At 43.1% G+C, this 144,179-nt stretch overlaps 4 protein-coding genes across 6 annotated transcripts; 2 read left to right on the forward strand and 2 right to left on the reverse strand.

The window, feature by feature from the left end:
- The first annotated feature begins 25,344 nt into the window (after positions 1-25,344).
- Positions 25,345-86,068, forward strand: znf385d (zinc finger protein 385D). Of its 2 annotated transcripts, XM_079274859.1 has the most exons (8): positions 25,429-25,561; positions 33,331-33,473; positions 55,016-55,123; positions 64,053-64,221; positions 75,913-76,236; positions 77,805-77,989; positions 79,300-79,401; positions 81,579-86,068. In XM_079274859.1, the coding sequence occupies exons 1-8, from the start codon at positions 25,552-25,554 to the stop codon at positions 81,819-81,821; spliced, it is 1,284 nt and encodes a 427-aa protein (XP_079130985.1). In that variant the 5' UTR covers positions 25,429-25,551; the 3' UTR covers positions 81,822-86,068. The 2 variants fall into 2 exon arrangements, with proteins under 2 accessions (XP_079130986.1, XP_079130985.1); XM_079274860.1 differs by lacking the exon at positions 33,331-33,473 and having other exon boundaries at positions 25,345-25,561.
- An 11,467-nt stretch (positions 86,069-97,535) lies between these two features.
- Positions 97,536-103,880, reverse strand: rab5ab (RAB5A, member RAS oncogene family, b). 2 transcript variants are annotated; one of them, XM_079275718.1, is made up of 6 exons: positions 103,744-103,880; positions 101,556-101,782; positions 100,900-101,051; positions 100,388-100,510; positions 100,098-100,191; positions 97,536-99,221 (listed from the first exon to the last, which is right to left on the reverse strand). In XM_079275718.1, the coding sequence occupies exons 2-6, from the start codon at positions 101,719-101,721 to the stop codon at positions 99,103-99,105; spliced, it is 654 nt and encodes a 217-aa protein (XP_079131844.1). In that variant the 5' UTR covers positions 101,722-101,782; positions 103,744-103,880; the 3' UTR covers positions 97,536-99,102. The 2 variants fall into 2 exon arrangements, with proteins under 2 accessions (XP_079131844.1, XP_079131845.1); XM_079275719.1 differs by having other exon boundaries at positions 103,740-103,880.
- Positions 103,881-105,294: 1,414 nt separating this feature from the next.
- Positions 105,295-108,961, forward strand: efhb (EF-hand domain family, member B; the record flags this gene model as incomplete). The annotated part of the gene is made up of 12 exons (XM_079276111.1): positions 105,295-105,327; positions 105,467-105,610; positions 105,761-105,938; positions 106,130-106,240; positions 106,383-106,512; positions 106,583-106,663; positions 106,760-106,824; positions 106,915-107,069; positions 107,466-107,673; positions 107,982-108,197; positions 108,410-108,591; positions 108,815-108,961. 12 exons carry the CDS (start codon positions 105,295-105,297, stop codon positions 108,959-108,961), a joined length of 1,650 nt encoding a protein of 549 aa, XP_079132237.1.
- Positions 108,962-109,553: 592 nt separating this feature from the next.
- LOC306782668 (uncharacterized protein) lies at positions 109,554-113,977 on the reverse strand. Its single transcript, XM_079276112.1, is given in 5 exon segments — positions 109,554-109,773; positions 112,299-112,425; positions 112,765-112,836; positions 113,673-113,828; positions 113,830-113,977. Coding segments are annotated over 5 exon segments (489 nt in total). The 5' UTR covers positions 113,956-113,977; the 3' UTR covers positions 109,554-109,765.
- Between the last annotated feature and the right edge of the window lie 30,202 nt (positions 113,978-144,179).

Below are 144,179 nucleotides of genomic sequence, written 5' to 3' on the forward strand. Positions count from 1 at the left end.
TCATTTACTGAATGAACATCATGCTGTATTGAAGAAGACTTGAAACTAGAGATTGAGACCATAAACTCAGGTTTACAATGTTTACTGAGGTAATAAATCAAGAGAGAAGTAGAGTCATTTTCTCATAGACTTCTATGCAATCTGACTTCTTTTGTACCCGGAAGAGTCGCTCCCTGCTGGTCACTAGAGAGAATGCAAGTGCTAAGACACTTCCACATTAGCTTCACTCAGCAGGACTGGCTGGAGGTTGCCGCCTGCTAAATATATAACAATATAGGAAGTCAAGAAGAGGTGGGAACCTATCTAGTGATCAGATTTTTGGACCATGAAAAGATGGACCCATGTGCTCAGCGTGTTCGCAAAAATGTTGTCAGGCTCAGTGCTGACACACTTAGATCTGTGCAGATAAAATTACCGCAGCTAAATATACATGCCATTATTGCAGTTTGAGAAACACTTGGATAAGCCAGAGTGAATGTTTGCCACATCACATTTGTCTTATTGTTGTATCTAATTCCCCCCCCCCCTCCGTACTGCTAATCATCCCGGCTGAAGAATCCACTGTTTCCCCTCCTTCATTTATGCATCTTCTACAATGATGTTCAAGAACCCTAAGAGGGCTTTTCTCCATGCTTTCACTCGTTATTTGATTTGAAAAGTCTGCGGCTCTGTGAGTGCGTAGCTGCTGACATTTGTTTTTGTGCTGCGGTGCGTTCAGAGCTGTGGGAACCTCCAACCTCGTGACACTGACGATCAGCAGCCTTTTTATTGGAACCGAATTCATGCATGTCTTTCATGTTGTTTGGTTATTATTTGACTTCTGGGCTTGATTTGATATCAACGCTTGTAAACTGATACTCGACCCCAAATCCGTCTTTTGACTATAAAACATGACCTGTAGGCTTGAGAGAAAAAAGGGTTTTCTTTGTTGTGGTGAACAGTCTGTGTGAGGCTTAACAGTGGATTAAAAAAACAGAATGAGGGTGCTATATGTCAATACAATGTCATGTTTGTAGAATAAATAGTCAAGTGCTTGTCATAACCCTTTTCATTTGTGAACAAATATTGTTAATAAAACATTATTTAAAAGTTTTCTGAACCTGTTCTTTTGACTGACAGAATATGATTTTACAGGGAAAACATTTCCAGAAAAATCGAATGTTCGGACTTAAATTCTTTGGGGTTTTATCTAGCTTGTAGTAATAATAATAGTAATATCAATGGTCCAAAATGATGTGAAATTGCATCGTTTTAAAGATAAAAACCTTCAAATGTTCTTGGGGGAGAATCTCCAAAAACCGATATCTTAGTTCTTTTATTCACAACAGAGGGACGAGCAGGTAGGATGAACAGGTTTACAACAGGATGGCAATCGGAACAATCAAAGACACTTAAGAGGACACAACTGGGTCAGAAACAGCCAACTGGTCAACGTACTGGAAGTGACAGAGACCAAGGACGACATAACAACATCGACAATCTAACCCAGGAGCCGGTGACGATGGGCTGGTATAAATACTGTGGAGGTAATTGGAGAACGGGGAACAGGTGAGCAGGTGGATGAAGGAGTCAGGTGACTGGGATTGGTGGGAAAGTCTGAGGGCATCTGGTGGATGGATCGGAAAGGCCAACGCACGGGAAGTGAGAAGTGGCTGGAGACAGGGGACACTAAGCAAAAAGAAAAACAAGGAATCCATTACACATCATTTTACGACACTTTTTTTTTTTACAAACTAGTCAGTTTTAAGCATCATATGTGTTGTCTCAGTACCGATGTGGATAATGAATACATACGGTGTTGTAGTTCGTAGTGTCATATTGGACAATTGGACTATTTCTGCAAATTTGCAGGTGAATTTGTGCCTCAAGAAAAAGGGAAATAGAAAAATGTCACATCTGTATTCCTTGATGTTCATGACAGTGATGAAACTGCAAATGTCATACATCAAGATCTGCCGAACTGCCTGCCAAAGCATGACCTGGACGTCAGACACATCGCAGCAGATAATGCGGCAAATTTTGGAAAACACCACTCTGTTTATTGAGCAGTGCCAACTATCGTATTTCTGGAAGCTAATTGCTCGGCTCAAACGGCTCACAGCACCTGCAGGCTCGCCACCAGCTGTCGGTGGATATTGAGTCACTTAAAGATCATGTCATGTGAGGACTTCTCTCTGGCTCTGCCAAAGGACAAAGGGCTGCTTGAATGAGTCAAGAGCAGCAACAAATATCCATGGAAAAGTAGACCTGGTGAGTCATGACACCTCTTTTTAGTTTGTATTTGAAAGGGGTTTCTTTCAGAAAAGCTCTGAGTTGTGATTTATCATCAATTTTGAGGCGTAGCAAAAAAAGCTTTCATAATTATCCACATGTGTTCCCTTCTAATTGAATAAGAACACAACATCAGACCTCACCAATGTGGCACGCTACCTTTTGTGTCTTATTTGATGGTGAGGAAGTTGATAACCCTAATCATTGCTCGATTAATGGCTTTCCTGAAGTACAGTTACTGACAAGTCCCTTTAACGGTCACCTCCTCACAAACAACACCAGACTAAAAGCCTTTATTGTGGGATTAATTCCCATGTCAATATATTATTTCAAACTTGTGTTTTTGTCTCCAGATGTTATACGACACAAAGGTTTCCTAGTCTGAACCAGGCGGCAACCTCTCGTTCTGAAAAGTGAAGTCAATGCAGAAGTGCCTTAAACCTGCATTCTCTCTAATGTCCACCGGGGGGCGACTCCTCTGGTTGTATAGAAGTCTATGAGAAAATGACTCTACTTCTCTCTTGATTTATTACCTCAGTAAACATTGTAAACATGAGTTTATGGTCTCAATATCTAGTTTCAAGTCTTCTTCAATACAGCATGATGTTTATTTGGTAAATTATGATCCATTTAGAGTAAAATAGACCATAAAGCAGAGTATGCTGTAGTGAATTGACAGGTCGCAATTAGAGCCGTATACAACGCATTTACGTAACTCCTTTGCGGTTCCAAATATGGTAACTTCCGTTCACTGGTTGCAAAAATCCAAGATGCCGAAATGCCGAACTCAAGTCTTCAAAACGTCTCTTTTCAACCTTGACAGAGGAAGAGCAGACCGGATCCTTCTGTTCTTACCTTCCACAATAAAAGCCCAAACTGCTTCACTGTTTCCCAGAGGGAACTGAAATTCACTCAGAGCATTTTGCTATAAGGTAAGTCAGAAAAATAATATGTTGCAGCTGTTTCTTGCAGCGAAGTATTCACAGGTGAGTATTTATAGTACGTGGTGGTTATTAAAACCCGATAAAATATGTTCCAATTATCTTCATTAAATGTGTGAGCTCAAACACTAAGGGGTACTGGGACATACAGTAACCTCCAGATTCAAATCCAAATTATGATCATCTTCACACATTACAGGTCACCTGGAAATTGGTTCATAAATCATTTACTGTGACCTTGTCTTTATCAACTGAACTTAAGTGATTAACTTAAGTATGCTACAGTTTAATATGTCTGCTTTTCCTTTTTCCTTTCTTCTTTTCACGTGAAGCAGAAGCTGAAAAGGGGCTCGGACACAACTGGATCAACTAAGCACAGCGTGCTGTGCGGAGAACTGAAGTCCTAGTTTACGCGCTCTGGCACGCTTCCCAGGCAAAAACACAGCATTTTTTTGCTGCTAATGTTTTCTTGCTCCCGGTGGTCTTTGAGCTCTATTTCTTTCCTGATTAAAAACCTTGTTTATGATTAATAAGCAGAGGAGATGAGTGAACAACAACAGAGAGTTCATCCCTGAAGAAAGCAATATTCTCTTGCCTTTTCCAACAAGAAACCACTTGATCCCAAATAATAATTAGTTTCATATTTTTGGATGAAGCGAATATCAAAGCCCTCCTGTTTCCTATCAAGACCAATTATTTTAATAGGAAATGACGTCATCCGAGGTCCAAGACGGGCCAGTAAAGCAACATAAAATTCCTCCCCTGCCCACTGGCACGCATATGCAACAGCCACTCTACCCCCCCCCCCCCCCCCCCCTCTCCCACTGAAATTAAGTATATTTCCTAGCTAGTCTGCACCAGCAACGTCCAAAAAACGATTATTGTGGGACTCGCACATACGCAGCTGGATGGCTCTGAGGGAGGAAAAAAAAAGGAAACAATGAGAAGAATTTGCCTGAAAGAAGCCTGCTATTAATTACCAAGGGGGTGATGGCGGCGGCTCAAATCGCCTGAGCCTCGGAAAGCAGTGGGATCAAAGAAGAAATGAGGGATGACAAATAACCTGCAGCCCCGAGTCGGCTGGAATACAAGTGGTGGGATGATACGACCGGTGAGAGAGGAGAAGACAAACACACAGGAGAAAGACAAATGGACGGGAGGATTCATAGAGAGGCGTTTTAGACACATTTGTATTGGTTTTATTCATCATCTGCACCTGACATTCAGAAACTAACTTTTCATTTAAAATATGACGACAAATTAATATAACTGTTGAACTGCACCGATTTAGATCAGGTTTGCATTTATCTTACAGTTACAGCAGCCAGCGAAGTAATTGCTCACAAGTCTCTCAGCCAGATATTTCCCTCTGAATTTTAATGGCATCGCTGACAAAGGACAACTGGAGCGGCTTATTTTTCAGTTTTGAGTCTCTGTTATTATTCGCCCCGGTTCAATGTGTCACCAGCGTGATGTCAATGGAGCTGTCACTTTGACATGTTCGGGGGGATTTTTTGTGAACACAGTGCTGGCTAGAAACACAGGAAATGGTGTGTGTGTGTGTGTGTGTGTGTGTGTGTGTGTGTGTGTGTGTGTGTGTCCCCTCTCCACTGGCTTTGAGAAGCTTCCCAGCTCCAGACAGCATGATGTCCAGACTACCATTTACACTCTTTTAACCAAAAACACAGTTGGTAATGTCATTTATTACTTGTCTTTTCAGAGTTTTATTTAAATAAAAAGAAGATATAACCTCTAGAAGTGTCATAATTTTCAAAACAATATTAAAATTCATATCCTTTGAAGAGGCCTGAAATGGGTTTTTATGTCACCCTCATATGTCAAATCAGGGACAAACCTCTCGATGTGCAGACTGGAGTTAAACTGGAGTCACGCTGCTTTCACGAGGTTGACAGGAAATTGCATTCATCTGTCACGTTTTTTCCCTCGAAGATGTCACAAAGTTCGTATAGGGCAAATACAGAAGTGACTGGAGACACTGTTGTTCGTCTAAAAACCGTTAGCATGTTTCAGGCTTTGTTGTATACAAATTTGCAATACATTCTGATCAAATGAATGTGGAGTTAATATAAACTATCAACACAGATGTGATAATACAAACCTTGCATTCCTCCGTGAACTCGACAGGATGTGATAATTACATGACTTGGACCTGCGGTTTTCTTAAGTTTATTAGCGAACAGCTAATTTTAGGCGACTGAAAAAGATGGAAGTAGCTTCTTCTTTTGTCAAACTTTTGATGATGATAATGAGTTCAATTCCTCCCTGTGCTAGAATCAACAGTCTGCAGCTTTTTACGTCTTCAAGCTTCCAGCTCACTGATTTCGTGCTTTTCCAGCATGATATGGGAGCGGTGGAAACCGAACCACAGCTACGTCAACACCAGTGGCCATTGTGCTAACGTTAAAGAGTGCTGCAGGAATGAGTCCTAATACCAGGAAATTAGTTAGCATCTTTGCAATTATACGTCATCCCTCGTCAGCTCTCTACGTCAGCTCTCTATTGGAGCCTCATATTGCTCTGTGTGTGCTTGTTGTCTAAGCATGACATTTTATGGCCACAAAAACTCAATACATTTGTTTTAAAAAGTAACTTTCTGTCGTCTTGGGGTCGAAAATCCATGGAACCAAATATGAAGCCAGAAAAACAATCAAAACTGCAGACATTTTTATAGGAATGGGAAACCGCCACTCGACTTTTGGTCTGCCACATAATTCTCTGGTGGGAAAACCTTCTTGTGTGGCGTGTATATTTTTAGGCATCGCGTTCATTTGTTTTGCGCCGAATCTGTAGATATCTGCTGCTGCTTCTTGTTGTTTGAGCATTAAACATTCCAGGACAATTCGGGGGCACCTGCGGTTATGTTACCAAAAACCACTAAGAGAAACCAGACAAAGCAGTAACCAATTAAAAGCTGTAAAAAGGATGAGTGAGGTTTGCTGAGTGAATTAATGTGTGGATGTGTGCTTGGTCTTAAAAGTCCTGTAACGAGCTCAATGAGCCATTCAATTCATTTCATTTGGACAAATTAAGCTGTTAATATGTAAATAAAACCAAAAGTAAAAAAAGAAGAAATGGAGATTGTCTTCGTATAAAAGCTCAAAGATTGTCAGTTTGCCAGTCGTCCACTTAAGTCCATAATATCTCAACAACCGCTGGATAGATTTCCACGGAATTTGCTGCAGATATTCATGATCTCCAGAGGACGAATCCTACTGAGTTTGGTGAGCATCTTAATTTATATCTCGCACCAACAGCAGGTCACTTCTATAGTGAAATCTACACCTATAGGTGATGAATTGGCACTAAATGCTGACATTCATGGTTCCCAGATGATGTATCTTCCTGGATATGGTGACCACATGACTTTTCTTCAAACCCCACCCTGATGTTGACGTTTGCGTTTCTTTAGTCAAATGTCTCAACAACTATTGGATGAATTGCCTGACATTTGGTCTCCGGAAGGATGAACAGTAACAACTTTGTTGATTCTTAAATTTTTCATGAAGCTCCATCATCGCGAACAGCAACATTTCAACATCTACTTGTCTGGATTGCACAGACATTCATGGTCCCCAGACAATGCATCCTAATAACTTTGGCGACCCCCTGACCTTTTCTACATGCCAACATGAAGTTGATATTTTGGCTTTTTAATGAAATACCTCAACAACTATTGGATGCATTGCTGTGACATTTGGTGCAGGATTTATTGTCCCCAGAGGAGGAACTGTAATAACTTTGAAACTGACCTGTTGTCAAGTGTTAGCATCAGGTCAAAGCGCTAAGATCACAGGTTAGATCCCAGGCCTGGGCGGGGCCTTTCTACCAGGTGCTACGATTTCCTCCCACAACAAAAACATGTAACCAATCAATGATTGACATTTCCATGTGCCTCAACTCTACTTTATTGTTGACAATATGCAAACATGCAAAACTAAGATGGTTCAACTTAAAGCCTTTCTCAACCTGCCAAAATTAGTTTATGCAGCACAAAAAAGTAGTTTTTCAGTCTGACAAAATGTCACAGTTGAGATTTAAGATAAAAAGAAAATGAATATGAGATATGAGCTTACAGATAATTACAATCCCTCCTTGGCATTGTGGAGATTGCTTTATGGCTTTTTGCAGGTTACACCTACAGTCCATGGGCATATCTTTGGGTTACACTTGGTGTCTTTTTGATTCTTCACGTTACATTTTGTTCGTGCACCCTCCGGCGTTTCAGAGAATATTGCAACAATGGCGCATTTATGCATAAACGCCTCCATGCGTGCTCGGAGCTTGCACGCCATCTGCGGAGGCTCTCGCTCCGCTGCCAAGCACGAGTATAAAATAAGCTGAAGAAATGAGGATTGAGGTTTGGGTTAGAATATCAGAATATCAGAGGCAGAATATGGCAGATCAGAGTGCCTTCGCCATAGTCCGAAAACATTTGTTTTCTCAAGACTTCTTTATACCGATATCATCAAAACAAGACAGCTGCTGTGATGATCCCGAATTGCTCTCTGTGACTCTGAAGCACTGAGCACAATACCCCAAATCCCACAGCGCCAGAAAAACATGTCCACAAGTCTATGGAAGACACAGCTTTTCATTTCACAAACCATCATTTTTATTCCACTCCTGTCCCTTGGTAACAGTCGCTAGGGCACAGTTCAATAATGAAAAAAAAAAAACAACTCGTATTATTCATTTTCTTATAATTTGAAACCCACTCTTCAGGCATTCTCTAGGGGAGTCATCTGTATCCAAATTCATTTTTTCCCCTCTCTCTTCAGATTTGAACTGAAACGCTGAACAAAAGCCGCGTAGCTCTCGCTTTAGTTCCTCAGCAAGCTGACACAAAAATTGCAGCACTATGTCAGGTAAAGAAAAAAGCTTGAAGTTAAAGCTTAAAGCGCACTCATCATCTGTGGTGGAGGTTTGGCCAGATGTTTCAAGTCTGTTCTTGTCACCATCTCTGCTGCCAGCAAGTACACAGTCTCAGAGAATTAGCCATCCTGGGCCAAATTGTTTCCATCTCCAGGAACACAGTGGATTGGGTTTTACGGGGCTCCACTGTTTCTGAGGAAAATGTAATTCCAGAGGCCTTGTAATGGATTGGGCTGTCCACTTCTTGGTATTGTCTTTTCAATATCCACCTCAGCGCGTCCACGCAGCGAGCCGGTCTCTGAAGCAATGAGCCTGTTGTTGACCTCTTTGATCCTCCCTAAAATCTGGGCCAGGAAGGGAGCATGCTCTGAAGCTGCACGAAGAAAACTCAAAACCTTACCTCCTCGGTGCCAACGATGTCAAACAACGTCCTCCATTACCACAGCATCGTTCAGAATTAAAGCATCATCATCAAATATTAATAACCAAAAACGAATCAATTCAATGTTTAAATTTCTAAGCGCTAAATATATTAACTCAGCAAATAGAGTTTAGTGTATCAAACTGTTGTTACACTGTTGTGTAACCTGCAACAAAGGAACAGTGAATACGGAGAGCGACGTTTCACAAACGCACGGCGAACGCAAAATATTCATGAGCTATTTTTTTTGCGATTCAATTCAATTCCATTCATTTTGTGTTGCCCAAAATCACAAATTTTCCTCACATCGGTAGAGGAAAAGCTCCCCCAAAAACCTTTAACGGGGAGAAAAAACAGGAAGAGACCTGACAGAGAGCAACAGAGGAGACTAACAACACATTAAATGCATATGACCGAAATGATTCATATAATGAGAGTAGTATCTCATTCAGTGCACATATGAGAGCAAACAACCGGCCACAGAGGTCAGAGATCAGGTTTGTGATCGGAGAGTCACCGGACTGACTGGGATTATTTGGTTCGGGGGGGAAAGGAGTCATGCTTCCCGCTCCCTCCACAGGCGGCGTCCTCATAAGAAGCTCCATCAGATTGTGGCCGTGCTGGGGAAACAGTGGAAGTGGGTTTTGAGCGAGGGAAGAGGGGGCCACGCTGTGCACATGATGACATTCCCCGGATAAATGAACGCTGGAAAAACAAACTCGGAGAGAATTGTTTTCTCAGATTACGTTGCACCTATATCAGGAAAATGTGACACGGCTTCCCAGAGTGGAACGTGTCTCTGGAGATGCATTTTTATACTGAAAATAGTGCTGATGTGAAACAGACCAGAGCCGCTCTCCTCTCAGTTCACCTGTTGTCAGATTGTCTTTTAAAGACATGAAGCATTTTAAATCAGTTAACAGCTGAAAGTTCTACATCTGCTTGCTGTGATGTTAAATCAATAAAACTTGTTGACAGCACCACTAAGTTTTGATTTAGATTATCGCAGATGTGCCTCTTTGGTGAGTGACTTTCCCATAAGGCTTTGCAATCTGTATGCAAAAGGCCTTTTTTTTTTTCTCATTTTCCCTCAGTTGATAAATGAACAAGCCTCTCTGTTGTCAGCTCCTATTTGTCAGGTGAGGGGTTACCCGGCCTCCTGCATGTAGAAATGGAGCACATTTGTGGCGTTGCGTGATCCATACGAGAGTTGAACTCATCTATTTGGTTTCTAATGACACATTCATCTGATGGAGCAGGAGGGATTCAGCAGAAGAAGCAGCGGCAGTGTTTGAACACATTAAGCTCCCGTTCGTGTGATAACGGCCCGAGACGCCGTCACGTTTCTCTGCTTACGCGTAGCGCAGGTATGGAAGTGGAGCGGCGCGCCGCTGCAGATAAGGCCTCGGGGAAACGCTGTGTTCATCACTTTGAGTGAAGTGAGATGGTGTTTCGCTGTCGCCCTATACCGGCAAGTGCGAATCTCAGGGGCAGTCTGTAAATAGGATCGTAGTGGTGTTGGTGCTGTGCCAGTGTCACTTCTCTTCTTTTTTTGTCTCACCTCGTTCAGGCTCTCTGTAAACTCAACTTGTTTTGTCCCTGTTAGTTTTTTTTACCGCTCACGTTCTTTCTTTCTTTCCGTCTGATGATGAGCGTGAAGCAGCAGGGCTCCTTGGTTTTTTTTTCGCCCAGTGTTTTGTACTAATGAAGCTCCACAGACTGTGTGGCCTCGTTGATAAGTCAGACGCGGCTGCAGCTTCCTCGAGATTCACAACATGAGGCCTTCGTCTTCACCACTTCCTTTAGTGTCCTTGTTTTACAGGCTTCATAGACTCTGCATCATATTACGTCCTATTTTATTTGATTGTATTCTTTATCTTGTTGAAACGTTTGGTTGGATTGTGAAAGCGCTGTTTTGTTTTTTAGCACAGACATCTTTTCACCTGCAAGTCAGCATAACAGTGTTGGCAGGGAACCACATGAACGCATGCATGATGGAAGGATTCATGGAAGAGTCTTCTTTTAAGTATCCTGAAGCCACTGCGGGAAACAGCTGCTGCACGAGATGGGCCTCTTATTTCTGGGTCGATTCAGTTGTCTGAGAGAGTATTTGTTTTGTCCTCCTGTGGATTCATTTTGCAAAAGGAAAGACGAGGACGGTATTTCCACCGCAGCTGCAGTATTCTCACCCATTGCTGGTGTGATTCTGTGGAAAGATGACCAAAATCCCCCAAAAACATTTGCTTTCAATTTGCTCTGTCCTAAAAATGGTTGAAATGAAATTGTAAATGAAACATGACAAATGTTTTGACATGTTACTGATTTTTTAAATCTAAACGTTTTGTACGTTTAACAGTTTTTAAGCGATCGTGGCGGGTGAAGCTTCGAACTTCCCCCCCCAATGAACGAAAGACCAAAACATTCTCACCCCGAAATCATACTCCTTTATATGATCTGATCCATCCCTGCACTTCAACTTTATATTTTGCATTTATTTTTGCACCATTTGCACTAGAGCTGTCATAATATCGGAATAGAAATACACCATTAGCGTAAAATAATTTAAAAAGTGCTTGCTAATTGGGGATTTTTGTGGTAAAGCATGTATAAAACAACAAAACACAAACACACATTCACTTCGGGACGATTAAAACTCCACTGCGTTTTGTTGGCCGGACCAGCGCTTAACCACAAACTTCAGGGTTTATGGAACAACTGAACACTTTAATGAACTCGCTGCTAATGTGTTCTCGCCTTCCTTTGGTTGTTGTTTCATTGGTAACTTGCCTGTTAAGTCTGGTGTGGTTTTTCTGTATTGTGCTGAGTCGGCTTTGGCATGTTGCGCTGTTAACGGAGCCAGCGGCGAAATACTTTCCCTCGCTGGAGCTGACTGCGGTGAGAGCTTTGTAATGTTCCTCTTTAGTTAACAATAATGAAATATCTAATCATCATTACGTTATTATTGTAATCTCTCTTCAGCCTCCCATCATACTCATCATTCGGAGCTTAACATCTCTTTTGAATGCACAAGGTTGGTTTTGTTGGCTTAACACGATCCATATGGCACCAATTTTTCCTAATATCTTACTTAAGCTTCTCCTTTTGCTATAATGTTCAGCCCTACATGACACATCAGACGCAACAATGACACCTTTGTCATGTTTCTCGTGTGTCTCTCTGACTTTGTTTTCATGTTTTTAATAAAACTCTTGAAACAAAATAGCCGGAAACATATTCCACCATGTATGAGACAGCCACCCTCACGAACATGTAGCAACAAATATGTAAACATGTTTTGACGTGTTAGAGGGATGAAAGCAGCAAAGCAACAAGAGCAGCTGCATTCCTGTGGTTGTAGCGCTACAGACTACAAGGAAAGAAGATGAAAAACACACCTGCCAGTCCAGTTTCAGGATCAAATGGCAAGACGTGCACAGTCATTTGTAGAAGTCTGAGCCAGCAATGATTTTTCTCTTAGATGTTACACGGGCGAGCGGCAAAATAATACAAGCACACGTACACCTCAAATGATTAGCTTGTAATAGACTGTATATGAGAAGTGGACGTCGTCAGCCAGACGTCAGAGGAGTCGCCCCCTGCTGGCCATTAGGAAGAATGCAAGTTTAAGGCACGTTTGCATCGGCTTCATTTGACAGAACCCGACCCGAAATATATATAAACATATACAAAGCCTTCTTTTTACATGTGCTCTTTTGATGCACCACTTTGTGTTTTTGTTCAGTCAGGATCAGGCGGCAACCTCCGTTCTGCCAAGTGAAGCCAATGTGTCTTTAAACTTGCATTCTCTCCAATCACCATCAGGGGAAAAGAAGTCAGGTTGTATAGAAGTCTATGAGAAAATGACTCGACTTCTCTCTTGATTTATTCCCTCAGTAAACATTGTAAACATGAGTTTATGTCTCAATCTCTAGTTTCTTTTTTGTCAAAAGCTACTGGCGACAAATCTAGCGACTTTTTCTGTTTTTTTGGAGACTTTGACGTGAAAGCACGAATCGTTCTGCAGTTACTGGCCTCAACGAGCGGCGGGTGCTGCCGTGAGGTCAGTCTCACGGTACCCAGCTGCAGAAAGAGCAGACCCACACTCTCTGCGTCCAGACTGCAAATGAATCGCGCGCAAAGCTGCCGCTGTTCCCGCCTCTCTCCTACAGCGGCCATTACAATTATGCAAATTAGGCGGTGACGTCATTTAGCGACTTCTAGCTACTTTTAGGACAGCCAATAGCTACTTTCTTTTCTGAGGAGTTGGCAACACTGGTCCTGGCTCACAATTAGGTGGATTACATGTAAATTGACTACATTGGATACATACAAAAGTAGAGTGCATTACTCTTTGCATAGCTGTAGCTACATGAACAGTGTATGAGAACAGTCATGTGTGAAGACATATAAAGGACAGCTCTCAAAATAGTTGACAAATGTCTATCATCTCATGTTGGCCAGACTTTGTGTTTACAATTCATATTTAGGTTTAAATTCTAATCAATGTTCCCTTTTTCCATCAGTTGACGATTTAGCTTTTTTGTGCTCGGAACAAAAAGCGGTTTGTTGACTCTGCCTGTTGAGGTTTAACCAACCAACATGATTATTTCTGCTCCCGTATGCAGCTGTGTTTGTGTAACGAAAAACTGCAATCTGTGTTTGAGATATTGTGCTTGACGAGGGAATGAAAAACAAATGAGTGAAAGAAAGACGCCCAGGGAAGTTTGGTCGCATCGCGGCTTGATCATGGGTTTGACTGCAGAGCGAGGTGGGAGAAAAATATTGCCGTTGTTTTCAACCCCTTGGCGTGATATTAATTAAACTGGAACGTGAATAAATAAACGCTTTTCCTTTTGTCTGTGGTTCCTGCAGGCCAGCAGAGTCGTTTCGCTCAGCCGTCACTCAGACATCACGCGTTGACCCCCTCCCCCCCCCCCCACACCCTTCTTCCACGATGGCGTAATATAAAGAGTGCTGATCACACAAAGTGCATCGCTCTGGATAACCTTGACAGTGACTGCTGGTGGAAGGTGGGGGTGCAGGTAGTTCGGGTGGAGGAGGTTTCCATTTGTCTTGTCTTGTGGTGCAGTGGCAGCGGCGGGATTTATTGGGCTGTGGGTGTCATCCCGTGACAAGGTGCACATTCTTTCCGTGCATTATGGGCCCCGATGATAGCGGTGCGAAGCTCCATGTAAATAACCTCGAGGTTATGTCGTTTATTGAGTTATACATTGTGTTGAATTTATGATTGAAGCCCTATGGAGGAAAATATAAAAAGAAATATATGAGCAGAATTTCCAGCGGAGCGTGAACTGAGGTGGAGGAGATGCATTCGGGCAGCTTAACAGGGGGGGGGGGAATGTGAACACAATGATGCCGGAGCAAATGTTAGGCACCAACAACTGCAAAACAAACAAAAGAACAGAGATGTAACCCAAATACGTTATTTTTCTCATATCGTCACTCTGAATATACCTGTAACTGTGAAACGCTCCGTTTTAACGCCTGTTTATTTAAGCCCCTGTTCCGTAAAAGTCCAGTCTGCTCTGATTTGTCGGTGTTTTCGGGTCTTTCTCATGTGTGCTGTCGCTGTCTTCACATTTTTGCATCACTTCTACTGGCGACTGTATAGTTGTGACATCACAGCGTTACGAAAGTCCTGACAGCTTGTTAAAGGCTACGTTTCTGAATGAAGGCGCATTTCTCCCTGGATTGAGCATTTTGTTACTTTCATAATAGTTATACAGCACCTAGACTTGCTTCAGAATCAAAAAGACGTCGACATTCATTTTCTACAATACGTGACCTTTACTGTTCTTTATTTGAGAATGAACCAGAACGGAAACACATCTGTTGTTCTCAGTGGCGGCTGGTGGAAGATGTTCTAGGTCGGGCCATCTTATCAATTTCAGCAAACATCCCAGTATGATTTAATGCAAAAAAAGTAAAGTATCAAACACGCATTACTACTTTGCAGTTAAATATTTAACATTCATTCCAACACGAAAAAAAGCAGTAAATAACACTTATATAATGTAATATAATATAACATGTTTATTTATTGAGATGCCCCTATGGACCTTGTTATAGGAGGTAAAGATCAGGAGAAGTAAACATGAAGTGTAATTATGAATACTGATGTTAAATTAAGCTATGATGAGTTTTCACTGTTAATTTAACATCTCTATTACATGTTGATGCCTCCATGACCAAGTTAAGCAGATGAGACTGAGGACAACTATGTAGAAGAAAAGATGTTCACTTTGTCTAACATGTAGCTTGACAGAGTTCTATGTGTGTCCTGGTGTTCTCATGTTTCTCAGACGTGTCGTGCACAGAGGCGGAGAGGACGAGCAGGAAAAGCATATATTTTGCGCAGATATCACATTTTACACATATTATTGGGTACATTCCACAGTTCAAAAACACAAATAGACAATTTGTATAATTTATTATTATTATAATTTTTTATTTTTTTTTGTGTGGCTCAAGGTGGGGCCATGTCCCATTGCCCTCTATTGACCAGCCGCCACTGGTTGTTCTGTAAAAACAACAATTAACGTATGTAAAATATTCCCAAAACGGAGAGTGTATCCACTTAACGCTGGCTAGATTCTAAATTTGATCAATTCAAATATTAATTAATTTGTAGATAAAGGGATTAATCATTTGCCCACAATAGTTGCTAATTTCTGTGCTTAAATAATAATAAAAAAACAAGTCCTGGAAGAATAGAAGTCACACAATAAGCAAGCGCTAATGCAGATTCCGGCTGGTTGCATATAAAGTAAACACACTCGACAATGAGATCTGAGTACAATGCACTGATGAGATGCGCTACACGGGTCCTTTGGTTGTGAAATAATCGATTCATTAAGCAGAGGTCTCGTTCATACGTCGGCTTTAGTGCCAACCTCCTGCATTCAGTTCCTGCAGCTCCTCTTCTCTCCTCTCAGCTCGCTAATCCGGCGACGCTGGAAAATACAGCAAACATTTTCTGAGATGGTTTACAAAGGCAGCCCTTGTTGATCAGCCAAGGAAAGTTTGGATCGGGTCACAAATGCATTTTAAGCACGGCGAGTGGATGTATGACATGCTTGTATAGGCAGTGGTACTCATGCTGGTGCATTCCTGATGTCAGGGAAATTCTCGGTTCTTGAAAAACAAAACAAAAATGACAGATTTGATAGGAAAATGTATCTTTTAAGGCCCGGGAGCTGCGCTGCATGTGAGGAAAATATCCACTGGGTTTTGTTCTGCATTGACGATTTCTACAGTTTGAGAAATGGGACACTTAAAGCCTTTACACACTAAGGCGGGTTCTTGTGTGATTCATTGTTTTTGGCACAAATACTTTCACGTAGAGCGTGAATATTACGTGGCGAAAAGGTTTTACTTTAGATTTTTCTCAGCTCTCACACCGCAGGGAAAGGCCTCAACCAATCACGTGGTGCAGAACGGACATATTCAAAATGTACACGATATTGTACAACAACCCGGAGGCTTTGTAGTCCAAGGCGGCAAACCTTATGACTCCTTTCAACCAGGCTGTACGTAAGAAGAGGACGTGGTCGTCGTGGCTTCGCCTATTGGTTTGTTGACGGTGGTTTTGAAGCCGAGAGTTCATCATTTTGAACGGAAGTCGCCATTTTTTGACTGCGGAGGAGTGACGTAGAGATGTTGTACACGGCTCTGGTAGCGACCTTTCAATCACTGTGTAGCCCCGCCCTAAATCATACCGTGCTTCATGATCTATTTGACTCTAAATGGACCATAATTTACGAATTGAACATCATGCTGTATTGAAGAAGACTTGAAACTGTAGATTGAGAGCATACACATGTTTACAATGTTTACTGAGGGAATAAATCCATACAATCCATACAATCTGACTTCTTTCTTCAACCTGATGGCCAATAGAAAGAATGCAAGTCAAAGGCGGTGCAGACCAGATCAACTCCTTCTGTTCTTACCTTTCACAATAAAAGTCGTAGATATACTTATACGATGCAACAGTTTACCTCAGACAGACTGCCAGACGCTGCTCTGGGTCTGAGGGATCCCAGTAGTTGGTCCTCAGCCTGCGCAAATCTGTTGGAACCTTTTATTTAAAAAGTATTGCAACTGTTGCAAATTCACAGTTCAGTATGAAAGGTTTTGATGTGAGAATTCACAGGCGAGTAATTCGCATTTTAGTGTCATTTATTTGTCATGTGTGAAGGCCCAATACTCGATGAATATAATTCAGATTAACACTAGTTCATAGGCAATCTATTTAAATTTATTATTAATAGGGTAGTGGATGGTTGTGTTTCTAATGCTTCTGATAATTAGTTTCTAACACCTTTGCTGCTAATAATGAGCAGCTATGTCTCTTCGGTAAGAGAAAGTGATTATTTCTATATTCAAACAACTGGAACATTGGGGGCTTTCAACTCAGTTTTCTAAGACGGTGATGCAAATCAGATCCGCATTGACCAGAACACCCTGAACGCGCGGCCTGCAATCGATACGTCCGCACCAGATCGGCTTTAGGGCTGCGGGTCCTGTGTGATACTCAGAGAGCCCTCCGATTTACTCCCGGAGAGAAACGGCTCATTCCTGGCAGGTTCAATTAAGCTCTGAGACGGCCAACAACAACAGGGGAAAGAGTGCCAGCCAGAGATCGAGCAGGATAAAGTGCAGCCTCGTGGACAACACTTTGAAGTTTTTAGTCATCAGGCTCGACTTGACAATGTCACAGCAATGTAGAACAGTTGGTCTGGAGCGCTCGTAAAGCCGTCTCCGGTGTGCGGCTAATGACATTCCACAGCAAATACTTTCAAGATAACAAGAGTCAGATGATTGGCCAGTAATATTTCATCATGTTCAGCCACTGCAGAGACCTCATCTGATTCATTAAGTCTTTACGCCTGCACTTCGTCTTAATTAAAGTAACGCGATGTGTCCTTGTTTGTAATCGTTTGCTGTTTGCATTTCCAGGGGTTACAGTCAGCAGCAGGCCGCGCTGCAACGACAACAGTTTACTCTTCCTGTTCCTTGTAAAAAAAAAACAGCTGTTTAGTCGCTTTGGGGAGTTTTTGGGGAGTGACAGCCGCTGGCGGTCGAAGTGCAGACGAACAAAATTAATTTGGGACGCCTGTTGTCCTCAATCACATCATCCCGGCGTCCACCAGACATCCCCGTGTTTTTACAGAAATTTCAGAACTCTTGTTTTGACTTTTCCCTTTTTTTTTTCGTGACACAGAGTGACTTCATAGCCGAAGGCCTCCACTTGAGCCGGCTCTTTATTACAGCCTTGCATGTCCGTATTATGTCTACACACTTTGGGAAGGAGTAAAATGGTCCAAGATTATATGAAAGAAAAACAGCAGAGCTGACATTTAGATCTGAGCTCCGACGAGCTCAGAAAGCTTCTCCTTTTTCATCATCTTTAAACTTTGATGCCACTTTTGTCAAAAGCACTTTGATTAGTCTCGTCTTTTTTCTCCCTCAGATCTCTTTGAGCGGCGGTAAACATTTATCTGAGGCAGACTTGTCTTTCAGTCGAGTGATGAGCTTTTGACACCAATTTGTGTTCGTTAGACTGCAGCGATTCTTTTTGCACTATTTTAATCCAATGAAATAAATGTACGAGACTAGTTTCTGGAGCCGAATTGGCTTCTTTTTTTTTTTAAAGTTCACCACTTTCCTACTAAAACACTAGAACTTTTCAGTGTTTTGGGTCAAAAAGACGGAGACTCGACAACTTCTTTGAAAGTCTGACTAATCGAATTTCTTCAAAGATTAGCAGCTTGTCGATGCAGGGCGACGCACATATTGTATGGTAAAGAGTCACTGAAAGAAATTAGGCCTTTAAATTAAGGACTCACTTACAACACATTCAGTATAATTGAAGTCTCCCACAGTCTGATAAAGGCATTCAGTTGAAACGGAGGGAAGAGTGTCTCAGTTCCTCCTACGTTTAAGTATTCAGAGCATCTTCTCAACTCTTTCACTGCAGTGAAGATTTCTTTCATTGCTGCGGACATTCTTCCCGACATAATGGAACGATTAAATGAACAGATGAAACGTGTGCAGAAAATGAGATTTCGTTCCAGAGTTACAAGGTGGAAACTCCATCATGTCAAAGGTTGATGACACGACATTGATTGATTTTAGCCGTGTTTCCGTTCACATTCTTTTTTAATGTATTACATCTAAAGTATCGCATTAGAAAATCAGAAAACTTTTTCACCCGCAAAAGAACTTTCTGTATATTGCTGAAATTGTGCTGCGATATAAATACTTCGATTCACTTAGAACCTGAGACTGTGTATCAGGAGTGGAGGTAGAGACGCCGTATACGTCTCTGTTAGCGACCTGTCAATCACAGTAAGCCCCGCCCTCAAGCATCCCCCGCTTTATGGTCCATTTGACTCTAAATCTCTCGGTCCATTTGACTCTAAATTCACTCGGCAGAACCGGAGTTTACCGCCTTCCTAAACCCAACCACATAACAAACTCTGGTCTCAGGTGTTCAAGCCTTGGACTTTGGGTTGCCATGTTTGGGGAGTTTTAATGTTCGTTTTTGTTTTTGTGGTTTTAGAACTGTTGACGAAAGGATGCAAAAAAAAAAAGAAAAAAGGAAAAGGAGGAGGGAAACAAGGCGGGATAAAGAGCAGGAAAGGAGGGTTGGATATCTAATACCATTGAGATTAAACAAGGCTTTTTTCCAGTGTTAACGGTTTTGGAGATACTTTGAATCAGACAACAACAACATTGATCTCATATTGAAGTTAAAATGCTCATCTAAAAACTAGGTTACCGCTGTCTGATGAAATGGAGCGAAGAACATTTTCCCTCTTAAATATGACAGAAGAAAAGTAGAAAATCCCCAAATGCTAACAAGTTAAAGTACCAGTTGTTTCATACTGAGAGAAACATACTTATTACTTTTCTCTTCCAGGATGTTCAGGCTGTTAAAATCAAGTATCTCAGACACACTATTCAGCAGTGGAACTCTTTTAAACTGCTTTGCAATCATTGTTCTTTTTTGGTTCCTTGTTCCAGCTCTGAAACCTCCCCGCTAACGATCACAGTACCATCCAGGGTGCCGCACACTATCTGTTTCCAATTACCCCATCGGGTAAAAGCGAGGGGGCTGCGGTGGCGGCGGATGTTGAACAGTGATGTGAGAACACTTTGATCCTCTCTGCTGAGAAACTCAGAGGCAAAAGTATAAAAGAAGAAGATGAGAGACGGATCAACAGTTTGGTGAGCGGCCTAGCGTCGCCGAGTATGCAGCCGCAGCATTTTCAGGCTGATTACCTGAAAACCCCATTTCTATTCCATTTTAAATCTTAACAGCAAGGAAGTGCAACTTCAGTGGTGTTACGTGTCATATTATATCTTAAATGCTGCAGGCTGCCATCCAACCTGACTGAAAGATTCAGTCAATATCCCGTAAAGAATTGAATGATTCTCAACAGCGACGCACTGCTGTAACTGGAAACAGTTATGAGCATTCCTCGCATGCCAGCTTTGTTTTGAGACACTGCCACTTGTTTCAGTGGCTGCGTGTCGAATTTCAGAACAAAAGTACTCTGTTTAGCCCGTGTTCTGCCCTACAGGTATGAGCGGTCATCGTCCGTCTGTTCTCCACTCACCCGCTGATGTGAAACACATGGAGAGGAAACGGTGGGAAACCAGATTCAATCCCAGAAGGCTTAGTGGGAGGGAGGCAAGCCGCAGCACCGTCCGCACACATGTAGGTCGGTTACACACACAAGCCGCATTTGTTTAATGTAGCCGTGCAGTTTATAAAACCCTCCATCACGTAATAGGTGACAATAAGCATGAAGTGGTAATCCTTAAGATTTTCGGTCCTGCTTGATTTGGTTACCGTGGTAACAGCAAGCGCAAAGCACTCGTTGCTTCTTTTTTTTTCAGAAACAGAGGAGAAGCAGCGAGGCTGAAGTCAACGAGAGAGAATGACAAACAGCGCCGCCGCATTGCAAGCGCGTGTTGATTCAGTTGAGTCGTGTGAATCGGCCGTTTGAAATCCAGGCCAGGAGCGGCGGACCCTGCCACGAACATTAAAAACTACCACACGGAAAGGTAATCACAGAATGTAAATATGCTGAAGAGTGCCAACGATGGCGAGGTTTGGTATCATGAATATCTGAAATCTAACTTTAACTCTGCAGACTTTCAATGAAAGTGGATTTTAACATTTCAATCCAATGATAGATTGTGTTTGCTTGTTTTTAAAAAAGGAAGAGAGATTTAGATCAAATGTTCCACCCAAAATGAATTATAGCAGAGAACAAACACGTGTATTAAATTAGCGTATCACATGGTGTTTCTCGTAAAGGGTCAGCCGGCCACTCAGCGGCGCCACGTGGGTCCACCTCCCACAAGCAGAAGTGCTCCTTTGATTCTCTTGGAGTCTCATTTCTCTGTCTCTCCACAGACCTCCAGCTCCTCTTCTCTCCCTCTCTCCTCTCTTTGAAAAGTCTGGAGTCTGCCTGTTGATCAGATAGCCCTATAACTAATGAAAAGTGTCACGGAAGTGACAGCAAGATTAATGAAGTGTCCCGGGCTGCACTGGCATGCGGCGCACTGGGGCTTTTTTTTCCTGCAGGGCTGCCGCCGCTCCTTAACCGCTATTTATGGTGACAAATAATGCCCCATTCTGCCACTGACACCTGCAAGTCAAGGTCAGAAAACATATTCGCCACCGCCGGAGCATGGCGGAGGACGGCTGGATGGGGGGGGGAGGATAAAGGAGCGGGAGATGGAAGAAAGGGGGAGGGAGGACAACGAGGAAGGAGTAGAGAAAAGGGAGAGCTGCTGTCTCAGATACAGAATAAACTTATTTACTGGAGCTGGACGCGGCGGGGGAGTCGGGGGAGGCGGGGGAGAGGGGCGGACAGGGAGAATGGGAATTCAGGATTAATTGAAAACATCTGTGCTGTGCAAAATGGCTCCAGCCGAGGAGCCGGAAGGGGACGACAGCAGAGCGGAATCACAACCAGCTCTTCAGAGCAGTTATTATATTTCATTCTGCAGGTTATTTACTTATTTATTTCGCTCTTCAGGAGACAGCTGATGATGTCACCAATTGTCTGGCTGGTGTGTGTGTGTGTGTGTGTCTGTGCACAGGCAGACATCGTTTTGATCAAAGAAAGCGTCTCGATCGCAGTCGATACCGGCGGCCGGAGCTCTGGAGCAGTCAATTCTGTCTGACCTTCAGCGGCAGCCTTACAGTGGGCCAATCAGACAGAGTGTGTGCGTGTGTGTGTGTGTGAGAGTGTGTGTGTGTATGTGTGTGTGCGCCAAAACCCAGGTGGAGGTTAAACACATGCAGGAATAGCATCCAAAACACACACACACACACACACACACACAGATACACACAGGGACAATCCTACCGAGACCCTCGGATCCTTTGAACTTCTGCTATCAATGCTGTACAAACACATCTGTGCGGAGACTCAGTGCACAGATGTGCTTCTTGGAGACATTGTTCATGTTTCAACACGTGTACGAAAATACACAAACATGCAGTCATTGAGTGCCTCTGTCAGCATGTTTTTCACACAAAAAAAACACTCAAAAATGTTTGTCAGATCAATTAGGGCAAGATGCAATAAAGAGCTGTTGAGGACGTGCTTCTGCTCTTTCTCATTTTAAACATATGAACTCAATCACAGGACGTGTGACAAGATGTTATTCATGGGAATTTTACCGAAGTAACAAGCTGCCATCTACCGCGACTTATGACTCAAAAGTCATACTTGTATTTTAAGTTTCTACAAGAACATGTTTACATTAGTTCATGTTCAAAAAACATTCTTTTTTTTTACTGTCATACTGTCTCTGTTCACCCTCTGCCTGAAACGCTCTGTTTTAGCGCCTGTCTCTTTAAGACCCCTTCTCGAAAAGCCCAGTCTGCTCTCATTGGCTTGCTAGGAACATATGGCGCACCTTTGCAAAGGTAGTTGTCAAAAGCCAGCAAGTCGTACTGCACAAAAAGTGATTTAAAAATGAATGAAGTTAAAAAAAAAAAAACCAACAACACATGGCTTGTCGTTTGACAAGACATTTCTCCTCATCTAAAAGACTCCTCGATGTGCTGCCGACAGGAAAAAACACATCACACTGCGACTTTTCTCTGTCAACCAAACAAACCAAAGATTGCATCAAAGATTGCATCTGGACATGTAACTGGAAAATCAATTTCCTAGTTCATCATCCATTTATAAATGATGTGAAATCTTCCAAAACATTCTAGTTTTACGTCATTCATATCTTCCTTTGTGTAGCAAGTCTGAATGTCACCATGAGTGTGTTCAGCAGCGGTTAATGTTTAGCAAAGTCTGTGTACTGTACGGAACCTTGTTTCTATGTTGTTGTTGGTGGGTGCACATTCATCTATCTGTGTGTGTGCGTGTGTGTGTGTGTGTGTGCTTTATGCAGCCTATACATGCTGCATATCTCTTGCTGAGGTTGTCTTCATGTGTGCATCTGTAACTGTGATTGTGTGTAGTAGATGCACATTTGGGACATGTTTTGTTCTGTTCGGTTTCTAAAAATCCTGCATGTTTGTGTGCGTGCGTGTGCGTGTGTGTGTGCGTGCGTGTGCGTGTGTGTGTGCGTGCGTGTGTGTGAAGAGCAGAGATAGCTCGGTCTCATGGCTGCAGGAGCAGAGCCTGATATCAGCTCCTGTTGAGTCTGATTACAACCAGCCAGAGAGGGGGGGGGGAAACGAATCAGGCAAAGAGAGAGAGAGAGAGAGAGAGAGAGCGAGAGAGAGAGAGAGAGAAAGAGGGACTAAGTGAGAACAAGACAGAAGGAAGCGGAATGCAACAAAAAGACAGTCTGGGAATGAGTGTGTGTGTGAGTGTCAGAGAGAAAACAAAAGAGCGAGTGTCATCAACAAAGAGTGAAATGGAGGTGTAAAAGAGGAGGAAGGGAAGGACAAAAAACAGAATCAATCAGTGCACTCACATGCACTTAAGTAACTGTGTTACTGTCAGCTTCCTGCAGTAATCTGATTATTTAAATGTCATGGAAACAACCATAATTTAGCGATTAGAGAAACCTAATCACCTCGCTAAATTTCCCCTGAAGAAAAAGACTTTGGACCGGAAAAGCAGAGCAGCGGCATGAAGGGAAAAGCTGCAAAAGTGTTTTTAAATGTATTTCATCAAAGTCTGAGAAGAATTTAAACTTACCGTAGCCTCCGTAAGTATAAACAAATCAGGTTCAACAAAAAAGATCTGCGTGCTCTCTCGCTGCAGAGCCTGATTTCTCACTGCGCCATGAGTCCAAATGTTCAAACACACACGCAAAAGGAATTAAAAGAATGAATTAAACATCACGGAGCGACATCTTGTTTCACCCAAACTCTTCTAAAATAAGTTTGTGGATGGGAGAGAAAAGTAACAGCCAATAAAAATACTGCAGTAACTCGAAAGAAAAAAAACTCTGCTTTTAACGTCAATACAAATCATGTCAACTCAAAGAGTTTTTTCTCAATTTCTAATGGGAGTGCCTCGAAGCAGCAGTAGATATAAGAGATGTTGCAGCGAGTGATGAAAACAATGCCGAGCTGCACCACATTCATTTCACAAGGTTTGTGTTGATGTTAATGGAAGATTCTTCTGTCCGTCATGAATGAACAATACTTCTTCAGCCTTGACGTAATACATTTTGTTGTCCGCTTGGATACAGAGCGACATTAGCATTCACTTGATGTTGTTTCTGTTTTGGTCTGCACCAGCTCCCGGATGAAATATCTCACAATTCATGACTTTAGTCCTGATTTTCCACTCACTCAAGAGTTTTTGGAGATCCCCGACAAAAGCCCGGACGCAAATTTGCGTTTGCGATCACCGGTCAGTCATGTTGTGTAAACACCACGACTTCAAGACCCCCGTTTAAGAGATCAAGTTGTGTAATATGAACAGCAGAGCGATCTGACAACTTTGTAAAAAGTATAAGAGTAAGACCGAGTAGTGCTGGGCAGCAGTCAGGTTTGAGAGCGCTATGAGGCTGAGAGCAGTGAGAGAAAAACAAATCAGTAAAGATGTGGGCCGCTCAAAAACCAAAACAACGAGCTGCAAGAAGATAAAACGCTCCGAGGAGCCGAGGGAAGCTGCGGAGTGGGGAGGAAACTCTCTTCAGGATCCACCAGAACCTGATTTCTACCAGCAACCTGCATTGTTTTTGTGTGTAAACGTGCTGAGTGAAAGGGAGAAAACAATAAGAGACAGAAAGAGTGAGCGAGGAGAGGCAGCGCTGCGAACCGGGGTTTAGCCGACCGAGGTGGAAACACACACCGAGTGAAAGGGAGAGAGAGAGAGAGAGAGAGAGAGAGAGATAAGGATGAGAAAGAACCAGGAGAGAGCGAGAGAACAGTCAGAATAAAGAAAAAAGAAAAAGGAGCATGCTGGAGATGGAAGCAGGGAATAAGATCAAATAAATGAGAGACAGCGGGGGGAAAGCAAGGGAGTGAGAGTGAGGGAAGCAGAGTTGACACATAAAACAAAGATGAGACACAGAGAGAGAGACACACACGTTTGTGGAGAGGAGGCTGTTGCTGAGAAAAAAAAGAGAAAAATGTAGATAGACACCTCGGAAAAAGAGAGAAGATAGAAGCGAAGGGGATCCGGTGTGTGGAGGGGCCGGAGAGGAGGAGGACGACAGAGGAGGAGGGGGAGCTAACGAGGAGGGGAGGGGACGAGACAGGCGAGGGAGGACCAGTGCGAGGAGAGAGAGAGAGACAGAGAGAGAGAGAGAGAGAGAGAGAGAGCGAGAGAGAGAGAGCGGCGGATACGGAGGTCCACAGACAGCAGCGGAGTGCAGCATGCAGACCGGCCGTTGACGCTGCAGTTGGATTTGAACACACATGCACAGACACACACACCCTGAGGAGTGTGTGAGACATGCCCAGGCTGCTGTCCATGGACACACACACACACACACCAGAGAGGAAATACAGCAGACCCCCGACTCTGAGGAGCTGTGGAGAGCAGCATGTTTTTTGGTGAGTTTGCATTCATATGTGTTGCAATTTCATCCTCATGTGTGTGTGTGTGTGTGTGTGTGCAGATTCCTTCATCTAAATGTGTGTGTTCTTGCTTGTTCTGGATACTGAAAGCACAAAGAGAAGAAGCGCTGGTTTCCATTAGAGGAAAAAGAGTGTGAAGTTACTGCATGTGCTTCATCACAGTCAAATGCAGAAGATAAGTGCACACACTCCTCGTCTATGCGAGTTCCAGGTTGCCTGTGACTTGTTCTGCAAACTGAAAAAGATGGATCGGAGAGCCGGCTGCTGTTACAGCACAAAATAAAACAAAGTAAAAAAAGGAAAAGAGATGAAGGAAAGCGTGAAGTTGCACACTGAGGGCTCCTAAAACTGTTGAATGAACCTGCTCACCAGGTCACCCACTTCCTCACGCTGCCGTTCTGGTTTGTTGGACTAAACCCCAGCTGGGTTTTGGTGCCGAGAATACAAGCTCCGGATTCCACCGTTGACCAGCTGACTGTCCACAGAAGATGGGGGATGCCAGCGGCGAGAGCCACTTGATATTCAGTGTAGGATATTTCAGAGGAAGGCCCCTTCCATTAGTGTTTTTATGGAGGAGGCTTAGGAAGACTTAATGCGCCAGTGGCTCCTCGTCAAGTGCTCTTCTCACGGCTGGCTTACAGTCACACAGGAGGAATAATTACACAGGGATCCGGACTTCTGAGGGGCTGATTTGTGAAATGAAAGACTCTTTTTTTGTTTTTCATCCCGGGGATTAAAGCGATCTGAAGTTACAGACCGTGGTTCGTAAGAGCGAGAGGGATTTTCTCTTGTTATGCCATACACAGAGCAGAGGGGGGGGGGGGGGGGGGGGCGTATAAATGAATAAGCTGTCAGGTGCACAGACAAGCATCAGCTCTTTGAGATCCACCACTGATGCCTGGTCAGGTGTGTGGCTTCTTGAGAGCAAAGAGGTGATGCAGGTCTGGGCGGGCGGATGGCTTCGGAATTTGGCCGCTTTTAACCCAAAAAATGTGGAGGGGCTTGAGACAGCCTCAAGAAAAGAGCAGCTCGGGCGGGTTTCTGTGGTTGGTGGGGGGAGGGGGGGGGGACAACATGCCATGAAACATCTTCTCTCCAGCACTCAGTGTTAAACAAAACAACAAGAGGAGTAAAGGTCGGTGTTTGCGTACAGGATGTGCGTCGGTCTAACATTGATGAATCCTGAGTGCACGACTACACAGCACAGAGAAAGTCGATGGTATCTTGTCGAAGGATTAATCCTGCCGCTTGCTCGGCAGCTCTGCATTGCTGCTAGTTGACGTGATTAATATCAGGCGACAGATTCATCATGAGACTCTTCACCTCTTTGAAACAAGGCACCGAAATGAAAAAAAAAGGATAAACAGAGAGGAAGTGAACATCTGGTATTAAAAGCTGGCCACATGCATCAAAAGCAGGCAGTGAAGCCCGTAACCCAGCAGGCGAATACGTCTTGAGTGTGCGCTGCAATCACACAAGCTATTAGTGTCGCCGGGGCCCGCAAGGAAATCTATCCGGCGCGTCGGCGTTTAGCGGCACGTTAAACGTCCTTTTGGTTAACCTCAGATTACAGCGATTGTTGGAGCCCGGTCAGAGACAGCTGTGTTTATCAGCCAGCTAGACTCGTGACAGCAGCAAGCGCTACAGTATGCTAATCTGCGGGGATGGAGGCGGCGCGTGTTGTGTACCTCGGAGCCAAATGCCAGCCGTGCGTTTGGTGAGATTTATGGAATCTCACAAGAGTTTATCCTGGAAAGGTTAATTGGAAAATCAGTGAAAGTGTGGCTTTTTTTTAAATAGAAAGAGAGAGAATGCTTTGAATCGACCTTTTGTGCTCACTTTGTTCAATGTAATGGGGGTGAAATGATTTTATCCCCCTCGCTTGAAGGGAAGTACTGATCTCAGAGCATGTTAAGGGCCAAAGAATACAATCAGCACACTCCATGAAAAACACGACGGTGTTAATCACATCCGCAGCGTCACCGGCATACAAATGACTTCCAGTGATATTCAGATTTATCCAGTAATTGGATTTATGTTTGCTGAGGGAAGAAGGAAGGTTGTGCAAGAGCTCTCTCGGCCTCTCTGGACAGATGTAATCGGAGGAGCAGCCAGGTTCAGGACGCTAACGGGCGGTGGGCGGCGGAGGAGAGCAAGATGATTCATTATTAATGCCAGTCGGCGTCCTCCAGACATCATGTTAACTCTCTCCCTCTCTCGACACACTGCCGCAGGAGGGGGAACGCTTCAGCAGAGATAAGGGAATCTTTCAGGAAGGGCAATGCAGAGGACATGTCTGAAACACGCCGCGGCGTCCGATGAGCTGCTCTTAATGCTCTTAATGTGTGTGCGTCATTAAACGAGGCCTCAAAGGGAATGGATAAACAAAGGCCAGTGGGTGAAAACTTCTCATCAGTTCTGATCCGTTTCAAAGATTTCCAGAAGTCAGATCGCATCTCAGTGCTATATCATTACCCCCCACCCCCCCCCCACCCCCAAAAAACATCTCCAAAAGCCGCAGGTTCACTGAGCGTCGACTGGTTTGTGGTAATTTAATTAGAATGGTGTTTAAGAATACGAGCCCCTGAAGCACAATATCTACTGACACGATAAGAACTTCACAGCTGCATTCATTCGTTTTGTTTTCGCCGCTCTGGAAGAAACTGGCAAACACACGTTTAAAAATATTCAGTATATAATATACAGTCGTGGTGCTGGTGACGTGATGGATGGAGTGCGATTTACTTTCTCTCTGTGATTTGGTGTCCATGAAATATCTGTCTCTTTGGCTGCGAAATGTTGAAAAACGTTGACGTTTGTTGGGCGGGCAGGTGGCACACAGTGGGGTTTTTAGAGCTTCTTTTTTTTGCTGGAGACAGCTGCCGGCTGCATCTGGATATGATGCAGCATATGATGATATGACAGCGGGGGAGTGAACCAAAGCAGCAAAAAAAAAAAAGTTCTGGGCAAAATCTAATTTGAATTCTTTCATTAGTTCAGTAACATGCTTAAATGTTGCATGTTCTGAAATGAATTAATCATGCATGCAAATGGAGTATTCCCTCACAGGAATACTGAACAAACTGCAGAGAGAAAGAGGGGGATGTGTGGTTACACAGCAGCTGATTCCCTCTGAGGCCCATTTGTGGTTGTAATGTCATTTAATAGCCGTTGATTTTGCTGCTTTCTGTGAGGCCTCGAATGCAAATATGTGGCTACATTTTTTTACACAGACCAACAACCTCAAACTCTCCCATTTAACCAGCACATACTTTGCCTCCAGCGACTCATGGTGGGCAGTCTCCACTTCATCCACTGTGTAAACACATCAGCGCTGCTGAGATCACGCCGGAGGCAGCATGACTGACATGTAGCCTTGGCTTTTCATTCAAATGACGTTTTCCTGTTGTTATTTGTTTGGCTTTGACTGATTACTTCTTTTAATCGTCTCAATTAATGCAGAATATAAGACTGGAGACGAGATTGAATTCCTCTTTTCCCTCCACTGGATTATTGTGCCTGCCTCCCGGGCTGCTCAGCTCTTCTGCTCCTTCTTTTAATGACTCTCACCAGATGACCTTTTCCACGCGCAGCGAGTCTCCCGAGCGACTCTGCGTGCAAAGTAGACGACGGCGTCTGCTGGAGAGACTCGGCCCACCTGGGCCCTGCACGCTGCACTCTGCTGGAGTCAAGATATAGAACTCAAATATTAAACAAAGTCTAGTCAAATATTGACACCTCTCACAAACAAAGTGATAATTATGATGCCATCTGTGCGTCTCTGCCAGAGCCTGCTGTTACAGGCCTTTGTTGTTCCTCTGCCGGAGTGCTGGAGCATCTTGAGTGTGTGTGTGTGTGTGTGTGTGTGTGTGTGTGTGTGTGTGTGTGTGTGTGTGTGTGTGTGTGGCGTTCAGAGGTTCTGGTTCGAGGTCAGAGTAGCAGCCAGGTCTCTGCCTTTATATTTTGCACCTTCTTCCGGTGGCGACAGACGATCAGGCGAAAGAGCGTTGAACCACTCGTCGCTGCTGCGGGCCAGGAATGCGCCTCTATGTTCGGGCGTGTTTGCTGGATTGTGATTGTTGCACGTCACCCTTTCACAACAAGTGACAAAATAAATTAAATTTGCCTCGTTGGACCTCAAACGGGTGGAGCTTTAGGAAGGTATGTGAGGTCACGAGAGGTTAAGTCCAGTAACCGGTGTGTCCAGTGAGGTCATTTACTCCATCACTCTACTTCTCCACACAGCTGTAGTGTACTTCTACTTCACCTCAATACTTTTTACTCCGCTATACTAATATGACCGCGATAGTTACTAGTTCCGTTTTTGATGCTATCAGACACGCGTGTGCTCTTCTTTCTTATTGTTCACATCCTCATGTACATGAAGAAACCAGCCGTCACGTTAATCATTGCACATTTATTCCAGCTCCCTTTCATGTCCCTTCTGTATGTATTTCTGTGTATTCCCTGTATATTTGTAGTTGTCGAGTCGAATTCCTTGTTTGTGTTCACACTTACTTGGCTTCTTCAGCTGATTCAGAAAGCCAGTTCCAAAAAGTTTACATTCTTTTAAAATACTTTTTCCGACCTGAAAACTCGAAAGAAGATGATGAGATAAGATCTGTTGAACGGTCCAGACCACAACATCTCGACCACTGTTGGATTGGCATGAAATTAGAAATTAGTTTCAGACATTTAAGCCCCCATCAGGATGAATCGTAACGCAACGCGGGTGAACCTTAAACTTTCAATCATCAGGTTTTAACTTCTGCTCACAATCCAAAGAACAATCCTACAAAATACAGTTACACGCGTAAAATGGAAGCAGACCGCTGGGCTGCATCTGATCCGAGCATCACTGTAGACCGCTGATTAAAAGCATGCCGTCAGATGTCTCGCATTGTTGTAGTTTAAACGAAGCAGTTAAATGTCGCTCTTACTTCTTATTTTCGCCCAGCTGCAACATTAAACCGTAACAATAGTATGTTGAGATCCGATTGTAGTCCATGTGCTGAAGTAAGATTTTAAATGCAGGATAAACTTGTAATGGGGTATTTTTATTTTAGATTGTCCTCCTGCTATTTTTACTCAAGTAAAGGATCTGAATACTTCTCCCGCCAGTGTCAAAAGAAAAACATATCGTGAGGCTAAACACTTCTGTGTGATGAGTGAAAAAAGAAGCTCTCGGACTTTAGCCGAGGTGACGCGTCAGATTTCATCTCCTGTCACTCAGCAAACCAAACACCACCCGATCAAACAAATTCACATTTCAGTTTCTCGCTCTTCTTCCCGCTGCAGAGTAACGCCACACGTCGGGCGTGGTGCGTCTGAAGGGCCTGTTTTGACTCTTCGGTGAGGCGTGCCTGGCGGGCTGACGTCAGGCCGGCATGTCGAGAGTTGGCGCGGTTGGGTGATCCCTGCAGAAGGACGCGCTTTGCTAAAGTTGGGTCGAAAGACGTGCCTCCACATGAGAGACGGCGTGTGTTCTTTTTCCAACAGATGGCAGCGCTCCGGCGACTGGAGGGGGGAGACAGAGTGAGGGAAGAGGGGGTGGGTGGGGGGGGGGGGGGGGTCTGTGTTTTTTCACTTTTCTCCTCTGGTTTTTATGACTTTTGCTTTTCATTTACGCCTCACCACTGCCTGGGGACCGAAGCGTGACAAACCTTGTTTTTATTAGCCTCGAGACGGTGGTGTGACACTGTATCTGCCAGCGCTTTAGAGCCATGCCGGCCCCGAGTTCCACTGAAAAAAAAATCCCTCTGGTTCTCATTACTGCTTTGCGAAATCGCTTCTTTAATTCCCAGTGTTTTGGAGGGCTGGGACGGTTTCTCTGCTCTTTTTTTATTCTTTTTTTTATATCCTATAGTGTTGAAATCAGCCCTGTGCTCTTTTCCAATTGGTGGTTTATGTAGCGCATTGCTGGCGTCGTCTCACACCACAATAAAAGTGAAGTATTTACTTTTGTTTCGAGATGCGAGGACCAGGCCTCTCTTGCCGTCATCCTGCGTCAGTTTGAGGGGACAATTTCAGAATGAGAGCATCTGTTTCGGAGGGATAAACATCCTCGAAGCATCCCGCAGTGGTTTGCTGAGTGTGGAACTTGTTCTCAGCCCGTTATTGTTTTCAACTTGTGGGTCTGTGTGTGAGTCATCGTGGCTAAATGTGGTCCTGGTGTCGCCTACTGTAGCGGAAACTTCTATTTCTGCAGACAGATTTTGTCATCCTGAAGCAGTCACGGAACTTTGCAGGTGTTTAGTTGAGATCAAAATAAAAGCAGAGTTTGGCCCCAAGCAAGGGCCCCTGAGGTGGCGGGTTTAGAAGTGGGGAAGGCGCATTTGGCCCCCGCACTTTACACCGTTTGTGATTACAAGAAGAAAACAAATTCATGAGAATTCATGAGCCTGCAGCCAATTAATCACCGACATGTCTTTGAGCCAATGGAGACTATTCTCTTAACCTCAAAATACACAAATACTCCATTACAAGTGGAAGTTCCCCCAAACAGGAGATATTACAGGGTATTTGATGAGCATGTATCAACAATTACAGTTACAGCAAAGAACCAGAATCTCTGGAAGCTGTGAGATTCATGGTTTTTCATGATTTTCTTATTCTGAGTGGGGAATTTTATTCCTGACCTCGGGATCTCACGGCCTTCATCAGCTGAGATGAGGTCGAAAAGCTCTGAAAACTCTTCCAAGTGGACAAATTCACCATATTTTATGCTTCTGCGACTGCTAAACCTCCAAAAATAAGACAAAAGAAATCTCGTAATTCTAAAATAATAGACCCATAATTGCGCCATGGGTTTAAATCACAAAGCACTAATAGACGCAGTGAAATTATTAGCGTCTTCAGCGAGTTGGTGCTAACTGAAGCACATTTATGTGGTTTTCTCTCCAACACATTTAAATTCCGTGCCAAAGGTTTTGAGGAATTCTGTCTGACATTTCATTTTTCTTTTTCTCTCTGCCATTGTTCTGCTGACTGTCTTCTTGGCGCCAAAGGAAACATTTATACATTTCCACATGGATAATTAAATCAGACGCAAAACTTTATTGACGTGTTTGCGCTGTAATGCCATGCGAGCGATATCTTTCGTGACGATAGGATAGCGAATACAGAATAAACTTAGTTTGTAATAAAACAGGAACATGTACAGTGTTTAATCAAATGATACAAAAATAAAGAATAAATCTCATTCATTCATTTGAGCATAGAAATTAATTGTTGAGCAGCTAAACTCGTCTCAACTTATCTCCACTTACTAGTTCTGGAGCTCTCAACCGGCTCTCAGAAAAAGCGTGTAAGTGGACCTTGAATTGAGATTATTTTGTCACAAACTCACATTGGATGTGACAACACAGTTTGGATATCCCCAACATTTTAGACGGAAAATGAACTTGTGAGGAATTTGTGATAAAATCATAAAAACGTATCGATTTCCATGCTATTAGACGAGTCACGGCCAACTGTAGGAAATTAAGAAAAGTATTTTTACACCAGGCATTCATTTAAATCAAATCAACTCGTGCTGGAACTAATGGATGTTTGCTTTGGCCGCGTCGTTGGCGGTGTTAAATATTTACACAGATGACGAACATAGATAAGATGTTACACTTTATCATGCAGACTAAACAAACACAGAAGGTTCACTTGGATGTAAACTGAAAGATTTTGGCGGCGGCTTCCGTCCCCGTTGCCGTCTGCTGTTCAACACGGTGCCTTTGCTCTCCCTCCCACAGGTAACACATGTCAAAATGGCCTCATGCCCACCTTGATGCGCCCCACCCTGCCGGCCGTCCAGACCTCGCTGGGCATGAAGCATTTTCTCCCTTTTCCATTGGATACGACCGCAGCGGCGAGCCTCTTCACAGGATTCAACGCGGTGAGTCACGTCCTCTATTCATTTGGCGGGGTCACGAGATCTGCTCGCAGGCTTTCAGATGCTGTTTGACCCCCTGCTGAGGTTTTGACTGGAGGAGATAAGACTGGCTCTGTTGTTCAGGATTCCACGTCCTTATTTCTAATATCTGTCCCTAAAATATTCACATTTGGAGACTTTGTTTCTCACTCAGAGCAGCTTGACCTCATTTGGTTCATGCATCTGCCATTTCTTCAAATGTATGTATCGAAAATGCTCTCTCTTGAAGTTACCTCATTGAAATGATGCTTTTTGAAGCTTAAATGCTTTGAAAAATGTAAGGAATCTGTTGACACTGCACTTGAGAGAGTGGGAGAAATGTATGATTTTATTCTGCAAACATTCATTCGATGTCAAGAAATCTCCCATCTCGTCTCTTTTCAGTATGTTTCTCTTGAAATTTGTTCTTTTAACGAGGCAAAAAGCCCGCAGAGGCGCATACGTGGATACTGTGATTACTGTCTCCAGACAGTTTGCATTCTCAACTCTGTTGTGGGGATTTATTGACAGCTCCGTCTTTAGGCTCTCACATCAAGACTCATGAACTGAAAGCAGATTATTTCTCTTTGAGGAATTTGGCTCTGGAGTACAACTCATCTCATTGTTAACATTCACATCTGTTTTCATTTTACTCCGACACAGAAATAAAGATATATATAAATATATATATATCAGACATATTCTGCCGTAGAAAATGCTGAAAGCCAGTTGGCATTTCTACTTGTCCAAAACATTACAGACGTGTGTTTAAAATGTGCCGGAATGTCTCGTTGAAAACCTCTCGTTCCCACAGTAACAGCTAAGACGGCCTTTTAGTGCATCTTCTGTGAGAAGTTCTGAGAGCGATGAAAGCTTGCAAAAAACGTGCTCCATGTTGCTCTAATGTTTTGAATACGACAGTCTTAACGGGCGTCCCCTCCTCCTGAGATTGCAGTATGTCGTGCACAATCTGGAGAAAGCAAATGTTCCACTGCAGAAATGTTGCAAAGCAGCGCAAATCATTTGGCGACAATTCATTCGACTGGTCTGTGATTTCTGAAATAATTGACTTCTCATTTTCGAGACGTTTTTTCTGAGAACGATCAAATTTCGTGGAAAATAGAGACAATGTTCAACTGTTACACTTTAATGAACAAACGCTGAAACAGCAGGTCGGCTGAACGCGCAAAGATGTGCAATTTTTCACAACAACGGAAACTTAAATGAATATTTACTTGGGTTTAAATTCAGCTTTTCTTTCACAAAGTGCTACGTCACACAGTTATTTGACAGAAAGGTCCTTGAACGTTGTTAGGAAAGTGATTACATTGAACAAACCTCAGAGTTCTTTCTCAGATCTGTTGTTGGAAAGAAACACGAACCTTCCAACTCTTCCAAAGAGTGAAGCACACTACAAAGAATCCGTACCATGAAGTCCCCGCTAACACTTAGCATCGGATGGAAGGCTAACTTTCCCCCTCTGCCTCAAGGTCCACTTACCGGCCTTTAAGCGTCACATGATGACCGGTGGTTGTATTTCTGGGGAAGATCTCAACCCGTCTCTGTTCTGTGATTAATCTGTTATCAATCCTGTCTCATAGAATTCACATTCATACATAAGTAATTATTTAACAACATAATGTGACGAATCAACGTATCTGTCAATACACGTCGCAAAATGTTCACTGACAACATGTATTTGTTTTCCCACAATATCAACTCTCGCAACACAATTGGAGCTGAAGCCATTGACGGAAACCATTATTTAGATCATTGATTATTGTTGATTATTCCTTTGTTCTACTCAAATGTGAGGATTTGCTACATTTCTTTGTATCGTGCGGGAATAAACCAATTATCTTTGGGATTTGGACTTTTTCAGTACTTTCTGACATTTTGCAGACCAAACCATTAATTGATGAAGTCAGCAGATTAATCGACAATAAAAAATAATCATCAGTTGCAGCCATGAACACAACAATGATCACTTCTGCTCTTGATTGCTGTTGGCTTTGTTGATATATTACTAGAGCTTCACTGTTTATGTGTTGATGTGGAGATTTAAAGTAACTCTCTCAGAGCTCATTGTTTTTCTTGAACAGCGGTGTCACGTTTCAGAGACCAGCTCTTTAATGGACCATTTCTCCAGCATGAAGACCTGCTGTTAACAGCTTACTGTGAAGCAACGCGGGCAGCTGGCTACTACACGGGCCTGATTGGATTTGCGATCGGCGAGGCGCTGCCTTTTTAAATGGAGCACTCGCCCGACGTGCACTTTACTGTTGCAGGACTCATGTGTACGCTGGTATGGATCTATTGATCTTCTTTTTTAGAAAGTAATTATGAGGAAGTATGTGGCCTCGCGCAGTTCGAATCAGCCAGGTCATCAAAAAATATATGATGACTGGAGAAAAAAAAAGAAAAACCCTGACAGATAAAAGTGTCATCTTTTGAATTACAAAGACAACGCGAATTAAAGTTGTCTGGAATCAGAGGTTTAAATATGCTGCACAGCTGGATAAGAGTGAAAAAATGAAATATGAAGGAAATCCATCACGGAGAAAAGCCCGGATAACGCAGAGGGAGGCTGATTGTTTCATGGGAAAGTTCAGTCCCTTTTCTCGTCCTGTCTATTCTGTATTTAACTGGCTTGTCTGCAGATAGTGAGTAATACACTGGGAAGCCTCCAAGTGTTTGAAAGCTGATACTCGATTAACACACAATAATCCCCCTTCGCTGTGTGTTCTCTCTTCTCTCGCTGCCTCTTTCCCTTTTTATTCCCTCAAACTTTCCCCCATATCCTGATTTCCTTGATCACCAGCAGAGCAGTAATGATACGCAGAGCTTTACGAGAAGGAGTTCACACACTTCTGTTCTTCTTCCGACAACAGTGTAAGTTTTGGTTTCAAGGGCGCAACACATGCCTGTCTGCCAAGCGTGGAGGCCGGATCGGGTTCCTTCATGTGTCACACAGACGGGAGAGGATCCTTAACACGTCTTAGAAACAGTGCCAGAAGTGATGAAACGTCAAATCAGCGCCACAGAGGGAAAGTCCTGGATTTAAACATTGTTAGCTGAGTAGAAGTTTCAAAGAACTGGCAGCAAATTGTACTTAAAGTAGCAACGCAGAAGTATTTTGTTTTGATTCATCGCTATGCAGTAAAGGTTGATTAGACAATGAATAGTGACACTAACAGGGTTTAGATCAGTTCCATGAGCTTCACTTTCACTTTGTATTTCTGTCACCGGGTCTCGATCTCCTGGGAAAACGAAGCTCCATTTACGGCCCAAAGGAAGAGGATAGCGCTCGAGCTTTAAATAGCACCGACACTTACGACGGCAGTAAAATAACAACACAAAGGCAAACTATTCATTTATTTATTGTCAACAGCAGCACATTCCAGCTTGTGTTCTTACCTTTCGTGGTAAAAGCCCTCGACATTTTCACTGCTGCTCGCCAGAGAGACTCAACGAAATGGCTTATAACTCAACATAACAGCTGACAGTAGCTTTCCCCAACGGCAGCCAGTGGAACAGCCGGAGTGCTCTTGTTGTTAATTGTAGAAAAGAGGCAAGAATAGTTAATAGGTATTAAGCTACTTAGATTAGTAAGTAAGAAAAGCTGCTGCTGATTAATACTGCCAGCTGTTTGGCTCCACCTTTATCGTCGCTCTGAGAACCGGGTTTCTCATTGACATCGGGATTCCTACGGTCCATTGTTTCTTTGGCCGGTAGCTCGGCTGCGGTGTTGTGTTGTTGGTCGTTGCAATAAGGCTCCGAGGAAAGCTACAACTGATCCGGTTGCCTTTGCGACGCCGACAACAATACCTGCTTGAAAACGCTGGCTGCCTGTTGCCAAAGTATCTGAAGTACTTTCTCAGAAAGAGGACGAAGAGAGAAATAAGAGAAGAAGGCGATGGCGGTAGAATGGAGGACAGGTTGAGGGAAGTAGGAAAGGAAAGTAACGAGAGAAGAGAAGAAATAAGAGAAAAACATCAAAGGATAAAAAGACAGAAAAATAGAGATATTATATGTTTTTTAAATATATAATGTGGAGTAAATGAAGCAGTAAAAAGTATAACGCTGTACAAATGTAAATACTAATATATTTTCTTAAATAACTTTCTTTGCTTTAACTAAAATGTCGCTGTCTGCCGCCACATACGGGCAATATGGCTTCAGTCAAGCAGTTCATTAGAAGATGCGGATCTCTGAGTCTGAATCGTGCACAGAAAGCGAGCAGCTGTTTCGATGGAGTGCAGCAGATTTTGTGATTTGCAGATGAAGCTGAAGTGTGTTTCCATCTGAACTCCCACAGACAGCACTCTCTTTATATCTGCTTGAGATGAGGGCAGATCTGCTAACGGGCCTCCGGGGCTCAATAAACATGTACGCCCCCTTACCTCAGGAGAAAACACACGCAAAATAATCCCATACATGACAGTGCATTAACGCAGCAAAGAACACACGTCAACCCAGGAACACGCACGTTATTGGATTCATCTTTTCCAGGTTGTACAAAAGAAAATAGAGGATATTGAAACGTGTGCGCATGTCCACACCCGCATGAAATGGGACGAATAACAAAGTCGTGTTCCGGGCTGAGTGACTGACACAACCAGGGAGTCTTTAGCCGCAGGGAGAGAAAGGACGTTTGTTGTCCCTCTTTCTGTCTTTTGTCCCTCGTGGGCCTGTTAATTCACGGAAATGTAACAGAAAAGTGTGGCTTCAAGACACAACAAAAAGACCTCGTGCGCGTAACTGCATGTGCTCACGAGACACACGGCGGTAAAAAAGGTCTTTCAGGAGGCTGAAGTTTGAAAGGAGCTTTCAGACAAATGTAGTTTGGAAAAGAAGGAGGTCAAAGAATTGTTGTTTGACGTCAGGCAACTGCTTTTTCGCTAAGTTGGGTTTCATGAAATCCATAAACCCCGACTGAGCAAAAAAGCAGTTGTCTGAACTCCGAATACGAGTGGCGTATCATTGTACTGTTTCTTGTCGGAGAACCTTCGTGGGTATGACGCGACAAGCTTTGTACACCTGGATTTTGGGTCTTCCTCGTCTGAGGTCCTGAACGCTCCGGACCGGGTCTTCATTAGGACATCTCTGCACAGCGTAGTCGTTCCCCCGAAGTCCCTGCAGCTTAAAAACAGCCCGACAGCACGATCCCGCCCCCACCGCGCTTCACCGGCGGGATGATATTGTGCAGGAGATGAGTGGCGCCCCGTTAGAATTGAGGTCAAACAGTTCAATCTGGTTTGTCACAGTCTGAGAGTCCTTTAGGTGCCTTCGTGTCTTTCACTGAGGACAGGCCACTCTGCCTCAATGTCCAAAATCCAAATGATATCCACATACATGTCTCAAAACAAAAACACCTTGAATCCAAGCAGCTCCTTTCACATTATATTGTCCAAGCCTCACAATGTTCCCTATCTGTTGAACCACATTCATAATTTGGGATTTATTTTTTAAATTAAATTGCGGAGAATTTAATTTATATTTCCAACCTAGTTCGACCCATCAGAGTCAGGGGCCTTGTTCCAATTCTGAGCAGCACCTCTGCTTGTCTTGCCGATGAACACATCAGTGACTCATCTATATTCGATTCATTAGAAAGTATTTCAGTGTTTGCTTTGTTTCACTTTGGGGCCAGAATTTGGATTCAGAACATCTAAAATGAAAAAGATTGAACATCGTGTCACAATGAAATCCTTCAACTGATGTGAAATTACGGAACTTAATCCTTGAAATTGTACCAGCTCAATCATTTTGACACACCTGTTGACCTAAACGTACCGCGTGTGTCGGGATGAGTTGCTGTTGAAATTTGGAAGAGGCCAGTTCAGAGTGGACAAAACAGAAAGTGAGCTTTGCAGAACTTTTGGGATTGCTCTGCAAACTTTCAATTGATTCAATCATGGAAGAGTTATTGAACTTGCCACCTTGAAAGAAATGGCGCAAACAGGAGAAGAAAACAGGGGTGGTAAAGGTGGGGGGGGGGGCAGCTCGACAGCAACGCGTGACTTTTGGTGTGTAATGAAAGAGAAAAGTGTGAAAAGGAGTTTTCAGTGTGGAGTCGGCGTATGTGTGTTCGGGTTGTCTTTCTTTGGCCGTGGAAATAAGATCTATCTTGCCTGGAGCTTACATTTGTCTTAGAGAAACAATACAAACTCCATTTCCCGCTGTAGAGTAATCAGGATTGTGATTTATCGATTCTGCGCGCACATCTGCGCGCTGGGAAATTGCTTTGTAGTCCTGCAGCAGCGGGGACACACGGGCGAGCAGAGAAGCAAGAGAAGCAGAGGCTCATCTGTAGCCGACCGGCCTTCACACAGCAGCCATTCTGACACGGGTAAACACGGGTGTAATTAATAACATTAACTGTGGCCCGGTTCCATTTAGTTGGGTCAGGGCCCTGGTATTGTGCATGCTGCCTCACTGGAATGCTGCCGGAACACTAAATACAACGTTCATTTTATCATCTACACGTGTTTATTTATCTTACAATCAGACAAATTTCTCACAATATAGTACTTACCAGTCTAAACCTTTGTATTGTTACATTACCGAGGGGACTCCGATTCTATGTCGTTAGATAAAAGACAATCTTCAAAAAGGGATTCAGGATCGTAAAACTACGACCCCCCATGAGCTTTATCCTCTTCATTTCTTCATAGTTGACTTTCAAATGACGAATGATTGCTCAACTCCTCCTCTGTATGAAGATAAAATGAAAAGAACAAAGGATGAGTCGGGCTGTTTTGCAGACTCTTATTTGATTTACACGTGTCCCATACACATCTAATGGACTCAATAAATTGTATTCCCGGGGGAAAGCGTGCTAGCCCGCAAAAAAACGGCGGGAAATGATCAAAGCCGGAGAGCGAGCGGGACCAGCGTGCCGGCCGCCTTCCCTCCAGCGAGTCACACCTGCTGCGGTGGCGTGGAGTGCGTGTCTGTCTCCTGCGCGGCACGGCGGCCCTTATCATTTGGCTCGGGCTCCGGGGCTTCACCCCCTGAGCTGAGCGGAAGCTTTATGTTGGTGGAGCTCGTCTCGATGTGTCCTCCCACGATAACGTTTCGCCCTCTCTGGATAGCTGCCAGCGCACCGCTCTCTCCGTCTCCGGTGGAATGCAGAGATAATAGTGGGGAGCTCAAGATGATTTTCTATGGAGGTGCTTAGCGCCAGCTTCCCAGGCGAAGCTGAGCCGATGTAGCTGTCGTCCAGTGCCTCCTCCTCGTCTTTAAGTGACCTACTGGCACTGTGCTCAGGCTAACAACTCTCAAAGCTCCTCTGGGTGTTTGAATCCTGTGAAATGTCAGCCACAGTGTGATAACCGATGAACACAGGGGTGTGAGTCGGACAGCGGGGATGTATATTTGTTTCCCTCCAGTGTTTCAGGGCACACTCTCTCCGCACACCAGAGGCTTGGATGTGGGAGAGGAATGGAGGGCTGAAGCAATCTGTTTCTGCTTATTTGATGGCGCTGCTGTGTGCTTGGGGTTCTTTTGAAGTGATAAGAAAAATATGTCAGCTTTAAATTCCCATCTGGTCATCTTAAAACAGGGAAGGATACTCATATTTGAGAAATTCAAGAAGGTATGTTGCAGTTTAAGGCTATAGTCCACCCCCCTAAACCACCTAAACCACCCACTATTACATCAGATGGATCTGTTTTGTTACAAACTTGCTATGTATGGATTTCATACCAAACACCAGAGTTACAGATGGAGAAAGGACGGGAGAACTTTCTGAAACCGCTGCAGAAGTGAAAGTGTAGTGTCCTTTAGCAGAAGGTTTTGCATGGTTCACATCTATGAGAATCTGAGGCTCACCCATTGGCCCTTTGCTAAGTCCCGCCCCTTGAACGGGCTTCAGCTTCTATCTTCATCTTTCCAACCTGTTTTCAATCAGTTTGACATCCTGGATATGTACTTCAAACGCACATTGTAGACCCTTCTGTTTCTAAGAAATCGCTTTTTTCTTTTTTTCCAAAAGTTAGATCACATGTATTCAGGGAGTGCAGTTAGTGACAGTGTGGGCTCCATGGTACCGTCGCTGACAGCTTGACCAAGTAGCAGCAGGGGGCGGAGCTTAGTAAAGGATCAATTGATTCACAAGATTATAAAAAAACATACTTCTGCTACACAGATTTGTGTATTATTTCCCAGTGTCTCTAATCTTTTGTCTGTATTAATACTAAAAATGGTGTTGTGTCTTCAAGCCTCTGAACATATTTTAATTGAAAACAGTTTGTCAACTATTGTCATAGATGACAATGGGATAGTGTGGCTGGGAAGAATTTGGAAGTTTCAATTTCACAAGTTGAAAGGAAGAGCAGTGGCTTGACATTATAATCTTCTTCTTCTGTCTCACTGGAGGCAGGAGTCTGATCCGATGCTCTGCCAGAGAAGCAGCGGTTCGTCTTTTCCCAGCGAGGTTTAACTCGAGCGGAAACAGTTTCTGCCTCCAGGAATTGTTTATATCAATGAAACTACAGTATAACAATCTGCACATTGCAAACATATGAAATCCGAGTACTATTACCCTTAAAGACAGCTGTGTGGGAGTGTCCCAGCATGCTCCATCCCTGACATCCGTCCCTCAGCAATCTCCTCCACTGTGTGTGCGTGCGTCAGCGTTGGCCTCACGCTGTACCGTGTTTCACCGTCTAAACAGAACCAGCTGGAGCGCGAGTGTGCGAGCAGTTTGCACCTGCAACACTATTTTTCCCACAATGAAACACACACCAGTCCCCGAGGGAGAATACAACGGTGTCTTTTTGCACGGAGACCAGGTTGACCCGTGGGACAGACTCTGCGGATTGAATCAATGTGTTGATGAGACAGCCCGGGGCGGACACAGCCGTATGAGGTCTTCAGACACGCCCTGTTTGTCTTCAGCGATACTTCCCCTCTGTAAAGCTTTCTCACATTTATTTCTCTCGTGAGCAGTGTTTTTCTCTTCGTGAGCTTACAAAAAGGTGTCCCCCGTGTGCCCAGAGAACTCAAGCAAAGGGTCAACTGTAAATCATTTCTGCCGCAAAGCCCACATAAGAAGGTGGCAGAGAAGAAACTGGGCAGACAGTCAGTGGTTTTTGAATTCTTTGCTTTGCCTGGGAGAATCCATGTGCAATAAAATGCAATAACTGCCATTGTGTTGCACTTTAAAGAAAGCCCAAAACCATGAAGGAACCCCCCTCAAATTCAGCCAAGGAGTGCAAGTGTAAAGATGTTTAACTGAATAAATGAGAAGCAGGGAGTGTTGATGTGGCGCACGCCTGCTCAGCAAGCTTTCCCAAAGTGAAGTTAAATAGCAACACCAATGAAAGCAGGCTTAGGAACTCGACGTCCCGCAGGGCCCGTGAGGAACGTTGCAGGGAGCGCAGGGAGCACGTTGCATTGTTAAGATCCAGTGTTTGCAGGTGGCTCATGCATTTTTCTATCCAAGGGCATTGATTTTGGAAATCCAATAGATGGCCACACTCCTCGGGCTCCTCTCTCATTACCAGAGCATCAGCCTTGTTTGATATTCATGGTGGACTATTATGTGAAGATAAATCGTTTAATCTTAGTTTTTACTGAACCCTGTCATGAGTGAGACACTCTCATCCCTCCTGCGGGTGTAGCTGAAGCACTCTGATAGAATGATGGATTAGAAATTAGCCTGTGAGGGAATTCAGCAAAAGCACGATCGAAGTCCACCCTCTTGAGTTTCACTGCATGCATGGTGATTCATTTGCAAAAAGACGTTCAATGTCCTGACATTGCACTATTCCAGAAGTTATTATGGCATATCTTACCAGACAAATACATTATTATTTGAAGCACACGTACTTTATCAAAACCTAAATATTAGCTGTCCATTTTTTCTTCATGCAGATGTTTTTTCAGTGGTCTTTGTTTTGCCGTCATGTTTAACGCTGTTGCTGTTTTTGTCACTGACTGTCAGAGAGATTACATGTCAATCAAACAATGACGAACAGCTTTTTACTGTTTTTTCTGTTGATGTTTGGGTTTCTGTAGATGGCGATTTAGCCTTCTTCTGTACAGCTATAATCTCAGGGATGCAAACCGACCGTATGCAGCATTTCAGTTTGCTTTTATTTCTTACATAAATTACTTTGCGTTACTTTTGGATTTAACACCAATATGCAAATAAAGACAACTCAATAAATGAGTGCTTCTGCATGTGTCCAAGCGTGCACACTTTGCATGCATTTTAACAGCTGGAGGGCATAACTTGCACTGTACAGGGATGTTGCACCGTCCAAAGCATTTCTTTCCACTAATGTTCGGGAACCTTTTTTTGATCGTTGATGATTTAGGATGGCAGATGTAAAAGCTTTATTTTTTTTGGACGAGCAATACTGATTTACCACAAATAGAAGCCCGATAGACCTTTCGTTAGATCATCTTACAACGGATGATTAGTTTAAACGGTCGACGTGGAAGCATCGCAGCCAGCTGGAACATGCTGGTGCTTTATTGGGAGGACCTGGTGCAGGAGGAGGGTTACGGCGTTACATTGTTGTCTTTTATCTCAGCTGGACGGGGGACAGACAGTGCGCCTGCCAAATGCCTTGAGGGAGCTCTCCCAGTTCAATATTTCATCCTGATAGGGCCCAGTGGTGCGAGAGGGGTCAGCGCAGCGCTGAAGAGCAATGGGAAAATCATTCATACTCGGTGAAAAACACTGCATCTGTGTGAGACAAGTGCAAAGGGAGCAGAGGAGGGAAAAAAAGGAAGTGCAGACAAAAAAAAGGTCAGGGTTACAGAAAAATGGGGAGAAGAAATGGAAAAAGAGCGGACGAACAAGAAGTGGTGTCTGGAGCCGGCCTGGTCGCTTGAAATTGCATTCCAATACAACAAAACTGCATCGTCAATTATGTTTGAGGGGAAACATAATGATTTGTCCCATAATACGTTTCTAATGAAAGCGTGAGAAGTCCATATTGGTTTGGGTGGATGGGGGGGGGGTCGGGGGGGGGGGGGGGTCAAAGAAGCGCAGGACTTTGACGCAGGAGACGACCATTTGCATCCCAAGTGAAACCAAAATAAATGTTCACTTATGACATGATGTGTAACATACTTATTTTAAGCCAAACCGTGATGTTTTACGAAATCCAACAAAGTGCTTGTGTTTCCTACACATGGCCAATTAGTTCTGTTTGTTTGTACATGAACAGAGAAAGAAAGACATTGAAAGCAAATAAAGTGCAATGTTTGACCTTCCCTACATTAAAACATGTGGCCCATGCAGCACCTCTTTTTATTTATGCGTCTCTTCACCTTCATTTGGCAATTTTATTCCTTAATTGCCATCACTAAGCAACCTTGCTCCGTCAAAAAATAATGCGATGTGTTCATCCGATGTATTCTACATTGTTCCTGCTCCTCATCATTCTGTCTGAACTAATTGGACTTACGTAATAAGCAGAAGCTCTTCATCTTAGCAAAAAGCTCAACACACTGACCTGTTTGATGTACAAGAGGAACATCAAGTTAAATCAAGTGGAAACAAGGCTTTTCCCCCAAAGTTTGAGGAAAATCGAATAGATCTGTCGTAACTCAGTTAAAACCGAGTGTTTGAAGACAGAAAGCAGATTACGTGAATTTGTTGCTGTTAAAACCTCACCGCTGGACTCATCGCTGCCTTTTCTACCCGATAAATTCTCTGGCTCAATATTCTGGTGGTCACTCTCCTCCCACCTGCCTCCTGTCTCGAAAAGTTCTGTGTTTTTGTCCGAAACACCTGAAAGATGTCGTTCATTATAAGCCGATGAAATCCCCCCTCGGATTTGACTTGCTAATTCCTGCAGTCCTTCGCGTGTGGCAACAATCTGATGACGAGCTAACGGACTGGGCCAGGCGGCGGAGGTAATTGGGAGACACATAGAGGGGAGGATTACATTCGACAGGTCATTCATCCCACTTTGGTTAATAGTGAGCGGGGCTGGCGGCTGTGAATGGAGCATTTAGACCTCACCAGCAGAGCCCTCATTGACCAGTCGTTCCCTCTCTGTGTGTATTTTAACAGATATGAATGTGTATGTTGCTATTACAGAGGAGATTCCTCAGTACCTCCGGAGCATGTGAAGAGAACGCCCAGTATAAACACTACGCGCCTCAGTCACATATACATACAGCATATATAGCCCACATTGTATATAATGGTTCAAAACACAGGTGTCTGTTGGGCAGGTTTGAAAGACTTCATTATAAAGCCTCCAAACGTGCCAGCACTGCAAATAAAATTCCCTTTTATTTAAAATGTGTATGTGCCAGTTTGGCTTTTGCCTGGGCCCATTATTTCTTGTTTTATTTGCTGTTTTATATCCCTTGAAGCACATTAAGAGGCGTGTGTTCTGTAAACTTTCTGCACGGTGCCTTATTGCAGCGAGAACACAAAATGTGTTGGACGTATGTGGACTTAAGATCTCAGCAAACTGAGACAACAGGAGTAGAATCTAGTACTAACTAGTCTGGCTGCTCAAATAGGCAGCAACAGCTGGCGTGGATAGTTGAAGTGTGAGAATTTGATGGGGATGACACGGTCCGTCTCCAACAGTCAACAGTTGCTTGACGAAAACGTTTCCTTGACATGTTTCCCTAATTTTAGGCTCAAGACCACACCTGCAGTTTGGTTCGTCTGGTCTTGACCCAGAAAAAAAAAGAGATACATTGTTTCCTTTCAGTTCGTGTTCACACTGACTTGTTTTTTTTCCGACAAACGACACAAAGTCGTACCACAGACTGGATACAACAGGTGGACGTCGTGGTTACGTCACCCATTGGCTTGTGCATACTTTGAGTTTGGCATTTGGGCCTTCGCTCGTCTTGAAGAGACTTGGATCTAGAGCTTGAGACCATGAACTGAGGTCATAAATCAAGTGAGAAGTAGAGTCATCTGTAAAACGATCTGTAAAACACTCAAATGTTCCATGTTTTCAACAGTCACTACGTTGAGGTGTGCCGTCACGACGAAGAGGAAGTCGCTCTTTTCTAAAGGGCTTACTCCTCCAAGATATTGTGATCTGTAATTTGTTTGACCACATACATTATGTATACACACTCACATGCATAATGAAAGGCTTTGAGTTATCGGCCACTGTTGATGGAAAACCAACATTGTGTGTGCTGCTTGATGATGAACCTAACAGACTGGTTTCACTGCTTTACTGATGTAAACAAACCATGACAGCATCAACAATTAACAATTTAGAGATATGATGCCTCAGTGAAAAGCAGGTTGTGTCGTATGTCGCTGTAAAAAGCAAATATCATGCTTTTACAAACTCGCATCACGTGATAGAGCAATGAACACGCGTTCAACGTGCAGTAAATACGTGACTTACTGCCCCTTCAAAGACATTTTAATCTCCTGAGAAAGAGCTCAGGCAGCCGAATTAAACCAAAATGTCACGTCATTGATTATTCGATCCTTTTGTTGTGTATTTTAATGCCAGCTTGTTTGTGTGACACTAACTCCTTCTGTCACACACGAACCGATATCGGCCTCGCGAGACCAAGACTGACAGCGCTCAGTGTGTGTTTCTGTCCCTTTTATCAGGCGTCAGTCGTACGAGTCGGCCCGTCTCGACCGGCGTCTCAGCTCATCGCTGTCTCGTCCTGTCACATTATCCGGCAGCGGTGGGTGGGCGAGCGTCAGCGGCGCCGTCTGTGCTGAACTTTCAGACGGACAGGCCTTCTGTGGGCTGTCAGATGGTATCCGGTAAATGACCTGCTTACTCTCCCTCGCTGTCAACACGCCGCCGACGTCTCCTCTGACGAAGACACATCAGTGCGCATCAAAGACAGACGGAAGAATACACGGCGACAGCCACAGACAAGAGATCAAAGTGTGAGGAAAAAACGGGTTAACTTACATTTCCTGAATCTTGATAAGGCCAGCGATTACAATTAACCATTCAAACGTCATCGTTTTTATCATCTGCAAGCTTTAAAATTAAATCAAATTTGTTCCAAATTTTGTGACGTAGAGACGCTGTATACTAGTCTGGTAGTGGCAGCGACCTGTCAATCACAGTAAGCCCGCCCTAAAGCATCCCCTGCTTTATGGTCCGTTTGACTCTAAATGGACCATAATGTACTAAATGAACATCATGCTGTATTGAAGAAGACTTGAAACTAGAGATTGAGACATAAACTCATGTTTACTATGTTTACTGAGGTAATAAATCAAGAGAGAAGTAGAGTCATTTTCTCATAGACTTCTATACAACCAGAGGAGTCGCCCCCTGGTGGCCACTAGAGAGAATGCTAGTTTTATGACACGCATTGGCTTCACTCAGCAGAACCGGAGGTTGCCGCCAGGTTAAAAAAGGGAAATTGTAGATTTTAAAATGTGAAATAAAAGGAAAATAAATCTGCTTTCGACAACATCTTTGAAAGCTAAACCAAACATACTGGCTGTGCCCTTGACTCTGTGTTTAAACCCTCCGTGTTTACCTGCAATTGCTTTATCGACAATGTCAAGGATGTTTATGTGAGTGCAAGACCTGTTCAAAGACACTACAAACATCTCTATTTCTTTAATTGCAGCTTGGCTGCGTTCACCGTCTGCGTCGGCTCTACGGTTACCTCAGCCTCAGGCAAGAAGCTGCTTTCTAGGCAGACAGCTCATCAGGATGATTGACAAGTGTTAGTGCTGCTGGAAGTCAACCAACTGAGGAAAGAAAATTGCATATTAGCGCTTAAGGAAGTGATTTTGAAAGATGACATTGAGTTCACTGGGCACCGCAGGCTTCAAAATCGGGCATGTGTGATGTGCTTTGGCGTGCGTGGGTTGGCTAGTGCTGTGCGTGTTTGCGCGTCCGTTAACATGTGTGCCGCGGTACATTTGCTCCGGAGACATTTCCGTCCCTGGCGGGCGTGGCCCATGTGGAGTGTGTGGCTCAGTGGGTGGCTGATGGGAGTAGGAGCTCGGGGAATAACATGTCCCTGGCACCGCAGCTGCTCTCTGCAGACGAGGCCCCGAACACATCGTGTTTCAGTGCGGGGAGGGAACGAAATGCTGCATGTCAGGGGGATTTCTTAAAAAGGATACGCGGAAAAGATGCCCAGGAGGAGGTGGAACTTCAGCGGTGGATTGTGGGTAAATTAACCGCCAAGAATAGCGCAGTGGGATGAATTCAGACCGAGAACATTCAATCCACTTTGTACCCGGTGATTAATGATATATCCGCGCGCTTAAGTCTGTCCTGATGATTTTGCGGGATCGTGCCACGTTCTGTGGCCTCATCGCCACAGATTCACTTCACAGCATCTGCACCAGAGTGATGGAGAAATAACATGTTTCTAGCCCAGTGCGTGTTTCAAGTAAGAGGTCATCCGCTCTCTCGTGGCCCAGATGTTTTTAACTGCCGTAAGCTCTCCCAGAGCTCAGGCCCCAGTTTCCCAGCAGGCTGCAGTGCGTCTGGTTCTCTGCTGTAGTGTTTTCCCTCCTCTGCCAGCGAGCCTCGCCAACTCAATGTGTCATTCTCTTCTCCCTTCCCAAAGACCTGGGTGAGATTTACAGTACAAAGGTAGAGTGTTGCACAACTCTTTCTTTTCTCTCCAGTTTAGCAACAAAGTGTGTCAGGGCACAGGCAGAGGAGAGTCCTTTGCTCTACTGTAATGCAGACTTTACAGTGTTTTACCGGTGAAAAGCTGCACATTTCACTGTATTATTTGCTTCTCCCTCGTTGACTTTGGCTACACATCTAGTGCAGCATGTTTCATCATGCTGATTGTGCACAGCACAGCAATCAACAACACTTCGTTGATATGGAAGTGATGTAAACTCTGGTGTCTAATAGCAGCCGGTCACCGAGTTTTGTTCATGACATTAGCTAAATGCTCTTCTGTATAAATATAAATGTTTCATTTTCTGTAAATGTATCCCAATTTTTTTTTTCCCCAACTGTTAAGTAGGTGTGTATTATATCATTCTGCCTTCGAGTGCTGCTGAAGCCCGAAAAGCTTTTATTGTCTCTCGGCATTCACGAGCTACACAATTCAGAATAACTGCAAAGTTTCACTCAAGTGTCCCCATTTTTAACAGAACAGGGCTTTGACCTCGCCACAGTTTGCTTGAATGAATTTATGCTGTCTCTGAATTTCATTTTTCAATACATCTACCGGTAAATGTACCTTAAGAGCAAAACCGAGGGCTTCTTTCTGCCTGAATGCTGCATTCGTTTTTTTGGCCACATACGACAGTGGAACATGCTGTAAACTCAACTTATTGTGTCCTTATAAAGCTAATATGATGAATGTGTTTGCTAAACAACAGATTACACATTCAGCAGACATGGTGCAACATTAGCATTCATTTGGATTTGTGTTTCCAGTGAACTGATAAATGTTAAGTCTCCACCAACAATTAAATGACACTTTTTGGCTGTAAACACTGTGTGTTTAGCTTACGACTACTGAAAGAATGAGTCCGCTGAAAGCACACTTTAAGCCACATATAGTCTCCCTGCAGACCAGCACCTTGCTAGTCCAGTCCAGTCTCATTCCCATGGGGTCAAATAACTACGTTTTGTCTCAAACCGACACACAGACGCAGTTATTATCCACTTAATGCACATTATTGACCTGCTTCTTCACCAGAGTCTCTGTGCTTTCTCGCCTCACAGGTTCCTGTGTATCCGGGTTTACCTGGACCAGGTGTTGCCTCCTGTCGTGGTTGTGTCATACATTGAATGTGCTGTAATTACATTGAATGTGTTGTAATTCACTATCCTGTTCTACACATGACATCATTGCACTTCTGTCCATCCTGGGAGAGGGATCCCTCCTCTATTGCTCTCCCACAGGTTTCTTCCTCTTTCCTCCCCGTTAAAGGGGTTTTTGGGAGTTTTTCCTGTTCTGATGTGAGGGTCCCGGGACAAGAGGATGTCAAATGTGTACATATTGTAAAGCCCTCTGAGGCAAATTAGTAATTTGTGATTTTGGGCTGTACAAAAATAAATTGAATTGAATTGAATTACAATTCAGATTCTATCACATTTCTACAACATTTCATGTTGAGTGCCACAGTGGATCATAAGTGTCTGAAAACACCCACCGAGGACTCCTTTGTGCCGCTGAGTTTTGTCTGTGAACATAAGCACTGCCAGCGACTCATGTGAGACTCCCTCACTTCGCTGACAGCTCAATTGCTGTATTTGTTGCGCTGTGAGAGGAACATTTAATTGTTGGAGCACGATTTTTAAAAACATGTATAAAACCAAGTGTTTTCATTTTGACAGAAATTGACTGGATCCAATCTGTGAAAGTGGAACCATTCAAAAATATTACAGTTGCAGCTCACTCTCTGCGAACTGTGGGACATAAAGAGAGGAAGTGATTAAAAACAGCATGAAAAATATGCTTTATTATGCACCACAGACTTCACTGCTCAGTCAAAAATCACTAATGAGCAACTATTTTATTGCGTTTTTGGGCATTAAATCTGAAGTCAGTCAGAACCATATTGAGAGCCCATAACTCCAGCAACCCATTACAACCCTGCAATAAATCCACTATATGGAAAACTATTGGCTCAACATTTGTAAAAACTTAAATGGTTTGAGGCAACGGGTTTCCACGCGGTTTTCTAGTAAAGTCAACTAGTTCGGGCTAACAGTGTGAGTTTATGTCTCAATCTCTAGTTTCAAGTCTTCTTCATTACAGCATGATGTTCATTTAGTAAATTATGATCCTGTTAGAGTCACACAGACCATAAAGCAGGGGATGCTTTAGGGCGGGGCTTACTGTGATTGACAGGCTGCTGCCACTACCAGAGCCGTATGCGGCATCTCTACGTCACTCCTCCGCATTCCAAATATGGTCACTTCTGTTTATTGGCTGCAAAAACAACAGCATGATGACTGTAAACCAAGATGGCGACAGCGAAATTGCCAAAGTCAAGGCTTCAAAACCGCACTCCACAAACATACAGTTTATGATTCAAACCATGACTACACCCTGTCCCTCTCGGTGACGGCTGAGTTTTCACCCCTTTATCTGTTTTAGTCTGTTTTAAGCCTGAACTTGTCTGAACCTGAATCGATTTCTGCCTCTCCATTGGTCTCTGACAGTTTGTCTGAACTTGAATGTGTCTCCTCAGTCAGACCCAGTTGTTGCTTTTCATTCAGAGCCTCTTTCTTCTTCTCAGTCGGAGCCTGGAGCTGCCTCTCAGCCTGTGTACGTGCCAGCAATCAGCCTGAATCTGTGTCTGTCCTTCTATCAGAGTCTGCAACCACTTCATACCCATGTCGCGCTCCCTCAGCAGAGCTTCTTTTTCTAAAGGCCGAGACACACCAGTCGCCAAGTGTCGAGCCGTTGGTGAGCATATGTGGCCCCAGTTTTTGTGGTGTGTCCCACACCGTTGGCTTTTCGGCCGACTGAGCGAATTGTTTCATCTGCCTTTTCCGAGCTTCAGTTCCAGTTTGTCCCCATCAGGCCTCCGTCCGAGTACTCCTCACTCTCCGAGGGACCCGGTCATCCACCATCCAGTCCTTCTGAGCCAGGTCATCCTGTGTCTGCCTCTCTCTTCCTCTTTCTTTTCCTTCTCCAACTTGTGTCTTTCCTGGAAAATTTCCATTCCGTGTTTTTCCGTCACCAGTTGCCCTCCAGTGGGTTTACCTCCTCTAGAGATCACCTGACCCTGTCACCTGCTGAGCCAGCTGCTCCTCATTCAGTCCGTCACAGTGTGGATGCTGAGACCAGTTTTCAGCCATTCTTTGGCAGATCGCGCGTGTTTCCAAGCTACGGTAGCGTTCCAAACGTTGCTGTCACCTGCACCTGATTACTCTCCTTCCTGCCTCGGCCCTTTAGGAATCGTTTGGCTGGTTTTACTGCCAATGTGGGTGACAATGAAAAGATCAGGAATGCCTTTCAGCAAAGACCACGAGCAACAATTTATACTGTATGACGATGATGACTGATACTTAGTAAGGACGATAGTTTTCCACTTTTGTTCCAAAGGTGAATATCTCAGGAAACTTTTTTTTCCACCTCTGCACACAAACACTTTTGAAATAATAAAAACAGCCTCGGTTCAGCCAAACACAGCGTCCGCAGAAAGCGACAGCATAACATTGCTGCGCCTACCTTCTGCAGCACAATTGTCAAGGCGGATTAATCCTCCCACACACTGCCGGCACCTTTCCTCCTTCTGTAGCCAAGTGGTGCCTATTGAGACACTTTCACTGCGAGGCAGATGTGTTTGTTCATTCCTCAAAGCCCTGCCACCACACAGAGGGAGGCAGGCAGCGTGCAGCACTGCAGCATCAATGCAGCTCCGAGTTAGAGTCCAAAAGATGAAAACGTATGTGCTTGTTGTGCTGGTTTTGTTTTCATGTTTATGTGTACGTGTTTCATTTTCTTTTCTTTTCTGTTTGTCTTGCTTGCGCGAGTGTTCGGATTCAACAAACTCTCTTTGACTGCACGATAGTAAATCGATGGTTTATCATTTGTGGGTAATTTGCATGTGCATAAACGTTACCTAAGATTAAAAACAGGAATTTCACACTGTGAGGAATCCACTCCTGCTGTCGGAAATCAGAGGACAAAATCACAACATACTTTTAGCATTGAAAGCAGTTGTAATAGAGGACCAGAAAACAGTATTAAAACAACATGTGTCATCAGTGCAGCGCTGTATTGTGACAGAAATAAAAAAAGGGTTGACAGACACTTAAAGTGCAGTAAAATGCTTTTCAAAATTGAAGTAGTCCATGACTTTATGTGGGACTTTTACATGTAAATGAACATGTATTACCTTCAAGCTATTGCTAAACGAGTTCACACAATAACGAACGATTCATCCTCCTGCCGCCGGGAGCAGCTTTCTGTTTCTCGCAGGACACTGGAGTTGTGGTGTTTGTGGTGACCCTGCATCTTCACATGCAATTTATTTGACTTTTGTTCTTTTTTATCTGGAGCATCCACTCCGGAAACAATTCCAATAGGCCTTATCTATGAATTGTGTAAAGAGCGAACTGGTGCGTACATGAACGTTCTTGACCATTTCCACCTCGCCTTATCTTGAAAATGTAAACAAGCCATTTTGAAGGGATACACGATTAATAAACCGCAACTTTGCCCTGAACACAGAATTTCTAAAACATACACACGTTAAATACTTTATAAATGAGACCAAATAATGCATTTAGTTAACAGGCTCTCGTTTGTTTCCTCTCATCAGTAAAACAAACAGAATGCGCGCTGGCCTTTCCTACTCGACTCAATGTCATGAATAGAACACAACATTGACTCAACTTTATAAATTGCCCAAATATGCAGATAAAATCATTTCAAGTGCAAAATATGTATTATATCAAACCTCTCAGTGAATTGACAAGCCATGATGAATACGATATTATGAACTGAATATTCATTTTGCACACAGTTCATTTTTCATTTGCACTGAAGTGAATTAATTTATGTAACATTCAATCTCCAGCTTTACTCACATTAAGATTCAGAGTTGTTTTCCTTGCAGACTACCACAGGCCGATGAGACGATACAGGAAAGATGTTGATTTATTACAAATCACTTAAGAAAATATGTGTATATATATATATATATATATATATACGTTTGTACGAGTTGTTGCTCGCATGCGGCTCAATGAATTTCTCTTGCCAACAGGTTTAATCTGTGAAGCCACAGCTTGATATTGCTTGTTCCAATTATTCCATAGAACTCGGCTGGCTTCCATAACCAGCATTAGCTGATATACAGCATCTCTTCATTGCAATCCAAACAATGAATTCATTTATTCGGAGGCAACTCAACGGCTGCAGCTTGTCGCGCGAGCGTCATTTGCGCGGCACTTGTACGTTACGCCGTGCCTCTGCAAGCCTTGTGGCACTCGTGTCAGGGGGAAAGTGGAGCGTTTGAAGCACTTCTGCACAGCGACGGCTCCTCTTCATCTGCTGTGGCTTGGATTGTGCCTCATTTGTTCGTCGCTTTTGAGAAAAGCTGTTTTACTTAACACACAGACGTCAGCCTCGTGCGTGTGGTTCTTGTTTTTTTGTTACACTGTTTCGATCATTTAATGAGCTGTGAGCAATAAACGCATCGCGTCGCACTGAAAACAATGAAGAAATACTTCACCAAATGCAAAAGTACGGTTCTCTCATGTGTGTTCGTGGTCAGCAAACAAACACTGTAACGTTAACACAGACTGTGACTCCACAGAAGACGCTTGTTCGGTTAAATTCACTGTTGGTTTTAGTCTTTTCTCGGGAAATGGTGATGATAAAGAGATGCAATGATGCCAGTAGTGTCCCCCAAGTGCTCGTTTGATTACAGTAAAGTCTACGCAGTCAAACACTCACAGTGTGTCTTGAGTGTTGATGTCTGAGCCACAGAGATGAACGGCCGGCTTTCTAAAAAAAGCTCCAGGCAGCCTGCAGTCACTTCACAGCCCAGCGAGTGATGGACGACTGAAGGTGATTTACAGGTCAGCTCGAGCAACTCATTTAATTAGCCTTCTCCCCGTGTGTCTCCCTCCGGTCTCCAGATGGACCCCGTGCAGAAAGCCGTCCTCCACCACACCCTCGGCCTCCCTCCCGCCGCAAAGAGGAGGCACGTCTCCTGCAGCGTTTGCCAGCTGAGGTTCAACTCGCAGGTGAGCGACGTGTTGTCTGGTGTATTGACTCAGTCGTCAGTTGGTGGAGTCCAGTCTTTGTGGCTTTCAGCTCATCTTGAGTTGTGTCCAGCCAGCAATGGGGCATTTCAATTTAAACAGCGTTACCATTTGAATAACCTTTTGGTCTGAAATATACATTTTTAAATGAGGTCAGCTGAACTGTAGTGTAGAAACTGATTTGTAGGCAGCAGCAACCATCTTACCGAGTAGTGAATGACTAAAACATGACAGCAGTCTCTGCTAAGTCCCGCTCAGCGAACGCAGACTGGCCAATCGTCTCGCAGCATCGGCCAGCTCAGACTGTGACTGCAACACTTTTGTTACAGACACCTATCATCAACATGCTGTATTGCTATTATCGAAATAATGCACAGATTATACGATAAAATAAGATAATGAGTTGTGCAAATGAACGCAGTGTGACATACTGTATATGAATAATAAGCAAATAAACTTTGATTTAGAGGTTTCGTGATAATTGGCAACGGATTTGTTCCGTCGCTGAAAGGGGACCGAAAATAGTTGAGTCACTGGAAGATTTCACTCCAAAGAAAAGAATAGAGTCCATATATTCAGTCTTCTGTAGGTGTTGAGAGTGACTCGCACGGAAGGTTGACAGAAAGGTTTTGCTTCGTGCGATGCACCGAGAGATGTGAGGGGGAAGAAAACCACAATGTCTGTGAGTTTGTGTCACGACACAGAAGGTGAAGGCAAAGCAGCAGTACTTACTCATCATTACAACCATCTCTGAACATCTTTCAGACATTCAACCGTCTTCATTACAGATGGATAAATGGTTCTTTGTTGTGACGTTTTTATCATATCCCAGGAGCCAGGACAAGAGGGAGATGTTTTCATTTGAGACTGAAGCTGCAGATGCGGGAGTTTTCTCTGTATTCTCATTCATTTCTCATGGTTTGGGCTCTCGCTCACCCCTTCTCTTTCTTGAAACACTATCACGTAGGCGTGTTAGAGAGAATTTATCATTTAACCGGGTTATCGTTGCAGCTGGGCGGCTTGTGAGGCACTTCAACCACAGCACCCCTGCACGAAAGACACAAAACTCGTCGGTTCGCGGTTAAAGATCGGTGAACGAGTGACGGTGGCTATCTGTCAGAAAATTTTTAAAATCTACATTTCTCGCTACACATGTACTCGACGTGTCAGTGTTGAATTACCTCAATCATATCTTTGACATTCTCTGTTGTGCAATTTATTGTTATATCTGCGTTCAGGTAATATCAACAGATATCTAGCGTGCTGCAGAGAATGAGTCCTGAAACACAGAAATTAGGTTTTTGGCTCGTGGTTTACACAAGTTTAAGAGATTTTAACGTTTTGCTCTATGATATTAAATACCGCTTTTGGGGATTTTGAAACTTTTTCGTGTTTTATAAAAACCGGTTGCACACCAGTGGCTAAATGAGACGAATGAGTGTCATCACTAGAACACGAGTCCGCCAGCGCGATGCTAACTTCCCGGTTGGCCTACTAAAACACATCATCGCTGCAGAACTCATTTGGCGTGGACCTTAGAACTGGTGTTAGGTTCCTGCAATCAAGTCCTGAGTTCCTTAAACTGTTCTTGGGAGCTTCTAGTGGTTACACCCAACCGTGGTTGTACTGATGACCAGTTGCACACAAAACAAAAAAGGGTAAAAAGGGTGCTTTTATTGTGAAAGCGTCTTCCTCTTCTTACTGCATTGCATTTATCCTAACTTAGGCTCACGATTAGCTCATGACAGCACGATTATGGATGTCTGGTCTTTATCTTTGCTTTCAACATAAGGCCTCATGTGAGCAAAATAGATTCCAGGAAGGAGATCTTGTTACCAACACAAAGTATGTTCATTGTTATTAGCTCATACGTGCACTCTGCGATACAGCAATGGAATGCATTGCACCAATACGAGCTTGCTGAATCATACTGACGGACCAGCAGATGGGTTTCGATTCCCCTCGCGCTCAGTTTCCATACCATTTCAAAAGTAATCAAAATATTTGACAGGAGAATCACTGGCGCTGCTGCATGTTGTTAAATCAGTAGCATCCCTAAATAGCAATGTCATCGCTCTTTCATTAAAGGACCAATCAATCTATTTCCCACACTGACTGTCGGTGATTACTCAGGATGAGGTTATTATGTTTTACTTGTGGAAATCTATCTCAGTGTATGTTTAGTGTTCATCAGCTGTTTATTTGAAGGCTTCGTTAGGGAGACCGACTCTGTGTTTACCTGTCAGTCAACAGGTAGTGCTGTGTTGAGCTGGGAGGCTAAATACCCTCAGGGTGTGTGTTTTTATTCCTCTCTTTGTTTTGAAACCACAGCACAGAAGAGTATCTCAATTTTCTCCAGTGGCAGTTTATCATAAAGTGAACCGAGAGATGACGGCGAGCAGGAAGCCCGTGGTGTTCGGCTAAACATGGATCCGAGCGGCTCTGTTGGGAAAGTCTGTATGTAAACCAGTCAATGACCCGAAGATCATGAAGAGAAAAGAGCTGCTCACTTTCAACAGAGTCAGTCAGTTTCTGCTTTACGAGATGCAGTCATGTTTATGAGGCGACATCGTAAACTGGACTCAAGTCTGTCATTTGTTGACAGCGAGTGAGTCACCAGACTGATCTGCTCCCTTAACAGGAACGCTGGATAACCTGTTTACATTTGATGCATTTACAGCACTTCCGTTAGCTCTTTACCTGCAGTTTTTACAAGCTGTTAATCTAAAAGGGGTTTCCCTTTCATACATGTTATTGAAACAAATATGAAGAAATGTGCATATCACTTTTTAGAGCATTTAAGGAACTCAAGAACATCCCCTATCTACTGAGGAAACAAAGTTCAACTCTTCCATATTTCAAGGACTGCAAAAGTCGTACTTCCAGCAAGCAGTCCAGTTCAGTTTGTGTTCATCAAAAGTTGTGGATAGTACCTGCTACCTTTTTTTTTAGTACCACCTCGGTCGAGGTTCCAAGCGAGCTGAGCCGATACTTGAAGGTGGAGTTCAAACACTGCGATAGCTTAAACGACTGAGAGAACAACTTTTCACTACCTCCTCAGGTCAGTTTTCATCGTTCTCTCCTTTCAACAAAGTGATCCGTCACCCACTGAACACGCCCCCAACATCGGGTTAAAAGCTCCACCCATATTTAACCACCTAGTCATTGAACCACCTGGTGGTAGAGCCTTTGTCATTTGGCTCCTGGCTTGATGGTGGAGTTGAACAATGGCAGTGGGCAACGTCATTAAACACTCTTCATCTTCAACTTTTTGTTTGTTGTGGGTGGAATCATTATTGTCAGTTTGTCCACACACATCAGGATCAACGAAGCAGACTACCAGATCACCGATGACGCAACTGCTCCCGCTGAGCGAACAGCCCAAGGAAGTTCAGGTGTCGTTTCAGAAGGTGGAAAGGTCCGGGTTCTGTTGTGGTTTCTTTGTTGGACATCTTGACTGGGGCAACTCGACTCTTGTAACTGCACAGACACCTCCAGGAACGGCACAGCTTTGGACGGACGGGAGATATACTCGACACCGTGCATGAGGTACATCATGACGTGGTTGGACAGAGTGTCAGACGAACTCACGTGGATCGCATTTGCATCTGGCATCCTGATGATTCTGGGCATGGGTTTCTCAATGGTCCTGATCTGCCAGCTTCGTAATGGGAGGAAGAGCATCATTTAAAACGCTTAGCACAAGGCCTGAGGTTCACGGGTCTTGAATAAAGGACAGATCACCATGTTGGTGTGAAATGCATCTGGCTGTCAACTCTTTTTACATGTTTTAAATGTTTGGTTTCAACTATGAATTGCATATTAAACTATTTTTTTACAATGAAAAAGCTCAGTCTGTTGTATAACAGAAGCTGATATTTGTGAGTCCAAAGAATAAATAAAAATGTCTGTAGCAGAACTTTGTTGGGTGCTCAACAGATCTTTTTTTATTGTTTTTAGGCAGAAAACGTGACCGTTTTACACTACCTAAAAGTTACAAGTCCAGTTTTAATGCTGAAAAGAACTTCAGTTCAGTTGTATAAATCTGGCTATCCAGCAAAAGTCACCACAATCAGAGAAATCGCTCATGAATTCGGGCCCTTGTCTGCTCAGAGTTGAATTTTCTTCAACTCAAGTTGTTCATGTTGCTCCTGCATGTAGCAGACCATGCTGCTCAATGATGAATGAGTGATGCTTCTGGCTGATCAGAGCCTGAATCATCGTGTGACCCCTCATATTTGTCTCGTAACCCTTTGGAGGAGCCTGACCCCAAACTTGCAAACTATTGCACTTAACTATCTAAGTGCATATGAAGTAACTTGCTCCAACTCGAGCAGCTACGACAGTAAAATGCTGCTCACACACCGATGCATCAGAATTAACTCTCAATTTTTGTCACTCAGCAATTGTAATACATAATAATATTTAACATTTTGCTGCAGTTCTTGTACTTTCAGTTCGTTTTCCTGACTTCTTTCATGACATACTGGTTCCATGCTGGCTGGATTCAAACTGACTGGTGTTTGCATTCACATCCCAGCATTTGTACACACCAACGGAGGCCGGATTTGGACTTTATTGAGGGAAAATATAAATATATTCAGTTGGTTGCAGCCCAGTGCTAGAGGGAAACATATTTAAAGAATGTGTTTATTTACATTTGGTTCAGACGTCCTTCGCAGCACATTTGACTCACACAATGAATCAGGTTGTCCTCCACGCTACCTGATCTACCCTCCCCCACAGACACTGAGGCAACGTGCACTGGCTCTTTGTTTGTTTGTGATTGGGAACAGTATGCTGGGGTCTTCAGTCATCCACGAGGAATGTGGGTGGGGGAGTTTTTGAGATGTTGTGGTGACAACCAGGAGGACCATCAAGAGGGAAACCATCCTGAAATCTGCATCACTGAGGTTTCATTTACATTTACAGCTGCCGTTAAAAACACTGTCCTTCCGCAATGCAACTGGCTGCAAGCCTTCGCCTGGGAATGTAGGTCGTAAAGATTTATGACGGACTAAATATGGTGCATGAACTCCGCAAATAAAAGTGGGAGAGAACTCCAACTTCATGAATTAATAACAAAATGGAGTAAACTGTGCCACAAATATAAATGATTTAAGATGGTTTACCCTCCATTACATCAATGTTGGGCTTTGGAGATTGTTTTCTTTGAACATTAAATTAGTTTTGTTGGATGCCTGATGAGAAGCAGGAGTCAATGGTAACTGAAAACACACACACACACACACACACAGCTGTAACATTTGTAAACTTTCCTCCTGTTCTGAAAAAACATCCTGTTGTTTATGGAAGATATTGATCGCAGTCTTGTTTGAGTTCATTTAATTACGAAAGCAGAACATGTTCTAGAACAACCATCCACCCAAACCTTTTTTCCCAGCAAACCAATGACCAGTTTGATGTTGTAACTAAATTGTCGAACATGAGGGGTTTGTTTTTGCTCAGATTTCTGTACAAAGCGTTCATTCATTTAAACCCAACATTTCAAGTTGCTTAGTCAGAACCTTGGATGATTGCAGTGACTCACAGACTATTCACAGTATTTAAGGTTGCTTCACTTGAATCTTTTGTTTTGAAGACCAGATGAAAATAGAATTACTTCAAGACAACCACGTTTTTCAAACATGCAGATGATGAACCTATAAACTACACTGTTGCAATAATCTGATAATTGAGCCACTGGGATGTAAAAGCAAACATTTGAAGCTTCCTTCCTCATTTCCGGTGAATCTTTTCACACCTTTTTCAAACCTTTTTGACGCAGTTAACTCTGGAGGGAAATATCTGTCTCCTTAGCCATTAAATGCTCCGCTATGTTCACCAGCTCGTTGCTAATTGTCAGACATTTGGGGCAGTGGGTTTAAAGAGCCTTTCACAGTTTTCAAACAATGATTGCATACGTAAGTGTGCGCACACAGTTTTGCAAGTGCAATAGCTTGTGCAGGTATGCTAGGACCTTCTCCACCAAAGATCGCCAATGCAATTTAAACAAATGGACTTTCCATCTGTGTGCTGAAAAAGGGTATTTTAGAGCATTTTCACTAGAAACATGAAAAGAAAAGTTGATGTAAAAATAAAACAAACAATCAAAGTTAAAGTTCCTTGGTTATTGTCCTATTCATTGTCACTCAAAAACTCTAATATTGCTAAAAACTGAGCTGACAGGAGCACAAATATATACGAATAAATCTCTCATGTAAAATGACGAAAAATATTTGGCAAAAAAACGATAGCATTGTACGTTTCTGCAAACCACGGATAAATTGAATTTGGACATTCTTTAATGAGTGTTGCCGTATATCTAAAGACCCGTGTGTTCATTTGTGTGAAAGTAAACGTTGACTTTGCAATTGTAAGCTAAACATTGTTATGCTGCGTTACGTTGCGTTGTTGCGCTATGCTGTTGCGTAATGTTTTTGTGTTAAATTATAACCAAGTACTTTTTGTTGCCTTAATCAAGCCAATCGTTTCACAAATTTAACGTGTCAGTTTGTTTCTGCAAAGATATTAATGAAACATATTTATAACGTATTTTTGGTTCATAAACATCGACATTGAGTGGTTTGCATTAAACAACCTTCAATGCCGACATTTGTTCTCAGAATCAGAATCAGAATCAGCTTTATTGGCCATGTGTGCTTACGCATACATGGAATTTGTCTCCGGTTTCCACTCCGCTCTCAATGTACAAACACAAATTTACAATAAACAAGAAATATATGTATAAAGAATAAGAAATATATGTATAAAGAATAAATTGCAAGTGCCGACTGGGTTGGTTCAGGTCGGACCCCATCATATTTAGCAAATATGTTAACGGAGGACTAAGCTGCATCTACATTTTAGCAGACACTCTCATTCAGGTTTACATACATTGTCAAAACGGGTAATCTTGCTTATGGCCACATGTCTGTTGATGGGCACATGGTGATTTAAACTGTGACCTTTTGGTTTCCAGACAGCTTCGATAAATCCTAAAAAAAAACCTCAGACGATGATTTGTTGAATGTCTTTTCCACCTCACAGAGCACCTGCAAAGAAAACAAATGGTATCCCTCTGTGTTAATCACGCGTGTGTCAAACTTGGAATTCAAGCAATTCTTCCACTTTATTTCTCAAATGAAAGATGAATTATTGGTGTAGTCGCATTAAACACACATCCATACCACCTGAGTCTCCTGACAAAAACAATAAGTTATGTCTTTGGTACCTGGACAGTGATGAATGTGCATCAAAATGAATAGTTTCATGCCAGAACAAGATGTGCACTCAGTTTGAGAAAAATGACACCTTCTCCAAAAATGGTTTCTGTGATGAAGGGAAAATGTTTAAGGTACCTCAGCAATTTCAAAACCTTTGCCGACAAAAGGACTGAGCTACAGCAACTTTATTCTCTTCGTATAATGAAACCTCCTTACTTGTCTCCTTATTTTAAGCTGTCACATACACAATCAAGAAAGTTAACAATCAATATTCGAATTAAATAAGAACAATTTGACTGATCTTATTTTCTTACAATTAAAGTAATAACTGCTAGAACCAGTGGTGGAATGTAACTAGGTAATTTACTCAAGTCTTGTAGCCTTTTACATACAACACATATGATATGATCATATGATATGATGCAGTAATAATCTACACAGTGGTGTGCAATGACTCTAAACTTGACTCCACATTGCCACAAGATTAAAATCATTTGTTTGTGATAAAAACATGTATATGTAAATGTAATATTGTAATATTCTGCAGAGCGGCTAGTTCCCCCCCTCCCCCTCAGGTAAACACTGTTAGCTCTGTCAGCACTGTTGTGGTTTGCACTGTTAACGCTGTTAGCACCGTTAGCTGCTAGCTGCCGGGTCAGCCGTCGCCATGTTGAGAGCTGTGTGCAGACCTTTGAGTATCTCAGAGTCGCAGTACTTCTAAAACAAGCTGATGAAGAACAAGGAAACAAGACTAATGTTTTGCTTACATGGTGAAGTACCTGGAATGGTCTCTTTGTCCCAGCAGTCTTTGGTGAATATCCCCACTGAGGCCCATCAATAAAGATGCTAACAGATGCCTTTTGGGAATGCATGGTTGGCATACTTATTTATTCCAAAAGGCAATTGCTTCTCTCCTGATACCTTCCTTCCTGCCACAGGCAAAGTATGCGGGGATGGTGTGCAGAAGTAAACAAGGACAGCTCAAAGTCTTTGCATATGTCCCACCTCTGTGTGCCTCGTGAATGTTTTGTGAAGGTGAATCTTAGCGGCACTACGTGTTCGGACTTTAAAGCAAACAGCCACTCCAAAAAATGAGTCACATGGGTCACACAAGTCTCTCAATCATTGACATGCAGAAGGTAATAAATAATTTGTTTCATATTCACTCTGAATTGTCTTTTTTCATCACCTCTTTATAGTTTGGAGCCAGACACATTTTAAATCTCAACAGCTATTTTGGAGCTGGAAACGAGGAACAATGACTGATGTCAGAGACAGATTTAGCAAAAAGACATCAAGGCATTCTACAGAAGTTCATTTTTAATTAATTAATAAATTCATTATTATTGTTGATAAACAATGCTGCATTTACGAATACATAGCCTTTCCAGTACACAAAAACACCCCGTGAAATCATTACCCCAATACATCCAAAAAGTAAAGCACTTAGAAAACCAATTACATGGCTGTGTCAATCATTTTGTCGGATAAAACATGTTTTTTTTCAAATGTTTACCCTTTTTACAGGACTGCGAGACGTATCAATTGTCCCCTGATAATCATGTTTCGTGTGCTTCATTGCCTCCGACTGTGTTCCTCTAGTTTTCACATTGCATTTCGTCCTGGCTCTGTGTTTTGCTGCTTCCCCAGCGATATATTGAGCCTGCTCTTCCTTCTCCTCACAGAGCCAGGCCTTGGGCCACTACAAGGGCACCAAACATGCCAAGAAGCTAAAAGCCCTGGACTCTCCGAAGAGTAAGCTCAAAGGCTCAGCGGTCGCCAAGGAAACCTCCAACCAGGAGACCGCCAAGGGCATCAACACCGCGCAGGTCCCCAACGGCACCCACGGGAAAGGTTTGTGTCGTTCTGCTAGCTGCGCATTGCCCGACACATGTTCTTTGTTGTTTTCGTTTTGTAGCTGCTGCCCTTCTGTTGAGAGTGAATGTTGGACCCAAAAAAAACCTCACTTTTTCTTGTGATGGTCTCACCGTTGATTGTATCAAGCATGTGTTGGCTGCTCTGCCAGTGGCTGGCTACTGACTCATATATTTAATTTTTGGAGTTCAGAGATCTCTGCAGGACACACAGGGCAGCCAGGCAGTCACAAAAAAAGAGGCAGGGCCTAAGTGTGCTTCAAACTAGATGCCGGTTAGATCATCTAATGTCACGCTCAGACAGACAACAGCACCGTATGAAAAACGTGGCTCCTTTATTCATTGGAAAGAGACCATTATTCACCATTATCGAGGGCGAAATAAAGGGCTGTTTTCAGTCACGAAAGTGTCTTGTACCCCATCTCTCTGACAGCAGAATTAAGGGAGGTTTAACTTTAATAACAACGTATCCTCATACTACAGTTTGTATGATATCGGACGAAAAAATGACTCCTAATTTGTGGTGCGTTTTCCTGAGAAAAAGCAGAAATACGTCAATTTCCGCTTGTTTCCAGCATACAATCTTTAAGAAATAAATGTAGTTAGCTTCAGGCAACAACACTACAAAAGATTGTGGTTTGGGTTAAAATGACAGAAGTTCTGTGACTTAAATGGTGACAAATAAATCAATATAAAGGGCACGAACAACGTGCGAAAACACGTTTGACCCATCCACCTCCCCTCCCGCCTGCCCTGTGTGGGTTTTTGCGGTCTTTATAATTCCCGGTTCATGATTTTGTGGATTACATACAAATTCATTTTGTGGGTTATCTACAAATTACAGCACAATCCTCTCCGTGGGTATCGATACGACCTCTGGACGACAACAGCCTGAGTATGAAGAACAACGTTTGTGCTCATCAAGGCCGTCATATGATAACCCTGAGGAAGGCCACAATCTGAAACGCCTTGGTCTCACAAATGAACTTCTTCTTTATCCTGAAAGACAATGTTGCTGGTGGGTTTTTTTTGCATATCAAGCTCTCTTTTCTTCATTCTTCGAACAACTACTTTTGTCACTTTTTTTGTTTGTAAAACCAAGTGCAACACCATGGATGCCTTTGAGGGGAGAATGTCTGTAACGGTGAATTCATTGCGGTGACACGGCAAAGACACACAAGAGCAACAGAGTTCTGAGAGAGGGAGGCTATACTGGCTATTCATCATCCCTTTAAAGGGTTTACCCCCTTCCTCATACCTGTAGTGCTATTTATAAATCTAGATTGTTAGCCGTAGAGTTGTTTGCCTTCTCCCGAATATACGACTATTTTCTTTCAACCATAGCTCCTATATGAAACCGCTAACAACGAGGTTTATCGATTTTCTTGAATATCTGTAAAGTGATGTTGCTGTTGTGTTCTTCAACTCTTTTTTGGCACTTTTAAGGCACCACAAGCAGAGTTACATATTGTCCCATTATATTGGAGAGAAGTCGGACATCTTTACGACCTATATCTCTAAAACCAGGCAGTTCAAACCAAAACAATCTCGATAGATGAATAGCACTGCAGGTAGGAGGAAAATTACGTATTTTTGATATTGGGGTGAACTGTCCTCCATTTGGCCGTTCAGATCAGGTAAACTTGAAGCTGCACACTGAATTCTTCAACATGCTGCTGTTTTCCGAAAACGTTGCAACCTCCTATATTGGATTTGTATTTTGCGTTTGCCTGTTATCCCACTTTTAATTACATTTTTGCTGGTGCACATTGTTTAGTGCTGACTGTGTGCAACTTAATATTCATCACGTCGCAGCCAGGTGGCTGTGTAAATCCGGTTATCTCGGCCAGGTGTCTGCCGAAAAACATTCCTACTCTCGGTGGAGCTCCCCGCTTTAAAACATGTTGGAAAAGTAAACAAACACGAACCGCAACTTCCAGCACCTGACGGGATACCAGATGCTGATTATTTCAAATCATTTGATCTGCTGTGTTTCGTCTTGGTTGTGTGGAGGATAACGTCTTTGGCTGCTGAGGAGCTCCGCTCTCTTGGTCTCCTCCGATGTAATATTCCTTAAGCGGCCTATTATTATGCCGTGAAATTGGCCCAGTGAAAGTCTTCCCCTTTAACTGTAGCAACAGACGTTTTTCTGGAGGAATTGGAAACACATTGATCCGTCTCGCTCTGGGATTCATTTTTACCTCTGCCCATGCACTTCTTCCAATGTTCCACAAGTATTTCAACCAGGTGCGCATTTCTGGAGCTCATCGTGTACCGTGACCCATTTGTCAAGTCTGACCTATTCATGCTCGAAGCTTAAAGGTCGCTTGAGGTGAAAATTTAACCATTAAACGGTTAAGATTCATATCACACCTCAGGGGGGATTGTTCAGATGATTTTGCCTCACAAATGCTAATAATGTTCCTCTGTTGAGGTCAAATGCAGGTGAGAAAACAGTATTGCCAAGTGCTTAATTCTCCATGTTGAACCTCACACATGCTAATCTTTATGTCATTTTCAGAGCTCCACACCTGGCAGCACACTGCCTCGCATCCCACAGACTTACTGAGCTGCTATACAAACGTCAAACCGTTAAGTGGAGCAATTTGCACTTAATCAACCCTTGAGCTGATCCACGCTGCAGTTTGTCGACATTTACCGTACATTTTTTAAATTATTTGAATATACACATCATATCGCCTCGACGAAAGACGCTGACAGAGAATATTATATGTGATACTGCTACTTAACAGGGAAATAAAGTTTTAAACTTCATCCATATTGGGTGAACACTGGCACTCCCTCTATGAGTGCTCAACGGTGAAGATGGGATTCAGACGTCCTCTCACTGTACCTGCACCATCTGTTATGGACTCTACACAGAACAGACATTAAACATTCACTGACAAAACATACCAAATACATTATACATACATTATACACAGGCAGAGAACTCAAGAGACCTTAAACAACAAGCCTTCATAACTAAACAGACAAATGGCGATTCATTTCAGTGCCCTTACAAAGAAAAACCCCTGCATCATCTCACTATCGTATCTACAGTGCACGGGGGCGGCGGTTTGTCACAAGTGGCTCTGGGTAATGAATATTAATGTGCTCGGATGTCAGAAGAATGAATAGTCGAGGTGGGTAAATGCTGTATTATCTGTATGGCCGAAGTATTTGACGGTTTATCAGTGGCACCGAGCTCGCGCTAATGAAAAGCAGAGTTCGGGGAAGAATAATGGCCGTCGTGAGAGTAAACAACAGGGAGGGAGAGCTGTTTGCTTTTTGCAGAGTGGTCTTTCAATGGGTTTGTTTTGCTAGAAAATTACCAACAAAAAACATATCCGGTCTGTAATAATTTTATTCCAAAGCACAACATATCCATGCCTGGAACAATGTAAGGTTTGATTATTCTTTTGTTTCCGATTGTTTCGTGTCATTCAAGAGCTGTTTTTGAACAAGAGGATTGATTACATCCGTAATCGTGAGTCTCGTTCTTTCTTTTTTTGTGGCAGCTGTTATTTTGTAAGAAAAGACTGTAAAACATCTAAAGCTGGTTCAATTAATTTAAAACTCTATTTAACCTGCTGCCCTTAAAATTTGATTCAAGTGAACTAATTTATCAAAAGTCATCTTAGAGTTTTGACAAATGTGAGATTGACTCGGTTAAGTTCAGATAACTGAAGATATTAAGTTGAATCAACAACTGTGGAGTTCCCCTCTTTAATGAGTAGAGTGAACTCTCAGCAGTATGTTCATTCAACACATCATCTCAAGTCAGTTCTGAAATGTTTCCGAAAACAAACTAAAAATGAAGATGGTGATTGAACTTGGAATTTATGAAAACAACATAAATTAAATATATACAATAAGGTAAAGCTTTGTTGATTCCTTTATGATATTTTACGGAAGGCAATAATATGTTCCGTTCTCAGTATATCATCACAGGAAAGTCTGAGTAACAACAGAAGCAAGCAAAAGACAAACTGCTTGGTTGAAATGTTGAGACACAACTTCTTAAGCAACGTAAATGGAAGAAATTGTTTGTGGAATGAAACTGTACATTTAGTCCATCTGCTCGGGGCGGTTTAAGTTGATGTGCGAAGAACACATTTCGTGCATCGCTGAGGGATAATGAGTCTGTGTGAAAGCGTGTAATCACAGGTTCGATTTCATAAAACGCACACCTGTCTTCGAACTCGTGTCTGTTCTGAGATGGACCGACAGTTGGACACAGCGAGATAGTATAGATTAGCAGGGTGACTCAGCGGCCGTCTGTCAAGTTTATGTGTGTGTGTGTGTGTGTGTGTGTGTGTGTGTGTGTGTGTGTCCTTGCGTGTAGAGATAGAGCAAGAAAGGCAAAGAGGGAGAGAGAGAGAGAAATGTCCACAGCACAGCCCGCCATCTCTCAGTTCCAGTCCAGTGCCTGAGGAAATGTACCCTGATATTAGCTATTAAAGAGCAGATTGTCAGGGGAGCCATGCCAGCACTGACAGCAGCTGTACAGCGGAGCCGGCTGCAGGGAGGCAGGAGGCTCGCTAAGGCTGTTTCCCCTCCACAGCCTTCTTCCTCACGTCCTCCATCGGCTGCTGGCGTCCTCCGTCCGCCCTCCCCCTCCTCCACCCAGGAAAAAAAAAAAAACTGCCATTGTGACCAAGTCTTTTGTAGGCGCGCTGGGTTGGAAAAAGCGCTTCCAGACAGACGTCAGAGACGGCAGCAAACCCGATGAGTGTGTGATTAGATTGGCTCCGTACCTGCGCGCGGCGCTGCAAATGTTCTCATTTGTGGGAGATTTTGGACGCCGATGTGCAACCGTAAAAAACTTCCCAACAGAAATTAGCCGCGGCTCATTTGCTTTCGGATGAAATTGGAAAGAGATAAATCAGTGTGAATTCAATTCAGTGACTCCTGCCGCTGTTAAATATCGGATATAATGTCGCCCCCCCTCCCCTTCCCTTCCACAAAAAAGATGATTGCAAGCGTCGCCGAACGCTTATTTGTGAATGCAAATTTTTTTCACCTTATCAATCTTTTATTCTAGGAACATTCAACCGTGACTCTTTTGTCATTTACTCACTTTGAATACTGACAAGAGAGGAAGGGAGGGGGGGGGGGGGGAGAAAAAAAAATCATTGCCGTCATTTGACAGAACTCAAGAGCCATGAGGGACTTCTGTCCTTTAAGTTGTGACAGCATATAATAAGGCCCAATCATTTAAATTAAAGAGCTCAATCCGGCTTCATTGAGAAAGGCAATCAGATCTCTGGGGAGTCCTGTGATTGCCTGAAAGCCTAAGTAGAGTGGAAGCATTTCAGAGCGGCGTTTCTCGTCTATCGCCAAAGTGAATCTCAGGGGAGCGTGAAGAGAGGCCGAGGTACAAATGGAGGGAAGAAACAGGTGGTGTCGGTCGCAGCACCTGTCCTGCTCTGCTTATCTCTTGATTCTCTATCTTTGTCGCCTTCAGCACTCCCACCCTCTCAATTTCTCTCCCTTTGTGTCCCACACTCGATTACTCTTCTTCAATGTTATCTCTCTCCTCTCACCTTCTCACGTCCCCTCACCTGCCTCCCCCTGTTCCCCCGTATTCCACACACTCGATTTTCCACTGTTGTTTGGTCCGAGTTTGCTTACTTTTCCAGTTTCACTTTCATTTAACTTTTCCCCTTTTCCAGTTCCATCTGTCCTCCAAATCTCTCCTCTTTTGTTCTTGTTTCTCATCCTCTCCTTTCTCTTACCTGGCCTCTCTATCTCTTTCTTTCTCCTCCCACCTTGCTGTCGGGCTCCGCTCGCCCATACCAACTTTAGATTGATCACAGTCATTACCTCCATTAATGAGAGGGGATTGAGTTCTTAACTGGGCCTCGCAGAGCCAGTTAGGTCACACTGACTGGGGATATGGATTACTGGAGGCTTCCCAGAGTGCACGGCGTCCTAGGCCAGCCAGAGTACACTTTAATCACCTGCCCTCCCATCAGCAAATGGCTCTTTAATGACACTGTGGTAGATGGGTTCAGCCCACCACAAGGGCAAAGACATGCATGTGTTCACATGGGATGGCCTCACCAACCACTAGGCCTTATAATGAGTAGGCAGATGAAGACAGAACCTCTCACTTTGTTGATTAATACTAATGTTCTTCACTCTATCATACAGAGATTAAACAGCCATTAGCTCTGACTTGGTCCTTACTCTCGTTAAAGTAATGCTCTGTCATGTTGGAAAATATGCTTGCACACAAACGTTTAGTCAAAAAACTGTGTATCAATTGTATCTCTCTATGTTTCATTGGTCCTTGACATGTTTAGCCTAGCTTAGCAACAAGAACATGGCCATCTTTGCCGTGTCCAATGTTTCTTCTAACGACTCCAGAGCTGGGTTTAAATTCGAAGGAATAGTTTGACGCTGTGGGAAATACAATGAGTCACTTTATTGCTGAGAGTTGGATGAGAAGATTGATACCACTCTCATGTCCGTGCGTTAAGTGCGGAGCAAGAGCCAGGAGGCTGTTACCCTAGCTTAGCATAAAGACTGGAAGTGGTGGGGGAAAGAACTGGCCTGGCTCTGTCCAAAAGACCTCTGTAGCTGATTAGTTACACCTTGTTTGTTTGATATGTAAAAAACTTTGGAAGTTGAGATGAGATGTCAAACTACTTTTTCCAGGTTGAAGAATGAACGTTCATGCTCAACATTAAAAGCTTTTGGAGGCTGTTTCCCCCTCCTCCCAGTGTTTGTTCGGCCAAAACAAAATCATGGAGTCATCTCTCTACTGAATTCATAATAAAATAAAATTGATATTGATTTTCTCACTCCACATATCAGAGAAAACAAGCAGAATGCCAAAGTGTTGGAGTTCTCTTTAATAACAGCTCCCGAACCGTTTACCCTCCCCAACTGGTGTTTGCTGTTCAAAACACCGGGTCAATGTGGAGTCAACGTTCTCTTTGTGAGAAAATGATGCAGATTGTACTTCTCAGCTGTTGATAAATGAAAGAGGAAAAAAAAAAATGAAGGCCATCTTCAGAAAGAACCAAAAGCAATCTGTGAAGCACAGATAAGTGCCTGGAGAATCTCTGAAAGCTACTTTAAGATAATTCTGATGGCGCATTTCTTTGAGCTCGCTCGTGGTGAGAACATCTGACAAAAAGTGGTTCAATGACGACTCGCAGGGAAAAACATGAACACCAAAACTTCACTCGCACTTATCTGGAACCAAACTCGGCCCGTTGACCGTGCCGTTGAAAAGCTGCCCGGAGGAGCAGGTGCGATGGCAGCTTTTTTGCATCGAGTGAGTTAATCGCTGTGATTTCAGGTTGTTTTGACTGGGGAGGAGGCAAAGAGGTCGCTGCCGCTCTGCTCGTGGCATAAACATTATTCATCAGGAGTGAGGAGGTCAGCCACATCATAAATAGTTCACAGATTAATTAGTGTTCTTGTGGTAATGGCTTGGGCTTGATGGGACATTGTAATGCAAAGTTACACTGTGTGTCGTTGATGGCTCTTAAACCATTAGGGTTTGAAAGCAACATGAAAAGGTGTGTCGCTTTATCGGAAGTTCAAATGTAAGTGTTCTTCTTTTTTGTACTCAAAACACTGCGATTGTAAAGCTAAGCGTGGCAGTTTTTATATTCTGTAAAGTGGAAGAAATGGGTAGATTTCCTGGCTCTTGCCTGTAGCGCATTCAGCCTGAACTCAAATTAAACAGAACGTAAATTACGCGCTACTAATAGCTGAAGTCACTGGTCCCCCTCTTTTAGCGTCTAGAGGCTTTAAATAAATGTCCCAGTCATGGTATTGAGTGTAACAGCCTGGAATAATGGCCTTTTAATGCCAGATGCTCTTCTTTAGATCAGTCCACAGGCATGGTCGACTGAAAACACACACGCAGCTTTACAGGTAGAGGTCAATTAGTCATTGCTGCACCACATTGCATCACCAACGCTCAATCCTCTGCTGGCAACAGTAATCTAGACAACCGAGCTTAAGGTCATGTGATGGAAAGATCCCGTCAGGGACAGTCAAAATAGTCTCAAAGAATTACTGCAGCAACACTGACAGAGTGAAGAGAGAAGCTTAGACACCACACCATGTCATCAAGTTTATAACTTAAATATAGAGTAAAATATATATATAAACTACTTTGTTCATCTGAAAAAATGTGCAACTTGAATCTTGCATTTCTTCATGGCTTCCTTCTTGGCTTGTTGTAAAATACCGATACCGAGCTTGTGGTGTCGGCCAATACCGAGTACCGATCCGATACCAGTGGTTATAGAATGCGTACGTCTCTCTGTGTGGAAGTGACTGGGATCATTCTTTTATGTGTAAGGCAACACCAGGCTTGACTTAGCATTACTTGCCCAACTTTGTTAAAAAAACATGTTCAAAATTAAAGGAATTACATTTCAAGTGTAAACTGATCAACAAATTGGTGAAAACGGATGCATGAATTAAAATTACAATACTGTATATAGTATAGAAACATTAGATCTGCCCCATTGTCACCAATACAAGATCAAGATATCTGGGTCAGTACCAGTATCGGTGCATCCCTAATCTCAACTGCCCTGAGGAGAGAAGTTCAAGTACCTTGGAGTCTTGATCACAACTGAGGGTAAGATGGAGATCGACAGGCGGATTGGTGCTGTGTCTGCAGTACTGTGGACAAAGCCTAGTTTTTTTACAGAGGTCTTGATGCGGTTACCGATGTTTCAACCCTCAGCTATGGTCATGAGCTTTGGGTAAGGGCCGAAAGAATGGATCGCGGATACAAGTGGACAAAATGAGTTTCCTTCAAAGCCTGGATGAGCTCCCCTTTAAACCAAACGGGGGGAAACAAATAGTTTAGGTGACGCAGTGCGCAGAGTTAAAAGCATCACAGTATCACTTCGATATCCTGGTAGCCCCCTCTCTTCTTCAGTAAAATTGTCACCATCATAACGTTTGAATCCCACCGGACACATTTAGTTGAGGTCAGAGTATTTAGTTGACTTTTTGTGACCTGTAGTGCATGCTGCTGTGGCTCGCATGCAGATACCCGGGAACGAGCCCGTTGGAAATAATGGCCGTGCTCTCACACTTCAGTTGCAAAAGCCCGGTTACAGATAAGTGGAGGAGCTGCGACATCCTGAAGGAGCTCGAGAGTAGAAATGCTGCTCTCTTGCTTTAAAAGGGGTCAGCTGATTAGGATCCTTCCTGGAAGCCTCCCCGTGTAAATAATAAAAAATATTGTCTGACGATAGCAAGATTCGTCTTTAAGCTTTTAGGGCGTTATCTATAGTAAAAATAGGGGGAGAAGATGATGTGAAATTGCATAGTTTTTAAATAATAAGGACCCCCAAACCCAAAATCTCCGAGAATCCTTTATTCACTGAAGAAATTCAGACGACAATAATGATTGCTGATCGCGGCCGATGCACCTGCCAACATGTACGTGCGTAAGTGTTGTATTGGCACTTGTTTTTTTCCACTTCAAGCACCGATAAGAAGTCGATTCATAGGGTGGACTCTGTTTTGGCTGTTGGTTGTATATTTTTGTTGCTGATTCAGAGCAGGCAGGCCTGCTGTGTAAATATAGCCAACACCCCGTACAATGAGGCGCTTCACCAATGCATTGACAGACTGCTTTAGGGAGGTTACTTTCAAATACCATCATCACTTTCATTTAAGCTTTACTTTGTTGCTCACCAACCCTGCTGAAAAATGAAGCATTTGTTATCATATAATTCATGATATTGTTACACAATTACAGAGCAAAGCCTCCTGCAGCTTTCCCCCTCATTTCAATGCAGACGTCCTATTGTTTTTGTACATTTTCTTACCGCTTGCTTCGGTTCATTACTTTCAAGATTTCATAAAAGTGCAGCGGATTTCACAGTTGGAGTCAGTCAACTGTAAGAGGAGAGTATTACAACAAGTATAAATGTGCCTCAAACCCATTTCAAAGGTTAATGGATGAAAAGAAAAAAACCACAGTGCACATTTGCAGCATTTAGCTGAAGCTTTTATTCAACATGCATCCGTTGCAATAAGCTGCAATCATTGGATTCCATTCAACACCACAGCTTGACTAAATAGATTCACCAGAAGCTCTCTCTGATTCTTCTCGTGTAAAGGATGTCCATACTTCTTTCACCGCAGGTTTTAACAGAAACATACCTGCTGCTCCAAACCTCCGATGTATTTTTCTAACCTTTGCCTGAAGTGAACCCCGCGACGATACAACCCTGGAGCAGTTTTTGCGGCGCCAACCGCCGACACGTCCGCTGGGATAAATGAGACCCATATATGATGGCGCTCAAAAATAGCATGACATAATTCACTATTGATTTGCTCTCCTGGCTGTCTGATCTTCATTTTGTGTCAACGGAGTGCGGAGAACACGGAGGCATTGGCATCGATCAGGTGGCGCTCCCAAGGTAAAATTAAATGTTGGTATATGTGGCAGTAAGTCCTCTGTATTCCATACACTGACGTGTGGTGTTGTTTTATGAGTCAAATATATTGATCGACCGCCGTCTTCGTGCCTGAAAATATCAGACATTTCTTTCAGATAACAGCAGCTATTTGTGTAACATATTAATGGAATAACAGTGAATTGAAGGTCAGCTTATCTTGCAGAGCTGTATATTTCAATAATAAAAATTGAACATATGACATATGAGTTACTCATCATTTATATACTTTACCATCATTAACATACATTGAGGCTACTTGCAGGGCTGGGTATGGTCAATACAGTTCCAATACCAGTAGTCCTAGAGTGATACCGACACCAATAAAGTACTTCATTATATATTATTTGAATGGAAGCTGTGTGAGTCCCACTGGCTAGCTAATTGCACAGCGCTCATAAATCGGTTACCACTGAGAACGCCGTCCACCCACGCACGGTGGGCAGACTGGTAGTGTAAGACCCACCAGGTTAAAACCGTTAGCTCTGCCAGCACCGTTGCCATTGTTAGCACTGTTAGCATTGTTAGCGCTGTTAGCTGATGGCTGCTGGTTGAGACATCTCCGTGTTCACAGCCATGTGCAGGCCATCACGGCTGTGCGGGTTGTTTTGCTGCCGCGGTAGCCGGCCAATCTCACGTGACATTAAATCGAAGAATGCTTGCGGTGATTATCTGCAAGCAAAACCATACAAACAGTCTTTTTCAGTTTCCACATTTTGATGCTGTTAGCACTTAAGCTCTGTTCCCTGGAATCTTTTGAGTTTTTGAAACTTTTTTCCGTTGTGTTCTGTGCGTCTTGCAGCGTTTCCATATTTGATACTGTTTTATAACTCTGTAGCGTATTTCCTAGTGTTGTCAAATTGGTGAAGATGTTTTTTTGTATTTTCAATGCCCAGCCCCACGTTCTGCTCTTCTTCAAAAACTCTTTGAATGTAGTTTTTGGCAGTGTCTTAAACTAAAATGTTCACATGCCAACATGTTGTACAAATTAACAGAATATCTGTCTTTTCTTCCCAACTCTCGCATTACCCTAACAAAAACCCATCTTGTTACAGCACTCAGATTCAACTGTGGAAATAATCTTGCCTTTAAATCCACATCTCAAAGTCAGAGAACACCTATTGGTTGAACATTACATGAATACAACATCTTTGCCCCTGAATGATGAATGGAGCCATATAATTCAAAATAAATAATCTATTTCCTCTCTGCAGATGGCGTTCCTGGAGCGGTGCCCCTACCGCTGTCCCCTGTGCTCAGACCGGCACTGCCCTTGGCATCCTTGACGACCCTCACGATGCCAACGCCGACACCTGTGGCCTCGCCGATAGTCCAGAGCACCACGGCGGCCACTGCCCCGGAGACTACCTCGGCAGCTGGAGGGGACTCGGCTCTCAACTCGCCCTCAGAACCGGACCTGGAGCCTGAGGTCAAACCGGAGGCGGAAACAGAGGAGGAGAAAGCTCGACGTCTTCTGTACTGCTCGCTGTGCAAAGTGGTGGTCAACTCTGCATCGCAGCTGGAGGCTCACAACAGCGGTAAGAGACGTCCGAGAGACATCCTTCTGCAAATGTTAACATCAATCGGCCATTTCTAATAATTACGAGGTATTTGTACGTAAGACAAAACACCTTGACTCGTGAATTGAAACAAACAAAAAGACTTTAGGTTTAGCCAACAAAACTGCTTGGTTAGTTTTAGGAGACGATTGTGGATTGGGTTCAAATAAGAACTTGGCGTACAAATGTACGGTAAAATAAGTCACGGTTGACTTTAAGTTTCACACGGGACGGTGGAAGCGGTCTCATGGGTGAAAGTGCACTTTATACTACATGTCATGGCTTCCTCCTTTGCTCCCATCCAAATTACATTGCCCACTAAAGGTCGGCATCGTCTTCTTGTATTTGTATTGGTGATCGACCGTGTCTGTACACGATAACGGCCTTTTGAATCCACTCGTAGGTGTAGCGGGCCCCTTCCAACCCAAATCTATGAGGCTGATAACCTCTGATAACACCCATTCAATCTGCTGATAAAAGAGGTCCCGAGGCCGAAATCGAATCCCGGCAGTGAGAGGAAGTCAAGTAATCTATCAACAGGGGGCATGACAGACACAAACACACTGACGTCTTCTCCACATTTAAGCACACGAGTCCACACGAGACCTCAAAGCTACAGATAGCCAGGCAGTGAGAGGGTCCCATGTGAACTCATATTGATCAAGCTCGTTCAACAGAGACTGTGTGACACTTTCATTACCGGCCAGCTGAGCCATTGTTGTAAACCATTCCTGATAAATTGGTGGATGAATTTCCTCCAGCATCTCAGCATTATCCTTTTGGCTGATGTAACAGTGAAGGAAGGGAAAGTCTTTGGGTACAGTGGTTGAGCCCAAAGATGACAGTTTTGTATATAATAAATATATATCGAAAATAACCTGTTGGATTCGACTCTACCAGTATTAACTCCAAAGTTCTGGATCTGTCAAAAGTATGTATATATATAATAGAATCATTCCCAATCTGAGAGGAGACGGAGGGAGCGAATTCAAACAAAAACGTTTGAAATGTGGTGAATTTCCAGTGGTGTATTATTTTGGAGCGTTGAGGAGAAGCTAGCTCAATCCATCATGAAAAACATATAATCACAGTCATTCATTTTAGCACTGCAGCTGTTGTTATGCCCTGTGTTCCTTTTATAATCACGACCTCGAATTGCGTTTCCTGAAGAAAATGCGTGGGAATGCACGTTGACACGAGCGCCATCGGCAGGGAATCGAACCAGACGTAAAGATGGTGTTTGCACATGAAAGCCCAGTCACTTAAAGGCTGACCTGAACATCAACGCCAACAGTGCCCTGCAGGGACATCCAAAGAAGAGAGATTTGTGGGAACCATGACACTCTGTGTGAATGAGTATAACGGGGTTCTCTACTTTGATCTGAGACGCTGTAGTCTACTTTACGAGACGGCCCTTTAACACTGACCTTCATATTTCCCACACCAGCGACAAGATAACAGCCGTGAACCTCTGATCTCACCTTTCCCTCAGGCAGCATCTACTGGGTGAAGTAAATGTACTGACTGCTTCCTGTTTGAACCTGCAGGTACGAAGCACAAGACGATGCTCGAGGCCAGGACCGGCGGGGGCTCCATCAAGTCTTTCCCCCGGCCGGGAGTCAAAAGCAAACTGGCTGTCACAACCGTCAAATCAACAACGGGCCTGCAGAACAAGACGTTCCACTGTGAGACGTGCGATGTGCACGTCAACTCAGAGACTCAGCTAAAACAGGTGAGAGGGGCACAGGGAGACTTTGACAACTCTGAAATGCTCAAACGCGAACGAACTTCAACTTTCCTGCAGACTGAAGCTTCATCCACTACACTAGAAAACCACTCGTTTTTTTTCCTGAGCTGTCCTTGAGATTCCTCCCGGAAAGGCAACAGGCTTTTGTATGAATTTTTCATGCGGCGGCTTTTAGTGAGCACTTCTAAAACAGCAGCGATTCTCTGTGAAAAGGATCCAGCGTGGCGGATTTCAGTTACAGCTCGAAACCGGAGGAAAAGTGTGATTGTCAAATCCGCTGCAAGGACTTGTGACATTTAGACAGCCAGAAATCTGCCTTTTGTTGTCCACGTGTACCCACGCTGAATCATTTATTGGCTTGAGGTTACACAGGATTTCTGTGTTTTTCATTCCAGATTCCTGTGTTTTCTTTGTTCATCCACCGGCCTCGGGTCCTCAGAAAAGCTTTCATATCACTTCACATTGTCAACTGTATTTAAATGCAGCGTTGTACTTGACCATGGATGTCTCCAGTCCCAATAAAGCTGTAATACTGTGCGCTTTGAGAGAGGTGTGAGGTGTTTAGTGCTGGCATCTCCTTCTCTGTTAGTCAGGTTCCCACCTCAACGCACGGTAAGCCATACAGGATGGTCTGGCACTTGTTTTATAAGTTCTATGAGTCTATTCTGATGCTTTTTATGCTTGTGTTTAGGTTTTCGTGTTTAGTCTCATGAATGCGATATCTCAGGAACACGTTGATGTCATTTCTTCTGATTTGGCACTAACATCCACTTGGACTGAAAGATGATTCGGTGGTTAGAGGTCTCTGTGACCTCATGGATGTCAGTTGTAATGTGACTGATTTGCAGAGGCATACAACTGCACGTTGGTAATTATAGTTTCTATTCTGTCTCCGGCACCTTATTTACATTGAAAGTACTAAATAATCCAGCAAATTTGATGTTACTCTAAGGCCGTTCTTTGCTGATTGATCTGTTCGCTGCTGGTGAAAAGGGTTCCCAGGTACAAGGTGTTTCCCTTTGGGTACAGTGGTTGAGCCCAAAGATGACAGTTTTAAAGAGACTTGGAACTGCTCATTTTGTAAATATATATCGAAAATAACCTGTTGGATTCGACTCTACCAATATTAACTTCTGGATGTGTCAAAAGTATATATGTGATCGAATCATTCCCAATCTGAGAGGGAACGAAGGGAGCAAATTCACAGTAGAAGGACATGCTTGTCATTCTAAACCATCTTGTGACTCGGGACCTGTCTGCCTCATTGAACAACCTATTTCCTGTCTCCTCTTCAGCATATCAGCAGCCGGCGCCATAAAGACCGAGCAGCAGGCAAACCTGCCAAACCCAAATACAGCCCCTACAGCAAACCGCTGAAAGGCCAGACCAAGCAGCCGGTGAGTCTCAGTCATCTTCATCAGCAACAAAAGTCCTCGTGTCGATCACAACAGTCACTGCAGTTATAACAGATGCATCAAGCCACGAGAAGCTGTTATGGGTATAATAAGTATCATTCTGTCTGGCTTTCAAAATAAATTCAGCAGTTTGATGTTTCTTTTTTAATCATCTTCCAAAGTGTCTGACGGCACCTAATCCAATGAAATGTCAACTTTCATAACCGGATCACCTGTTACCTGGCTTTTCATTTAAAGAGCACTGGCAGGGAACAGCGGGATTTAATTTGATATTTTATTGACCGAAACGCCGTGTATCAAGGCTCCTCTGAGTCAGCGCGCTGCAGGCGGAATGCCGACTGGGGTCGAATGCTATTCATAAGCAATTGTAAATGTCGGTTTTAACTTATTTGGAGGAGCTCGGCGTGTGGTCCTCTGCGTCAGCGTCGGGCAAGTTTACAAACCACAGAACGCGAGAAGTGAACTGAAAATAACTTTTGAATACTCTCCTCAAGCTGATTGTTTAACTTTTCCGATACTTGCTGTCCTATGTGGGAAACCCCCTCGGCATTCTTGCACGCCGGGCGGATTTAGTTTTTTTAAAGAGTGCCACATGACGCAGAATCTGTAGGACGCATGAAGGAGCCATGTGGGGAAGATAAAGGCGCGTCTGACTTCCCATCCCACAGAAGCTCTCAGAAGACGGCATCAATCACACCCACTGTTTGCCGAGACAAAGCGCGGGGGTTACCAGTGTGGGGGAAATGACTTTTTGTGAAACCCATCATTGACTGAGTTAACGGAGAGGAGCTCCTTTGATGAGCGGAGAGTAAAGAATGCCTCCCATAGGGTTACGATGCCCGAGTCAGTGATTGATAACCCGCGACGCCGGCTGCCGTCCCGGTGCTGTGAGACCGTAGATTTTCCATTACTGATACACAAGATTAAGCCAGATAACCTTTTCACCCGATTAGGTTGTTTTTGGAGGTTTTGGCCGTCTGTCGTTTCTTTTATTTGCTCTTTTTTTTGAGTCTCCCACAATAAAAGCTCCATACATCCATTCTCACTCTTCAATCAATTCTTCAATTTCTAAGAAAAAAAGGGGCTTTGGAATAAATAAAGCACCACTGAAAACACACATTAAAGACGTCTGGATTCAGCATCTTTTTTTGCCAATGGCTCTTGTCTAAATTGCAGCTACATTGTTCAGTGATTAAAGACACATCGTCTACTGCTGTTTCCTACGTGAGCTGCGGGTGTCTTACAAATCAGCTGAAACATTTTCAGCAATCAGCAGCTGATTTCTGGCACCTGTTTGATCCCCTTCCCCCAACTCCCTCTGTGCCGGCACAGCCTTTGTGTCTGATGTTTGAGAGGGACTCCTCCATGTTGCCTCTGTTGATCCAGGATTGTAAAAAACGAACAGTCTGGAAAATCATGACAACGAAACAGATAAACTGCATTGATAGAATAATCGATGAGCAGGCTAAAATAAACATGTTTCCCCTTATCCAATGCAAGGGAAGAGGATGTCGTATGCTGCACAGACTGTAAAGCAATCTGAGCCAAATTTATCATTTGAGATATTGAGCTCTACACAGACAAAATATAATTGAATCAAAAATGTGGTCGTTAAAGAAAATGTCAATCCCGGAGCGCAATGTGACGTCTTCAGATTGCGCGTTCTCATCAAATTTACATTTAAAGCAGGAAATCCTCACGTTTGAGGTGTTGGAAAAAGGAAGTGTTGACTGTCGAGATATGTGTCGATTCACTTTCTGTCAGTATCATTAACTAACTGGCCAATTATTTAGGCACTACAAATCGGTTGGTACCGAATGTCCTGTCAGATTTGCAATCCATTTTCTGAGCTTTTTGATCGAATAGTTCCTGATCTGGTTTCTATTTAGTTCTTAACGATAACAGCTTGTGTTTAGAAGATATTTAACATTATCAGACATTGGCTTCTTTTGTTGAAATGAAAAAAGGGCTTTGTTTGTATTTGTATTGTTTTTGGTATCTGTAGTGTTGAAAGTATCAGAAAGGTATTTCTAGCTCAGGTAAAAAATATAATTTTTATTCATGGCAAGATTTAAAATGTTGATTTAGTTTACTTTAATCTTTTTCATGACGTGTTTCTCCACCCTGTGACCATACTGACTGTATTTTGTCTCCACCAGATAACGTTGTCCCTGGTGAAGCAGCGCCTGTGTCCGCCTCTCCCCACGCAGATCCTCCCTGCTCACCTGGCGGCCGTGGCCGCCGCCCTCAGCAACGCGTTCACGCACCGCTCCAACCACGTCACCAACCACTGCCCGACCCCTGGCCTCTTCCAGACACAGACCTTCCCCGCTGCACTGCTCCGCCCGGCCCCCGGGCCTGTCAGGACCTCCCACCCGCAAGTCCTATTTGCCCCTTATTGACCTGTTTGACCCGGGCCGCGGTTCTGCGACTCCCGTCAAGGACCGAACCATGTGCTTCACCCAGACCGGAACGAGGAGTCGCGTCAGCATCTGCACTCCTTCTATGCATCCGGGAACACCTTCTCGCCTCTCCTCACATGGATTATCCCACATTAAAGCTAGACTCAACTGCAGCTACTCATGACGGATTTATTTCTCTAATCCCACTGAAAACTACGATATACATGCTTTCTGTGCCATCCTGCAGCCCCCGGCTCACAGCCGGACCCCGGACCTGGATCTACATTGTACCGCAATAATGTATAAGACTAACCCCCGTGAACTATGCAGTGTCGTTATTTCATGATGCGAGGCACAGTTTGAGCTAAACTACAGTAGGGTTGTGCTTTTTGTAAAGATACGGCGTGGCACCAAGATCATTGCTTTCGCGGAGGATTACTGTCGCTCGTTATTTAAAAGGCTGTCACTGATCTTAAGAGCGAGCGAGCCCCTCCTCTGTTCACGTATGCACTTTAAGCCCCTCCTCTGTTGATGTCGACATTAGCTGGCTAGACTGTGTTAGATTGTAGAGTACGTGTCGTGACGTGTGTTTTTGTATCCGTCCTTGCAAATCTGTATGTGTGTGCAAAGCGTGTGCTTCTGCAAGTGTGCTTGACTGGGTGTATTTGTGTGTGTGTGTGTGTGTATTTGTGTGTGTGTGTGTGTGTGAGAGAGAGAGCTTCCCATCCACCATAGGCCATCCTAGTTGATACCCAGCACACATCGTCACTCACCATGTCTCGGGCCAGAGGGACCACAAAGGCTTGTGTATATTAACTGTCTGTATGTAAAAGGTGAACAATTTCAAACAAAAAGAGTCCTAATTTGTTCATGCTGGTAATGTGAAGTTCAGTCGTTCAGTTCATACAGGACAAGTTCAAATCATAACTTTTTAAAATATAAAATAAACGGACAAAGAGAATCCCATAATGCAGTACATAGAAGCATGTATCTCTTGCTGTGAGCTGAAGGATGTTCACTCTGTTTGTATTTACAGCAACACTTACCACCACATTGTGTTTCTCCGACACACGTTCAGACTTAATTCAGATTCAGAATACAGCATTGAAATTCCGAACACAAGTCCATTTCCACCACGACCAAAATATGCTTCAGCAGGATGTGCGCTCTCCTCCTTTGTATCACGACGTGTGCTTGTAATACAAAAACGAATCTATAATCCTGATGTCAATTTTAAATTATTTACAGCATCATATCGTACATGTAACTAGAATGAGCCAGCAGAGCAGACGTGTCCACAAGTGATGGCAAACGTATTACATTTGGATATATTCACGCTCGCCGGATGACAGATGACCTGTTGGAATAATGACGCAGCAGATTGTTCTCCAGCAGCGGCTGATGAGGCGACTGTACGACTTCACTTCACCTCAAAGGATAATTGTATTTTGCTTATCGTCAACTAAGCCCATGAAAAGAAAACATATATTACGTGTTAGTACATCTCTCAATACGTTATGATTCATGCTAATATTGTAACTGTGCATTTCATTCAGAGAGTTTATTCTAAAATATATAACGGCGCTTTAAAAAGAGATTCATGATAACTAAACCTGTTAGCTTCCATGTAGAGATGCTGCCGGTGTTTCAGTTTAATGAGTGACCGTGTTAACTGGTGACGCTCAGCTAAATGCGTCATGCTTGCAGAACATGTAGTCTCTTCTAAAAACCTTTCAATCAATTTAAAATACAAACTCATCTGTGTTTATTCTCGACGCCGATCATTAAAATACGTTCCCACAAGCAACCACGGACGCGTTCGGCTGAAAGTCACCAGCTAACACGGTCACTCGTTAAACTGGAACACCCGCTGCTCTAAAAAGGTTGTGATCCTGTCGAAATTCTGTAGGACTTGAGTCCGCTGTTGGACTATCGCTTCTGACAACTAAACACTCAACAACCAGACATTTTGATGCTGTTAACGTTTTAATTCAGTGTTCAAAGCTCGCTAACTCGTCTGGATGGTTGGGGCAAATCCCCTCCACAGTTGCCCCAACATGAGCAAGGCATATATTTTGATGATCTATTTCTTCCTACATGCCAAGTCACAAATATATATTTTCATTTAAGAAACATTTTAAGTAAATTCCTCAAAAAGCTGGGCACTGTTATGTTTTGTAGACGGTGTAAACTGGGTATTTGTCGGGGGACTATTTCCAGTCGTGGATTAATACACATTCGGTGCTCTATTGAGCATTTACAGCAGCAGCACAGTGGGATTGACCCAAAATAAACTACAATGTGTGTGTTCGTGGTAATGAAGGAACAACCACTGCAACAGGGTGACTCATTTGTGTTTTTTATAGTTTTTGGACAATCGAGTTCTGTGGCACGGAATAATAAAATATATCAATATTTACTTGTTAGCAGGAGAATTTTCTTGTTGGTTTTGGACTCCTCGTGGTATCTGTTGACGATAACCCTAACCCTTACCCTTCAATGATCCGGGTCGCTGGAATTTGTTTTCAGCACAACGACATCACATTCCCCGTGTCAGCAACGTCATATTTGGACAGATGTCGGTCTAGTTTGTTTGTATATTTTCATCTTTACAATAAGTTCAGCAGTTCTTCTAGAGCAGCAATTCTCTATAATTGTCCTGTAAGCAAGTCTGAGACGTTGTACACCACATTGATACATTTGGCAGAAACACAACAAACAAGTACAGAGTTAGCCGCTCATCTAAAACTGATTGATGTGACCATGATGGAAACATTTTTCTGCAGCCGTTAACCTGTTTCTATCAAAAACAAATGTGACTAAGCTGCAGTATACCGCTGTATTTACACGCAGAGGATTCAATAAAAGACATTCACGTGGCAGACAAACATCGGCCCATATATCAGAAAGAAATAATCACAGACTGGTGCTCACATGCACACACCATAAATACATTCACGATGTCTTGACACCTTAGAGGCCACATGGCTTTTTTCCATCCAGGAAATCACTGACAAAAGCAAGCCGGAGCCCTAACTCTGACATTTTTGGAGGGACCCCAATTCACCACAACACCATAACTCATGCGGTTCAGTGTTCAGTCTGTGAACGTGTCCATGAACCCTTAAGCTTATTCATCCATCCCTCGTTTGTAGCACATCTACCCCCCGAACTCCCCAAGGCATGAAAGATGGCCGAGCAGCCAGATGAGGGAGCCTCTTTCCACCGCTCGCTCTCCAAAGCCAATACCGAACCTCTGGGCCCCATCTTGCTTCCATTTAATCTCACTGGAGCAGTGATCACAAACATCTGTAAGTGGGATGCGGAGCCTCTCTATCTGCTGTTCAGGAGAGCCATCAGCAGAAAAACACTGCCTGACTGCTTCACCGTCAGCGGGGAAAACGCTGTGAACAGCTGGACGTCCAGCCAAGCGAGTGGTGGAATGTAGAATACGCCCGAGTGTGACTCAGAGAGGAGAACGTCTTAGTTCTCGGCTCCAGTTTATCACCAGACTAATACTGAAATCAAGTGAACCAAAGCTGAAGCCCGGTACAAGACAATGAGTACAATAATGATGATAAACACTGACATTAAAGGCTTGTTAATATCAAGAACCAATAGTGAGTGAATATGTGTACCTTGAAACTAAAAGAATACAATATAAAACGAGTATTTAACACATTCATGATCATCAGGCTGTGGTGCAATAGTTGATATAATGAATAATTAACAAACAGGCTACGGTCGTAATTTACTGCGTAATGTTTGGTATGAATGTTCACCAACAGCAGTTGTTTTACACGAGTTACGTTACGCTGATACGTTTTTACAAACCATGATCTCTTTTCTCAGTGGTGTTGGTGCCCACACCGTGTGATACAAGTGGTGATACAAGGTAGATATAAAACATATGTCTGATTTGCAAAAATGGTAAATGCCAACATCTGGTGACTGGGGTTGCATTAAAAGCATAAAGTATCAATTGTAATCATACCTCTAACATAAAAATCATAATTTTGTCATTTGTCAACACGAAGGTCCAAATACATTGCTGGGGAAAACTGGTGTGGGGGAAATGCAGAATCATTTATTTCACTGACTCAAAAAAACTATTTTGTTGCTAAAATCAGATAATAAAATAAGCAACAAAAGTAAGAATGTAAACTGTGTTGCTGAAAAGCCACAAATTATAGGCCGGTTGTTCTGATTGATGGCTGCTTTCCCAGTTGTAAAAACAACTGAGTCTGTTGTGTGTTTGTTTGTGGTATTAAGATTGTGGACTTCCTGTGTTCGTGCGCCAGAGCCAGAAGAATGGCGGCAAAAAATAAAGCCGTGTAAACGGCAACAAGCAGAGATGAGGTCGACACAGATGCACAGGCTTGCAGATAAGTAGAAAATAAAGATTCTTAAATTTGTCATATTTCTTTGATTGACATGAAAAAAAAGACTGTTAACTGATCCTCGCTGCTGCAGCATCCGTTTCGCCTGAAAATAATATCTGATCGTTTGGAGCAAAACAACACAACTCTCCCAGAACAGAACACGGCTAACATCAACAGGATGTCAGTCTGAACGATGGCATGAAATGAACTGGCAATGCAGTCCAATTATCAGGCTAAAATTATCCAGTTTTCAGAAGCAAGACTGGCAGAGAGTTTAGAGGAGCTGCTAAGAAAACAGGAAGAAAGAAACCTCTTGCCTGGAATTTATTTATGGAAAACTGAACTGCCACTTTTTTTCATTTAATTCACTTTTAATGGGCAAAACCTGTGTATCATTATCATCAGGCCTGATGAAGCATCGTTGTGATCCTAAAATAGAAAAAGGGATTATTTTCCGTGAAATCTGTTGTCTCGGATCTTGGGTCTAAATTATGTGACATTTCCTGCTCGTGAGATCCAAAAAGTCCCGTTTCAGATCCATGTGACATTTCCTGATACGCCGCGACGTACAAAGAAAACAATAGAACAATGGAACAAAAGCAGCACATTATCCACTTATTACCTGCTCGGAATAACAACAAGCACTGTTCAACTTGTAAAAAATAATAACAGCACAACACAAAGTGTGACAAAGTTATTTATGACTCTATTTGGAGCCCTGCACCCCCCACGGTAACAGTAAAGAGCGTGTCGACATCTGCTTCTGAAATACTGGCCAACAGGTATAACCTTTTACATTTTACACATAATACTCAGTGGAAAGTGGGTGAATTGCTTCTGCAATCGTAGCTTTAAATAAAACAGTTCAGTGTTATTGGAGATAAGTAACAGAAAATAATGACTTCATGTTTATGATGCAGGCACTGTAAAAAGAAAGAAGTTGTCTTTCACTTTTCATACAGAGACGGTCAAGAAGAGAAGCCCCTGAAGGCCGCAGCGCTCTGGCGAGATGTCGTAACAGATACTCGACATCAGCTGCACTGACATTGCCCTCAGGACTCCCGGCCCGTTTTACACGTCCGTGTAAAAGCTTTGATTCAACGTCGTGATGAATGCCTCAATCAACATTCCAGTCCATTGAAGGCGTTGACGTTTTTGACTTTATTTGGACGTTTACAGAAAGGCTCTCTGGCGGGCAACGGTCTTCTTGTCCCGCTTGTGAATTTGTCAGAACACCTGCATTTAAAAGCGTCCTGGTTTTAGTGTCCTGTGTGGGTGTTGTTTTTTACAGAGGGCTTTTAGGCTCCAGTAACAAAAGATAAAGATTTAACGAGAGAGGAGGCACTGAAAGCTTTGCTCACCGGTTGCTCTCTGAACACCGTGGCTACTTTTTCAAGTGACTCACTGAAGCTCAAAATAGGTTTAGAGCAGAAAGGTTGAGACTTACTTAAAGGACACACACACGCACACACACGCACACACACGCGTGCACGTAGAAACATACACACTCACATTTTATGCATAATCACGCACCTACATAGATTTTCTTGACGTTTGGGGACATTACATTGACTTCCATTCATTTCCTGAAGACTTACTGACCCTAACCGTGACTCCCCTAATGCTAACTCTTCCTCTAACCTTAAGCTATTCCTTTGTTTATTTTCGTCTTTTAAACACCAGATTTTTATCGACGGACCGTGGAGATTTGGAGATTTCTTATCATACAATAGACTTCTTAGGATAAACGTCTATATTGTGCAGCAAACAATATATGAGGCAGATGGCGACTTGAACTGAGGTTGTGTTGCATGTTTACAAGAAGAGTCCATTTGAATAAAGGAATAAATGAGGGTTTGATCTCAACTTTTTAAGTTAAAAGTTCACGAGTTGGGACGTATGCTGATATTTCTAAAAATGTCAGAGCCAATCAAGGTTACGTTTAAAATGTCTTTGAAATGGCACAAGGCCACAAAATCCTTTTTTTATATCCTTTGTCAGTCACCTGGCAACAGTCTTCTCTCGACTTCAGCCACTGGAATGCTAAAACCTCACGTCCCATGTCAGAAATACAACCTGAAGGGTTCAAGTTGAAAGCAGCAGAAGTAAAATGTGACTGTTTCAGCAACAAAAACATATGTTTTTATTAGTGCTGGGCAACGATTAATATATTTAATCGCGATTAATCGCATGGATTTTTTGCGATTAATCGCGATTAATCGCATTGTTATGACAAAGTTCAATCATGAATTCAAAAGTAGTGTATTGCGCAATTTTATTTTAAAAGTACTGCTATATGAACAAAAGGGCAATAACATTTGGTTTGCAAACACTTATTAAAACAAATAAGGTAATAACCTGAACTATGTATCTCAACCCAAGCAATGCTCTTTCCCTAACCTTAACCGAGTTGTGTTTGTGCCGAAATATAACCAAAATTTCATCACTGCGATGTCCGATCACAATATTGATTTATTCTCCAGCAGTGTGCGCCGACTCGATTTTTGCTGTGCTGGAGGGCCTTTAACGTATTTTGTCATTACATTTGGAGGACCTGTTTTTGTTGTCAGCGCTCAATAGAATACATACTGAAATACTTGGAATAGAGCTTCTGATTCGTGGTCCCTCGAGTGTCAGTGTTTCATGAAATATAAAACAGAAACACGTTGAAATATTCATGTTACAAATAGGGCTAAATATTGACAAAGTAAACCTTCCAGGTTTAATTTGTTTAATAATATCAATAAAAAGCAGTCAGGAAAGTGGAATTAGTAGACTTTGCAGTTATAATTTGCCTTTAATCCAAACTGAATTAACGCTTCATGTCTTCTTGTATTCAACTTTTTTGTTTTTCCGTAATTTGACAAAAGAACAGACATGACTCGTACCGCAGTGCGACTTTAAAATCACACGCAGCTCGTGAAGTGTCTCACTGTCGGGCGCTGGTTTGCATCTGGCTGTTGAAAACTCTGGGACTCCGCTAAGAACAGGGGTACATGAACAATGAGAGCAATCCAAAATATTTCAAGGACTTGGCTGACAGCTGTTTTATCACAGTGCTCATGAATATAGACAGCATCGCCTTCTCCTGGTATTGTGACTCACACAAAGCAGCTGACTCTCGCTATTTAACTGTTCATCTCCTTTAGATTCTGGTGTTGATTGTAGTCCGCTCTACCAAAGTCGCTTTCTTTTGCAAGTCGAAAGTAATCGTTTGAGTAAAGTCCCAAAACAAGACGGTGAAAGGAACAGTTTAACATTTTGGAAGATACACTCTTTGGCTTTCTGGCAGCGATACACATGATTTCGACTGTTACCACTCTCACATCTGTCCGTTCAATGGAAGCAGCCGGTTAGCTTAGCTTAGCACAAAGACTGGAAGCAGGGGGAAACAGCAGCCTGACTCTGTCCAAAGGTTAGGTCTGCCTACCGCCAGGGTTCATGATTCTATGGTTTCATGTTGTTGACAATTTTAGAGTTCGTCGGTTTTTACAGAGGGAATTTTAAATATCTCTTTAAATCTGAAAATACTCTCAACAGCCTTAAAAGAAAATCCATTTTCACCATGTTTTTAGAAATGAAGTATTATACAAATCAGGCTATGAATGATATATGAACAACACCCCTCTGTAAAAACATTCAGGACGTAGACAGTAATATAAAACTGTAAAGTTTGGTGTATTGTGCTGCTGAAGAAAAACTCCTCGAGAGAAAAGGACGTGTAAAGAAAAGGGTAAAGAATTGAACGTATAGATGCAGCCATGAAACTTAGACAATCGCTAGTTGCAGACTTTAAAAAACGTTTAGCTGTCAAAAAACAAACAAATATTTTTGAAATTAAAGCCACTTAATCCAAGTAGGATTTAAAGTGAATTTAGAGTGACGAGGAGCGAAATAAAATAAAAAGAATGACGAATTCACTCAATTCAATGAGGAATGAATTAAGTAATTTCAAAGCATACAAAGGAAATGAGCACTGAAAACACAAATGCTGATGAATGAATTGTAATGATTAATTTGCGAAAATGATTATTTAAAATGTTCTACCCAGACACCACACTGCAGCTGTGGCTGTAGAATTTACTGTGTGGCTACTCAGAATAATGAATATTCATATAAATATATGTATATATATATATATGAATTTAGGCATTTGAGTCCTTAAAAACCTTCAGCCAGTGCTTTCCTGAAAACTGCTAAGTAGCGTGTTTACTGTATTAAAGAAACTAAAACAATGAACAGTGAAATATGCATCACTTCATAGACGCCTCAGCCTCTCATTAGCATGCGTTACAGACTGACCTCACCGCTCCGTAATCTCCCTGCCCATCTGACGGGCACCATCAATTATTGAGCCATTAATTATTGGCTCAAACTGGTGTCAGTCAAGTGAGACGGACACTTTGACCCTGATGAACACCACACAGCAGTAAACACACAGCGGCCGTCCGGCCGTGAGCGCTCGTGAGTGGACACATTTCAGAGGTGCTATCAATTTCAAGGACAGGGAACTATAGTAGAAGGTGAGCTTCCATGACAATGTCAGTCTCGTATAACAGAAAGCACGATCGTGTAAATACTTTTACACCATCATAAAATCATAAGATCCTAAAAGTTGTAAAAATGCTCCAATAGCCAAAAGTATTTACACATTACACTGCTCCGTTTCATTTCAAGGAACCAAATAAGCATCCCGGGGGGGAAAAAAAGGCATTACCGCGTTTAATTTGGGCACATATGGAGGGAACGCATCTGTGGAAAGAGTTGGAGATACTGGATGAGCGATTCACTGGTACTATGCAAGCTGCTGGTGGCTGGAAGATTACAATCTCTTAATGTAACCTTCCTGGAGCCCTTCAGAGTGAACGCTCAGCTTAGAGAGCGATTTTATCTTCTGCTCAGACTTATTGAGCTTATTTCAGTCAGCTGGGTTTGAAGAGAGCTGCTTTAAAGCTCTCAGAGTTCATGCTTTTACTCCCTCTGGGGCCACCGACATCGATTTGCATTTACATCCGCGGTGCTTTGGATGAAAGCACCGTACTTATGTCAGGTAGATACCCTAAATGATTCAGTGTTACATTTAATGTTTCAGAATTCTTGGTGAAAATATGTGATATTCTTTTACTTTCTTACTCTCAACAAATACAATTGAAGAAAATACCAAAATAAACAACAAATACTAACAGGTATCGTCTGTGCATCCAAAGCCTGATGGATCATAAAGCAATTAAAAACACATTAATGCGCCTCACCGTTAGTGTGGGTGACATGTTTGTTCATTGCCATGACGCTGGTTTATTCTGAGTCAAATCCAACACACACCGTCCTACTGCCAGAAACACTCACTGGAGTCCAAATGTGTAATAGTTATAGTGTAAAAATAGTTCCGAACAAATAAACAATTCATTCGCGTTGGAGTCCGAGCTTAAAGATTCAAAAGAATAAGTGCCACTACTCCCCCTATTCACATGCTAACAGCAACCATTATTACATTCTGGATTTCTACAGTGCGTAAAAGATACGATAAAAACGTTTTTACTTAAAACTAACCATTTTCATAAAAATCATTTCGGACCTTTTGGAAAATGTCTGCCCTGAAAAATCCTTTTATGTAAATCAAAAGAGCAGATTCTGAACACTTTTGTGTTTGGGTTTCATTATATCTGTTCACAAATTAAAAAACGTTATGCCGAATAACTTAGTATTTTACAGAAAGGACGTGAACATTGTTTCGATAAATTACAGCACCCTCTAACTATAACTCGATAACACGGTGTCTGGAATTATAGGGGGACAAAACTTTAGTTGTATCAGGTGACGACCTGCACCACCTTCAGGAAATGACAATAACAGCAGCAGCAGTTGAGAACTGCAGATGTAGACGTGCTGACGTCGCCTCCTACAGGCAAGCACATTTACACTCGCTGCAACGCTGCAACCTGCAGCAATGAGGCAATTCATTGCTGCTTTGAGTTTTTACATTTTACAATCATCCAATCTGTCATTGGATATTAAATAATAAAAAACAATTCAGCGTGTGGTTGTAAAACACCAAATGTTAGGTTTCCTGTAGATAGTTATCCAGGACGGTCCTATTGAGATTTAAAACCTATTTTGTTATAAAAAAAAACCCCTCAGACTTAACAACAAAACAGTTTAAAGATAAAAACCCAGACAATTTGCCTTGATATGTTGGTGCATAACAATAAACACAGTAAGAGAAAATAAAGTATTGGAAAAGTCAAGAATTACAAATAGAAAAAGAAAAAATGACAATAAGAACAAGGAAAATACATTTTAAAACACTACGTCAAATATATCTGTGTTTAAAATGAAAAGAACGATGGTGATGAAAATGTGACAAACATATTGACCAAGGAACGTGCAAAGGTTCACATGTCGAGAACATGTGCAATGTACAGCGATAACAACCCAAAAGATGTGCATTAAAATAAGGTATTGAGTCAGATGGCATTGCTATTTTTGTAATAACAAGGTATCAAATATCAGAGGACAATATACAACATCAAAGCCTTGTTTGAAGATGTTATTTTTGTATGCGCATATAACACCATATGACCTGTTTGCTATCAAGGTGTGATCAGATAAGCATCAGCCACATCGTGATAAACCACACCGGCCTATGAGCCGGGGATGCTGCGCTGTGTCGCCGTGGTAACCCGCTCCCTCTGCCCCTTCGTCAGCCTGCAGGAAATACATCTCGGAGTCTGAAGCTCGGGAGTTTTAAAGTTTGCAGAATTGTCCGCCAAACCCACTCCTCCCCTCCCCCACTCCCACCCCTCCCCCGGCCATCGCCGGCACACTGCACATCATAACATCAACGAGGACAAAAAAACATAGCGGAAATGTTTTCAGCCGGACTAAGCTGTCACTGTAATGAGGCTGTCGCTGCGGCGACGTCCCAGGGTTACCGCGCGACAGCCAGGACAGGCGAGATCACGGCGGGCAGCGGCCGTGACTGTCAGGAGCTCTAAGCCTCGTGTTGTGCCTCGACACATGACATGCAGGCAGCCAGCCCTTTGATGCTACCTGCCATTTTCTGTTAAGTGGAAAGGTTGTTGCCTACCGGAAATTGGCGTGGGCCGACAATCAAAAATATAGATTCAGACTTGGCAGTTCATGAAAGCTTTTATATTTCTAAACACAAAGACAAGAAGTCGTGCATTTCATATTTCTGGCAGCACCAACAGCATTTTGTTTGAACAAAATGACACGTGATGAGGGCAGAGAACCACAACTTGATGACAACATGGCATATTATTGCCAATGTAAATGTCTGATTTCCCTAATGGACATGGTACCAAGTGGACACACTTCTCTATTTCCTCTATTTTTCCCTGTCGGTGCAGGACTTGCATTCAAAGATGTGCATTCAGGCCATTTTTTTAGTGCAAATGGTCCCAATATAATCGTGTTCTCTGATTTATTTATCACAAAATGTATTTATTTTTTCTTCAATTGAACCACTCTGCGAAAAAAACATAATGCTGCATCATCCCTCTTGCCACTCGCTCAACTCGAGATTTGACATTTTTATGTAGTTGACAGTGAAACTGATGTGCTGTGAAAAGTGGTTATCAATCCAGCAGGTCAACATTTGAAGTGCAAATGCATGAGTGTTTTAATGAGGGTGTATGATGGATGTTGTTTTCTGGGCTATTTTTGCAAAGATTTTATTTTTGTTTCCAGAGATGGATGGACTGATGGGAATACTGTGTTGGCACAGTGCACTGCTGCCCCCACGTGGCAAACAGGGTGAAATGCATTTGCAAGTATTGAATCCTGAGCTTCAATGAAGCCGGTTATGATTGATAAAGTGTACACGGTTCAAAGACCATGTTGGAGATATATTTGTCTTTATATTTCGGGACTCGGTGTCAGGCCTGATTTAAAGGCCTCATGGAAGTCTGTCCCGTGAAGTGATGCACTTAGATGCACTTAATGCACCTGCCTCAGTGAATTGATTGACCCAGGTGTGTTGTTTTTTTCCACAGCACAACTCGTGTTAGTAGGAAAAAGCACAGGTGCTTCTGGTAACATGAACGAGGGCTCCGTTTGATTCAAGTGTCCCAGTAAACCATGAGAACGTGATCGTGAGCCAGCACAGAACCAGGACCCTGGCACTGAAGCAGCTAAAACAAATTCAGTAATCATTTAACACGGACACCTGTGCTTTTCTAACTGAGGCGCGCCAACATGTCTTCCTTTAAAGTTACTATGAGGAGCTTTGAACTGGTTGTGGAACAGTCTCAATTCAATGCTGATGCCTCTATATGACCGATTTAATTACAGACCGTATTGCCGGGCCTGCTGGGGGGAAGGGGGGCATGGGAGAACCAGAACCAGAACCAGGGGGCAGACTGTCAGACCCAGCTGCAGTACAATGAGAGCTTTTCTAAAGGGACTCTGGCGCTCAGAAACACGACCACTTGTGTCCACAGGGACCGCCAACATCAACACAGAATTCAAGTCGCTCATTATAGCTTGAGAATAAATGGCCGATGTGAAGTGAACTATGTGAAAGAAACAAAACCAAACACATTGATATTCAGTGTGCTTAATGCATCTTATGAAAAATGTAGCTTTGCAAGAAAAAAATCCATTGAAAATCCTCCTGTCCCTCAACATGCTGATCCTTTGACTTTTGCAGAAATGAAGACTGTCAAGTGTGAACTGGAACTGATCCATTGACAATAAATCTCCTAAGATCTGCCCTCATTTGAAGGAGGTTTTACAGCGGTGATACATCGGTGAAAGATGATGCAACTCTGTCTTCAGAAAAGGCCTCGCTGGTTCACTCTGGATTTCCATTCAGAGGGCTGAATGCCAGAATGCTTCAAATCCACTAGACGTTCAGTGTTTGGCATCTTAAACACACAGTGTTGTCACCTTCTAATATCCTGCCGAAGGAAAAGTGTATTCAAAAAGTGAGTGTTATTTTTGGTGCCTGTCACATTTTTTGAAAATGCAGTATTTTCCACTTCTACCTCAGCAGCTCCGTCAATGAGTGTGAAGGGCCAGATCTGGAAGTGAAACAATCACCATCAACTCTGACAGCACCGAGTACTGAGAGTGCAGTTTGAGTCATGAGATCCTTTGATACGTCCAAACTTCATAAGAGAAAACTTTGATACACCTCGTTTGCAGGCGTTCGACCAAAATGTCACAACACCCACTGTTCCCACTTTGTCCTCTTCTTTGGCAGGCTGCACACGGTCACATCCTGCACAAATCCAAAATGAATGTTGTTGCCAGGGAAACCGTTGAAAGCTGAATTCAGATTAAAAGACTTTTATATCTTCAGACGAACAGAGATGGACCCAACCATAATTGCTTTACATATAGTTATGGTGCAGAGCGTGATGAGTGGTTCCATGAGTCCTACAACATAAGTACCGGCTCCCTCTACAACATAAAACATTCAATAGCAGTACCATACTGTGAACGGCAAATACAGCAGAGCAGTTGTACCGATAACACGATAACAGTGTTGGGAGAAGCCTTTGCTCCTCCTTTCCGTACGATGAACCACATTCAAATTCAATTCAAAATGCTTTATTGGCACGACTGTAACAAGGACAAAGGCTGCCAAAGCGTCAGGTCACCGGGCAGAAATGACATTTCCAGGATCCCTTTGAGTGGCGGCACAGAGCCGGTCCGCCCTATTGACAGTGTGGAGAGCTCAGGGGTTATAATCTCCCGCTGGAAAGATTGTAATCGAAAGCTGTGGTCGGTGTTGATCTTATGTTTGGACCTTTCATCACAGGGTTTGTGACTCAACTCTCTGGATATAAAGTAGATGAGCAGCTCTTTCAGCGAAGCAGCGACTCACAGGGTCCGACTAACGGTTTGTTTTCAGGCCGTTGTGGCAACAAGACGCTCCGCTGTGATGAAAGAACGATGCCATCAGCATTTGGGGCAGAAAGTTCCCTTGTGCGTCTCTGTGGTGAGCGGGTTCTCAACATAGTAAAAAGGGCACGATGTGGGAAAGCAGTGAACCACATAACTTATAATGAAAAGTAGAAACACGTCTGTGAATGTCATTAATTACATGTATTTGTAATCTTTGTGATAATACCATATACTGTTTTAGTGTTGAGGTTCAAACTTTATTCGTGCCAATGAAAACAATCGTACGACGTCCATTTAGTAGCTGTTCTGTAGATTTAGATCATATCAACATTCCCATTGTAGTCCTGTCTATTATTCCACAAGTCTTCTATGATCTTCTTTGGAATGTCTAATAAAAAGGAGAGGGAGACCAGGAGTTTAATCGGGTATTGATCCCCGTGCCGAGTAGCCTCAGGACTCCTCATCCCGTCCACTCCACTGCTGAGTGGGAGGATGAGGAGGCTGTTAACGAGGTTCTAAGGACTCTAATTGACCGGAGTATAGGAGAGTTGAGAGTTCCGGTCCCGGTTGAGAGTTCAGAGGAGTGTGTGATGAGTCGGGATGGAACACAGCCAAGAGCTGAGAGAGAGGAGGCAGATGGTGGAAACACATGAGAAACACCAGAGTTCAACCAAGAGAGCAGAGAAACGAGGACAGAAGTGGCGCTGCATCGGCTTCACTCTTCACTTCACTCACAGCTAAACCCTGGAGGGTGTTCAGTCTGAAAGATGTGGGTGTTTTCCAGGCAGCAAGGGTCGAGCAAAAAGTAGCAATCAAGTTGCATCATGGGAATTGTAGGATCCAGTATTTTTCAGGGTGGGATTTTCTCGGCCTCTCTATTGACTTTGATATAAAAATTAGTTTGAAAAAGCTTGTTTTGTCCAAAACAAAAATATATTCGATGAACAGTCATGTGTTGACTGTTGAAGTGAGGCACACACATCCATCCGTCTTCTTCACCAGCATGAGGTCAAACTTGTTTTTGACAAAATGTCTTCCAAATGTACGACCTTCCCATAAGCCCCTACCGAAACCTGTGCTAATAAGCAAATGTAGCACGTGAACCTGATAAGCTAAGCTGGTGGACGCGGAGAATGACCTGCTTAACATAACACAGGTTAGCAGCTGAAAGCATGCGCTGTGCCTAAACACAGCTCCACAGAAGCATGGAGAAGTCTTAAAATGAAATCGTGACTCATTGTCTTTTAATCTATTAATTATTGCAGCTCCAGTTAGAAATACTCACAAGAACCTTAAAGATTGTGCAGATTGTGGACGACAGTCTTGTAATTAAAGAAAAGCATCTAAGTTGTGGTTAAATTAAAGTTCGGCCTTTCACTGAGTTAACATGGAATTTGGTTTCAATAAAAGCAGAATCTGAACTTCACACGCGATGCCGCCGACACATTCAGAGCAAAAAGGGCGTACAAGAGACCTCTTTATTGAATTTATTCAGACACTCAAAACTGATCAGCCCATCACTAGTAATGCTGTTTGATATCATTAAAATTCATTAAGCCGTAAGAGAAACCACCAGTAAGGTTAATTATGCCACCCGCTTATAGCTGTAGGTTAGCAAGTCCAACACAGTCCGTCATATAAAATCGAAGGGCAAGTCATGAATTAAAACATGATCAACACTGTGCAATGCAATGAAAGTTCCTGTCAAACATGACCACGGACGCTTTCTGAGAAAAGTAACAAGACACCAGGGAGGGGATTTTTTTTTTGTTAAGACCACTACATATACCTAAGAGAGCCCACCACTGCTTAACATGTGACCAGTTTGTGAAGAAAAAGAAACCTATAGTGAACTGTACAATTGTTCGGAATCTCTAGACAATTTCCTCGTGAGCTCTGCAAGCGGTGCCAAAGGAGGCAGAAGACAACATTGCACCTTATAACAACATTTCAGGATATATATATATATTTTCTTTTCCACAGACAATGGGTGGTAGTCCAATATTCTGTGTGTGCGCGGCCTGAACTGTATTCTAAAAACGACCCTCCCCTAATTTGATTGAGATCACCCAAATCGATGCAGACACAAAGCGGATGAACACAGAGTTTAACATCGTGTGCTCAAAGTCTCTGCAGTTTCCCGTTGATTTCATTTCCCACGTGAAACCGTATCGGTGTCTAAATGTGACGGACTCTGATCTAGAATTTAGAAAACGAATCCCGCCATGTTGGCCTGAAGGTGTTGGTTCTGGACGTTCCTGAACTTTACAAAACTCCCATGTTTTCCACACCGCAAAGACTTTGTTGTTGACGTGCGGCAATGTGTCCAATACTGCTCTGCCGATGGTCGCGCACAATAGGAAGCTAGATGTGTATCAAGGCAGTTTTTTTACTTTTCAATACTCTCAAAAGACTTTTGTGTATTTTCCAACTTTTTCACAAAGTGGACAGTACCGAATGTATCTTCCGCCCTTCGCATTAGGAGCATTGGCTGAAGCTGTCTTCCTGTGTAACAGACGTGGGGGGGGAAATCTTCCCTGGCACCGTCTCAATACAACGATGCCTCACATTTGGGTTTCTTCTGATTGTGAGCATAACTTAACCCGCGCACAAAGAGCATCACAGGCAAAACACCATTCGCGCCCCAGTCGACTCTGTGACGTGACAAACGAGGCTCCGCCTTCTCATCAGCAGGTCACCCAATCACACGCTCGCAGGTCTGTCACTCGCTCGTCTTTCTGAAACGTGGGTTAGTCTTCCAAACTGAGTAAGAGATAAAAATGTGTTTTTAGGCGTTGTAGTGATACATGCATCCATTATACTGATATACACTTCTTAAAAAAAAAAAAGTTGAAAAAACAACAACAAAAGAACATCAAAAAAACAAAAGTATTAGAAATGCAGCTATACAGAGTCTTTTAGCTATTCCAGGGGAGTGAGGCTGACGTCAAGGAGCCCGATGTCCAGATGGGAGGGAGGAGGGGGGGCAGAGGATGTGTGTGTGTGGGGGGGGTGAGCAGGAAGAGTTAGTTATTACTGCAGCAGGAACGGCTGGTGGGCTGAGCCGTCTCCGTCAGGTCCACCCCCCGGTTCCGCCCGCTGCTGGCTCCGGCCGTCTGGGGCTCATTCTTGGGAAGCTTCTTTGCTGCAATGACACGGCAACAAGATCAGAGACGACGTCACCAAGAAGCTATTGTTAGCCGTCAGTAAATTACATGTACGGCCACTTTATTGTACTTTTCATTGTTCCGGTCCCAGTCTGCGGTCTACATCACAACAGAGGATATTTAAATATTTTTCAGAGAAGGTCTATGAGTTCTGTCCCCTAGACACCTCCAGACAAACTGTTACAACTCTGTAACATTCTCTGCGACCCCACACCCCCGATTCAACTGCTCAACTTGTAAAGCTGGACCAGACCAGGCGGCAACCTCCAGTTCTGAAGAGTGAATCCAATGGGGAAGTGTTTTTAAAGTGTGTTCCATCTTCTGACCAGCAGGGGGCGACTCCTCTGGTTGTATAGACGTCTATGAGAAAATGACTACTTCTCTCTTGATGTATTACCTCAGTAAACATGAGTTTATGGTCTCAATCTCCAGTTTCAGTCTTCTTCATTACAGCATGATGTTCATTATTACTATTGAGAGTAAACAGTGTTGGTCTGGGAGTCGTCCATGTTCTCGTTTCACAACTTAAACTCTTTCAGTGTTTTCAGTGTATCAGAGTTTAATGAAACATTTTGTTTGCCTAAAAATGTATGATTTCGTGTTTCCTTGTACTGAACTCCACCCTCTTGTGTCACTTATGGTCACAAAAAATGAAAGCCGTTCTAACGGTTGTAGTTGGGCAGACAGAGAGTTGGGCAGACATATGTGTGCATTTTCCCAAATGTATGGGTGGAGGAGAGCAACCAGAATGCACCGCTGTCTGTCCACAGCTGGTGCAACAAGGCAGGTGGTGAATAGCTCGGCTTGGATTTATTTCATATGAAAAAAAGACACAAGATATGAGAGAAACTCACCGATGGCCATGAATATCTCGTTCACGTTCATAGAGGTCTTTGCAGATGTTTCCATAAAAAGCAAGCTGTTATCGTCTGCGTATGACTGTGCATCCTATGAAAGTGAAACCAGGAAATCCTTCATTAAAATGACTTTTAGTCGCTCACAGTTTGCATGCTCAAAACACTCAATGTGGGGAAGGTACAGTAGGCAGGACCAAGGCCAATTATCAGTCTGAATCTTCTACGCTAGCTTTAACAGACCTGTTATGATTTTTCTGTTTCCACAATTAATCAATAGGAACACAAACCTGGAAGTCCAGTGCTCTCTTGCTTGCGAGATCCGCCTTGTTCCCAGCCAGAGCTATTACAATATTTGGACTGGCTTGTCTCTGAAGCTCTTTAACCCAGTTCTTCGCCCGTACAAATGACTCCTGGCAAGCAAAACAGGGAGGGGTGGGATGACTGTTAGTGAGAAACAACAATGAGACCCATGTGACGGAACGATGGGGACGACAGGAGGCTTCCCAGGATGGCTGGCTGGGCTTTTGCTAATATTTTCATCAAAACACAACAGGGGAACAATTAAATGATGCTTTTGATGAAAAATTAAACAAAGAGTACAGTGGGAGCAGCATTTTGTACAGCGTGGGAGGCAGGGTGATACTGCCATTAGGAAGCTATGCAGCACAAACAAGGAAGAAACAAAACTTGGGCTACAAGCTAGTCATCATTCACAACAATGTTGTCCCAGCTCTGCTTAATGAGAGCAACCTCGATAGCTGCAACCGCATGGCGTGAGAACCTGGCAACCCGAACTCACCTCATTTGTTATGTCGTACACCACGATGGCTGCCTGGGCCCCTCTGTAGTACATGGGAGCCAGACTGTGGTAGCGCTCCTGACCAGCTGTGTCCCAGATTTCAAACTTGACCGTTGTGTCGTCCAAACATACCGTCTGAGTCAGGAAGGCAGCTGCACAAAGCAGAGGAACCCATGACAAATGTGTTTACTGGAGATCCACAAAACATGTTTCTGTGAAGGTGATCATTTAAAGACCAGTGCTGGAGGCAGACACAGGATTATCTGGTTGACTTAGTCCACGTTTGGAAAACGGGACCCGAGTGAATCAAACATGTTTTACACTGATAATCTGGATGGGTGCTGAAGCATTAAGTAGGGTGGGATTTTTGTATTTACTCTGGGTGGATTAATTGACAGGCAAACGCCATTTTCACATTCAGTCAGTTCCACACATCCCTGTTGGAAACTACCCAGAACTTCACATTTGCCGCTCTGGGGATTGAACCAGCGACCCTCGAGTCAAAAACACCTTGAATTTCAATCAACCACATGACATCCAGTAAGCAACACGTAAGGCCAATAAGTATGTAGATGATAACTGACTGCTTTAATCTCACGTAATCTTCTGGAAGAGGGTAAAAAAACACAACATCATGGCCTAACAAAGACACGTACCTCCGATTGTGCTCTCTTGGAATTCGTGGAACTGCCCCTTGACGAAACGAAGTACAAGACTTGACTTCCCCACAGCGGACTCTCCTAAAAGCACAAGTTTGAACTGGCAGATCTTGTTGCCTGCGTTTGGCCCATTGGGTCGTGTAGCTCCGCCTCTACTTGCCATGTCACACTGCCCGGTCTCTTCTTCTGGAGGCTGACTTACTGTGAAAAACTGTCGAAAATATCTGAGCAGGAGAGAGAAAATAAAGCTCAGTGTCGCATAAAAACAAAACAAAAACTCAATGTCAGGAGATCACAGGTTAATTGTGTTTATCAGAAAATTAAGCAACATATTGTCTGCAACTATGAATCGTGATTACGACAAGCAAACAATTTTCTTAAATTGTTTAGCTTTTAGTTGCAAACAGCAATGGGAACATAGTTATCTTATTTATCATAAGGTAAGTATTTTCTCTGCAGGTGAATGAGCCTTTAACATAGTGTCCATAGTACAGAAAACACTAGGTTTTATGTAAATAAATAAATAAATAAATTAATTAAAAGTATTGTCCAGCTCATTTATAACTTTTGCAAATGAAATATATTAAAGCAGCATATCTGGTTAATATTGCAGCTGATATTTATAACTCATATGTGTGCACTGTTCACTCTGGACCTATCTAGCTATAGTCGAGAATTCAGAATACATTAACACCATACTTCATGTGATGCTTTAGATTTATTATTTGGATAAACATGATTTCAGGAATCGTCGACCACAAAGATAAACATTTTAGTCTTTTAAAAACTAAAATGTTTATGCACACTTTGTTTGCAGAATGGGGGAAATATTCAGGAATTTTAATGTCATAGTTTTACACTGTGCTAACAATATCTCTTTTAAAACAAAGCGGTCCAAACACAGAGGTCAGAAATGTAACCGATGAAACGATGACAACATAGGAAAATTTACTGTAGGTAACTACACACAAAGTCAACAAGAGCTTCACATTACCAGCCACACTCCCCCCCCCCCCCCCCCCTCTCTCTGCACACAATAGTTGGTTTCTTGCCATAACAAGCAGACAGGTATGGCAAAACAGTCTAGGCGGAGTCTTTTTTTAATTATTTTGCGTGACAGTGGCCCCAACATTTAGGCATCTGAACTTCTGCTTCCAAAGTTGCAATAGTTTCTCACCTGTACTAACTTAAAACAACATCTAGAAATGTAAAAGTTGATCAACTGGTGTAACTGTAATGACAAACCCTCTGGCAACTTGTAGCTTTCAAGTTGTGAGGCAGAGCGCCACAAAGGGGATTAGTGGCGTATGGATCTGGGCATGTATCGCGGAAAATGTTTCACGGATGAGTGAGACATTTTTCGATGAAAATGATAAGATCATCAATTAATTAATTATATATATATAAAATCTGTAGATTTAAAGGTGACTAACGACACTATATTCAATCTTTCTCTAAGACATGTTGCATTCATTGCCACCGACTAAGAACACACAGAGCATCCGACACAGAGTTAACCACAAATAAACTGTTATGTTGTTGTTGACTGGCTCGAATTAGCAAGCTAACGACTGCTAGCGTTAGCAACAAAGCTACCTAGTAAGTTCAAAATGTCTAGGTTAGAACAAACTACTACCTAACGTCAACTGTCAGAAAACATAGTCTGTCTAATAGTACCGCACACACTAAGCTTAGGTCTGACATACGTAACGTAACGTTTGAGAATGGCCAAAACAGATGATGCAGTTTAGGGTGTGTACAGCTAATAGTGACATCTAGCTAATATTAGCTGCATGACGTTAATTTTGTGAAGTCCCTCATCAATCAGTGTTATAGAGTCGCAGTTGTTGCCTGTATTAAACGTAGTTTAAATGTAGGCAATCTAATAAACATGACCACTGATCCGGATTCACCAAACGTTACATACAACGTTAAGTTACAATGCTTTTACGTTACCTAGCTTGGCCCTATCCAGTGTCGGCTAGCTAAACGTTAGCATCTAGCCAGATAATAGACACTGGGCTGGTTAACACAGACGTTGTTTAGCCATCAACTAGCTAGCTAACGTTATTAGCATCAGGAGGAGCCCTTCAGATAGCCATTAGCTAGCTAGCTAACATAATTAGCATCAATAGGAGCCCTTCAGATAGCCATTAGCTAGCGCTAATAATAGCTACTTACCTACCAGAAAGAGAAGGCTAGTTATTATGAATGGTGTCTTCAGAGCAGTGCCAGTGTCCGTTCAGAGAGTCGATTACTAGCTAGCCGTCACATTAGATGTCATAAAAGCCTCCGTGATGTCCCTCTCACACTTATTTCAACTTCCCTTTAACGCATTGTACGAAGGAGGATGATGACAGGTCGTATGATGACGTACTGGTGCTACGGACCAATCATAGGCTTGGGATTTATTCCTAATGTAATAATAAAAATAACTTTATTTATAGCACCTTTAAAAGCAGAGTTTACAAAGTGCTTTGACAGACAAAGCAGCAAACGCAAGACAATAAAATAACAATAACAGAACGCTTAGTGAGACAGTTAATATGATAAAAATCAACAAATAAATAAATAAAATAATATATCTATATATGTAAATATATTTAGTAAAATAATTTCGAAAAATCAACAAATAAAAATAAATCAGAAATAAAACAGAAAAGCGATGTAGGCCTCCTGTTTTCCGAACAAAAATTAAATGGCATAGAAAATGAAAATGCTATTATTCAGCAAGATAATGTGCCACAAATTGGAATAAAAAGAAGAAAAAAAAACTGTTTGTCTCGTGCTTTCGACAAATACATAATTGATTATTAAGAAATACCAAAACAATTATTTACATATATGTGATTGACTATTAATTTAAAGACACTAACCTACATTCATTTCAGTATTTAAATCCACGAAAAGTGTTTTTTTAAATAAATTAACCATTTGAATTGAACGGTCTGACGTTGCTAGGATACGGAACTCCAAACATCTGCGCCACTCAAGGGAGCGTCCAGCTGAATAATTTGGTGATACGCGACAAGAAAGTTAAAACTAACTAGAGTTACAATTTGACGGTTTTCTTTTTACCGGTTGGCTGCTATGCACGTGAATTAAAGTTGAATATGACGGACGGAAATACTTCTTACCAACTGAAATGTACAGATAGAAGTCCAAACATACCGACGGTCAGTTCACGCTAAGATGCTACCTTTGATGAACCTTTTTGTCTTGGCCGATACTCTACACGGAATACTATAATGTTAATATGTTCTTAACACCAGGCAGGAAAGCTTGTTCCTGTAGGAGACCGAGTTAAATGTTGCTTTCAAGAAGCTGCAAGGGTAAGTCATTTTTCACGTGTGTGTGTGTGTGTGGCTATAGATACTTTATTAATCCTGCAAGGGGCAATTTATTCACTACAGCAGCATATGATCAAAGTAACAGAGTAAAAAATAGAGTATACAAATGCACAATATATACAATTACCGTAAATAGAATACTATTAAATTAACTCACTACACAGTATAGTGCAAAGATTTAACCAAACACCAAACAAACAACGGCATAGCGGTGTAGTCGTGTGATTGATTTGGCCGGAGGTGATTTATTATTAAGTCTTCTTGCAGAGGGCAGGAGTGTTCTCCTGCATTGGTCCTTGTGACAGCGGAGCTGGATGAGTCTGTTGGAGAAAGTGCTCCGCTGTCCCTGCAGTAGGTGGTGGAGAGGGTGGTCCGGGTTATCCAATATGGACGATAATTTATTCATCTTTATCTATGGAGTGCACATATTTATCAGTTTTATCTCTGGGTGCTTTGGCACAACTGAAGTATGACATATAATTGAATGTGGCAGACAGCTTTGCAGGTGCATGTTTATTCTCTCTCATATGCCATATCAACATATCTTTTACTTTCCAGGCCCCCACCCCACCGGGGGTAAGGAAATTCCACAAGCGCATCCAACCAGAGCCAGGAGCTGTCAGAGTGCACCGAGGGAAGGCCGATGATCCAACTGTTGCCAGCACCCTTGTTCATGGCATCAGCACCAAATCTGGTCTCACTGTGAGTACCACACAAAAGCACACACACATCATATTGTGGGTTAACGTTAAAGAGGCAAAATTGACTTTTTACTACCCCCAAACTGGTGTTTGCATACAAACACATCCAGAATATGGATTTACCTTCTTCATTTTTACATGATTCCAACAGGGCAAAAGCTTACTAAATCCTCCCCCAAAGACCGTGTTCCAGCAGAAGTTGCAAGAGCTCAGTGAAGCAGCGTACACCTCCATTCAAAAGGCACCGTTGGGAAAGTCACGTGATCAGCATGGTGGACTTCCCACCGGGTACAATGACAAAACTACATATGGTGTTAAGACTGTTAAAGGTATGCGATTCGTCCAACAGGGTCATGGCTGGTACCATTTTTTTGTTAAAAAGAAAAAAAACAACAACTAAGAAATGGTCTGTTAAGACACAAATGCTGATGATTATGTTCTAGGTCGATACATATTTATAGTGACAGTGAGAATAGTTGGTCTGTTCTCTTTTGAGTGTCTCACATTCCTTTTTGTTCAGGGTTGGATATGCGTGAGTTTATTAACCCTTCAAAGACAGTGGAAGAGGTGGAGAGGGAAGCTCAGGAGGGACACGAGGCTTACCTCCGCACCCACAACGCCTATTTTGTTGGTAAGAATGGGAAAAAAAAATGTATATTACGCATAGCGCCTTTACTTTCACTACCAACAATCTTTTTGTTGAATTGTGTTGATCATCTTGGAAAAATTACTGATGGCCTTCATCCCCATAAAATCACCGTGCTCTGCTCCAGGTGAGAGGATCGATAGGAAGTACGACCGGAGTCACTACAGTGAAGACAGCAGGTTTGGGATCCCCACACCTCATTTCACCGACGGACGTACTCTTGGCAAAGCCCTCCACTGGCTGGGGGAGACTCAGAAGTAAGTGCAAGTGCTCTGTTCTCAATTTCCACAACTCCACGTATTCATTCCTATATTCCCTGTGCCATAGGTTTTCCAATCCAAACCCTGTTTGGCAGAGATCTGGGACCAAGGAAAAGATGGCGGCACAAATTGGCAAAACGAACAACGTGTACGTTTTTCTGTCACACCTTTTCTGACCGACTCTGTGACATCTGACGATACTTTAACGTTTAACTTCATTCTCTCACTAAACCCATGTTTTCAGGAGAGGAAATACCCTGAATCTTCCACCAGATCACACCTTTGGAAAACTCATTGCAGATGAATTTGGTAGAGTTTGTGTAAAAAATTCAAATAAAATACAGACTGGAGCTTTTTTTTTGTAGTTATCAAATAGCATTTGCTCCACTTCCTGCACAGGTGTTGGAGATTTAATCCACTCCACACAGCCAGGCCAGAACGTGAGAGGTGGAGACCGCCAGCGCAGTCTGGTCAGCGCAGTGCAACTCCACCTGAAGAAGGTCAACTTCCACCTCTTCCCCTCCTTGCTGCAGGCGTTCAGACATTATGACAAGGTACGTTCAACCATTCACATTTAACGGCACATTTAACCTGAAAGAATACAGTGACACTTAAGTCCTTGTTTCAAAGTTCACAACACATTTTTGAGTAAGAAAAGAATAAGAAAATCAACAATGGAATAAGAGCACACAGTCCTTTCTCACAGTGGACATTTTTACTTGTCACAGATGTACTGAGAAACATGAATGAGCACTTTCCATGTCGGCAGTGATTGTAGATGTCGTTGGTTACTCCTGTGTTTGACAAGTCAAAATGTCTCCTGTGAGAAAGCCTGTTGCAGGGCTTGAGATAAGACGGGATAAAGTAACAACGCTACTGTAATTCTCCCATCTCAGTCCCACAAAGGGCTCAGCGACAACATGTTTTTCACGAGTGTATCTGCTTCATAGGCGGGCAAGGGAAGGATCGACAAAGAGGACCTGCAGGCGGTGTGTGGTCAGTTCCAGCTGGACGTGAGCAGGCCGGTTCTGGACGACCTGATGGACTACTGTGACACAGACAAGGACGGACTCATCAACTTCCTGGAGTTTGCTAACTTCCTCAACTGGAAAGACAAGATGCCCATCAACAGTCAAGAGCAACGCATTATGACGAATGGTCAGTTTTGCTTTGTAACGTATCAATTATACAAACTGCCTCACTTTCAAATTTGAATGCCTTTCCCTCCCTCGGGTCTCAGGGGCTGAATTAAAATGCAGCTGATTTATTATTATTACAGTATTTCAGACTACTACACAACACAAATATCGGAATTTGGCAATAAAAGACGCGGAAGCCTAAGTTTTCAAGTCGTGGTAGTTAAAGCGTCGCAGTTAAGATTTTATAATTCTGCATTAGGACGATGCAGAGGCTACATGTGGAGGCTCATTTTCCTGAACAGTTTCTTTTTATGTTGCCTCCTGCAGAGCTTCAAAGCAGCACGGCTCCAGAGAGGAAGCCTCAGTCAGAACCGGCACAGCTTCCTGCCTCTCAGGCCTTAATTAAGCCTGAGGACCTGGAGCCCATTCAGCCAGGCAGCTCACTGAAGACCCTGAGGACCCTGAGGCAACCGAGGGAGGCCCCCGACCACTTCATGACCTCCTCCACCCTCATCGGCTCCGTCAGTGATCCACCCACATCCAGTACGTCAGAAACAGAGATCCTGTCTTTCTCTAAGAGTCATAATCATATTATAAACCTGCATTCATGTCTTCTGGATCACCGAATGTTCAGGCCTGTTTGTGGACATTTCTACTAATCTATAGTTTTATAAGCGCCAATTCAGCACGTTTATATTCTATTCACTCCCCTCTTCTGAAAACCCTTACTCAGCATGTGGTGTGTCTTCTCATAGACGGCCGCACATATGGGATCCCGACTGTGCGCTGCGACCTTCCAGCTCCACGCATAAAGAGAGTCACTGACAAGAAGGACTACGGCGATACATCGACAGCTGTAGACCTCCTGTATCCATCGGTTCATGCCCTCCGGGGTGTTCATCAGAAACACTTCTTTTGCCCTCGCACCAAGAAGGAGGTGCGTACGCACACGATCCACCGTACAGTGCAACTAAATGACAAAATAAGATTTACTGTAAGTCCAGGGTTGTACCGTCATTAAAAAAAAAACTACGAATATCATGGAAATTGCTTTTTCCAGGGTTGGAAAAGTAAAATAGTGTTATTCATTTCACTGCATTTAAAATATTTACATCAGTTTTAATTTTTGTTTATGAACGTTCTCATCTTCCTCTTCACAGATTGCAGAGATCTTCAGGAATGTGGGCGTTCATGTTTCTGAAGAGACGTTCGAAGAAGCCTGGAAGCTGGCGTCCATGAAGCATCCCTCCGGGGAGGTTTGTGTCCACGTTTTCCGCAACGTACTCAAGGAAATAAAAGCAATATGATCCTCAAGATATTTTTACTGGCACAGTGTTTCCTCATCGTTTGTGTTAACGATATCTCCACTACCCGCCCAAAACCTTCACATGACAAACATAATGTGAAAATCTCTGTATTTTGAACCGCCGTTCTCAGTAACCTCAAAGTCAAGTTAAAAAACGTTTTTAAAGAGCAACAAAAAATACATTTTTTTCAATGCAAATCCAATCTTTTTGCATTTAGTTTGCCTTTCCAAGTGGGACACTTATTCTTATACATCTAGAGCAACACAACACTTTTTGTCATTACATTGTTGATATGAACTCAGCTACTTTGGATCTGAATGAACAAATTCAGCTTTACTTTCTTTGAAGTGATGCATTAATATGAGAACTCCCAAGAAACAAGTTTAATTTCAATGTTTTTTGCGTCAGCAGTCTATTTTAGCTGGTATGTGACCTCACGTAATACTGAGAACACGCAATCTATTTGTGCCGTCACATATTCCATCACTGCTGCTATTCTCTTCAACTGACTTCAACTTTTATTTCACACCGTTACTGTATCATGATCGTGGTTATGAATCTTTAAACAATAAATGCAGAAGGGGAACACATACAACTTTCACAAAAATGAACCTTTATTAATGGCTAACATCAGATTATAGATCATATAAGCCTCTATTTGCAGAGGACCCGCCCAAAAGAGGATACTGTAGAGAGCCATACTGTACCGCATGCACACGTTTCAATATGTGGAATTAATTCTTAGTCGGCATCAAGTTGCTCTCATGTGATGACCGGCCTGCTCCTTCAACTGTGTCTCCATCATTAGGAACCTGTGTGATGTATTACATGCCGTGTTCAAAGTCACATAATGCATTATGGAGCACATTTTACATCAATAAATAAGTATAATATGGGTGGGTTTTCATGTTAAATACAAACCAGCAACCAGGTTCATATTTTCTCACATATTTTCACATTAGCATGCAGGGAAATGACAACAACGCACATATTGCTGGAGCAAAGCAGAATGTGTTCATCGTTATCTTTAATATGTTCTGTGATTGATTCAAGGGCGTGTGTGCTCTGGTTTCAAAATAACAGATTGTGTTTAACAGGCCTCAGTTGTGACTTGTTTTGACTCAAACATTCTTTCTTCTGGTCTGAATATTAGAACCAGTTTTCTGTCATCACTAATTTAGAAACGACAAACGCACACAGGAGAATCTCCTGCACATCAGACTGCATAGCATACAGACAAACTGGTAAATAGGCTGAAAAAAATCAAATGAAAACGAATTCTTCGTGTTTTATTTAAGCTCTGTGCACAATAGACAACATACACTAAGTATTCAATTAATCACAACACAAATTATTAGTAACGCCACAAATTCAGAGATAAACATGTCAGCAAACAAAAGAACTGTTCCAATTACATGTCTGTTTATAGAGCATCAATGTCTGAAAATGAAAAATATAATTTCATGCACAGCAACAGCTCATTTGTCATGTCAACATGTCATCTTTTGTTGGTACACCTAAGCTGCTGTGAACCAGTGTCACATCTTGAATTGATTGCTTTGGACTGAACAATAAGAGTTGGCGTGACCGGAGTAAACACCGAGCGGTACGTTCTTCCTGCCTTGTTCGGTCAGAGTTTGATGTCCAAGCATCTTCACCTTGTAATGCTGTTAATCAACCTTGAAATGGAAAGTTCTGACAGAGAGAGCAAAATGAATGGACGGCTTCTCGGAGCTGAGACATTCAAACAGACGCAGACTTCCAAAGAGCCACGAGCAATTGTTTGCAATCTGTTTCGCTAACCAGATTAATGAAACGTGTTGGCACGCCGCCTCGACTGCTGCACATGTCTGCAGATTACAAAACAGAGAAATCACGAATAAAAAACACCATTAGCTTCTTGTACATTCACCACTTTGTTTTTGTTTTCTTGTTAATTTCCATTAAACTGAGTGATGCACGGGCGTGGTGAATTATTTAATGTGCTCTCCCCATATCCATGAGCATATTGACATGTGCTAAGCTAACCGCACTCATTTAATCTCATTAAGACTCTGCGAGATGCTCCACTGGAACCGAAAAATACCCCCACGCAAACTTCCACAGACCACATATTACTGTGCAGGGAAATTAGAATAATCCTCCGCGTACTCCATTATGCATGAATTAGCAGCCGCTAATGACAGAATCCTCCGTTTGTCAGATATGTTGTCAACATCAATAATATTGCAGCGCGCTTTCAACAGAATGGGATGACACGCAGCATTCACAACGGGACGCTCTTTGACAAGTGACAGGTTTCTGGCAGTGGCCGTGGGCTCAGACACCGGCTGCGTTAGCGGAAGTTAAGCGGCAATTTCTCTGGTAGAATGCGTCACTCTCGCTTGCAGCGATGGAATACAAGTATTTTCACTCGTGTTGTCGATCCATAAAGTGCTTTTTCTGATAACCATGGACCAGAACATACGCCCCTCCTGCTTACTGTGGAGACTGGATTATCTCGCTGCTTGTTGTTAAGGAGCCACACGAGTGGACCCGCCGCTTGGTCGCGCACCTCTGAGCGTTTGTAAATTGGTGCGCGCTCTGAGCGTTTCAGACATGACTGTCACAAATGGTTCACCCATAAAAGCTGAAAATATTTTGCAGCCAAATAGTTCACAGAACGTTCAACCTTTGTTTCGTTGTAATGCGTAATACTTGACGTCTTTCTTTACAAGGCTTGTAATAAGGAAATAAAGAAGTTCACGAATGTGAGACGAGTTCACAGTTATTACAATTCCTCCTCGGCATCGGGGAGTTTGGTTCATGCCGGTTTGCCCGTTACACTCGTATTATTGATTCTTCACAGAACATTTAGTTTGCACAACTGAGACCGACAGTATGAACGGAGCTTTAGTCACGTGACAACAGGTGTTTGTATGGTCACTTTTGTCACATGACCATACTTCAGGTCACGTGGTGACATCACCATGACAGCAAAGCGAACCCCGTATGCGGAGGAAGTCCAAGAAACGTGGTTGAAAGCTGGATCTGGAGTGAGGTTTTTATTTTTATTTTTTGAGGGAGAGAGAGGTTTGAGGACAACCTTCAAGTGGTGAGGGAGGTTCATTCATAAAGTTTCATTCAAAAAAAGGTTTTAAAAAAAACCCCCGTAGGTTATGAGTCCACGATGCCTTCATTGGGAAGACGGCGGGGACACTTTTATGACATTTGACCAACGTCATCAATTTCAAGAAGCTTGCTCCGGTTATGGAAGACTTGAACGGACGATAAAGGAAACCCTGATGGAATACGTATGTCCTGAAATCACTTTTGTCACTCGAGGACCAAAACTCACCAAATTTATCAAAGACGACGGACGCGTCTTCCGGCAGCATGAACATAATGTCCTCCATTGTGACGGCGAGCTGCTGTCTCCGAGCCTCGCTGAGGGACCGGCACCTCGTCTGTACGTAATCTACCGTCTGAAATGACAAAAGAATTCATCAAAACTAAAACCGACAGTGATAATTAATCATTATCTCCACAAATTCACTACTTTCGACGGTTGCGACTCTTGGTCATAGATTTGCACCTACATTTTAGGGTTATCAATTACATTATACGCATTATAAAGATGTTTATTTAAAATAAGTTTGAATTGTACCAGCAGGTAAAACAGTCAGTGGGAAAACATTTACTTCTCATTTGAATTTATCTCCAGTGTGTACATGTCGGCCTACCGTCTGTGGGCGTACTGTCTGTGCACGTACTGTTTGTGCACGTACCGTTTGTGCACGTACTGTCTGTGCATGACGTGCTACCTCACTGGACACAATCCCCACTCGACTGTGGTATCTGCCACTGGACATCAGGTTGGAGATGTGGACCAAAGCCTGGGATGGATGAGGAACAACAAGGTGATTTATTCACCTGCATCATGGTGGATGATGTGAGTGACTCATGTTGTTTTCCCCTTATTGCCATTATGAGATATGCGTTAGTGGGCTACACTGCTTGTGGTAACTGTAATGCCTCCGCTTCAAACCAGGCCGGGAATTTATGTCTCTATCTTAAGGATGGTAATTGGGAAAGAAATTGATTATAATGTTGGTATTCCCAGGGTCTGATTTTCAGACATAAATCCTTTTAGTAGATCGCTCTGGAGCTGTCAATCAAGCAGACGGAGTTTACCCAAGGCAATTGTATCAGTGAGGTTCTCCATTTTCTTTTCCCGAGAACCTTATGGACCTCAGCTTTGAGCGCTCAGAAATAATGGAAATTTGAACATTTACAAAGCCCTGACGATGAAAAGTCCACCTGCTGATGAAGATCATGTGATAGGATCGAAAGCTCCCCAACAGCTACTGGACAGACCTTGAGGTGAGACCGCTTTCTCAACAGGAAGTATTTAGTTTCCGCTTTCTCAACAGGAAGTATTTAGTTTAACGTCGACTTAAAAGTGGTATTTAAGAGTTGCAGTTGATAAACGTATTTTTAAGATTTTTAAGGTGTTTGCATCCTTTAATGTTAGAAGTGTGAAGACAAAACTACCTCTATCAACCACATATATAGAAAAGTTACCCGGATGTTTAGAACTGCTGCAGTCAGTAGTTACCGGCTTTACTCCCTGTTGAAACTCCGCAGAGTTCAAGTCTCACTCAAAGTGCAGATCGACGAGATACATGATAACTCTGCACCGGATCCACGTGATCGGGTCCGGGATGCCAACCACGGAGACACCGGGCCGCCCGGCGGAGCTTCCCCGCGGCTCGTCCGGCTGCGAGCCGAACAGTCTGTGTCTCTGACCGGCGAACACGAACCTCCGCTTGCACAACTTCCGGCCTCGCGCTGCGGGTCCGGACACCCCGGTGAAAGGACGCGCAGGAGGACGCACGCACATCGCCGCACAGCCGGCTGCAGGTCGGGCCCCTCTTCCAGGCGCAGATGCCAGGTGAGCACGTCGCGAGGCCGCCGAGCTCGCGGCGTGCAGCGAGGCTGGTGATGCGCTGCATCAGCGCGAGCAGGACGCAGCGTTACCGGCGGCGTTTCATCCACGAACCGGGGCTGGAGCCTCCATCTTCACCGTTGCCTTTGGTAACCTTACGCAACTCACCCCATGCTGTACCCATAATCCTTATCGCGACTCCGACGTAAACACACATGACTGCTGCCTTCAAGTGCTGTTGGAAATTCAGGAACAATCATTTTTTCTCCACTTCTTTGGCTCTTTTTCTGGTGCTATTTTTTATGATTCAATATTGAGTATATTATTCAATATGTGTATTCGGTTTTTATGAATTTATAATATCGTCTTGAATTAACAGATTGTTGCTAATTGTACATGTTAAAATGTACATGCAACAGTATTTGTAAGTACAGATTAGTATAGTATGTGGGGGTTATGAGTTCTAACAGGATGACTGATTTTCTACAACATGTGATGTGTAAAATATATTTTTACACATTTACATTACAACTACATTTCCACAGATTATTAATTATGGCCACAATTTAGCAGTTCAATCTTCTTCCATTCATTCTGCTGCATACATTAAACAAAGGTCTCATAGGTCAGTATTTGTGCTGATATTCTCTCTTCATGATTGAGTAAGTTTAAAATGTACAGGCAGCACTTAAAGGCAGCAACGTTGCTGTACATACTTTTCCCAGTAGAGGGAGATAAATATCCATTTGTCCGCCTCACGTCGTGTGTGTGTTACAAAGTATAGAGGAAACTAGAAAACAAACTCTGTGTGTCTGTGCGTGCATGTATTATTATCACAACAAAAGCCAGTGATGTCTGCACACACACACACACACACACACACACACACCAAGTTGTTCCTTCGGGCCAGCAGTTTCCGCCCAGTCTTTGTTTTTCTGCGCAGGTGCCCCAAAATGATTGTGCGAAAATGTGAAATTTGATCAGCAGACCAAAACATCATTAAGTCCCCGCTGTTCTCGGTGATTACAGGTCAGCGCCGTTTTCTCCCCCCTCTTCAGCGCGCGCTCGCAGTCTCGCACACACGCGAGCAGACACCTGCGCGCGGCCCCGCCCACCTGAAGTTCTCCCAAACTAATTGTATTTATCAATAATTAGCAGCGCGGCACTTGGTTATTTGAAATCACGCTCAGACACGGAAACCTTTTGCGGCGACGTGTCACAGTAATCCTGATGCTTTTTACATCTGCTCGTCGATATTAACGACTTCCGCACTGAAGAGAGAATCATTTGTTGGGGAATCTGCAGATGAATGCACAAGTGAAGAAGAGTTTGAGTTCAGGCTGCTGTTTACGCCCCAATAATCAAGACCAGAATAGAGTGAGTAGGAGGAAGAGGAGAGAGAATTAAAGGAGTGAAGGTAGGAGGGAAGACAACAGCACTGAGAGAAAGAAAACTAGGAGAGAGAAACACTTAAATGTAGTCAGACCACATGAGCCGCTTGACACCCAGAGGTGCCGCTGTACGGGCACTGAGGTCATGACCGCTGTGCCTTCTGGGAAGTTTACATTTCTTCAGGTATAGTCTTGGAAATGATTCTGTTATTCCTCAGTGTTAATGTATTTACATGTGGCTGTAGCCTATTTATGAAAAACACAGATTCAATTAAAAATAGAATGAAGGCATGTAGTATTTCCCCCCCAGAATCTATATTCCTGACCATGTGGGAGCAGTTAGACCATCATTTAAAGATAACATTAATAACTTTAATATAATAATTGAATTGATGACATTTGCAGATTGTTGGAGGGTTGCAATGGGGGAGTTGGATTCATGACTCTTTGGCCTTGACTCCGCTCTCTGAGACAGGTTTCCTCCTCCGGTTGTAACGTCAACGCTTCAGGCCGTGACGGTTTACCGGGACACTCCTGCTGAGAGCATCCGAACGTGTTTCAGTGTCGTGGAGATGCCTCTGCGTCTCCACTGAGCTCTTTCCTCCGTTGGGCCACTGAAAGGCACTGTTGTCCACGGCTGAACTCCTCGGGAGCACGACGAAGACGTCTCGTTGATCCTCCAGAGTGTTTAAAGGCAGGCGACTGGTTAAACCTGAGGCCTGGTCTGTCAATATTCATGAGGAAACTTCATCAATAAGACATGCTGCTTTCTGGACAAAAAATACAGCTTTACAAGACATCTGAAAACAGCATTTGGATGCATGGAAATGAATATACAGCATATGACGTTCATGTGGTAATAGCAGATTAAACAGGCTGGGCTTGGACCCTTAAAAAGGGGTCGCAAACTAAATCTGTGGGTCTGGAGACAGAAGATGAGAAAGTAGAAACACGTTTCAAACTAAAGAAATAACTCCTTATTCATTGCGGTGCACATTATTTACTGTGTCCTTATTCTAAGTGAGAAATAAAGGCAGTAAAATAAAGCTGCCAGTGTCCAAAATCTCAATTTACTGCTCGCTGTAAAGTAAACCATCGCGTGTCGAGGGAGTGATTTTGGCCCGTTTTATTATTTGTTTCACATTTTCCTCCCTATCTTTGTTTTTTTCATGAACGTTTTCTCAGAAATGTAATCAGAGAAGAAACGACAGTCTTGCGCAACAAAGAGGTGCCACCTGCGTCACAGAGGGCCACGAGTAGACGTCTGTTCTGTGTTTTAAGGGTCAGAAGAAGCCACACACGGTTACACGGTACTGATACATATACGTAATATAAAACCGATTCATGTATTTTATGTCTTCTCTGTTCTGATTCACACTGAACAGATTATTCAAAACTGTTTCACAGCGAAGTGATAATGGACTCAAAAGAGCAGATTTTTGTTGTTTTTTTTCCTTTCTTCATTATCAGGTTTATTAGAATAACTTGCTCAACTTTCCGCTGGAAAACATCTTTAAAAAAAAACATTGTTGTTTTTGTAAATTTGAATTGAATCTGGGCTACAGGTATTGGATTTTTGTGTCTGCTGGCAGGGAGCCACACACAATAGCAGCACAGGTGTTGACCAAAAAACAAAGAGGAGGAGAGAAAAAGCAGAAAGTGATTAGAATTATCATCGTAGAATGCATTTGGCTTCTCTGCCATGGAAAGGAGCTTTAAATAGAGCCACACAGTTTATGTGAAAATTGATGCATGGATATCTCCAAAATTCGTGGTCCTCCGTGTCTTTTCTTTTTTCTTCTGCTGGAGCTTTTTACGAACTCTCCATTTCAAAATGTGATTGTTGATCAAGAGTACAGATATCTTTGACTCCAGCGTGGGGTAATGAGAGAAATCAGCACAAATGCTCTCAGTAATAGGTCCTGGTGCTTTTTTTTTTCACTCACAAATTGTTTTTCAACTTTGTTTTTGGATCTATGCATAAATTAAAAAATCTGCTAAAATTTATTATTCATCTGAGATGTGATTAATGTGCAAAATTATGCAAATTAAGATGCAATTAGGCTCCAATTCTCCAGTGGAATTTTCCATTATAATTTAATACAAAGTAACAGAGTAATTGGTGTCACGTGTAATTACGGTTACTCAAGTGCACTTTCAGGCATGCAAATGATTCGCTGTATGTTGGTTATCCTATGCAAATGTACCATGTGGTGTTTTAACAAGTTGGGGAGAACACAATGGGTGGGCGGTTACCCGGTGGGGTTTGGAACAAGGTAAAGACACCAGGGCGGCTTTTTCTGTTTTTCTAAATGAGAGGAGTTGGAAAACTTTCAGCGGCTCAGATTATCACCAGTGAACACTTCCAGTTACTTTTCCTCTTTCCTCTCTGAATGTTGGTGGAGAGGCGCAGACTCTCCTCCGTCACCCATCGATTAACGAGGGGGAAACTGTTTTGGATGTGACTTTTTAAAAGGGAAAGGAGGGCGGTTTGCAACATGAAACGTGTCGCTTCAGTCGACACAGTTAGCAGGAAATACGACGACACCTCCGACCTCCACCCCCCCCCCCCCCCCCCCCGCCTCCATTCCAGTCGCACTGTTCGGCGTCTTCATTACGACTCTGCCCTGTTTGATCAATGACACTACAAATGTCACGAGCAATCGCAAAACATCATGCGAGGGGGGGGGGGGGCAATTACCTTTCAGCTCGGCGTGACAAACTTTCCAGTCTGCGGCCGGGCGGAGAGCAGAGGAGCGGTTATGTGACTGATATCTATTGAGATAGAATGAAAGTCCTGCAAACGGCTCGCAGGGGGAAAAAACCTCTCGCAGAGCAATTCCTTCTTGGGAGGCAAATTGATTTTAAATTGTTACATGGCTGGTTACATGTCCTGACATCTTGCTTTGCTCTCCGACACACACGCTCAAACACACACACACAGATACACTTGTACACACATACTCATGCAGACACACACCCTCTGCTATCTGTCTTGTTCATGATCAACGCTCAGAACAAAGACATCCTCCCTCCCTCCTCGTGCCTCCCCCACTCTCACCCATCTTCTCTCTCTCTCTCTCTCTCCGCCTCCACTCTGTGTGCCTGCCTGCTTGCACAACTCTCTCAAAGAACATAATCCCTCAACAAAATTGAAACACAAAGGAAACTTGAGCTCAATCCTATAAACGCGCGGACACAGCAGACAATGCCTCCTCCCACCCGTCCTCCCCCCCTCTCCCTGCCTCCCCAACAGCCATAAATGCCCCGTGGCACAGATCAGGCTTTATCAACCCTCCCTTCCTCCTCCTCCTCCTACATCCATCCATCCCTCCTTCCCTCCCCGATTAGTACCCCACCACCACCACCTCTACCCCGCCCGTCGCCCTCCTACCCGCCAGCGTCTCCCATACCTCCACACGGACCGCTCATGCAGCAGCAGGAGGGCGGAAGGCCGTTTGACGATTTGGCTCCTGCGAGCGGACCTTTTTTCTGTGTGCCTGTTCTCGCGTGGCTTTGATTTGATACGTGTGGTGAGCAGATTTGCGTGAACAGGTAGATGTTCGTAAGCAAAGCCGCAGTTTGACAACCTGCAATTTCAAGTCAGAATGAGTGTCGAAATCACCACCGTGTCCGACACTGTCTCAATGTGTTTTTTTTGTTTCGTTGATGATGCTGAAGTGTCCGTAGATGATAACCAAAAATTGGAAAAGCTGATTAATACGGTTCAGATTAAAGACCAAAGATGTCTCCGTAAGGTTCAGGGAAATGTCGTGGTTTGGATGAGAATAACTTCTTTGTTAAGGTTAGGGCAGCTTTGTCTTCGTTATGGCAATAATACAGAACTGGTTGAGGTGAGGAAACTATTGTTAAAGAGAAAGCAACTATGACTGTCAGTTTGAAAATGTACAGCCACCTCCCAGATGTTTTGTTGACCCATCCATCCACGCCCTACGTGGGGTTTGTCGTCACCCTTCTCACCACTAGAGGGCTTCGTCGCTTGAACGTAGACGTAAGTTGCTTTGGGACGCGTCGTTATTCTGACGATAACCCAATTCTTCTGGTTATTTTTTTAATCTCAAAGAACAAATGCGGTTAACGTGACCGAAGTTCACCTGAAAATTTGCTCACTGTCGTCCCACATTGGTCGGTGAAAAAGAGCAACAATACAAACATTTGTGTGTATTTGTTTCTTCAAAATCAGACTTCACATCACTGAACTCGCCGTGTGCCCGTGAATTCACAGCTCTGCATGCAGGCAAGATGTGAACAGAAGATAGCTTGTGGCTTTGGCAATCTAGGTCAGTGTCAGTTTCCACCTTTTGACTGAACTGTTTTGCTCCCGTTTGTTTAATAGAGCTTCGTCGAAACCGGCAGCCTCAGCACCAGCTCCCGATAAAGCAATTCCTGCTCGGAGCGGCAGCAGCAGTCGGAGAGGGAGCCCCCTGGAGGCGGAGGCGAGGTGGGTGAGGTTTGATCTGCTCTAATCTGGTTGTCGGTGGGAGGAGGGGATGTTGGGGAGCTGTTTGGCAACGGTACCGGGACTCTCTGTGACTGTGTGGTCTTCGGAGAACCACTTACCGCCCCCGTGCTCTCCTCCAGTTCCAAGCTCTGGAAGGTGAGGTAGACACAAAGACACACACACACACACACCAGCTTGCTGATTAAATCAACCCTACGCAGGGCAAAGCGTGATAACAGAGGCAAAGTAGGCCGCCTTCACTCGCTGTCACAGGAAGAGGAAGTGCCCTGGTGTACCTTCACCTGTGCCTGGGTGCCTCGCTGGTGCTGCCGCTACAACCCCGTTTCACAGCTGGAGGCGAGACAGCGAGCGCGTCGGATCAGAGCACAGCGAAGCTCACGTGTCGCGTTTCCTGCCCCCGCCGCCATGTCGAGTGACCATCTGAGGCCTCACAGCAAAAGAGACGCAGAGACAAAGGTGTCTGTTTCAACTGGAACGTCGATCGAAGGTCTCGGTGTGTTTCTGTGTTCATTCCACACTTACAGTAAAACTGTAATTCACATTCCTCCGAACTTAAACATATTCTCTCCTCAAAAGAACACCATGAGTGTGTGGAGGACTTCAAGTTGGTTAAAGAAAGGACAATAAATAAAAAGCAGGTAAGTTGTTCTCACATGTGGCTCAATAATTAAATCAATTTTGGAAATTTAGCAACTGAAGTAATGGAAAGAAAAACAGGTTGGGATTATTATAATACGTTTCCCTACTTATAACATGCCAGTGAGCAAATCCCACAAACATCAGAGATCTGGGATGGCGAGTCCTTCTCTATAAATTCTATAAATGTCTGGTCTCCTTTCATGGATTACTGTCATTTGCCATCCGTTATTGTGAGCGCCTGCCAGACTGGCTTGCCATTTCTGGGCCTGTGTTTTCCAACCTTGATATATTTGCCAAATGAATATTTGAAGCTGTAATTAAATTGATCCCACCTCTACACCTTCTGTAAGACGGCCACCTTGCACATTTCTCACGCGCCATATTTCAGCTATTTTCTGTGTGAAAAAAAAAAAAACAACACAGCTTGTTGCCATTTTTAATGATTTGGAATGAGGATATTTTTACCGGAATAAATCAGATTTCAGGACATTCATAATGGTCCTGCTTCCGTATTCAGACATAAATACGGATCGTGTGGCGAGAAGATTCTTCAGAGCTGTAACCGGCTTCATAAACAAACTTCATAAAATGTCTGGAATTATGATTCAAAAATAAATTAGGGGATGAAATTGGTGCAGAATTCAGACGCCGCACAAGTTACTGTTTGCAGACAGCCGAGAGAAGGCGCTTAAAATCAGCACGAACGGATCACTTCTCATTAATATGTTAACATGTTTTTTCTCACATTTCAGAGCTCGATCCAAAAAGCGTATTGTTTATTTGAGTAACAGAGGGTACACGTGAGCTTTACACTGCAGGAACGTTCATGTTTTATTTAAAGACTACATACAAGAGGACGCTTTAACCATTGTTCACCCTGCGACACGAGGCCTCGACGCATGCAAGAAACAAACACAACTTCTGATTCATTCATGAGGAGGAACAATTTACCCTCAACTCTGGATTTTTTAGGTGGAACTGCTTTTTATTTTTACCCACAGTGACAAAAAAAAAGTTGTGTTGAAAATGATTCCTGTGTAAATTTCATCACTTCAGACAATGATATTGTTTTGAATCAAGAAATCTCTTTTATATTTTGTGTGTTTCGATATTTTGTTGAATACATTTGACTTATTTCAGACAGTCTGTGTCCCTTCGGGGTGAAACTCAGTTGTCTTTCTTCCCATCGGAGGATCTAATGACTGACGAGTCCCGTCGTCGCCCTCCCTCTGAATCCTGTTAGTTACACTTTAAAGGAGCCCACTCCTCATAATTAAAATCTCCAAGCCTCCCAATAATTACCGCTGGTTCCCCTGCACTTTTGCATTGCACTTGTGGTGACATAATTCATTAGTGTTTGTCCAAAGAAATGATTGAGAGTCTTTAAAGTGCTCCTCCATGCAGAATAGCTATTAAAGCAGCCATATGCACATATGCTTGGAGCGTTAAACGGTGTGTTGAAGTCAGCCGGGGTACAAGCGATGATAAACATAAATTATGACTAATACACTGCACCACTGGCTTTTTGGAAAATAAAAAATCACTGACACAGGGAAACCACTTTGGATTTGCCATCGCAGCGCTGCACCCCCCCCTCATCTGTGTGTGCTGAAGCGAGGATGTAGGAAGCACAACACAAATGGCTCGGGCATCACCTTGGATGTTCAGATGGGTAAGCTAATTGTTTATGCCTGGATACACCATTGTGATTACCTGGCTCCTCTGGCATCACTCCTGAGCTCTCTCAAGGCGATCGCGGCGTGCCTTTTGTTTTCATTTAGTTCCATTAAAAAGTTTCGACCACACAATGGGACTCGTATCGCTGAAGTTCAACGCCACGGATTTGGACCAAACGCTTGTTATTTCTTCTGCTTTTAACAACCTGTGATTAACTGTGCAAAGTGCAAAACCAGTCTCCGGTTTTGTGACAAACACCCCCGGTGAGGAGTGTGTCTGGAATGACAAAAGAGAAAGATGATTTCACCACCTAACAGCTGGTGCAAATGAGCAAAATCTCATTGACTTTTACACCAACACCGTCACTTTGTGCATGCTGCTGTGTGTGCATGGCTCTTTGATTTCTGTCCTACAGAACACGTGAAAACACCAAAATCTACACATCATTGTCATGCAGGCTGTTTTTATTGACCCATTTGTAGCTCTGCTGTGCTCCTCCTTATGTCCATTTTGAGAATGTATGCAAAGAAATTATGAAACTACATTAAACTACAGACCATTAACATAAGTTAATATAGGCTCTAATGTTAATTAGAGCTGAAATAATTAGTTTTATCATCAGATATCTGATTAACTGAAAATCTCTCAGCAATTGTTTTGCTAATAGAATAATTGTTTTAGTCATTTTTCAAACTAAAATTCTAAATATTCTTAGATTCCGGCCTCTCAATTGTAAGAATATGCAACTTATCTTTGTCTTGTGTGATATTTAACTGATTATTTTGAGGTTCTGAACCGTCAGTCGGTACAAAAATGTGATTCGTAGACATCATCTAATGCTGCGGAAAATGATAACACGCATTTTTTCAGTACATTTCTGACTACACAATGATCGATTGTACCAAATAATAACCAGCAGGTGAATCGATAATGAAAACAATCATTCGTGGTTGATGGATGGAGTCTGACTTGTTTTTATTCCTTCCTCTTTGAATCTGCTTTTCATTCATATTGACGTGGACTGCTCTCGCTGCTCCACCTCCACTGTGGAAGCCTCCAGTTCCCGGTGAACACGGCCTGATGTATTTACCTTACAGCCCTCCTGTACGTTCATCGCTTCCCCTTTGTTTCTCCTATTTTTTTGAAGGGAACTGCAGGAATTATTAGCGGCTTAGCACCGAGAGGCCCCTAAGTAGCTCTCGGGGTGTAAGCCGCTCTCCCGAGTCCAGGCCAGCAGCACTCTGAGCCCCCGGTCCCATTCAGTGATGATGTACATGTCAGCAGGGACATGCCGTGATCCCTCACTTCTCCATGCTAAATGATCATTTTCTTTCTTACACGCTGTCTTTCATTCAAGTAAATCCACTCCCCTAAAAAAAAAAAAAAACTCCCAGAAAATATTAACAAGCTGCCGAACAATAGTCCTCAGAAAGCATGAATCAGCAGATGATTCCCAATTCCATGCACACAACAGGGGATTGTATCGAGGCTGTGTGTGTGTGTGTGTTAGGGTGGGTGGAGGCGAGGCCTCTGTTAGCACTGACGTTCCCATCCAACAAAATTCCAAACCCCCGGCATCAGTACAGAGCTTATGATCTGTGGGAAAAGCCGAGGCGAGTTGCGGCGCGGAGCACCTCGCCCGAGTCTCCAGACGGCCTGATTTGGGAACGCCGTGAAATCCGTGGCACCTCTCCTGGCTTCCTGGCTGAACGGCTGCCATATCTTGTGATGGACTGAGGCAGGAGAGAGCGAAAGCAGCCAGGGATGAATACGGCTTAATCTTTTACCCAGGCCACATGTGTGTGCATGATAACATGGTGGCTTTCTTCCTGTGCAGGGTTATTCTCCGCCAGCTGCCAGGTTCGCTGCCTCGCACCGCCGTGTTCCGCTGCGATATTTGCCCGCTGTAAAAAGAACCAGCGCACCTAAGGTGGGGGCTAATGCATGTTTTTGGAATTGGCGGTAATTCCTGACACATTTCGAGAGACAGATAGGGTGTCTTATAGCAAATGACAATATATGTAAAGACACCTAGCCCCCCCTCCCCCCCTCACCCTCACCCTCACCCTTTTAGTTCCTAATATTTTGTTTGTGAGGAGCCTCCTTTTAGCAGGGGATAGAGGTTATTTTTGTAATTAAATGGCGGCATTGTGATGAAAAGCAGCTCGACGTGCAGCAAGATACCGAAACACACATTTAAAGTTGGGTCTGCAGACATAAAGAAAATGTGATTTTGTTGCGACACAACATCCCACCAGGTTCCTGAACACAATAAATACAGATCTAAACGTGTCTGTGCTCAATAGTTGCTCATTTTAAATTTTTGTAAATTTACAGGCAACAAAGACGGCAACATTAAAGCAGCTTCCGCCCCCATTCTTTATTCAAAATGTCTGAATTTAATATATGTGTGTGTGCGTGCGCGCTACATGCAGGTGCTCTTCACTCCATACATTTGCCCATCATCTCCATGGGCTTTAATGCAATCACTCCAGCAGCTTGGTGTAAATTTCCCCTCCTTTCTCTCCTTCTCGCATAAACTTTCTCCCCCTCCGCTCATCTGCCCGGCGACACAAAGCCCATTTATTATGATTGCATTAGCATAAATGATTTTATAACATCTGCTTGTCAATAATTATCGCACAAATTCCTGTGCCCTCTGACCCGTGCTCTGAATGAACCCCAGGTGTAAGGCACTGTCGGGCTAATGAGTAGCGCCACGCTAGCACATTGTCCCCACGTCAGTGCACACAGCCACTTCAATTAGAGCCCGGCGCCTTAATATTAGCCGGAAATTGAGGAATTCATGCGCAAATTGAAAACATTGCATTCAAGAAGCAAATGGCGAGGGTATCTGATGGAAAACAAATGGTTGTTTCTGGAGAATATGGAGATAGTATGTTGCGTGTTACCGAGCAGCAATAACGTGGACGAGGACAGGTGGAACACATCTGGACTGTTTCTTAAGGAGAAGACTTTCAGCGGTACAAGAAAACCTGACCAAAACAGGAAGGCCACTAATTCAAAATGAAGTCACATTACAAAAGAAACACAACAAATGTGTCATAACGTTCGCTTTCGTATGTTTTTGTTGAAATCCTGCTTGTAAATGCCAAATAGGGATGTTCTAATAAAGTGTAAAAGTTAAAATGATATGTTTAAGTTTTCACATAATGAGCGAATGCCAGACGAAAATACGTCTTTGACAGGTTCTGGGTTGACAGAGTGGTTTACGATATTTAAATAATTCACACACCTTTCTAACAGGTAATATTAACAAATCTAATATTACCAGTGTTATATTCCAAAAGTAATATTGTAATATTACAATATTGTAATATTACAGTATTATAAAAGTAACAGTAATATTAACAAACCCCCCCAAAAATAGACAAACATTGTGTTCAAAACAATACAGCAACAGCAGTTCATAAAGTCCTCAAAACAAATATCTGATATTCGATACAAACTCCTATCATCCTGAAACACAATGACAGCAACGGTCTGATACGTAACTGAAAACAAATAAACGGACACTCACTCTAATGCCACATGCTCACATTACAAACCATTATTCAAGTGCTCAAAGACGCTGAAGTGCATCAATCTATTTCACAGAGTCGCTTTCTCCCTGAACAGCAGTCTAGTTGCTCTACAGCAGACACAACTGCAGCGTCAGATGCGGCCCTAATTGAAAAGTTAATTAACTTTTTGAAGTCATCAGCTGTCAATCCTGCAAATCAGACTCCAACCCGGCCCCCCACCCCCCCCTGAGACCAACTTTATACCAGTCTTAATGGCTGGGGACCCACTGCCTGGCTACATGGGAACATTTGGTCATTGAAAGTACCATTTATAGAGTATTGTTTAATTAAAGTCAAATTAAGAGAACTGTATGCAGAATTTAATTTCTGGTTTGAATTATTGTCGAAAACAGAGTGCAACTCCGACAATCAAACTTTTCATTATCCTCTCCTCCCTCCTGAGGTGCCTCCGCTGGCTCTTTCTTAACATATGCTCCCAGAGCATAAATGAGAGGAAGCTACCCACAATGCACTGCATATCTACACGTTTTCTCTCATACACTACTTCCTCTTGTCGAACTTTTTTTGTTTTTAACAAACAAAAGCTTCTACTTTTAGCTCCGTCTGGAGCAGATAACTGTCTGAAAAGTGTTGCTATCAGTGCCATATTTGAAATTCCAAAGATTTTCTGGGAAATTATATAAATATGCAGTCGTTTGGGAAAGTTAGGACGTTTTTTTGTGTTGAGTGAAGACATTTTGAAAAGTGAAGACATTTCCAAGAACTGAGGACATTTTTGGAAAGTTAAGACATGTTTGTAAAGTCGGCACATTTTGAAAGGTGAGGACTATTTTTACAAGTGAAGACATTTTTAGAAAGTGAAGACATTTCCAAGAACTGAGGACATTTTTGGAGAGTGAAGACATTTTTGGAAAGCAGGGCCATTATGAATGGTGAGGACGTTTCTAAAAAGTGAGGATATTGTTGGAAAGTGAGGACATTCAGCGGGACACGAGTTAAAGTCCAGCCGTCATGCTGTCGTCTCATTTCGGGGCCTCTGTGGAGGCGGATCCTCCCGTGTTGTTTCTGGGGGTCAGCGCAGGTTTAATTGATTCTCCTTCTCCCTCCGTCTCTTATTAAGGCCACAGCGCCTCTCCATGGGAACCGCTAATTGGCCGTCCCCCGTGGCCACTTGGAGAAGCAGGCAGACGTGGCCCGGTAGACACTTCTGCCGGTCCACGGGGACGACAACGGATAAGAGATTCACGACGACTACGCTGCTCGGTGGGTCTGATGTCTCCCTCCTTCACCATCTGGACACCAGATTTACCGACGAACCGACTGAGACCTGAGAGACTCGACGTGATTATTTAGAACATAACACCTCTGTATGTTCAGACTGGCGGGTGTGTATGTATTTGTATTTCTATCTTCGTGAGGACCAGCTTGAGTGTTCAAGACTTTGGGAGTTATTTCTGGAAACTGAGGATGCTCTTGTGAGGGCTTGTTTGAAAAGTGAGGATGTTTTTGGAAAGTAAGGATGTAAGGACATGTTTTTTATATTGGAAACAAGTGTCTACCACAAGAGGGGATGTTTATGAAAGGTGGTGAATTTTCGAACACAGAAGACATTTTGGAGATTGATATTTTCCAAAAGTGAGGATTTTATTTGATTTTTTTAAAGTGAGAACACTTTTTGGAAAGTAAAAATATTTTCTGAAAGTGACTGTAGAAATGTTCAAAAAGTGAGCGCAGTGAAGTGAAGTTTAGGTTAAAGTTTGGGGCTGAGAATGTATTCTGTCAGTGGAGGTCCTCACAAGTCAAGGACAAAACGTGTGTGTGTGTTTGTGAAAGAGAGAGAGAGAGAATAGCGATGGAGAGATACAGTGAGAAGGTGTGGGAGTATATGGGATGATTTAAAGGTCGTGTATTTTGTGGGCATGGCGTGTGCCTGTGTGTGTGTGTGTGTGTGCCTGTCAGGTTTCATTAAGAGGGAGGAACAGTTGTGGTTTCACTGTTTGTGTGTGTTTGCTGGTTAATGTAGGTGTGTTGACGTGTTTTGCATTTATAGGAAGTGGGAATCGTGAAAGTGAGGTTTTTGTGTGTTTCAGGTGTTTACCTGTCCGCTTCGTGCACGCTTGTGTGCACATGTGGCAAATACAAATGCCCAAAAAACTGTTTGCAAGCATGTATTACATTTGTGTGTGTTTGCTTGCCCAACTGTGATAGGACATAGCAGGTCTGCGTGTGTGTGTGTGTGTGTCACTAACCTTGATGTCTGTTACTCTGAAGTGAGGATGAGCAGCAGTCTTTCACCTCAGTTGTTCTTCTTTTCTCGCTTCCCTTCGACCACAAAGACACGGAAGATGTTCATTTTATTCCCTATCAAACTGAAGTCTCAGCCCATGCTGCTTCCTGCCTGCGCTTGGTATAAAACCAGCCCGTTTCCTCGAATATGACATTTAAATCTCTTCAGGTAAACTTTTTGTAAGAGAGCTAGAAGTCAGCGAAGGATTATTTTTTTTTGCTGCCTCTGGTCAAAGTGATTCTTTTCACACTTTTTTTTAAAGATAAACCTGAGCAACAATGCAACACCGAGAAAAGAAAAACGGTTTCATATGAACACGTTGAGATATTCTCACGGTGCTGAAAGGCTGAGGATGCATAATTCTTTTACAGTTACTTGAATAATATCAAAACATTCACACCATTGTGACTCAACAAGTGCCAGCGGATAAGACTTTGTCTTTCAGTCCCTTTGTTGTGGCGCAGGTTTTAATGAAATGCCCCAAATTTACCTGAAGCACTTGTCACCACTTTTTCGGTTTCGTTTTTTATGGGCCATTAAACGGAAATCAACCGAGAATAAAGGTTTTCCACTGTCTACTTTTACGTCTTCAAAACATCTCAAATAATTTAAAAAAACGATGTGGTTTATTGCGGTTTAAATATATAAATGAACACTGTCAGAGCAAAAGGGATCTTCTCTGTAGAAATTGTTACAAAAGATATTGAGTAACATCCTGTGCAAAAAAAAAAAAAAAAAAAAAAAAAATCATATCAAAACTCTCCAGTCATAATGGTTGTAAAACCACAGCGAAGACACAACTGTGCAGGAAGAGTGGAATTGAAAATGAATCAGGCGTGAAGTTTCTCAGCGTGATTACAGAGAAATCACAGTGGATTCCAGAGAGAGCCCGGGAGTCAGGATTAGCGTTTGAAGGCTAAATGGTGTTATCGGTTCTGATTAAGGGGCATGTACGTGGTACTCGCTCCACCTCTGAGACAGCCATGGATGTCAATAGGGCTAATTGGCTCATTAGACCAGGTATTTAACTGTGCTATAATCATTCTGTGTCATCACTTAAGCCCTGGTGGAGCATGAGGGGCTGTGGACGATTGAATACCCCCCTAACCTCTGGAATAATTTGAGATACGAGGTTCGTCTGACAGGAAGAGCGCCGGGCGGCTCATGATATCTTCTGCTCTGTGGGTTTTCCTTTTCTTTATTTTTTTTCTTCAAAGGTTTTTTACTTTTCCAGCAAATGTTTGACAAAAAAAGGACAAATCTTCCCTGTGAAAAAGCTGCATTTTGTAGACTTTTCATTTGATGGTCTAGTTTTCGTATCACCTCGGATAATGTGTCAAACACAGAACACAATGTCCAATCCAGATGGTTACCTGGATCTGCTGCAGCCACTTGACTGTTTTTAAGTGAGCACTTGAAATATTTCAGTGAATCTCTAAAGCCTGGAACAGAGCTAAAGGTTATTAAAACCATCAAAGATTATTCACCACTCATACAACAATGGATTTCCCCTAAAATTCTAAAAACATTTCAATCTTGCCAGTCATAAAGAAAAGCACATTTTGAACAACTGTAAGTCATTACAACAGGTGCAGTTTGACTGGACATCTGGCACAAGTCAAGTCCCCCAAATTATGTGGAAACAAAGATTCTTACACGTGACTTTTAGATGGACATCTGTGTAAAAAAGAAAAGAAAATAACATTGATAATTCATGTTTTCGTGAAAAGGAAAGGAACAAAAAGAAAGGGGTTCTTTAATATAAGTGACCATGTCACCTGTCAGTTACAACACGCCACACTGTGTTTCCAACACATTCTCATTCCAACTCGTCGCATGCTGACGCATGGGTGTCACTTTTTGGCATCCTCGGGTTCTGCCGAGTAAAGCCTCTGCGGAAGTGTCTTACACCTGCATTCTCTCTACTGGCCATCAGGGGGCGACTCCTCCAGTCGCAAAAAGAAGTCTGGTTGTATAGAAGTCTATGAGGAAATGGCTCTACTTCTCTCTTGATTTATTACCTCAGTAAACATGAGTTTATGATCTCTATCTCCAGTTTCAAGTCTTCTTTCACACAGCATGATGTTCATTTAGTACATCATGGTCCATTTAGAGTAAAATAGACTAGAAAGCAGAGTATGCTTTAGGGCGGGGCCATGGTTTCAGGTCTACGGTTTTACAGCCACAGGCCTCGGATCTGTGCGTCAATATGACTTAAAGCAGAGTGGATCTGAATGGATCCGAGTGAAACCAGTGTCAGCTCTGATCACCTGGCACATCATAGACACAGTGGCAGAAGATATTTTCGAAAGCAATTAGCCAGGAGTGGAGTGGATGAATATTTTATTATTGAGGTTACCACCAAGCCTTTAAGTATTGCTTGACAGCCGTAGTCGGCATGTAACATAATTTGCTTCAACAAAGAGAAACAAAACTACAGCACTTCTTTTTTTTTCAATTCTGAAAAGTTGAGAGCAAGCACATCTTCCTACTTTGTTTGTTTTCCCATTTGCACAGTTCCACACATCCGTTGGAAGCTCGTGCCATCATTCCGTGGTCTTTGCTTAAAGGAGAGAGAGGGGGGGGGGGTCCTGAGGGCCTGTGGAAGCTGGCATGGTGCTGACCACGCCGCCATTTACTCTGAAAGGAATGTCTGGTGTGGCATCAGTCACTGCTGGCATTCTGGAGACGGCCTGCCAGCCCCTCATCATTGTGCCACTGCTGCACAACAGCACACACACACACAAACACAGAAACATAAACACGTCACACTCAGCTCCCACCCTGTGCACGGCAGTGATAGGCAGAGGACGAAGAGCGCACATCCTTATCGACGCCAATCCAGATGAACCTACAGACACGCTTCCCCAACACCCCAGACCCCTTCTCGCTGCACAGTTGGCCACCATTAGCCTTCTTTTAGCTATGGCACTCCTAAGGCTAAGAGGAGGAGGGGGCCGCCACTGCCAAGGTGCTCCCCTGATTTGCTACGTTTCCCAGGGCTACGGGGCCCCTGGGCTCACTGGCCCATCGAGACATAAGCCCCGGCCTCCCTGGAGGCTCTCGGCCAACCCAGACGCTTGGCATGGGCCGAAACCGCCCAACGGGAGCCATCCAAGAGCCGTGGATGGCTATGATACGTTTCCACCGAGGGCAATTTCAATCATGTGGAATTTCGATGAATGAAAGGAATTCTTTTTTCGCTGGGGGTGGACTGAACGGGAGCAAAGGCAGGCTGCTGCTTCCACACGTCTCACAGCAGAAATAAGAGGGCATCTTTTATCTGAAGGAGAGGGAATTTATTATACAATATAAAAGGCATTGAAGGTTCATTCACCTATATGACAGTAAAGCCTTTCATCTCATTTATGTTTAGTTTATGGAATGTTGCATTTACAAAAAAATAAAAAATTGTTCTCTTTAGTCGTTCCTAAGATAAGCATTGACAAAATTATGTCTGAACATGTTTTTAGTGGCCATTGCAATTAGCTTGTTCAGCTAAATTCATATCAAATCTGCATAACATCGAATGCATTTACTTCACATGGATAAGCCCGACCAAATCAGCTGCCACGCAACATTGATGGTGATTCAGCGTATGTGTTCCTACAATGTCCATTCGAGGTGACTGCCGTTTGGTAAATGTTGGGGGAGAAAACTGACTTTCTGCTGTGCTGAAGGACAAAGTAGGTTCCTCTTTGGTAACCCGTTAAATTCTTTAACGTCTCAGATGTATCAGCTAATGAAGGGGACACAGCTTAATGCCGTTGCAGTAATAAAGACAGCAATTTATATTTATCAAACAATTCCGACTGAAATGTGTTCATTGTAACATTATTTTTAAAAAAAATCGTAATTGTACTGTAAGAGCTCACACAGCCAAAAGTGTTTTTTAAACTTGCTACCAGGTTAGCCTGTTAGCAGCTCAGCTAGCCCTGTTGGTCACGCAAACCTTGCTACATGAAGAGCACATTATTTCCTGCAATTGCATGTAAATTGTTTGCAGAATCGTCCAGAATTAACAGAATTCATATAAATGAACCTTTAATATTATCAATATTCTGGGTTCTTTACACTTCATGAAGACTGTCATCATGTCAAATACATTTCTAAAGACCCCCTCATTTAAAAGGCACAACGATGAAGGATTACGGTCATTTTAAATCTAGACGTGTTGTTTTTTTAATTCCCTCTGACTGCCTCTGCAGTTTGATGGTTTTGATGAATACGGGTAGGAAATGTTTGTGAGCAAGACATATACTGCGATTCATCTGCAAAATAATCCAATCATTACCAACTAATGACAGGGGGGGTGGGTGAAAAATGATGCGAGCCCACAGCGGCTCCCCAACACGCATCAGGGCCCCACCGACGCAGAGCATCGGAGGCCCCACCTGTCACAGCGATGCAGTAATTGCATTGTGGGCTCTCTCCTCTCCTCGGCTCCTCGCTCCTCTCTTCCCCATCCACCGCCGTTCAGCTGCGAAGACAATGCTCGTCTTCATGAAGCCGTCTGACGAGGTGGCAATTACAGACTTCAGTCACTGTCACCGGGGGCAATTGGGGAGGAGGTGAGAGGGGGGCGGAGGATATCTCACCCCCGAGGACTTCTCCTCACCCGCTGCGTTGCGCTGGATGGCAGCGCGGCTAAGCTGCTGTCAAAGGCAACTTGAGAGCGTGAGCTGGAGTCGAGGTTTACTGTTTGAGTAATACTGTACGAGTGTGAGTGATGAGGAATGAAGTGATGCATCGCAGCAGTATGGAGACGTCTCCGGATTGACGGATGATCCAGTGACACTCCCATGCACACTTAAAGATGAAGCAGTGCTTCCATGTGCGGTAAAAAAAAAAGAAAGAATCGCTCGACTTCTCGGAGATTGTTTTAGGATGGCTTTCTTAAAACCATCTGAAGTCTCTCACGGAAACGTTAAAGGGTTAAAAAAAAAAAAACAGCGTGTTAAAGTTAAGGAACTTTCTTACAAATGCGAATGCAAGCAAGGCGATGTTCGTTCTGAAAGTTCACCTGGATTGTGAAGATGCGAATTACGTCACCGGAAGCGAATGTTTTCTCACCCCCTTTGCTCGCGTTGAATGGAAGTGAATAGGAGGCGAATGTTTAATTCGTGAGACGCTGCTTTGACACGTATTTTACACATCGTGGGTAGCACCACTCACCCTGTGGAAACACTTGTAGAATGTCTGCTGTGGCTCTGGAAGAGCTTTCCAACGTCTCACGGTAAAAAAACACAACGACATCAGGTGGGTTGTTTTTTTCAGATTAGCGTTGAGACTTCAAACATTTTAAAGAAAGCCTGTGTTACAAACAGGGGGCACGGAGTTTGAGACGTAGGCATTTACCAGGATTTTTATTTTGCAGGTCTCGAGGTTTTTCCTCCCCCCAACAAATACAATGGAGGTTAATGGACTCTTTCTTCAGTGGAAAGTAGTTTGGCTCTTATCTCTTCGTGCTGGTCACACCACAAATAAAATCCCATTCACCTCTATTGTATTGGTGTGAGAAATCATTTCTGTAAATTGGGTGAACTGACCCTTAATCTCAATGCTCGTCATTGATTCAGGGTCCGACATGGTTTTAAAAACACAACCAGTTGTTTTTGATCTTGTAATTGGTTACATTTTTAGCATTTGTTTCACCATATCCAGTCACATTCAGCGGGAGAATGCTACAGCTCGCTTTGTTCAAAGCTTCGGTAACAGTTGCAACAGTGCGCAATTAATGCCGCCTTAACTTCCATCGAACAATGAATTAAACTCACCTGACCTGCTGTGTCTTGTACTCGCACAGCAACAGACATTAAGAACACAATTAGCCAAGCTTTGCTAAAAACTGTATGCAGAATTAGAAATTCTTCTGGTTGCAGTGGTATCAAAAAGCCATGGTGGCTAAAAAGGAAACGTGCATAAGAGGCTTAAAGGCATTCCAATTCTTAATGGTGATGTGATGGATGCAGCAGTGCAGAATGGCATTGCAGGCCTGGATAAATGGTTCAGTACAGATATAGCCTTGTTAAAAGATAGTCACAAGCAGCCTCTGTGAGTTTAGAATGCATTTGTTCATTCAGAGATGCAGTCAGTGGGAAGAAATATAGTTGGAGCCTTATTTTTAAAGGACGGGTCCATTATTTTATGTTTTCTTTTTTGTGACTTTTTTTATCGTTCTTTAGCATCCCAGTGGTGTTCCTCGTGTATTCAAATCCAAACATTCATACTTTGCTCTCAGTACATTGTAGTGTAGACGTATACGTAACGTATTTCCGTTAACGGTGGAGTTGGCGTTTCCATTTGAAAAAAGTAAACCTTTAAAATGTTCTTCTGTGGAGTTAATGGTGCGCTATGAAGTCAAGGTTAAGCAACGTTCAATTCCAATTCATGTGTTTATTCTTAAAATTATATTATGAGAAATTATTTATTTAATCGGAACCACGTTATTTTTTCAACTACACCATGCAGCTGCTTAAAACCGGTACGTGTTTCTTCTGTCCGTGATTATGGAGTCGATGTACATTAGAAGAAATTAGTTTGCGTAATTTAAACCTCTCCAGCGAACATACTGGTCACCTAACAACAACATCTGTGTCCTTAACATTCCCGCTGTGCCTTTAAAGAGTCTCATACTTGGACAAAAAGTTAATTGAATCAGAGTCTTAATGCTACGCTTCAGTGTTTTGACGTCGCCAATGAAGCTTAAACTTCAACCGTGCCTCACTCATCTGCTGGGAAAATTGGCAGGTTGTGAAGTGTCTTCTGCGTTGGGGGTTCTTGCTTTAAACTGCTGCAGGGATGATGTTTTTGTGTCGGCCGACCCTGGACGTTAACATCGCACTGGTTCCCTCGACAAAAAGCCAACTGGGATTTTTCCTTTGGATTTTGGATTATTGCAGAAAATGAGCTCTGTGGCAAACAAACATTTATGATGCTTGTACATTTTGTTCTGCAAAATAATCTTTACAAATGAACACCACTTATGATTTTTCGAAGCATTAATATTAATCTTTATTATTATTATAAATTGAGCAGGTTGTTAATTAAGATGGAGTATATGTCTGGTTGATAAAGCACGTTTAGCTAAACTCTTTATTGACCCTGTCCGGATTATACAATTTTGAGGCTGATGTTGCTCAAGACCTCTTTTAATTGATACATTTGGTCTGTTTACTGTTGGTAAAGAGGTGCACAATACAGGGAGCTCACAGTGAAACGGTGTCCATTTTTATCCTCAGTTTGGTTTCTGTGGTTGCCATCGTCACAGGTGACCAAGATCAACCATCAACAGCTCAGACTCAGCAGCAAGCAGTCGTGACCCCTCGCTAAGCTTTCCACTTAGTGTCGAGCTTTCCTTTTTGGCACGGCTCATGCAGAGTTTACAATGATAACCGAACAGCAGATTTACACTCAGTATTTTCTTAAAAAGTGTCTTTGATTTCACACTGAAGAAGAAAAAAGCAAGCTGTCATTTTGAGTCGTTGATTTTGTCAGCGGAATATGACATATGTTTAGCAGCGGTACCTAAAAAACGGACTGACGTGGCAACTGCTGGAAAAAATGGACAAACAGTCACGGGTGGAAACCTTTCATCAACAACCTTTGTCCCACATACAATACAAAGGCCCAAGTCAGTAAGTCATGAAGGAAGCCGGCTAGCTAATTAAAGCCAACTCCATATGTTCATAGAAACTGTTTCCAGCAATTTGTTCATGTTTCCAGCTTACTTTTTTTTTAAAAAGCAAGAACCACACAAAGAGATCTTCAATATTCACTTAATCGCTAACGTTTCGTACATGATATCATGCTTGAGCTTGGGAAACAAACGTAAAATGATTTTCGCTTGAATCGCTACTGTGAAAACTTTCTTGAACCAACCGGTTGCAAAAAGAAAACAGATTGCATAGAAGTCTATGAGAAAATGACTCTACTTCTCTCTTGATTTATTACCTCAGTAAACATTGTAAACATGAGTTCATGGTCTCAATCTCTAGTTTCAAGTCTTCTTCAATACAGCATGATGTTCATTTCGTAGATTATGGTCCATTTAGAGTCAAACAGACCATAAAGCGGAGTATGCTTCGGGGCGGGCTTACTGTGATTGACAGGTCGCTGGCGCTACCAGAGCCGTATGCGGCGTCTCTACTCACTCTTCCGCAGTCCACATATGGTAACTTCCGTTTATCGGTTGCAAAAAAAACATGGCCATGGCCGTAATCCAAGATGGCGATGGCGAAATCGCTGAACCCAAGGCTTCAAAACGTCAGTCCGCAAATCAATGAGTGACGTCACAATGACTACGTCCACTTATTATTCTGTATATAGTCTGTGCCTTTAACTCCAAGGTGTCCTTTTACAGTAAGTAACACTAGGTTACTATTGTATTTACAGTACGCTAGTTAGCATGGCATGCTAATGTTGTAAGCCTTTCACTTTTGCTCCTTTGTTTGCTTGTGGAGAAATCGAAAGCTTCACCGACCTGCCGAAAGAACGAATGAATGAAATGCAGAAATGCAACGATACGAAGCTCCTCTGCAGTTTTAAATGACCGGTGTCGTGATGGATGAACCTGTTTTATATACTGCACAAGAGCAGGACTCAGCTATTTTCAAAAGAAGTAAAAGTTTGAACGGATCGTTGACTGTAACTGAACCAAACACGGTGAACTTTTTAAAGAAACCGTCGAAGGCCTCATTAGTTTGAATTGGCATCGACCCAACGACATATCGGAGCCATATTACCTGCGGTGGCTCATCACAACCCCTCGGTTCACTCCGACACAGACAGACCGTTGTTTTTAACAGCGCTGCTCTGGATGTCCACTGCTCGGCTGTGATTGAGTAACGAGCGCACAATCAAATTCAGAAGACGCAGAGGGCACAGGAAGTTCAAACTTTAACTGAGTTTCCGAGATCCTGCATATTTCTGCAACTTCTCTCCTCAACTAAGTACTTCTGAGCAGCAAGTTCTATTTTGTTGACAGAAAGGGTTTAAACTTGATGGTGAATTGAAATGACTCAGAGTCAAAAAAATCCCCCTAAAATATTAGCACACAGTTACTTTAGTTTCTCTCTCATCTCTCTCTCTCTGTCAGTGATTCATCTTTTACAAGTTAGTGGAAATTTCCCTGTTGCTTTCCACCTGGTTACAACTGACAGCCGTGGCTAAATCCCACCCACGCACATCTCGCACTAAATTACCAGTAATCAATCTGTTATTTGTTATCGCTTTCATCCTGATCCTCCGAGCTCCGACCGGCAGCACTAAACTGTGATTGACAAACTTCAGGAGTGGCCCTGAAACGCCGCTGCCCGCGCACATTAACTCGGCAGCTCGCCGAGGTGTGCGTTAGTGTGTAATAGGCGCTATTAATAAAGCCGAGCCATGCGTGACTCGACTTTCTCTCTGCCGCCGCCTCTCGTGGCTGACTCCTTACCGGGGATTCAGTTGTGTGAGTTGGGATCAGTCTAATCACATTTGTTTAATTAAGCACAGCTAATAGACTCTCCAGGAGATAGGGTGTCTCACTGTGACAGCGGCGCTGCACTGAGATGCGTGTCAAACACAGAGGCCCGGCATCGCTCCCACGGCTCTGTGGCGGTTTGACGACGTGCCCGACATCCAGCCGTGTTCGCAAGCCTGACACAAACAAATTGGAGGTTAAATGCTGGAGGTTACAGATGGTGGAATGGATGGGGCGTCAATGTCTCTCAAGAATTTCCCTTTGTGGCAGTTGTAATGTGCAATTGATTTTGCAGCGCCACGTACACGCGCTTCCCTCCTGACGCTGCCGTGACAGAAACATTTGAGAGTCGAATGTCTCTGCGCATCGTTCTTATAGTAAATAATCTTTGTTTGCATGAAACAAAATGTCTGCTTTAATGAGTCAACATATTGTCACTTCACGAAACCCTTCAGCTGAGTGGTTCTTAACACCTGTTGTCTGGTTGCTCCCCTTCATACTTGAAACTTTATGTTTCATCAAAAGCAGTTTGTTTTTAAATGAACTCAAGCACCGCTGAGGCGTCCATGCATTCGATCCACACTAACCTCCGTTACAGCTTCATTATCTTCAGAACAGCTGTAGACGAACTGACTTCAGAACGTCAGAGATTCTATGGACAAAAGTTTTTATTTTCCCCGCTCACCGAAGCTCTTTATACCCAGAGTGAGACTAGAAACCTCACAGTAAAACTGGAGGCCCTGATACATAAGTTCACAATACATAGATCATGGGACATTTGGGTGTTTTGAATGGCTACCTTTGGAGATTACTCTTCACTTCAAGTGCCAAAGAGAAATGGATCAACAAAACACCGGACTAAAGGTGCTCTACACACAAATGAACATATCCATTGCCTCCACGTGGCTCTCGACATGGAGACAACTAACATGGCTGCTAGTAGCTAACAGCGCAGCCAGTGCAAACAATGACAACAGTGTTCACTTGGGGGTGATCAGAGGGACGATACCGGGGGGGGGGTGGGGGGGTCAGGATCCTAACCAAGTGATGATTTTCATTTAATTTGGAGGACTTGTTTCCCAGAGAAATTACTGTGGTTAAGACAAATAATTACATTAAGGAAAGAATTGCCGCCCGAGAAATAAGCAATCAAGAAAAATCAATTCTAATTGAATTTGAGGGACTGTTGATACATAACCTCAAGATTCAAATCGTTTCACGACTTTTAACCAAACTCAGCTCGGTAAAAAGCTTCAAAATGATCCTTGTCGGTCCACCTGAGCGTAGCATTAGTTTGTTTGCTGTCTAAAGATAATCCAGGTCCAACGGATGGTCTGATCGACAGGACCATGAAGGCAGAGACATCAAAGTACGATCTGATCGACAGGTGATCTCTGATGAAGTGCGTTTGAGAAAACACCTGAAGAGTGAAACCAGCAACTTTCCTCTAACATCTGCATCTCCACATGCAGTAATGTACTAAGTGACACTAAGCTGCCACAGCTGACGGGGGAGTTCACACCAGACAGTAATTACACCTCTGGGCGGGTTTTTCTTTCGCCCAGCTGACTGACACCCCATTAACATCTGGAGGCGCCGCTGTGGGTCAGCCTTTATCGTTCTGGATTGGCTCTCATCTCCACTGTCCTCCTTGGCAGCGCGCAAATGAGGATTAATAGAGTTTCATTTGAGGGGTGGAGTACTTCTGTTGCAAAACTCAAAAGAGTAGAAAAGCGAGGATTTGTTCGCTGAGGTGATCAGACAGGGGGGGGGGAGAAATAATCTGAAAATCCAGTGCTTACCCCGGATAAAGCCAGGAGACAAGTGTTAGTCTCCTCGGGAATCCTTGTTAATCTTTAAAAGGTGAGCAATTATAAAAGAGCGACTGAAGAAAGTTGCAAAGGCTAACCACAAAACCAGAGCAGGGGAAGAAAAACAAAGTGGCTGAGCATTCCAGATCGAGACGAGACGTCTGTCTTTTAGCTCTTGGGCATCTTTCTGAGACAAATTACTTTCAGTAGGCAATAGCCTGTAATTAAAATATACCCGCTTGATGGAGAGGCAACAGTGTCTCTCTATTTAGTTATGGGTTGGAAAGATTAATTCTGGGGTGTATAACCCTTGTAATTTTCCAAGTGCTGTTTATTGTTTTCAGAGAAAAAGAAAAAGTGTAGACGATTGAAATATCTCCGCTCAAGGTCTGCTTTGATTTGTTTACACTTCACACACATTTATATCTGTTTTTGTGTGTGTGTGTGTGTGTGTGTGTGTGTGTGGTTTACACGTGCCCTCTCTGCCTCAGCGACATAGATGCACATTATCAATTTTGCATTAACGTTTTGGAACGCGTCCACAGCTCCCACACGTCGCCGCCGCGCTAATAATCTTCTCTTGGTTTGAATGCAGGGGTCAGGGCTCGCTGCTTCTTCACTCGTCTAGAGAATCCTGAATATCGGCACGAGCAGCCGGATGACAGCTTGTTAGAACCCAATGTATTACAAGTGTGTGGTATAGAGAGGGGGGATCATTAGCTGCCCCCCTCTCCTCTTCGCTCACTCTGTGCCTCTTTAAGATGACTCACCGGTCCCCCTTGTGGTCTAGGTGACAACTGCAGTACACACAGGGGCTTTCGGAGGCAGCAACATGAAGTGTTGGATAAAACACAGGCTGCATTGAAATCACCAGCTGTTGTCCGTAATGATGAACACATCCCTAACTTAGCATGCATTTAGAATTATGCAGAAAGCAAATTTGAATCTCTTTACTGGAACTTTTCAATTCCCATTCAATCTCCCAGGAGAGAGCCGGTGTGAATCGTATGCAGAGATTCTGTGCGAGTGTTTGTGAGAGAGGGTGTGTGTGTTTTTTTCTCACTCTTTTTTTTTAAATGCAGATCTCAGATGCTTCACAATGAAACTTTTGTGGAGTCCCAAAACCACAACAAATGAACTTTTCTGAGAAGTATTTGTATATCAGCTTACGATAAGGGCTCCGGTCCTTCTGCGTCTTCTCCGACAATCTGAAGGATTTTTCATCCGCTCTCACCCTCTGCTGTTTTGTGTCGGCTTTACACACACACACACACACACACACACACACACACACACACACACACACACACACACACACACACACACACACACACACACTAATTCTATTTTCAATGGGACGTGTAAATTAAGTGTAAATGTAAATGGATCAGTGTGTTATTTATGCTAAACCCGGCAAGAGTAACACATTCACATTGGCAGTAAACAGCTGCATTACCTGTGGGCTCCTGCACACCTGCTAGAGCAGAGCAGTTAGCCTGTGTGCAGATGCAAACTGTCAATCATTTTCACACACACACATGCACGCACACAAACAAAGATACAACAAATGAGGATAGAAATGTGCAAGGGCGCGTGCAAATGCAAAAGAAAACCTCACACATGACACAAATCAAAATGTGCATTCAAACCACACATGTGATCGCACACACTCACATTATACAGGCTCATATATATATATATATATATATATATATATATATATACTGTATATACAGCATGTCACCATGTGTAGGAGCTGCTCACACATGTCACTGACACACATGATTTACACAGGCATGATCAAATCTAACAGACGAGTGAAAGAGAAATACTCATTCATGCGTGGAGTTATTCCTATTTTTTACGATTTGATTGTTAATGTACAACACATAGAGGTTACATAACTGTGGAGAGACATCCCTCATTCACTGTCATATCTTCTACATTAAGAATATGAATTTAATGTATCCCTCTCTCTGGAATTTGAGATTTATTTTCCCCGTCTAATATCAGGCGTTGACAAGTAAAAACATGGGTGACTTCTGCACTTTGCACATACAGCAGTCAGTATAGTTACAGCTGGAAATCAATGGAAATAGCTGAAATGCATTTTGACACTGAGGGCGAAAATAAAAGCTTTTTTTCTTCCGTTATCTGTCACTGTCCTCTGTGCCTCGGCTGATTCTGCTTCAGGCTGTGTTCTTAAAGATGTCCAAGAGAAGAACAAAAAAAATCTAATTATTCTGCTCTTCGTGTATTTATTTTAATATAAATTTGCATTCCTAAAGCGTGGATTTTTTATTTTCAATTTTTTTGGGGGTAGGCCCGCGGTAGGATTTTTAAATGTGATGGAGAGGTTGTGTGTGTGTGTGTGTGTGAGAGAGAGAGAGAGAGAGAGTGTGTGTGTGTGTGATGGCCGGAGTTAAACGAAGCAACAGAAAAAGAAAAAAAGCAACAGCTTGCATTGATGAAATAAAAGTGAGTCTGGTTCAATGATGCATTAAAAATGTTCCCTGCCGAAAAGTCATAATTATTATTATTATTTCGCACTAAAAGCTTTGTTTAAATTGGAGAAATTAATGCTTTCGGCAAACACAGCAAGGAAACAGACTGCAGTATTAGTCTCTCTCTCTCTCTCTCTCTCTCTCTCTCTCTCTCTCTCTCTCTCTCTCTCTCTCTCTCTCTCTCTCTCTCTCTCTCTCTCTCTCTCGCTCTCTCTCTCTCTCTCTCATTGTTCAAAACTTAATTATTCTTGAAAACTTTTTTTTAAATCCTATTTCTTCTTTCAAAGAAGTCATCTGTTCCCGTCTGCATGTGATGTATAGCAGACTCGCACGGTTTCATATTCCGCTCAGGTGTGCGGGGAGCAGATCTGGCACGTTGCCCTCCGCTGTTAAACAACAGACTTTGACTCTATACGGAACAAAACGCGCGGCGCCGCGCGCAATCGACTCTTTACCAGATCCCCCCCCCCCCTTCTTCTTTTTCTTCTTCTTCTTGACATGCAAACATGTGGCGTGTAAATATGAAAATGAATGAGTGTGAGAGCTCTCCTGGCACTGACTTTCTCTCTCTCTCTTCCTCTCTCTCTCCCTCGGTGTCCCCGGAGAGCAGCGCGTCGGAGAGGAGCGGCTGTAAAAACCAAAGTGGGGCAATGAGACAAGCTGCGCCACAGCTGGCAAATCATCGATTCGAGCATCAGAAACGGGGAGGGGCGGTTCGTTTACCTGCCGCCCTCTCCTCTCAGCCCTCCTCACATGCCGCTGCTCTCCTCTCCGCTACTTCACCTCCGCCGCCCGCAGCGCACGGTTGCTCACATTTCTGCGCTCCATCCGCCGTGTGCGCTTCCCCCCCCCCCCCCCGCCCCCAAACTTCAACCCGTGCGGTTTCTACAAGACGACACTCTCTCTCTCTTTCTCCCTCTCGCTCTCTCTCTCTCCCCGACTCCCCCCTCCTCACCCAAACTCCTCATCCACGGGACTTTTGACTTTTTTTTTTAAACAGTATTTCCTCCCACAGAGCAGTTGCCTATTTTTTTATTTTTATTTTTTTTGGATCTCTCTTCGTGGAGCAGAGACAAGAGGTCGCTCAACTTTTGATGGAAAACAAGAGGTCGGGCGACTGCTGACGTTAAAGGTACGATCCGTCTCATTCTCTCACGTGCGTCTTCACTTGTGTGTCCGGATGTGTTTTAAATCACGTTGATCTAACAGCACGGCTGAAAAGAAATGAGGTGCACCTCCTCGGAATTGGACAAATGAGTCGCTTCTAAATGAATTAAAAGCAATTTACAGACCTATCTTCCAAAATCACTTAAAACCCACGCAGACCAAAAGTGGCGGCTATGGATTTAATATTTATAAAGAAGAAGAAGAAAAAAGACCGACTGTGAATGTCATGTTTCATGGTAAATACAAACGCACGCATTTAGAACTTTTTTGTTTTTTTTGCCATCTAATTGTAAACGTGCAGAAACAGGCCTGTGTCGTTTCTCACGAATAAGCAAAGCACTCGTGATGTTCGCGGGGTTAAGTACATCCATCTCCTCTAATTCATTTAACAACTTATTCCGCGCGCAGCAGAGGAGCAATACGTGATGCTGCCTGCCATCGCTGCTCCTGACCCGATGGTTTTAGGGTGTTCTGTGGTGATTAAAGTTATTATTTATCCCTCCGATTATTTTTACATCTTGTTCGTCGGGACGGTTTTTTTTTTTTTTAAACCTATATATGTATATATTTTAACTCATTAGAATGAAGTGTGTGTTGACAGTTGGAATGCTGAAGCTCTTGCAGCCCAACTGCCCATCTTCTTTTACTACTTTTTATTAGGCCATTAGAGCCACTTCATTTATTCCCTCCATATACTTACTATTTAATTACGTGTCAGTCTGCTTCAACACTTTTACTGCTGTAGCATGAAGCACTTTGTGTAACTCCTCAAAAACACACTGAGCCCCAGCAGTGGGGTAAAAATAATAACAATAAAAAAGGTGCGACTCACAGGGAAACACAGAGTTAAAGAATGTATTGCTGCTTGACTTGGTGTGAGGCAGTCAGATGGATGTGATGATACAGAGTAGGTGCAGTAATGCTGTCTGGTCTGCCTTGTGGCTTTTGTCACAGTGCTGATAAAATAAATTCAGGTACAACCAGACCTGTGTGTGTGTGTGTGTGTGTGTGTGTGTGTGTGTGCAGTTATGAGAATATCTATTGCCATCTTAAAACTGCGTGGGCACTGATGCTCTGTGGTTTACAGGTTTTTAAAGGCTTCACGTTCTGCTCCTTTAGAAAATAGCTGACATTTCACTCACCAGCATGGCCAGTTATTCTGATAATTATATATATATATATATATATATATATATATATATATATATATATATATATATATATATATATATATATATATATATACTTGTCTAACATAGACCAGAGTTTGTATTCTAGATTTAATATGTCTGGAAGATTATATTTGCTAATTTAGCCATGA

This window comes from Melanostigma gelatinosum, assembly GCF_949748355.1.
Source record: "Melanostigma gelatinosum genome assembly, chromosome: 9".
Taxonomy (NCBI): domain Eukaryota; kingdom Metazoa; phylum Chordata; class Actinopteri; order Perciformes; family Zoarcidae; genus Melanostigma; species Melanostigma gelatinosum.

Coding starts and splice junctions, on each gene's coding strand:
- znf385d (XM_079274859.1), top strand. Junction 33,474..55,015: donor TCTTCACAGGATTCAACGCG/GTGAGTCACGTC, acceptor TCCGGTCTCCAG/ATGGACCCCGTGCAGAAAGC. Junction 76,237..77,804: donor GCTGGAGGCTCACAACAGCG/GTAAGAGACGTC, acceptor TTGAACCTGCAG/GTACGAAGCACAAGACGATG.
- rab5ab (XM_079275718.1), bottom strand. CDS start 101,721: ATGGCAAGTAGAGGCGGAGCTACACGACCCAATGGGCCAAACGCAGGC. Junction 100,511..100,899: donor TGTACGACATAACAAATGAG/GTGAGTTCGGGT, acceptor TTTGCTTGCCAG/GAGTCATTTGTACGGGCGAA. Junction 100,192..100,387: donor AGAGAGCACTGGACTTCCAG/GTTTGTGTTCCT, acceptor TCACTTTCATAG/GATGCACAGTCATACGCAGA.